Source organism: Oncorhynchus clarkii, chromosome 24, assembly GCF_045791955.1.
Source record: "Oncorhynchus clarkii lewisi isolate Uvic-CL-2024 chromosome 24, UVic_Ocla_1.0, whole genome shotgun sequence".
Lineage (NCBI taxonomy): Eukaryota > Metazoa > Chordata > Actinopteri > Salmoniformes > Salmonidae > Oncorhynchus > Oncorhynchus clarkii.
In genome coordinates, this window is record NC_092170.1 from 2,766,717 (window position 1) to 2,910,895 (window position 144,179).

At 41.6% G+C, this 144,179-nt stretch overlaps 2 protein-coding genes and 1 pseudogene across 2 annotated transcripts; 2 read left to right on the plus strand and 1 right to left on the minus strand.

The window, feature by feature from the left end:
- The first annotated feature begins 2,061 nt into the window (after positions 1-2,061).
- Positions 2,062-4,104, plus strand: LOC139382217 (receptor-interacting serine/threonine-protein kinase 4-like). Its single transcript, XM_071126096.1, has 3 exons — positions 2,062-2,304; positions 3,358-3,530; positions 3,813-4,104. The coding sequence occupies exons 1-3, from the start codon at positions 2,062-2,064 to the stop codon at positions 4,102-4,104; spliced, it is 708 nt and encodes a 235-aa protein (XP_070982197.1).
- Positions 4,105-6,593: 2,489 nt separating this feature from the next.
- On the plus strand, positions 6,594-16,306 carry LOC139382218 (ankyrin repeat and protein kinase domain-containing protein 1-like; annotated as a pseudogene).
- Positions 16,307-48,445: 32,139 nt separating this feature from the next.
- Positions 48,446-108,763, minus strand: LOC139382369 (D(2)-like dopamine receptor). The gene is made up of 8 exons (XM_071126367.1): positions 108,631-108,763; positions 91,868-92,178; positions 73,732-73,841; positions 71,057-71,193; positions 53,046-53,248; positions 50,474-50,560; positions 49,911-50,295; positions 48,446-49,514 (listed from the first exon to the last, which is right to left on the minus strand). Exons 2-8 carry the CDS (start codon positions 92,144-92,146, stop codon positions 49,318-49,320), a joined length of 1,398 nt encoding a protein of 465 aa, XP_070982468.1. The 5' UTR covers positions 92,147-92,178; positions 108,631-108,763; the 3' UTR covers positions 48,446-49,317.
- Between the last annotated feature and the right edge of the window lie 35,416 nt (positions 108,764-144,179).

The following is a 144,179-nucleotide window of genomic DNA, read 5'->3' on the forward strand; positions in this document are numbered from 1 at the left end:
GGATACTGCTCGGGTGTAGGTGCTACATATGCTGATCGTGATGGTTTGGTGCCCTTTCTTACCTTTTTATTGAGTTACATTTTATGTAGGCCACCATATGAACTACAAACGAGAGGAGGGCGGGGCTTACATTCACTTCCTGGAATGTCAAGGATTTAAACGAACCAATTAAGAGAGACAATGTCCTAGCCCACTTGAAAGCACTCTCGTCTGATATTATATTTTTGCAAGAAACCCATCTGAAAAACTATTCTCATAGCAGACTTAAATGTAGGTGGGTGGGGCAAGTGTATCACTAACTTCTCCGCCAAAACGAGAGGCACAGCGATTCTGGTACGGAAAGGAATTCCCTTTCTACATAAAACCACTATTACGGATAAAGAGGGTCGTTATGTGATCGTAATAGGAGAGATCCACTCTACTTCTGTAACTCTACTAAATATCTAAATATCTATGGGCCCAACATTGATAACCCCTCTTTTTTCAAAAGAGCCTATTATCATCTACATTTATGATGAGTATTTCTGTTGAAACGATGTGGCTATGCAAAATCACTTGATGTTCTTGGAACAAGTGAATCTAATAAACCAATGTAAACTCAGATTTTTTGATATAAATATAAACTTTATCAAACAAAACATGCATGTATTGTGTAACATGAAGTCCTATGAGTGTCATCTAATAAAGATAATTCAAGGTTAGTGATTCATTTTATCTCTATTTCTGCTTTTTGTGAATGCTATATTTCGCTGGAAAATGGCTGTGCTTATATTGTGGTTTGGTGGAGACCGAACATAATCGTTTGTAATGCTTTTGCTGAAAAGCATATTTGAAATCGGACACTTTGGTGGGATTAACAACGAGAATAGCCTTAAAATGGTATGAGACGCATGTATGTTTGAGGAATGTTAATTATTAGATTTTTGATGTTTTGAAAATGGCGCACTACACTTTGACTGGCTGTTGTCTAATCACTCCCGTTAATGGGATTGCAGCCATAAGAAGTTAAAGATGAAGCCATTTCCATAATCATAAAGTAGAGTACTGCTGGCAATCAAGTGTCAAGTGAGGTACATTTTTTCATCTGCGTACACAATTTCCCATAATGATCTCCCTAAGGTCAATGTCAGCGCCCCCGCAAAATCAAATTACCATAATAAAAAAATCCCCATAAAAATCTGTCAATTTAAGATAGAAATACTGTATCCTTTTTTTGCATTGGATGTGTCTCAATTCACCACATCCGGCTATGTAGGAACACTCAGAATGGTTTGGCCTACAAACTATTCTGACACATCTATGGAAAGGTGAGACTCGTACATGTAGGTTTTGCTCTAGGATGCCCACAGGCCTCACAAGACTCGTCTGTAGGTCCCCGGTACCAGTCCCAAAAAATTGGAAGTCTATATGGAGACTGCTTAGTGACAAAAATAAGGGGTTAAATACAGTGCTTATGGAAAGTATTCAGACCCCTTCCCTTGTTCCACATTCTGTTACATTACAGTCTTATTCTCATGTTATTCCCTCATCAATCTACACACAATCAATCCCATAATGACAAAGCAAAACAGGTTTTTTGTTTTTTTTTAGAAACACACCTGTCTATATAAGGTCACACAGTTGACAGTGCATGTCAGAGCAAAAACCAAGCCATGAGTTTGGAGGAATTGTCCGTAGAGCACCGAGACAGGATTGTGTCGAGGCACAGATCTGGGGAAGGGTACCAACACATTTCTGCAGCATTGAAGGTCCCCAAGAACACAGTGGTCTCCATCATTCTTAAATGGAAAAAGTTTGGAGCTACCTAGAGCTGGCAGCCCAGCCAAACTAATCAGGGGATAAGGGCCTTGGTCAGGGGCCTTGGTCTGGGAGGTGTCCAAGAACCCAATGGTCACTCTGACAGAGCTCCAGAGTTCCTCTGTGGAGGTGGGAGAACCTTCCAGAAGGACAACCATCTCTGCAGCACACCAACAATCAGGCCTTTATGGCCAGAAGGAAGCCAGTCCTCAGTAAAAGGCACATGACAGCCCGCTTCGAGTTTGCCAACATGACTCTCAGACCATGAGAAACAAGATTCTCTGGTCTGATGAAACCAAGATTGAACTCTTTGGCCTGAATGCCAAGCGTCACGTCTGGATCGACGGAAAAATTAACGGAGCAAAGTACAGAAAGATCCTTGATGAAAACTTGCTCAATAACGCTCAGGACCTCAGACTGGGGCAAAGGTTCACCTTTCAACATAACAACAACCTTAAACACATATCCAAGACAACACAGGAGTGGCTTCGGGACAAGTCTCTGAAAGTCTTTGAGTGGCCCAGCCAGAGTCTGGACTTGAACCCCATTGAACATCTCTGGAGAGACTTGAAAATAGCTGCGTAGCAAAGCTACTCATCCAACCTGACAGAGCTTAAGAGGATCTGCAGAAAATAATGGGAGAAACTCCCCAAATACAAGTGTTCCAAGCTTGTAATGCCAAAGAAAGAATCACTGCCAAAGGTGCTTCAACAAAGTACTGAGTAAAGGGTCTGAATACTTATGTAAATGAAATATATATAAATATATTGTATATATCTTTGCAAACAATTCTAAAAAACAGTTTTTGCTTTGTCATTATGGGGTTTTGTGTGTACATTAATGAGGGAAAAAACGATTTAATACATTTTAGAATAAGACAGTAACGTAACAAAATGTAGAAAAGGTAAAGGGGTTTGAATACTTTCCAAATGCACTGTAGCTCAGCAGTATTCCCCACCTCCCCGGCTTAGACAGAGCTTCAGACGATCTTTTTTATTCATCTGGCCTGATTGCAGACCCCAAACCTACAGTACTGTACAATAGATTTATCACACTGTAATATCTGTTTGGATGGATTGCTTTGGATACCCTCCAAGAACTGAGAAGAAAATGGCTATGATTATCCATATATGGATACATATCATTATGGATGTCTCTATTGTGATTGATTGATACTCTGATGTCAAGTACTGTCAAACACATCATGCATTAAAGCTCATCATAGCACTTGAGTGAGTATATACACTACAGCATACAAGGTATCAGAGCTACCTTTATCAGGTTTCCTTCCTGCTGTCTGATGGGAACCTAAGCAATTTTCTTGTCAGGCAGTGGAAAGCGGTTGTTATGTTGCTATGCAAACAAGCAGTGACATGGCTCCTCCCACATTTAACCACATTTGAGTCTTAGATACACTTGTTCGCTGCATCGCCTCCTCGGTACTTGTCTACACATTTCATGGACAAAGGAGACCCCATGGAGAAATTAATATGGGTTTATGTGAGATTAGAGACGGTGTTGTGACACACAGGAGGAGCTCTGCCCCCATGGATCGTGTAGGCGGGGGCATCGAGAAAGTTCAGGATCTTCAAGAAGGATGACTGTGAGGCTGACTGGATTAAGGTGACGGAACGCAGCATTGGCCAGGTTTACAGAGTGAAACTCAGGCTTTGGAGAGAAAATTGTGCCCTGAAAAGCTTTGAAACCATCCTCACTGGCATCAGTTTCTGCATGTATTGTTAATGTGGCTTTATGACAGGATATACTCTAGAACAGAGCAACCAATAAATCACATCATTTAATTGCCAGTTTTGAATAGAATAACAATCACTAAAAGAGAGCTCATTTGGGTGTTTGGATAAGTAGCAGTTTGCAGTGTTGGTCTAAATATCGGGAAAATAAATGTGTTCGATTTGAAAGATTGAAATTGACAACAGAAACATTTTTGCTGAGGCTGCTCAGGTGTGAAAAAACCTGTCAACTCCCCCTTACTCTTGTCTTTTCTTTGTTTGTAGGAGAATGATAGAGGAGGCATCCAAGATGGAGCAAGTGACATTCAAGTACATCTACGGGGTGTGTAATGACCCTCCCGCCGTGGTGACGGAGTACATGAGTAATGGCTCCATGGATCATCTCCTCACCAGCCGCGCGTTGGTGTGGCCCAAGAAGTTCCAGACGATTCACGAGGCCACCACGGGCATGAACTTCCTTCACAGCATGAACCCTCCACTTCTCCACCTGAACCTCAAGCCTTCAAGCATCCGTCTAGACAATCACCTCCACATCAAGGTGAGGATAGCTCTTTAGAGACGCCGATATGCCGTTAAAGCAGCTGTAACTTTTTTTTTTAAAGTGTAATGAGCGAGACAAGAGTCATTAATGATCTCTTGACTCTTTTTTAATTAGGCATGCAAACATTAAAACGTGTAGGGTTATATTTAAATAAGAGTTCAGTGGTACATGCTAATGATTATCAGTATGAAGAAAATTTCCCTCCAAAGATTTCAGTTTTTGACTTAATTAAGTGGGAGGTTGGGAGCAAGAAGGAGTTAATGGAGAATTTGATGGTAAGAGGAAACATTTGCTACATACCTCCAGAGACTTTTACCCTGTGCCCTGAGCATCGGGAACCAAGTTCGATGTTTACAGGTAAGGTAGTTGCCAAGGGTGAATTCCTACAAACTCACACATAGGCCCACTATAGAACTGTGTCAATAGGCTAGTATTCTCTCTCTCTGCAGACAAATTCCCCAGTGTATGAAGTAATACATACAAACTATAACTATAAATAACACTGACTATAAGTCATAGATTTTTTTCAATATTCATTTCTAATAAGGTATTATCTTTGATCATGTAATTTAGATTCAATATACACTTAACAAAAATATAAACGCAACATGTAAAGGGTTGGTCCCATGTTTCATGAGCTGAAATAAAAGATCCCAGAAAATGTCCATATGCACAAAAATCGTATTTCTCTCAAAATGTCTGCACAAATTTGTTTTCATCCCTGTTACTGAGCATTTCTCCTTTGCCAAGATAATCCATCCACCTACAGGTATGACATATCAAGAAGCTGATTAAACAGCATGATTGTTACACAGGTGCACCTTGTGCTGAGTTATGTGATCGTAATAGGAGAGATCCACTCTACTTCTGTAACTCTACTAAATATCTAAATATCTATGGGCCCAACATTGATAACCCCTCTTTTTTCAAAAGAGCCTATTATCATCTACATTTATGATGAGTATTTCTGTTGAAACGATGTGGCTATGCAAAATCACTTGATGTTCTTGGAACAAGTGAATCTAATAAACCAATGTAAACTCAGATTTTTTGATATAAATATAAACTTTATCAAACAAAACATGCATGTATTGTGTAACATGAAGTCCTATGAGTGTCATCTAATAAAGATAATTCAAGGTTAGTGATTCATTTTATCTCTATTTCTGCTTTTTGTGAATGCTATATTTCGCTGGAAAATGGCTGTGCTTATATTGTGGTTTGGTGGAGACCGAACATAATCGTTTGTAATGCTTTTGCTGAAAAGCATATTTGAAATCGGACACTTTGGTGGGATTAACAACGAGAATAGCCTTAAAATGGTATGAGACGCATGTATGTTTGAGGAATGTTAATTATTAGATTTTTGATGTTTTGAAAATGGCGCACTACACTTTGACTGGCTGTTGTCTAATCACTCCCGTTAATGGGATTGCAGCCATAAGAAGTTAAAGATGAAGCCATTTCCATAATCATAAAGTAGAGTACTGCTGGCAATCAAGTGTCAAGTGAGGTACATTTTTTCATCTGCGTACACAATTTCCCATAATGATCTCCCTAAGGTCAATGTCAGCGCCCCCGCAAAATCAAATTACCATAATAAAAAAATCCCCATAAAAATCTGTCAATTTAAGATAGAAATACTGTATCCTTTTTTTGCATTGGATGTGTCTCAATTCACCACATCCGGCTATGTAGGAACACTCAGAATGGTTTGGCCTACAAACTATTCTGACACATCTATGGAAAGGTGAGACTCGTACATGTAGGTTTTGCTCTAGGATGCCCACAGGCCTCACAAGACTCGTCTGTAGGTCCCCGGTACCAGTCCCAAAAAATTGGAAGTCTATATGGAGACTGCTTAGTGACAAAAATAAGGGGTTAAATACAGTGCTTATGGAAAGTATTCAGACCCCTTCCCTTGTTCCACATTCTGTTACATTACAGTCTTATTCTCATGTTATTCCCTCATCAATCTACACACAATCAATCCCATAATGACAAAGCAAAACAGGTTTTTTGTTTTTTTTTAGAAACACACCTGTCTATATAAGGTCACACAGTTGACAGTGCATGTCAGAGCAAAAACCAAGCCATGAGTTTGGAGGAATTGTCCGTAGAGCACCGAGACAGGATTGTGTCGAGGCACAGATCTGGGGAAGGGTACCAACACATTTCTGCAGCATTGAAGGTCCCCAAGAACACAGTGGTCTCCATCATTCTTAAATGGAAAAAGTTTGGAGCTACCTAGAGCTGGCAGCCCAGCCAAACTAATCAGGGGATAAGGGCCTTGGTCAGGGGCCTTGGTCTGGGAGGTGTCCAAGAACCCAATGGTCACTCTGACAGAGCTCCAGAGTTCCTCTGTGGAGGTGGGAGAACCTTCCAGAAGGACAACCATCTCTGCAGCACACCAACAATCAGGCCTTTATGGCCAGAAGGAAGCCAGTCCTCAGTAAAAGGCACATGACAGCCCGCTTCGAGTTTGCCAACATGACTCTCAGACCATGAGAAACAAGATTCTCTGGTCTGATGAAACCAAGATTGAACTCTTTGGCCTGAATGCCAAGCGTCACGTCTGGATCGACGGAAAAATTAACGGAGCAAAGTACAGAAAGATCCTTGATGAAAACTTGCTCAATAACGCTCAGGACCTCAGACTGGGGCAAAGGTTCACCTTTCAACATAACAACAACCTTAAACACATATCCAAGACAACACAGGAGTGGCTTCGGGACAAGTCTCTGAAAGTCTTTGAGTGGCCCAGCCAGAGTCTGGACTTGAACCCCATTGAACATCTCTGGAGAGACTTGAAAATAGCTGCGTAGCAAAGCTACTCATCCAACCTGACAGAGCTTAAGAGGATCTGCAGAAAATAATGGGAGAAACTCCCCAAATACAAGTGTTCCAAGCTTGTAATGCCAAAGAAAGAATCACTGCCAAAGGTGCTTCAACAAAGTACTGAGTAAAGGGTCTGAATACTTATGTAAATGAAATATATATAAATATATTGTATATATCTTTGCAAACAATTCTAAAAAACAGTTTTTGCTTTGTCATTATGGGGTTTTGTGTGTACATTAATGAGGGAAAAAACGATTTAATACATTTTAGAATAAGACAGTAACGTAACAAAATGTAGAAAAGGTAAAGGGGTTTGAATACTTTCCAAATGCACTGTAGCTCAGCAGTATTCCCCACCTCCCCGGCTTAGACAGAGCTTCAGACGATCTTTTTTATTCATCTGGCCTGATTGCAGACCCCAAACCTACAGTACTGTACAATAGATTTATCACACTGTAATATCTGTTTGGATGGATTGCTTTGGATACCCTCCAAGAACTGAGAAGAAAATGGCTATGATTATCCATATATGGATACATATCATTATGGATGTCTCTATTGTGATTGATTGATACTCTGATGTCAAGTACTGTCAAACACATCATGCATTAAAGCTCATCATAGCACTTGAGTGAGTATATACACTACAGCATACAAGGTATCAGAGCTACCTTTATCAGGTTTCCTTCCTGCTGTCTGATGGGAACCTAAGCAATTTTCTTGTCAGGCAGTGGAAAGCGGTTGTTATGTTGCTATGCAAACAAGCAGTGACATGGCTCCTCCCACATTTAACCACATTTGAGTCTTAGATACACTTGTTCGCTGCATCGCCTCCTCGGTACTTGTCTACACATTTCATGGACAAAGGAGACCCCATGGAGAAATTAATATGGGTTTATGTGAGATTAGAGACGGTGTTGTGACACACAGGAGGAGCTCTGCCCCCATGGATCGTGTAGGCGGGGGCATCGAGAAAGTTCAGGATCTTCAAGAAGGATGACTGTGAGGCTGACTGGATTAAGGTGACGGAACGCAGCATTGGCCAGGTTTACAGAGTGAAACTCAGGCTTTGGAGAGAAAATTGTGCCCTGAAAAGCTTTGAAACCATCCTCACTGGCATCAGTTTCTGCATGTATTGTTAATGTGGCTTTATGACAGGATATACTCTAGAACAGAGCAACCAATAAATCACATCATTTAATTGCCAGTTTTGAATAGAATAACAATCACTAAAAGAGAGCTCATTTGGGTGTTTGGATAAGTAGCAGTTTGCAGTGTTGGTCTAAATATCGGGAAAATAAATGTGTTCGATTTGAAAGATTGAAATTGACAACAGAAACATTTTTGCTGAGGCTGCTCAGGTGTGAAAAAACCTGTCAACTCCCCCTTACTCTTGTCTTTTCTTTGTTTGTAGGAGAATGATAGAGGAGGCATCCAAGATGGAGCAAGTGACATTCAAGTACATCTACGGGGTGTGTAATGACCCTCCCGCCGTGGTGACGGAGTACATGAGTAATGGCTCCATGGATCATCTCCTCACCAGCCGCGCGTTGGTGTGGCCCAAGAAGTTCCAGACGATTCACGAGGCCACCACGGGCATGAACTTCCTTCACAGCATGAACCCTCCACTTCTCCACCTGAACCTCAAGCCTTCAAGCATCCGTCTAGACAATCACCTCCACATCAAGGTGAGGATAGCTCTTTAGAGACGCCGATATGCCGTTAAAGCAGCTGTAACTTTTTTTTTTAAAGTGTAATGAGCGAGACAAGAGTCATTAATGATCTCTTGACTCTTTTTTAATTAGGCATGCAAACATTAAAACGTGTAGGGTTATATTTAAATAAGAGTTCAGTGGTACATGCTAATGATTATCAGTATGAAGAAAATTTCCCTCCAAAGATTTCAGTTTTTGACTTAATTAAGTGGGAGGTTGGGAGCAAGAAGGAGTTAATGGAGAATTTGATGGTAAGAGGAAACATTTGCTACATACCTCCAGAGACTTTTACCCTGTGCCCTGAGCATCGGGAACCAAGTTCGATGTTTACAGGTAAGGTAGTTGCCAAGGGTGAATTCCTACAAACTCACACATAGGCCCACTATAGAACTGTGTCAATAGGCTAGTATTCTCTCTCTCTGCAGACAAATTCCCCAGTGTATGAAGTAATACATACAAACTATAACTATAAATAACACTGACTATAAGTCATAGATTTTTTTCAATATTCATTTCTAATAAGGTATTATCTTTGATCATGTAATTTAGATTCAATATACACTTAACAAAAATATAAACGCAACATGTAAAGGGTTGGTCCCATGTTTCATGAGCTGAAATAAAAGATCCCAGAAAATGTCCATATGCACAAAAATCGTATTTCTCTCAAAATGTCTGCACAAATTTGTTTTCATCCCTGTTACTGAGCATTTCTCCTTTGCCAAGATAATCCATCCACCTACAGGTATGACATATCAAGAAGCTGATTAAACAGCATGATTGTTACACAGGTGCACCTTGTGCTGAGGACAATAAAAGGCCACTCTAAAATGTGCAGTTTTGTCAACAACACAATGCCACAGATGTTTCAAGTTGTGAGGGAGCGTGCAATTGGCATACTGACTGCAGAAATGTCCACCAGAGCTGTTGCCGGAGAATTTAATGTTAATTTCTCTACCATATGTCACCTCCAACATAATTTTAGAGAAATTGGCAGTATGTCCAACCAGCCTCGGAAACCACAGAACCATGTGTAACCACGCCAGCCCAGGACCTCCACATTGTGCTTCTTCACCTGCAGGATCGTCTGAGACCAGCCACCTGGACAGCTGATGAAACTGTGGGTAAATGCTAATCTTTGATGGCCACTGGTGCGCTGGAGAAGTGGGCTCTTCATGGATGTATCCCGGTTTCAACTGTACCAGGCAGATGGCAGACAGCATGTATGGAGTTGTATGGGCAGGTGGTTTGCTGATGTCAACGTTGTGAAGAGAGTGCCCCATGGTGGTGGTGAGGTTATTGCATGGGCAGGCATAAGCTACGGACAACAAACACAATTGTATTTTATCGATGGCAATTTGAATGCACAGAGATACCGTGACTAGATCCTGATGCCCATTGTCGTGCCATTCATCTGCTGCCATCACCCATGTCGCAAAGACCTGTATACAATTCCTGGAAGCTGAAAATGTCCCAGTTTTTCCATGGCCTGCATACTCACCAGACATGTCACCCATTGACCATGTTTGGGATGCTCTGGATCGACGTGTACGTCAGCGTGTTCCAGTTCCCACGAATATCCAGCAACTTCGCACAGCCATCGAAGAGGAGAGGGACAACATTCCACAGGCTACAATCAACATCCCGATCAACTATATGCAAAAGGAGATGTGTTGTGCTGCTTGAGGCAAATGGTGGTCACACCAGATACTGACTGGTTTTCAGATCCACGTCCTTATCTTTAAAAAAAAAACGTATCTGTGACCAACAGATGCATATCTGTATTCCCAGTCATGTGAAATCAATAGATTAGGGCATAATGGATGCATTTCAATTACCGCATTTCCTTAAATTAACCATAACTGAGTAAAATCTTTGAAATTGTTGCATGTTGCATTCATATTTTTCTTCAGTGTAATTAGACACATGGGGAAAGAACCACATACACATTATCTGGTATTACGTGTTCCTTGTTTTAATTTAGCTTCTCTGTTGTTATGTGGGAAATCCTGACCCAGAAGAACCTTATCAAGGTGGGAAATGTGAGTAGTGGTAATACATTCTGATTCATGTATCAATTCTTTATTTTTATTGAATCACAGACACGGTAGTGTTTGACAAAGTTCAGGTTGTTAAACTATACGAGCTAATAATCACATTTTACTTTGAGAGGTCATGTTTTTCAAATGATTTCTTATCTGAATGAACATATAACTTCCTGTGATACAGGTAAAAGGTCAGGTGTGGAAAATATCCCTGATGGCAAGCCACACAAAAGTGAGCAGATGATCACAATAATGCAACGGTGCTGGGATCAGGATCCCAGAGAGAGGCCAACTTCTCAGGTAACACTTCACCTGATTGCACATCTGTTTGTGCTGTAAATTACTGGAGAATAGAATGGAAACATTATTGTTAATTTGGTTAAAAAGAAAAATAGTTTTCTTCTTTTTTTTCCAACCCACCCACGTGTTGAGAGGCACAGGTTCAGCCACGGTGCAGTGCAAGATGAAGAGATATTTGGGGCTTTTACTCAATGGCACAATAGTAATGATCTGAAACCAGCAGCCCTCCAGTAGCCAATTCAGTCCACATTTTTCCATTGCCAGGCTTCTGGGCTACCTACGGCCAACCAACTCCTATGGTCATTGTCATCAATGCCAGGCATACAAAACGATCTGGGATCGGTCTAGATAACATTGTGTGTCCCTCGCCATACCAAACAGCAAACAACAACAAAACAATCCTATATTGGAGACAGCAAAATGGGGAGAATAGCCACACTGTGTTATTATCAGAAACAGTATAGAAACAGAATGGCCACCACTTTGTAATCACTAAAAGTCAAGAAGGAAATTATGAACAGCCTTTGTTGTCTCCAAGTGCCATAGGCTTAACTTTTCAAAGAAAAATAAACATTTTAAGCCCACACATTACCCATGTGAGTGCTCCAGCGCATTGTTTCTTCAAAACAAGGCAAGCCCATCTGTTGGAGAATGACACAATATGGTTGAACATGTTGTGTGGTCTTTGTTCAGTAAGCGATTGGCTGATCTTACACTGGCTGAGGCCAGATCCTCAGACGGGTTGCAAAGGGAGGGTCTATTACTGGTAACTTTAGAAATGTAACAGTAAACAACCAGAATTTTGGTAAATTTCAAAGATTTTATGGAATTTTCATCACAAGACATCTAGTGGCCATTTTTAAGTACATCAGATTATCACTGGTGTCTGTAATTATCTCTGGCCCACTGCGTGGCCTTAACCTGTCCCACTATTGTTTGTGGAGAAATGCTCTGATGAAGGTCAACTGACTGAAAGCTTAGTCTCTTTTAAAATGTATTTGTATCTGACTGGAAGGTTGATACTTTTTCCTGTTTCTCAAGTTATGCATTTTGCTTCCAGCACCTTCACCATTCAGTTTTGGGTTTGCGGTAGATTCTGCCTTTTTATCTACACGGATTTTCATCACATGTAAAAAATACAACATAGTAAAATAAGATGATTTTAAGATAAAGAAATGGAATGACCAAGCTGTAAAACATTATCCTAAATATAACCCATCAACATAGTGAAAACCATTTGTGTGTTTCAGTATTAAAAATCCTTTATATTTTTTACACACTTGTATTTATTTTACTATGTCCACATATGTTTGTTGTAAATGTTTAGGGGCCGAACTGTTTGTTGTGAAAAAAGTAAATATTGGAAGAGTTGCAGAGATTGTAACGGTTTTCGTCGTCGGAAGATGAGGAATCATCGGACCAAAGCGTAAGTGTTCATGCTTTCTTTATTTAAACTGAACACTATAACAAAAATAACAAAGAGAACAACCGAAACAGTTCTGTAAGGTGCAAACACTAAACAGAAATTAACTACCCACAAAAACAATGTGGGAAAAAGCTACCTAAGTATGGTTCCCAATCAGAGACAACGATAGACAGCTGTCCCTGATTGAGAACCAAAAACAAAGAAATACAAAAACAGAAAAAAGAACATAGAATGCCAAATTACACCCTGACCAAACCAAAATAGAGACATAAAAAAGCTCTAAGGTCAGGGCGTGACAGAGATATTTGAAAATAATGACATTGTTGATTAGATGCTTTTTTCGTTAATTAGGCAATTTTCTCTTGAACCATATGGTCTATTTACTAAAAACTCATGGACAATACAGACACACAGGCACTACCGGACAAAAGTTTTAGAACACAATGGAGTAGTTCTTTTTTAAATATTTTTTTTTACTCATTTCTACATTGTAGAATAATTGTGAAGACATCAAAACGATGAAATAACACATATGGGAATCATGTAAGAGAATGCCAAGAGTGTGCAAAGCTTTCATCAAGGCAAAGAGTGGCCATTTGAAGAATCTCACATATAAAATATATTTTGATTTGTTTAACCCTTTTTTGGTTACTACATGATTCCATATGTGTTATTTCATAATTTTTATGTCTTCACTATTATTCTACAATTTAGAAAATAGTACAAATATAGAAAAAGCCTTGAATGAGTATGTGTTCTAAAACTTTTGACCGGTAGTGTATATGAATACATTTTATTATTAAAGTAAAAATGACTAAAGTTACCATACATTGCCATAGATTACCTGTTAATTACAGAAAATGATGGTACATTTGGTAAATTACCGGTAGTTTATTTACCAAGTGCTTTTAAAAATGTTTTTTTACCATCACTCCGACCTGAATTGCACAGCACTCAGTAACTCTGCATCTGTTTCTGTTAAAGATCATAATTATCCATGTAGACTGCAAGCTTGTAGACTGTAAGCTTTCTGATCTTAGACTTTGAGGAGACTCCGAGAGACTCGGAGAGCACATGCTCTGCTCACTGTAATGCTTATTGATGTGAGATGCCTTGTTGTAATATTCTAAAATGAACTCGGATAAGATTTGATCATTTACAGGAGCTGCAGGTCACCTAGTTAGGAAGCAATTAAAGGCAGAGGATTAAAGTGCCATGTTAATGAATACTAACGAACACCATATGTATGCAAACACTGCCACATCGAAATTAGCAACAATTTTCCGGTCCTGTAAGCATATCGGTGGGATTTGATTTATGCATCAAACTTTGTTACAACCACAATTTGATTAGCTGCATTATCATCCCCTCCTCTATTGAGCCAGTAGGCCTATATTTTCCATATTACAGCATTATTATGCATAAGAATAGGTTATTTGCATTCTACTATCATAAAACGGACACCTTAATTCTGTATGAACAAAAGTGTACGTTTGTTTCAGTGTGATTTTTCTTGGGCCCTTGAATATTGTCTTGGCTACAGCAGTTGTTGTACATTATGAAACATTTTCATAAAACTATAGTGCCTCATGGATTTTATAATCAGTCTTTCCCAAAATCAAAAACACTAATGTTTGAACAGAATTCTAAATTAATAAATTACAATATTCACACTTGTACACATCTTGTTAACCATTTTGAGTATGACGGATGCATGCAGCAATTTGAGATTCTGTTATCAACATGCAAACCTCTTTGTCTGTTTCTTTATTTCCAGATACTGTTCGAAAGACAGAAGCTCTGAGTGATGTCCTGGGAATAGGTGGATGTAGCAACGGGGAAAGGACACACTCACCTGATTATACCATGCTGTCGTCCAGCTGCAGGAGAGTGAGTGCTCAGTGCATCCTCCATCAATGTTGAGATAACAAATACAGAATCCACCATCAATGTTGGGATAACAAATACAGAATCCTCCATCAATGTTGGGATAACAGATACAGAATCCACCATCAATGTTGGGATAACAGATACAGAATCCACCATCAATGTTGAGATAACAGATACAGAATCCACCATCAATGTTGAGATAACAAATACAGAATCCACCATCAATGTTGAGATAACAAATACAGAATCCTCGATCAATGTTGAGATAACAAATACAGAATCCTCGATCAATGTTGGGATAACAAATACAGAATCCACCATCAATGTTGAGATAACAAATACAGAATCCACCATCAATGTTGAGATAACAAATACAGAATCCACCATCAATGTTGAGATAACATATACAGAATCCACCATCAATGTTGAGATAACAGATACAGAATCCACCATCAATGTTGAGATAACAAATACAGAACCCTCCATCAATGTTGAGATAACAAATACAGAATCCACCATCAATGTTGAGATAACAAATACAGAACCCTCCATCAATGTTGGGATAACAGATAGAAAGCTCTCTCTCTCTCTCTCTCTCTCTCTCTCTCTCTCTCTCTCTCTCTCTCTCTCTCGCGCTCTCTCTCTCTCTCTCTCTCTCTCTCTCTCTCTCTCTCTCTCTCTCTCTCTCTCTCTCTCTCTCTCTCTCTCTCTCTCTCTCTCTCTCTCACGGTTTGCTCTCCCATGTGAATTTAAAAGAAGCCCATGATAATGTCAACTGTATGGTTGTATAATGTGTGCGTCTTATAAACAGTTCTCCTTAGCTCCGGTCACATGTCCATCTGGTGCATCTCCAATATATGGGACAGAAAATGTTCTGCAGAATATCAATAGCTAACTGTTACATGTCAAGGTGATAAATACCTACTCCATTAATAACAACATGAACTTGTTGATGTGCTGCTATTATGATGACTACTATTAACGCTTCATTTTCATTATATCTCCATTAAGAAATCCACGTGCTCACTCGCCAACCCTTCAGGTGGGAACTGAAGAAGGAAATGCTTTGCTAGTTAGAGAAATTGACAAAAGCTGTCCCTTTGGATCATGTGACAAAATGTCTATCTCGCTCTGACTCTTAGACCTGGGACAAAACAACAACTGTGCAAAATGAATAATGCATAGGAGGAAAGCCTTGTCTCTCTTTAGATAAAGCCAACTTGTATGCAAATTCATGCACATTTGAATAAACCATGGCTAACGGCCTTGAGAACGTTGTGCGTCTCCTCCTTACGTTGCTGGGGAGCGCCGACGAGTGCAAGGAGCTCCGTGGGAGGATGGTGCTTCATGTGGCAAGTGTGTACGGCCACCTCACCATCGCCAAGCTCCTGCTCAGTAAGGGAGTTGACCACAGGGACTCCCTGACCACCGCTCTACACCTGGCTGCCGAGGAGGGCCACAACAGGGTGGCCAGGTGGATGGTGAAAGCTGGTGCCGGTCAACTCCCTGGACAGCTGGCATTACACCCCTTTACACTTCGCTGCCCTCAATGGACACACGGGCATCTGCAGGTTGCTGTTGGGCAACGGGGCGATCCCTGACCAGGGCTCTGTGGACCTGCCAGCGAAGGGCGGCTGACGCCCCTCCACTTGACCTGCCACCACGGGCAGGAAAATGTGGTGTCCAAGCTGCTGGCGGCTAAGGCCAATCCCAACGTGGCAGAGGATAGCGGCTGGACGGCACTCCACTTGGAGTGTAATGGTGGGCTTTTCCCCAGTGTGCTCCAGTTTATCACGCATCGGGCCAACGTCAACGCTCAGAACAACAGCCAGGCCACCCCGTTACACCTGGCTGCCCAGAATGGCAGCGTTCTCATTACCAAAGCCCTGCTATTGAACGGGGCAGAGAGGATTAGTAAGGATTTGACAGGCTGCACAGCCCTATACCTGGCCAGGAAGTGTCAGAAAGAGGAGGTAGTGCAGCTACTGGAGGACAGTTAGTGAGCCTTTCACACTACTGAGCCGAACTGAGCTGAGCAATGCCAAGCTGTACTGAGCTGAACCGAGCCAAACATAACTAAGCTGGCCTGGTTACATATCCACTATTGTTGCTGGATCTGTGCTAAAAATAATAATGTGAGAAGAAGCTATCCGAGTCAATACAATTTGGTTTGGGTTGGCAAGATAGTGTACTAGAAAGGGTACTAGAAAGAGAACAACGGCATGTTGAAATATAACTCTGGACAGGGTAACACTGATGTCAGGCGTAGTGCCAGTAGAGTACATCACTGTTGGGAAGAGTGTATTGATTCTCTCTACTGATTTATGTCCCTACGGTGTCTAAGCTGCTGGACGGTAACGTCCCACTTGGCCAACATCCAGTGAAATTGCAGAGAGCCTCATTCAAAATACAGAAATACTCATAATAAACATTCATAAAATATACAAGCGTTATACATCGGTTTAAAGATTAACTTCTAGTTAATCCAGCCGCTGTGTCAGATTTAAAGGCTTTATGGCGAAAGCATACCATGCGATTATCTGAGGACAACCCCCCGCTTACAAAAACATACAAACATTTTCCAGCCACGTAGAGGAGTCACAAAAGTCAGAAATAGCGATACAATTAATCCCTTACCTTTGATGATCTTCATACGGTTGCACTAACAAGACTCCCAGTTATACAATAAATGTTTGTTTTGTTCGATAAAGTCCCTCTTTATGTCCCAAAAACTCAGTTTTGTTGGCGCGTTTTGTTCAGTAATCCACTGGCTCCAGGGCGGTCAAAAGAGGCAGACGAATAGATCCTAATAGTACCGGTAAAGTTAATCGAAACATGTCAAACAATGTTTATAATTAAACCTCAGGTTGTCTATTGTCTAAATAAACAATAGTATTTCAACCAGACAATAGCATTTTCAATAGAAAGGAAAAACAACGAACCTCTCGCTATCGGTCACGCGCGCAAAGCATTCTTCCCCTGTCCTTTGACCAAAAGGTATTTTAATTTGTCGTTTTACAAAATACAAGACTGTAAGCTTGTCTAAAGGCTGTTGACATCTAGTGGAAGCCATAGGAACTGCAATCTGGGCTCTAACCCATAACATAGTCAATAGGAGTTCAATGGAAAACAAAAAAGATCAAAAAGATCCCACTTCCTGGATGGATTTTCCTCAGGTTTTCGCCTGCCAAATGAGTTCTGTTATACTCACAGACATTATATTGAATAGAACTGAAATGCATTGAGAAATATACTTACTTTCCTCCTATGCATTATTCATTTTGCACAGTTGTTGTTTTGTCCCAGGTCTAAGAGCCAGAGCTAAATAAACATTTTGTCAGATGATCCAAAGGAACAGCTTTTTGTCAATTTCTCTAACTAGCAAAGCATTTCCTTCTCCAGTTCCATTATGTGAAAAACACTTAAACACGTAGAATTGCATTTTAAATGTCATCCCTAGTGGCACTGCGACACGTTAAACATGAGTTAACATGTTTTCCCTATGTTTTCCCATACTTACAGTATTCAAACCCTTTTCCATTTTCCAAATTTTCTTACATTACAGCCTTATTCTAAAATGGATTCCATAAATAAAAATCCTCAGCAATCTACACACAATACCCCATAACGACAAAGCGAAAACAGGTTTTTCGAAATTTTAGCAAATGTATTTGAAAAACAAAAACAGAAATACCTTATTTACATAAGACTCAAAACTGAGCTTAGGTGCATCCTGTGCTTTGAAGGTCCCCAAGAACACAGTGGCCTCCATCATTCTTTTTTTATTTTACCTTTATTTAACTAGGCAAGTCAGTTAAGAACAAATTCTTACTTTCAATGACGGCCTAGGAACAGTTGGTTAACTGCCTGTTCAGGGGCAAAATTGGAAGAAGTTTGGAACCACCAAGACTCTTCCAAGAGCTGGCCGCTCAGCCAAACTGAGCAATCGGGGGAGCAACGAGATGAGCAACGAGATGACCAAGAACCCAATGGTTACTCTGACAGAGCTCTAGAGTTCCTCTGTGGAGATGAGAGAACCTTCCGGAAGGACAACCATCTCTGCAGAACTCCATCAATCAGGCCTTTATAGTAGAGTGACCAGACGGAAGCCACTCCTTATTAAAAGGCACATGATAGCCCACTTGGATTTTGTCGAAAGGCGCCTAAAGACTCTCAGACCATGAAAAACAAGATTCTCTGGTCTGATGAAAATCAAGATTTAACTCTTTGGCCTGAATGCCACGCATCACATCTAGAGGAAGCCTGGCACCATCCCTACGGTGACACATGGTGGTGGCAGCATCATGCTGTGGGGATGTTTTTCAGCGGCAGGGACTGGGAGACTAGTCAGGATCAAGGCAAATAGGAACGGAGCAAAGTACAGAAATATCCTTGATGAAAACCTGCTCCAGAATGCTCAGGACCTCAGACTGGTGCGAAGGTTCAAGCTTGAGAGGATTTGCAGAGAAGAATGGGAGAAATTCCTCAAAAGCAGTGCAGGTGCCAAGCTTGTAGCGTCATACCCAAGAAGACTCGAGGCTGTAATCGCTGCTAATGGCGTTTCAACAAAGTACTGAGTAAAGGGTCTGAATACTTATGTAAATGTGATATTTCATTCTTTTTATTTTGAATAAATTAGCAACAATTTCTACAAACCTGTTTTTGCTTTGTCATTATGGGGTACTGTGTGTAAAAAAATATTTGTATACATTTTACAATAAGGCTGTAACCTAATAAAATATGGAAAAAGTCAAGTGGTCTGAATACTTCCTGAAGGCACTGTATGTTCTCATGGCCATGGCACAAGTGAAATACTAGCCATGACTGTACTGTAACATATCCCATGAGTTGTTATCATAGAAAAACACATGTAGGCAGCTAGTTCTCATACCATATCAGTTTTGTTTGACCTACTTAATGCTTCACTGACAGCTGGAAGTGAACCGAAACCTGTGTGCAATATTATGTAAACCTTCCCAGAATGTTTGTCTCACCAGAGAGGAATGATATCAATGTGAAGCACTCTAATAACTTTCACTACCACCCTCTCCCTGAGAAGATAACTGGTTTGACAGCATTTCTCTCTCCCCAAACAGTATGCTGATCTCTTTCTGACACCAGTGCATTTCTCCCAGATCTGCAGGATTTGATAAACACTCCTCGTTCATAAAAGAGTGTGTGCCACTCCCATCCACGTTAGTTGACAGCAGACCCCCTGAAAAAAAATGAAATCATCTTCACCATCTAATCAAAGTTAGTCTGAATCAATGTCTCCGGCACAACCTTTTACACCCACAAGTGACACATTTGACGGTTTCCATCAGGCTGTAATTCAGTTTGCAAATGCCTAACGCAATTTCTAAGGGAGGTCAGGAGATGACGTGCAACAGCAGCTAATGCCAGTTCGTTCGATTGGGCAAGCCGCTAAGGGCATTGCATTACAGCAAGGGATGCTAGTCAACAACAGGAATTTAGATAGAAGAAGGAACGCTTGCTGTCGTCCTTTTCTCCATGGGACATTCCTTGTAGGCCTACTACTTTCAGACAAAATATTGCATTATTAATTAATGCAATTTGTTTACTCAGTCTATGGATATTAATAGTAGACCAAAATACTATTACAATGCCATTATGCTAGCAAATCGTCACATATGGTGGAGAATGCATGCAAAATCCTGTGATACCTAAACAAAATACTGAAAAAGGAGCAAGCTACATTTTTTTTACATACATAAACCGTAGACATTAACATACGTTGCAAGAGCTAAAGATCTAATCCACCGATTAGTTAACGACACCGGCGGGCTAGAGGAATATCTTTGAGTTGAGACAGCCCGTTTCAAGGTTAAATGATCCACAGAGGCCTGTGGTGCTTAGCAACTGCAAACATGACTAATGTAGCCCCTGATCCAGCTCCGGACGCAGGTGTGCCACCTCAGCAGCACCCCAAGAAAGTCTCCTCTGCCTGGGCACTTCTGGCCTTGCCCAGGTAATTGACGGTGAGCGATCGCTCAAGTCTCCAGGGTGATGATGTGGAAAATATCCTTCCATGCAATGTTAGCCACCACATGGCCTCTCAGTATACCTGTACTAATAAAACACCCCCCCCCCCCCCCCCGAGTTTAATCCCATTGCCGCTAAGGTTACTATTTGGGCAATTATCATGCAGTCTGTCTTCTAGCAGACTTCAAACCTGTCAGTATAGACACAGGTTAAAGCCACAACTATTTTATAGGCTGATGAGTTTGAAATACTTTCATCAGACATCCAGTTGCATCTACTTGTGTAGTGTAAGGATACATAGCATAGATACTGCAGAACTTCATTTTTCTTCCAAGCAAGCCACTCATTCCCACCTTGAAGATGATACATTTTTTAGCTTACTGCTATCTCCTCAAAACAGTGCACATTCCCCTACTTTCTCTCTCTTTCTCTTCCTCTCTCTCGCTAAATCTCTGTGATGGTTTTACCCAATTATACCCCTTATCAATCTAAAGTCATGATATTGACTATTTCCTGGCATTTTCTGAGTAGGTCGGCCTGTTTTGTGCGATGAGAGACAAGTATGTACTGTATGAGCTAAAGCTGCAGGGACTACCATACACAGAGGATCCAATCATTTCCCCTTATACGATATGTTAGTGGAATAGCAACAATCGACTCAGTGGTGATAGTGGGGAGAGCTCCTCAGAATTGGATCCTTTGACGAATCCCTACCCTGACTTTCTACACAAGTGAAAAATCTGAACTTAATAAAATATCAAGTTGGCTATATTCTTGCAGGTGGATGGAGGGGGCACGATGGTTCACTGGCTCTCCTAGCATAGGCTCAATAACCACAAACATTCAAATATAATTTTTGGTAACAAATAGCATTTTAGTTAGCAACTATGGTAGTTGAATTTTCAACACTAGGAAACAAACATTATTTAATCATATTATATTTAGCTTTTTTTATACATATTTTTTTTATACATCTCACATAGAATTGCTTTACAGCCTAAGACAATTACGCTATTATGCACTGTTACATTACAGTAAGGGAATTGCAAAATGGTGTATTTACAAGTGCAGGCATGGATAGTTTCCAATTGTCTCATTCATCCCCTCTCCCGTGTAACTATACCCCAGGTCGTTGCTAAACTTAGCAAAAAAAGAAACATCCCTTTTTCAGGACCCTCTTTCAAAGATAATTCGTAAAAATACAAATAACTTCACAGATCTTCATTGTAAAGGGTTTAAACACTGTTTCCCATGCTTGTTCAATGAACCATAAACAATTAATGAATATGCACCTGTGGAAAAGTCGTTAAGACACAAACAGCTTACAGACGGTAGGCAACTAAGGTCACAGTTCTGAAACGTTTTACTGCCTTAGGCATGCTGTAAGGAGGCATGAGGACTGCAGATGTGGCCAGGGCAATAAATTGCAATGTCCGTACTGAGAGACGCCTAAGACAGCAATACAGGGAGACAGGACGGACAGCTGATTGTCCTCGCAGTGGCAGACCACGTGTAACAACACCTGCACAGGATCGGTACATCCGAACATCACACCTGCGGGACAGGTACAGGATGCCAACAACAACTGCCCGAGATACACCAGGAATGCACAATCCCTACATCAGTGCTCAGACTGTCCGCAATAGGCTGAGAGAGGCTGAACTGACTGAGGGCTTGTAGCACTGGTGTAAGGCGGTTCCTCCCCAGACATCACCGGCAACAATGTCACCTATGGGCAGAAACCCAACGTTGCTGGACCAGACAGGACTGGCAAAAAGTGCTCTTCACTGACGAGTCGCGGTTTTGTCTCACCAGGGGTGATGGTCGGATTCACGTTTATCGTCAATGGAATGAGTGTTACACCAAGGCCTGTATTCTGGAGCGGGATTGATTTGGAGGGTCAGTCATGGTCTGGGGCGATGTGTCACAACATCATTGGACTGCTTGTTGTCATTGCAGGCAGTCTCAATGCTGTGCGTTACAGGGAAGACATCCTCCTCTCTCATGTGGCACCCTTCCTGCAGGCTCATCCTGACATGACCCTCCAGCATGACAATGCCACCAGCCATACTGCTCGTTTTGTGTGTGATTTCCTGCAAGACAGGAATGTCAGTGCTCTGCCATGGTCAGCGAAGAGCCCGGATCTCAATCCCATTGAGCACATCTGGGACCTGTTGGATCGGAGGGTGAGGATAAATGTCCGGGAACTTGCATGTGCCTTGGTGGAAGAGTTTGGTAACATCTCACAGCAAGAACTGGCAAATCTGGTGCAGTCCATGAGGAGGAGATGCACTGCAGCACTTAATGCAGCTGGTGGCCACACCAGATAGTGACTGTTACTTTTGATTTTGACCCCCCTTTGTTCAGGGACACATTATTCTAATTCTGTTAGTCACATACAGTGGGGCAAAAAAAGTATTTAGTCAGCCACCAATTGTGCAAGTTCTCCCACTTAAAAAGATGAGAGAGGCCTGTAAAAAAATCCAGTAAATCACATTGTAGGATTTTTAATGATAAATTAATGAATTTATTTGCAAATTATGGTGGAAAAACAAGCAAGATTTCTAGCTCTCACAGACCTGTAACTTCTTCTTTAAGAGGCTCCTCTGTCCTCCACTTGTTACCTGTATTAATGGCACCTGTTTGAACTTGTTATCAGTATAAAAGACACCTGTCCACAACCTCAAACAGTCACACTCCAAACTCCACTATGGCCAAGACCAAAGAGCTGTCAAAGGACACCAGAAACAAAATTGTAGACCTGCACCAGGCTGGGAAGACTGAATCTGCAAGCTTGGTTTGAAGAAATCAACTGTGGGAGCAATTATTAGGAAATAGAAGACATACAAGACCACTGATAATCTCCCTCGATCTGGGGCTCCACGCTAGATCTCACCCCGTGGGATCAAAATGATCACAAGAAAGGTTGAGCAAAAATCCCAGAACGACCTGCAGAGAGCTGGGACCAAAGTAACAAAGCCTACCATCAGTAACACACTACGCCGCCAGGGACTCAAATCCTGCAGTGCCAGACGTGTCCCCCTGCTTAAGCCAGTACATGTCCAGGCCCGTCTGAAGTTTGCTAGAGAGCATTTGGATGATCCAGAAGAAGATTTGGAGAATATCATATGGTCAGATCAAACCAAAATATAACTTTTTGGTAAAAACTCAAGTCATCGTGTTTGGAGGACAAAGAATTCTGAGTTGCATCCACATAACACCATACCTACTGTGAAGCATGTGGCTGTTTTTCTGCAAAGGGACCATGACCCGTGTAAAGGAAAGAATGAAAGGGGCCATGTATCGTGAGATTTTGAGTGAAAACCTCCTTCCATCAGCAAGGGCATTGAAGATTAAACGTGGCTAGGTCTTTCAGCATGACAATGATCCCAAACACACCGCCCGGGCAATGAAGGAGTGGCTTCGTAATAAGCATTTCAAGGTCCTGGAGTTGCCTAGCCAGTCTCCAGATCTTAACCCCATATAAAATCTTTGGAGGGAGTTGAAAGTCCATGTTGCCCAGCAACAGTCCCAAAACATCACTGCTCTAGAGGAGATCTGCGTGGAGGAATGGGCCAAAATACCAGCAACAGTGTGTGAAAACCTTGTGAAGACTTACAGAAAACGTCTGTCATTGCCAACAAAGGGTATATAACAAAGTATTGAGATAAACTTTTGTTATTGACCAAATACTTATTTTCCACCATAATTTGCAAATAAATTCATAAAAAAATCCTACAATATGATTTTCTGGATTTTTTTCTTCTCATTTTGTCTGTCATAGTTGAAGTGTACCTATGATGAAAATTACAGGCCTCTCTCATGCACAATTGGTGGCAGACTAAATACTTTTTTGCCCCACTGTATCTGTGGAACTTGTTCAAATCAAATCAAATGTTATTTGTCACATACACATGGTTAGCAGATGTTAATGCGGGTGTAGCGAAATGCTTGTGCTTCTAGTTCCGACAATGCAGTAATAACCAACAAGTAATCTAGCTAACAATTCCAAAACTACTACCCCTTACAAGTGTAAGGGGATAAAGAATATGTACATAAAGATATATGAATGAGTGATGGTACAGAGCGGCATAGGCAAGATACAGTAGATGGTATTGAGTGCAGTATATACATATGAGATGAGTATGTAAACAAAGTGGCATAGTTAAAGTGGCTAGTGATACATGTATTACATAAAGATGCAGTAGATGATATAGAGTACAGTATATACGTATACATATGAGATGAATAATGTAGGGTATTTAAACATTATATTAGGTAGCATTGTTTAAAGTGGCTAGTGATATATTTTACATCATTTCCCATCAATTCCCATTATTAAAGTGGCTGGAGTTGAGTCAGTGTGTTGGCAGCAGCCACTCAATGTTAGTGGTGGCTGTTTAACAGTCTGATGGCCTTGAGATAGAAGCTGTTTTTCAGTCTCTAGGTCCCAGCTTTGATGCACCTGTACTGACCTCGCCTTCTGGATGATAGCGGGGTGAACAGGCAGTGGCTCGGGTGGTTGTTGTCCTTGATGATCTTTATGGCCTTCCTGTGACATCGGGTGGTGTAGGTGTCCTGGAGGGCAGGTAGTTTGCCCCCGGTGATGCGTTTTGCAGACCTCACTACCCTCTGGAGAGCCTTACGGTTGTGGGCGGAGCAGTTGCCGTACCAGGCGGTGATACAGCCCGACAGGATGCTCTCGATTGTGCATCTGTAGAAGTTTGTGAGTGCTTTTGGTGACAAGCCAAATTTCTTCAGCTTCCTGAGGTTGAAGAGGCACTGCTTTGCCTTCTTCACGATGCTGTCTGTGATGTGTACGCCGAGGAACTTAAAACTTACTACCTTCTCCACTACTGTTCCATCGATGTGGATAGGGGGGTGTTTCCTCTGCTGTTTCCTGAAGTCCACAATCATCTCCTTAGTTTTGTTGACGTTGAGTGTGAGGTTATTTTCCTGACACCACACTCCGAGGGCCCTCACCTCCTCCCTGTAGGCCGTCTCGTCGTTGTTGGTAATCAAGCCTACCACTGTTGTGTCGTCCGCAAACTTGATGATTGAGTTGGAGGCGTGCGTGGCCACGCAGTCGTGGGTGAACAGGGAGTACAGGAGAGGGCTCAGAACGCACCCTTGTGGGGCCCCAGTGTTGAGGATCAGCGGGGTGGAGATGTTGTTGCCTACCCTCACCACCTGGGGGCGGCCCGTCAGGAAGTCCAGTACCCAGTTGCACAGGGCGGGGTCGAGACCCAGGTTCTCGAGCTTGATGACGAGCTTGGAGGGCACTATGGTGTTAAATGCTGAGCTGTAGTCGATGAACAGCATTCTCACATAGGTATTCCTCTTGTCCAGATGGGTTAGGGCAGTGTGCAGTGTGGTTGAGATTGCATCGTCTGTGGACCTATTTGGGCGGTAAGCAAATTGGAGTGGGTCTAGGGTGTCAGGTAGGGTGGAGGTGATATGGTCCTTGACTAGTCTCTCAAAGCACTTCATGATGACGGAAGGTAGTCGTTTAGCTCAGTTACCTTAGCTTTCTTGGGAACAGGAAAAATGGTGGCCCTCTTGAAGCATGTGGGAACAACAGACTGGGATGGGGATTGATTGAAAATGTCCGTAAACACACCAGCCAGCTGGTCTGCGCATGCTCTGAGGGCGCGGCTGGGGATGCCGTCTGGGCCTGCAGCCTTGCGAGGTTTGACACGTTTCAATGTTTTCCTCACGTCAGCTGCAGTGAAGGAGAGTCCGCATGTTTTAGTTGCTGGCCGTGTCAGTGGCACTGTATTGTCCTCAAAGCGGGCAAAAAAGTTATTTAGTCTGCCTGGGAGCAAGACTTCCTGGTCCGTGACGGCGCTGGTTTTCTTTTTGTAATCCGTGATTGACTGTAGACCCTGCCACATACCTCTTGTGTCTGAGCCGTTGAATTGAGATTCTACTTTGTCTCTATACTGACGCTTAGCTTGTTTGATTGCCTTGCGGAGGGAATAGTTACACTGTTTGTATTCGGTCATGTTTCCGGTCACCTTGCCCTGATTAAAAGCAGTGGTTCATGCTTTCAGTTTCACGCGAATGCTGCCATCTATCCACGGTTTCTGGTTTGGGAATGTTTTAATCGTTGCTATGGGAACGACATCTTCAACGCACGTTCTAATAAACTCGCTCACCGAATCAGCGTATTCGTCAATGTTGTTGTCTGACGCAATACGAAACATATCCCAGTCCACGTGATGGAAGCAGTCTTGGAGTGTGGAATCAGATTGGTCGGACCAGCGTTGAACAGACCTCAGCGCAGTTTATGTCTCAGTTGTTGAATCTTGTTATATTCATACAAATATTTACACATGTTAAGTTTGCTGAAAATAAACGCAGTTGACAGTGAGAGGACGTTTCTTTTTTTGCTGAGTTTATAAATGACAATGTGTTCTCAGTCAATTTACCTGGTAAAATAAGGGTAAAAAAATATATAATTGCACTATTATATTACAAAGTTTTATTTCCATATCTATTCATCATAGAGATAATACAAGTCAAAACATGACATTAGGATGTATTATATGAAATCCATTTATAGAAACTTACTAAACAATTGGCCTATTGGCAACATTTCCATTATCATTCTGGTTTCTATTTTCTTCTGTTGTTTGTTTTACTGTAACTCCCATTTGTCCATTCTGGCATACATTTGACATCTTACTGTACAGTAAATGTAAGAGGCTTTCAAATCATTTGGGATTAGAGCCAACACATGGGTTTACCATCATCTCCTCTGTGAAATGTGTTACAGGCTATGATTTTTCTTTCAATTTCGAGGTTGGTTCTTTTTAGGGGTGACCTCAGATTAGACATTATATTGACCAGATAACCTAGTGGACGATCTAACATCAAGTCAAATCACATTTTATTAGTCACGTGCCCAATACAACAACCTTACAGTGAAATACTTACTTACGAGCCCTTAACCAACAATGCAGTTTTAAAACACGGATAAGAATAAGAAATAAAAGTAACAAGTAATTAAAGAGCAGCAGTAAAATAACAATAGCGAGACTATATACAGGGGGTACCGTTACAGAGCTAATGTGCTGGGGCACCGGTTAGTTGAGGTAATATGTACATGTAGGTAGAGTTATTAAAGTGACTATGCATAGATGATAACAGAGGGTAGCAGAGGTGTAAAAGAGGGGGATGCAATGCAAATAGTCTGGGAAGCAATTTGATTAGGTGTTCAGGACTCTTATGTCTTGGGGATAGAAGCTGTTAAGAAGCCTTTTGGACCTAGACTTGGCACTCCGGTACAGCTTGCCGTGCAATAGCAGAGAGAACAGTCTATGACTAGGGTGGCTGGAGTCTTTGACAATTGTTAAGGCCTTCCTCTGACACCGCCTGGTATAGAGGTCCTGGATGACAGGAAGCTTGGCCCCAGTGATGTACTGGCCGTTCGCACTACCCTCTGTAGTGCCTTGCGGTTGGAGGCCGAGCAGTTGCCATTCCAGGCAATGATGCAACCAGTTAGGATGCTCTTGATGGTGCAGCTGTAGAACTTTTGAGGATCTGAGGACCCAATCTTTTCAGTCTCCTGAGTAGGTTTTGTTGTGCCCTCTTCACAACTGTTTTAGTGTGCTTGGACCATGATAGTTTGTTGGTGATGTGGACACCAAGGAACTTGAAGCTCTCAACCTGCTCCGCCGCAGCCCCGTCGATGAGAATGGGGATGTGCTCGATCCTCTTTTTTCTGTGGTCCGCAATCATCTCCTTTGTCTTGATCACGTTGAGGGAGAGGTTGTTGTCCTGGCACCACACGGCCAGATCTCTGACCTCCTCCCTGTAGCCTGTCTCGTCGTTGTCAGACTTACCACTGTTGTATCATCGGCAAACTTAATGATGCAGTCATGGGTGAACAGGTAGTACAGGAGGGGACTGAGCACGCACCCCTTAGGGGCCCCTGTGTTGAGGATCAGCGTGGCAGATGTGTTGCTACCTACCCTTACCACCTGTCAGGAGGTCCAGGATTCAGTTGCAGAGGGTGGTGTTTAGTCCCAGGGTCCTTAGCTTAGTGATGAGCTTTGATGGCACTATTGTGTTGAACCCTGAGCTCTAGCATTCTCACATAGGTGTTCCTTTTGTCCAGGTGGGAAAGGGCAGTGTGGAGTGCAATAGAGATTGCATCATCTGTGGATCTGTTGGGAAGGTATGCAAATTGGAGTGGGTCTAGGGTTTCTGGGATAATGGTGTTGGTGTGAGCCATGACCAGTCTTTCGAAGCACTTCAAGCTACAGATGTGAGTGCTACGGGTTGGTAGTCATTTAGGCAGGTTACCTTAGTGTTCTAGGAGTACAAGCACTAGGGGTACAAGCCTGTTTAAAATATGTTGGTATTACAGACTCGGACAGAGAGAGGTTGAAAATGTCAGTGAAGACACTTTAGCAGTTGGTCAGCGCATGCTCGTAGTACATGTCCTGGTAATTCGTGTGGCCCTGTGAGTAATTTAGCTCGTCTGGTAGGTTCGTGTCACTGGGCAGCTCGCGTCAGAGACGGTGTAGTACGATTCTATCTTTGTCAATACATGATGCTTTGCCTGTTTGATGGTTTGTCGGAGGGCATAGCGGGATTTTTTATAAGCTTCTGGGTTAGAGTCCCACTCCTTGAAAGCGGCAGCTCTAGCCTTTAGCTCAGTGCGGATGTTACCTGTAATCCATGGCTTCTGGTTGGGGTATGTACTGTACCTACGGTCACTGTGGGGACAACGTAATCGATGCACTTATTGAGGTAATGACTGATGTGGTGTACTCCTCATTGCCATCGGAGGAATCCTGGAACATATTCTAGTCTGTGCTAACAAAACAGTCCTGCAGCTTAGCATCTGCTTTATCTGACCACTTTTTTTATTGATATAGTCACTGGTGCTTCCTGCTTTAATTTTTGCCAATCAGGAGGATAGAATTATGGTCAGATTTGCCAAATGCAAGGCAAGGGAGAACTTTGTATGCGTCTCTGTGTGCAGTAAAGATGATCTAGGTGGAGTTTTTTTCCCTCTGGTTGCACATTTAACATGCTGAAATTTGGTAAAACGTATTTAAGATTAAGAAAACTTGAGTATGCATAACTATTCACCAAAGTCAATACTTTGTAGAGCCACCTTTTGCAGCAATTATAGCTACAAGTCTCTTGCGGTATGTCTATAAGCTTGGCACATCTAGTCACTGGGATTTTTTGCCATTCTTCAAAGCAAAACTTTTCCAGCTCCTTCAAGTTGGATGGGTTCCGCTGGTGTACAGCAATCTTTAAGTCATACCACAGATTTTGAACTGAATTGAGGTCTGGGCTTTGACTAAGACATTCTAAGACATTTAAATGTTTCCTCTTAAATCACTCGAGTGTTGCTATAGCAGTACGCTTAGGGTCATTGTCCTGCTGGCAGGTGACTGAAACAGGCTTCCCTCAAGAATTACACTGTATTTAGCCCATCATTCCTTCAATTCTGACCAGTTTCCCAGTCCCTGATGATGAAAAACATCCCCACAGCATGATGCTGCCACCACCATTCTTCACTGTGATAGGGTTCTCGGGGTGATGAGAGGTGTTGTGTTTGCGCCAGAAATATCATTTTCAGAACAGGTGTATATACTGAGATCATGTGACACTTAAATAAAGTCCACCTGTGTGCAATCTAACTAATTATGTGACTTCTGAAGGTAATTGGTTGCACCAGATCTTATTTAGGGGCTTCAAAGCAAAGGGGGTGAAAACATATGCACACTTTTCCGTTTTTAATTTTGGGGAATCATTTTTTTCATTTCACTTCACCTATTTGGACTATTTTGTGTATATCCATTACATGAAATCCAAATAAAAATCAATTTAAATTACAGGTTGTAATGCAACAAAATAGGAAAAACGCCAAGGGGGATGAATACTTTTGCAAGGCACTGTAGGTAGTGTGGTCTACAGTTTATCATGAGAAACAGGCGAGCAATAGCTCGAGACTTCCTTAGATATCGTGCACAAGCTGTTTTTTTTACAAAAATAGATAGTTCTCCGCCCCTTGTCTTATCAGACGCCGCTGTTCCATCGTGCTGGTGCAGCGTATATGTTGATAGTGTCGTCGTTCAGCCATGTCTCCGTGAAGCGTAAGATATTACAGTTTTGAACGTCCCGTTGGTAGTTCAATCTTCCGCATAGGTAATCTATTTTATTGTCCAAAGATTGCACGTTTGCTAGCAGAATGGAAGGAAGTGGCGGTTTATTAGACCACCTACGAATTCTCAAAAGGCAGCCCGCCCTTCGGCCCCTTTTTCTCCGTCTCCTCTTCACGCAAAACACAGGGATTTGGGCCTGTTTCTGAGAAAGCAGTATATTGTTGACGTCGGCCGAAAAAAAAGATTCTGCCAGTCCTTGGTGAGCAATCTCAGTCCTGATGTCCAGAAGTTATTTTCGGTCATAAGAGACGGTAGTGGCAACATTTTGTACAAAACAAGTAAAGAAATAAGTTACAAACAAAACAAAAAATACAATCGGTTGGGGGCACAGAAAATGTCTGCCTTCTTCTCCGGCACCATCTTAACATGCTGACCACAACGCTCGCGTCATGTGAGTGTTGCAAAATAAATGAACACATATATGTTATTCAGTCATTGCACCCACACTGCTCGTGCGCAACTAGCGTCTGCGTGGCCAGTCGCTAAAATATAACTTGTTTCTATTTATGACGCTCGACACACTGAAAGTCTCACATACAGTGGGGCAAAAAAGTATTTAGTCAGCCACCAATTGTGCAAGTTCTCCCACTTAAAAAGATGAGAGAGGCCTGTGTATGACAGACAAAATTAGAAAAAAAATCCAGAAAATCACATTGTAGGATTTTTTATTAATTGATTTGCAAATTATGGTGGAAAATAAGGCCTCATTGGTTTTTAGGAGCATATACCTGGTCCACACCCCAGTTCAGTCGGTTGTGGTAATGCACATTAAAGTTGGTTGCCAACCGCCATATAAAGTCCAAAGAAGAAGAAGCCTGAAAGAATAGAGATTATTAGAAATTAACTCAGTTTACCATTTTATCGGTGGATTCATTTCTTGGCGCACCCATCCCGTTAGCCGGATCATTTTCGTCAACATCCGCTGAATTGCAGAGCTCCAAATTCAAATTAAATTACAAAAAATATTTAATTTCCCTGAAATCACAAGTGCAATATAGCAAAACACAGCATAGCTTGTTGTTAATCCACCTGGCTTGTCAGATTTCAAAAAAGCTTTACAGCAAAAGCTATCCAAGCATCTCTCAGTAGACAAAACATTACAAACAGCTAGAAGCAAAGTAGATTGGTCATGAAAGTCAAAAAAGCAATTAAATGAATCGCTTACCTTTGATGATCTTCAGATGTTTGCACTCACGAGACTCCCAGTTACACAATAAATGTTCCTTTTGTTCGATAAAGATAATTTTTATATCAAAAAACCTCCATTTGGTTGGCGTGTTTTTTCCAGAAATCCACAGATTTCAGAAATCATGACGGGCAGACGAAAATTCCAAATAGTATCCGTAAAGTTCGTAGAAACATTTAAAACGTTTTTTTTATAATCAATCCTCAGGTTGTTTTTACAATAAATAATCGATAATATTTCAACCGGACCATAGCTTTTTCAATAGGAGAGAGAGAAAATGTCTGCTCCAAGCTGTTGCGCATGCAAAACTCTGCTGGCACCCAGCCATCCACTGACGCGATTTGACCGTTCTCGCTCATTTTTCAGAATAGAAGCCTGAAACTATGTCTAAAGACTGTTCACACCATGTGGAATCCATAGGGAAAGGAATATGATTGATGTCCCTTTAAATGGAGGGAAGGCATGCAATGGAACAGGGAGATTCGCCTGCAATATCAGTTCTGTTATACTCACAGACAATATTTTGACAGTTTTGAAAACTTTAGAGTGTTTTCTATCCTAATCTGACAATTATATGCATATTCTAGATTCTGGGCCTGAGAAATAGGCAGTTTCATTTGGGTACGTTTTTCATCCAAACATCAAAATACTGCCACCAACACTCAACAGGTTAATTGTCAGAGAATAGGACCTTGTGCATTTCAGGTAAAATAACAACCAATGTTTATATCCCAGGACTAATTAGATAGCAACAGCAAGCTAGCTAGCTGAATTGCCATGAATGTTTAATGCTTTTTGACCGGCCCCCAAATTAATATAAGTGCTTCAGAGTTTGTTTTGATATTTCAACCTGCGTGTTCTGATCGCATCTGGTGTGGGTGGAAAAAAATATACTTGCGTGCGTTGGTGCACTCGGACACACGTACACGTGCGGTCTGGTCAGCATATAACAATGAAAATAAATTTCTTAAATAATGGAAGGCAATGGGGCAAGATCAGGTGGGACCATTCTAACCAGTGAGTGGGCAGATACGCGTGTGACAGTTACCACAGCCACAAAGTTGTCTATATCATAAAAGTTCATGAAAACAAAAATGTGCTTTTTGGTTTTAAGGTTAGAAGTATGCTTGTTCTCAAAATTGTCCTATTTATATCACTACACTCTTTAAATCATTCCGAAACTCATAAGTCATACTTAGGGAAAAAAGCCATAACTTTTTTGTTAACCAAATTTGTCACTCGCTCTTTGACCTCGATACAAAAACTCCTTGCTTGGTGAGCAAAACAAATTTCAAATTAAACAACACCAGGCCCAGTTATCCCTTTCGCTTCGCCTCTTTCTCTCTTGTGTGGTGTACTGATTGGAATCATCCTCATTGATCAGAATGTGTTGCACCTCTTGTCCTCTTTAGTCAGAAGTTGTTTAACATGTTCTAGCACATCTGATATTTAAGTGCTGCTAGCCCAGTGCTTCAGTTGGAAGAAGAGATCTCATAAGACCCTACTGGAGTTGCTTGGCCAGCAATCAGTAGGCCCCCCATGGATGCCTTTCAGTACCCATTTTGAAAACCCACCTGTTTCGTTCTGGTTGTCAGTGGCTCATTTGCTAGTTCCCTTTTTATGTTGAGTGATGATTTTTGGTTTCTTATTGGGGAACGTAACAAGTCAGACATGCACGCACAAACACACATACCCATGTGTATGTACAGTGCCTTGCGAAAGTATTTGGCCCCCTTGAACTTTGCGACCTTTTGCCACATTTCAGGCTTCAAACATAAAGATATAAAACTGTATTTTTGTGTGAAGAATCAACAACAAGTGGGACACAATCATGAAGTGGAACGACATTTATTGGATATTTCAAACTTTTTTAACAAATCAAAAACTGAAAAATTGGGCGTGTAAAATTATTCAGCCCCTTTACTTTCAGTGCAGCAAACTCTCTCCAGAAGTTCAGTGAGGATCTCTGAATGATCCAATGTTGACCTAAATGACTAATGATGATAAATACAATCCACCTGTGTGTAATCAAGTCTCCGTATAAATGCACCTGCACTGTGATAGTCTCAGAGGTCCGTCAAAAGCGCAGAGAGCATCATGAAGAACAAGGAACACACCAGGCAGGTCCGAGATACTGTTGTGAAGAAGTTTAAAGCCGGATTTGGATACAAAAAGATTTCCCAAGCTTTAAACATCCCAAGGAGCGCTGTGCAAGCAATAATATTGAAATGGAAGGAGTATCAGACCACTGCAAATCTACCAAGACCTGGCCGTCCCTCTAAACTTTCAGCTCATACAAGGAGAAGACTGATCAGAGATGCAGCCAAGAGGCCCATGATCACTCTGGATGAACTGCAGAGATCTACAGCTGAGGTGGGAGACTCTGTCCATAGGACAACAATCAGTCGTATATTGCACAAATCTGGCCTTTATGGAAGAGTGGCAAGAAGAAAGCCATTTCTTAAAGATATCCATAAAAAGTGTCGTTTAAAGTTTGCCACAAGCCACCTGGGAGACACACCAAACATGTGGAAGAAGGTGCTCTGGTCAGATGAAACCAAAATTGAACTTTTTGGCAACAATGCAAAACGTTATGTTTGGCGTAAAAGCAACACAGCCCATCACCCTGAACACACCATCCCCACTGTCAAACATGGTGGTGGCAGCATCATGGTTTGGGCCTGCTTTTCTTCAGCAGGGACAGGGAAGATGGTTAAAATTGATGGGAAGATGGATGGAGCCAAATACAGGACCATTCTGGAAGAAAACCTGATGGAGTCTGCAAAAGACCTGAGACTGGGACGGAGATTTGTCTTCCAACAAGACAACGATCCAAAACATAAAGCAAAATCTACAATGGAATGGTTCAAAAATAAACATATCCAGGTGTTAGAATGGCCAAGTCAAAGTCCAGACCTGAATCCAATCGAGAATCTGTGGAAAGAACTGAAAACTGCTGTTCACAAATGCTCTCCATCAAACCTCACTGAGCTCGAGCTGTTTTGCAAGGAGGAATGGGAAAAAATGTCAGTCTCTCGATGTGCAAAACTGATAGAGACATACCCCAAGCGACTTACAGCTGTAATCGCAGCAAAAGGTGGCGCTACAAAGTATTAACTTAAGGGGGCTGAATAATTTTGCACGCCCAATTTTTCAGTTTTTGATTTGTTAAAAAAGTTTGAAATATCCAATAAATGTTGTTCCACTTCATGATTGTGTCCCACTTGTTGTTGATTCTTCACAAAAAAATACAGTTTTATATATTTATGTTTGAAGCCTGAAATGTGGCAAAAGGTCGCAAAGTTCAAGGGGGCCGAATACTTTCGCAAGGCACTGTACATACTCACACGTGTGCATACACACACGGACGTAACGCATCACACATGCACATACAAGGCAACACGTGACTCTTTATGTTTTCCCATTGACATTGATCAATATTTTATCCAGCCAATGGCCTCTAATGATATGTTTAGAGCATAAAGGATGTGTTCAATCCAAACACAAACACATTGTGTGTCACACATACTGTAGCTGGCTCCTAAGGCATTTCAAAGCTCAACAACTTAACAACTCAAGGAACACTGGACTACAAAGACATTTCGACAATGTATGAAGACTAAAGTTGTACAGTGAAGTACACAGGCTATAGTGAAGTGAAACTCCTTTCTCTGTCCAGTCTCTTCTGATGGATTGAATTAAACAACACACAGATATGTATCTGTTTCATTTCCTCCGTTTCTCCTCTTTGTCCTTCAGGCTTCCGCACAGATAGCACCATAATGGGAGAGGAACGGGATTGTTCTTCTCATGGCCGGCCAATTCCCTTTAAAAATCACATCCACAACCCTTCTAAAAAATCTTCCGCTCACACTACTGTCGCACAATGGCAATCAGACATTCCTTGTAGTCTGGAACTGGGAGCTTTTTGATGTCACACTACAGTACTATATGGGAAGATGGTTTGACTTAAGACATGTTTACAGTAGAGGCAATGCATCCTGGCGACTAGTTGAAGGGGAGGTTTTCTGCTAACTGTCATGAAGAAATGTTTGTAACCAACTCAAATATTAATGTGTGTTAATTCTTACTTGCACATGTGAGAAGAATTAGGAATGGAGTATAAGGAAGCTGAGTATTAGAGGCTCCAGAAATGAACGGCAAATCAATTTGGATGGGAAGAAGTTAGGCTGGGCTGCCACTCTTTTAAACAATCAGTTGTCAATCGTAAACCTAATTGTCAGCAGTAGGTAATATCATAACAGTTGTGAGGTTTGCAGCAGCAAAGGTTTGGGCTAGTTCATTTCAACCAGAAAACCTAAATGGACTAGAAAAATCCGGATCACACTTAATTTAAAGGGGGCCAGCTGAGACAATCAGTTGTGTTGTGACACGGTAGGGGTGATATACAGAATATTGCCCTATTTGGCAAAAGAACAAGTCCATATTATGACAAGCACAGCTCAAATAAGCAAAGAGAAATGACAGTCCATCATTACTTTAAGACATGATGGTCAGTCAATCTGGAAAATTTCAAGAACTTTGAAAGTTTCTTCAGGTGCAGTCGCAAAAACCATCAAGCGCTATGATGAAACTAGCTCTCATGAGGACCGCATCAGGGAAGAAAGACACAGAGTTATCTCTGCTGCAGAGGATACATTCATTAGAGTTACCAGCCTCAGAAATTGCACCCCAAATAAATGCTTCACAGAGTTCAAGTAACAGACACATCTCAACATCAACTGTTCAGAGGAGACTGCGTGAATCAAGCATTCATGGTGGAATTGCTACAAAGAAACCATTACTAAAGGACACCAGTAAGAAGAAGAGGCTTGCTTGGGCCAAAGAACACGAGCAATGAACATTAGACCAATGGAAATCTGTCCTTTAGTCTGAATTTGAGATTTTTGGTTCAAACAGCCGTGTCTTTGTGAGACGCAGAGTAATGTAGTTGAACGATGATCTCAGCATGTGTAGTTCCCACCATGAAGCATGGAAGAGGAGGTGTGATGGTGTGGGGGTGCTTTGCTGGTGACACTGTCAGTTATTTAACCAGCATGGCTATCACAGCATTCTGCAGCCATTCACCGTCCCATCTGGTTTGCGCTTAGTGGGACTATCATTTGTTTTTCTACAGGACAATAACCCAACAAACCTCCAGGCTGTGTAAGGACTATTTGACCTAGAAGGTGAGTGATGGAGTGCTGCATCAGATGACCTTGCCTCCACAATCACCTGACCTCGACCCAATTGAGATTGTTTGGGATGAGTTGGACCACAGAGCGAAGGAAAAGCAGCCAAAAAGTGCTCAGCATATGTGGGAACTCCTTCAAGACTGTTGGAAAACCATTCCAGGTGAAGCTGGTTCAGATAATCCGAATAGTGTGCAAAGCTGTCATCAAGGCAAAGGGTGGCTACTTTGAAGAATGTCAAATATAAAATATATTTTGATTTGTTTAACACTTTTTTGGTTACTACATGATTCCATGTGTGTTATTTCATAGTTTTGATGTCTTCCTTTGAATAGTAGAAAATAGTCAAAAATAAAGAAAAACCCTTGAATGAGTAGGTGTGTCAATTTTTTGACTGGTACTGTATGTTTCTGCAAAATGTTCACTGCTAGCTTGCGAGGCCAAGTGTGCGGGGTGCTTCATTTCGGTCGCACAGCGATCAAATCTCCCCCCGCCCGATTTTCCGAATGTCTGGTGATGTCTCTGCTCCTTATTACAGTGTATTTAAATGTATAATTAGTATTGTATTTAATTGTAATAAGTCATAGTTACACTGTAATAACAAAATGAACTGTCAGTAATTGCAGAGGTGTAACAACAAATGCTTGTTACAAATAATTTAGTGTTTTGTTTCATCTCAGCTGCATCCAATTCAGTAACTGTCACAAGGTTGTAATCTCTTGTGGAAAGATTGCTGGGTGCCCAAGATTAAAACGGTTGGAGGCTCAGTAGGCTATAATTACCTACCTGTGAATGCACACTCTTCAAAATATACACTCAGTGTTGTTACTAGCACTTTCCCCCCCAAAAAGTGTACCACCTGGGTTAACTTGGTTTACAGAAACAGATCCGATATACACTGAGTGTACAAAACATCAGGACACGTTCCTAATATAGAGTTTCATCCCTGTTTACCCTGAGAACAGCCTCAATTCGGTGGGTCATGGACAACAAGGTGTCGAAAGCGTTCCACAGAGATGCTGGCCCATGTTGACTCTAATGCTTCCCACAATTGTGTCAAGTTGGCTGGATGTCTGTAGGGTGTTTGACCATTCTTGATACACACGGGAAACTGTTGCAAATGAAAAACCCAGCAGCGTTGCAGTTCTTGACACACTCAAACTGGTGGGCCTTGCACCTACTTCCAATCAATCAATCAAATGTATTTATAAAGCCCTTCTTTTTTTTTTAATCAGCTGATGTCACAAAGTGCTGTACAGAAACCCAGCCTAAAACCCCAAACAGCAAGCAATGCAGATGTAGACGCAAGGTGGCTAGGAAGAACACCCTAGAAAGGTAGGAACCTAGGAAGAAACCTAGAGAGGAACCAGGCTCTGAAGGGTGGCCACAGCGTGTGCAACAGGTCAGCAGCTCAGGAGTAAATGTCAGTTGGCTTTTCATAGCCGAGCATTCAGAGTTAGAACCATACCCCATTAAAATGCACTTAAATATTTTGTCTTGCCCATTCACCCTCTGAATGGCACGCATCCACAATCCATGTCTCAATTGTCTTAAGGTTTAAAGTCTCTATTTAACCTGTCTCCTTCCCTTCATCGAAACTGTTTGAAGTGGATTTAACAGGTGACATAAATAAGGGATCGTAGGTTTCACCTGGGTTCACCTTGTCTGTCGATGTCATGGAAATAGCAGGTGTTCCTAACGTAAAATAAGCCTATCCAACATTAACCTATTAAAATAATACTTTAGTAATGAGGTTTGTGCAGCAGGCTATAGGCCACAAAACATTATTACTGTATATATTGGCTTCGCTTGAATTGCCCTGCCAATGCATTGTTGTTCTTCTCAGATCATTTATATTTCAACATTCCAGGTACGCTATATAATCACACCGGTGGTAGATCAGTTGTTGTGTTACTTGTGAGGCCCAGCTGAGTGAGCATACATTTAAATAATTAACTTTTTTTATATCACCTAGGCTGATTGCGCCTGCATCTGATGGTCAGTCACAGAGGGAGAGGGCAGCAGACGGGTCCACCTCTTAATGTCATGTCTCTCTGCTCTCCCTTTCCTCCGCTGACACTGACCGAAAAGAGACACCGTCTTCCAGTTGATGGCGGAACTCGAGTCATGTACAAATTGTTGTTTACTCCTATGACCAGAGAAAGTGAAATATTCCTTGCAAGATTAAATGCTAGAATAAGAGTTGGTTTTATCAACATTTTAAGTGCATTTACTGTGCAAACCATTATTCAACCAAGGTTAATAGGCTTACAATTTGACAAGAACAAATTACCATCTCATACTCTTAACCATAGCTTTTTTATTAATGTGTGTAAAAATGTTTCATTGATTGTTAAAGTAATTGACCCATTGTCGAATGCACCTATAAATGACTTAACAAGTTAAAGTATTTTTTGATGTGAGCCGTTTGTGAACCTTGTTTTTGCCATTTGGCCAGAGCTGTTTATTGCAGAGTTGTGACATTGAGGTAGTCAGGTTTTCAGTTGGCTAACACTTATCACGTAGTTTGTGCAGGATGAAATATGGTGCGTTGGGACCCTATCGGAAACTTTAACATTTGTAACAAACATGGTACCAAGCATTTAAAAAAAAATATATTTTTAAATGTAACCTTTATTTAACCAGGTAGGCTAGTTGAGAACAAGTTCTCATTTACAACTGCGACCTGGCCAAGATAAAGCATAGCAGTGTGAACAGACAACAACACAGAGTTACACATGGAGTAAACAATAAACAATTTGTTGTTACACCCCTGTAATTACCGACTGCAATTGCCAGAAGTTACATGTTATTACAGTCTAATTATTATTACAATTAATTACAATACTTGCTACAGTGTAATTACATATGTAATTGCACTGTAATAAGGACCCCTTAAAAAGTGTTACCAAATATCCTATTAGAAAACAGTCACTCAACTGTCATTCACTAGACATGTCAAAAACCTGATTTGTTGACATTCAGTGGACTTAGCAAGGGTACGTGACTAACTGCTTGGATAATAGATAGCTACAATACATGACAGGATGAATACCATGAATACCATGGTTAATACCACGGTTAAAGATGCACAATAGAAAGTAAGAATGAAGGTAACAATTAAACCACAGAGCACACGACAATACAACATTCATCTTGGTTCAGTTGTAATGTCGTCCCCTAAACAGGCCTACATACTTACATTAACCCAAAAAGACCTTCCATTCTACTTCTCCAATAGCTTGTAATTCCCAGAAGCCATTCAGCAAGTTACAAAAGAGTCTTTTGCAGGAGGAATTGAAAAAACGTTATGATAAGATCCGACGAACTTGCCGGATTGATTTGCCCAGCTATGTTCCTGTAGGCCTGTAGGCCTATAAAATGAATCAATACATCAATAACTAGATAGCTATAGGCCTAGAAGTGCATATTATGGGTTATGGAAGGTTTTGGATGCTGGAGCAGCCTGAATGTTTCAGACATACTCAGACATCCCCATAGATAGCATTGATCGTCCTCAATATTGTTTCGATTGAAGTGGAATATAGGATAGTGGTTTTGAGGCCTTTCAAGGAACGAAACGTGACTTCAAAATATTTCCTCCTGTGAAAGTGAAACCATACATTCTGTCTCAGAAACAGATTTGTGATTGTGACTGAGCAAGGCATGTTAATGAACTACATGTTAATTAATGAACTACATTCATCGGTTGTAATCAGGCCAAAAGACAATTCCCATTGCAGTGAATAATTTAGTCTGAAGTGGGTTAACATTTCAAGTATTTATCAGATACTTGGATAGTATCCACCATTTTATTGATCTCACAATCACTGATGATGTAGAATTGTATTAAGATTCCTCAAACATGATCATATCTCTAGGGAAAGGATTGGAATATGAGCAAAAATCTGGGATGGAAATGACACACATCGCAGCTGGTACCACTTAAATATATATATTCCCAGGGGATGGCAGACTGTGGCAGAGCTTTTATCCCTAGCCTCAGTAAACAACAGAGGCTGCACCTCGTACACAGCCCAGCCCAGGTACTTGACAGTATTGATTTATATGTCTGAAAAATGAATGCATAAAGGAAATCAACCAGCCTGCTCTAGTTGGGGTCCGGCTAGAAGTCTTATTAACACATTAGAAAAACAAACACAACATCTGCCAGTGGCTCAGCTGTGGCAGTCTTATTCTCCCCATCACCCTGACTCCGGAGGAGGGAAGAGGCGGCTTTCAGCGTGTCTCAAGCATGTGATTATGGCCGCGACGCCGTGGGAGCTCTCCAATCTTCCACCACTCCCCCAACACAATTAACAACAGGCTCCTCTTGCAATCTCCAGCCTCAAATGCGATAGATTGTACCAAGATTTAGATTGATACTGTGCCTGGGAGGGATAAATTATTACAAACGACTCCGTCCTGACTCCACAGCCATTAGTGAAATGGAAAAAGTGCCAGGTGAAAATAATTGCATTGATTAAAGAAAATGTTCCCTTTTAAGTAAGGGTCGAGCTTCGAAGGCTTAGGGACAAGTTGCCAATCTTGTCTATCAGCCACAAAATCTGTTCTCCATGCTTATCTACAAAGGACTTACATATGCATACTTTTAGGACAATAGTGTGCTTATTTAATAACCTCTTAGAGTCGATTGACGCACCGGTGCACCGTCAGTTTAAGCTAGAGATACGTTTTTTTTTTTCTCCATTGGATGAGTCTCAATCCACCTCCTCCACCAGTGTTGCACTTACGCATCTGTGGTGAAAGTAGCAGAGCTAGAGTGGTGTTCCACAGACCATGAGACATCTGTGGTGAAAGTAGCAGAGCTAGAGTGGTGTTCGACAGACCATGAGACATCCCGAAAAATCGGTCTCTCACAAAAATGTCTATAGCATCCAAACGGTTTGCTCTATCACCCACACAAGTGTCAAGGGACTCTTCGGAAACCAGTACCGTTGATGTGCCTACTACTGTTTGTAGCGTAAAAAATGTTTGGCTACAAACTAATGTGACCCCACTGTGGAAAGGGGAGATTCTCACAAACACAATGTTGATTACACCTCTCCCAGGATTTCTGTATCCAGTAAAATGATTTCTGGATGAATTGCTACAGTATTCCTCCTGATGGCATTTCAACCACCTTGGTACAACCCCCTCAGACTCTGAAAGCACTCAAAGAGCCAAAATGTGCAGGGCTAAATCATTACAGTTCTGTTGCATCAACAACTTTATAAAATCACCACTTGTTTTATTTTTGTCTCCACCATGCAATTTGTGGTAAAATATTGTCTTTCAAATAAATATTCAACGCGGTTCATGCCATGTGAACGCATACAGCAGCAGATGGAAGGGTTTTGGAAAAAGAAAAAGAAAATCTCTGAACTTCTGTATTTGTATAGTGCCGTGTTTTCTGTCATTAATACCATTTTTAAAAATGTATATAAAAAAATAAGGAAACATTACATTTACATAAGTCTTCAGACCCTTTCCTCAATACTTTGTTGAAGCACCTTCGGCAGCGATTACAGCCTCGAGTATCCTTGGGTATGTCACTACAAGCGTGGCACATCTGTATATGACTTTAATGGAGGGTAACTTAACTCCGTTTTACCTAATTTCTACCAGCATGTGCAACCAGAGTGAAATAAAACTCTAGACCCCTTTTACTCCACACACAGAGATGCGGTCAAAGCTCTCCCTCGCCTTCCATTTGGCAATTCTGGCCATAATTATATCCTCCTGATTCCTGCTTACAAGTGAAATCTAAAGCAGGAAGCACCAGTTACTCGGTTCGAAAAAGAAGTGGTCAGATGACGCAGATGCTAAGCTGCAGGACTGTTTTGGGAGCACAGACTGGAATATGTTCCGGAATTCCTCCGATGGCATTGAGGAGTATATCACATCAGTCACTGGCTTCATCAACAAGTGCACCGATGATGTTGTCCCCACAGTGATCGCAAGTACATACCCAACCAGAAGCCATGTACTATAGGCAACTGAGCTAAAGGGTAGAGCTGCCGCTTTCAAGGAGCGGGACTCTAACCCGGACGCGTATAAGAAATCTCACTATGCCCTCAGACGAACCATCAAACAGGCAAAGAGTCAATACAGGATTAAGATTGAATCATTCTTCACTGGCTTCGACGCTCGTCGGATTTGGCAGGGCTTGCAAACCATTAGACTACAAAGGGAAGCACAGCCGCGAGCTAGTGACATGAGCCTACCAGATGAGCAAAATTACTTCTATGCTCACTTCGAGACAAGCAACACTAAAGCATGCACGAGAGCATCAGCTGTCCCGGATGACTGTGTGATCTCTCTTTCCGTAGCAGATGTGAATAAGACCTTTAAACTGTCCGCGTCTGTAATACGAACATATTTTAAGCAGAACTCCATAGTGCCTGTGACCAAGAACAGTAAGGTAACCTGCCTAAATGACTACCGACCCGTAGCACTCACGTCTGTAGTCATGAAGTGCTTTGAAAGGCTGGTCATAGCTCACATCAACACAACTATCCAAGATACCCTAGACCCACTCCAATTTGTATACCGCCCCAACAGATCCACAGATGATGCAATCTCTATTGCACTCAACACTGCGTTTTCCCACCTGGACAAAAAGAACACCTATCTGAGAATGCTATTCATTGACTAGAGTTCAGCGTTCAACATCGTAGTGCCCTCAAAGCTCATCACTAAGCTAAGGACCCTGGGATTCAACACCTCCCTCTGCAACTGGATCCTGGACTTCCCGGCAGGCCGCCCCCAGGTGGTAAGGGTATGTAACAACACATCTGCCACGCTGATCCTCAACACAAGGGCCCCTCAGGGGTGCTTGCTCAGTCCCCTCCTGTACCCCCTGTTCACCCATGACTGCATGGCCGGGCACGACTCCAACACCATCATTAAGTTTGCAGACGACACAACAGTGGTAGGCCTGATCACTGATAACGATAAGACAGCCTATAGGGAGGAGGTCAGAGACCGGGCCGTGTGGTGCCAGGAAAACAATCAATAAATCAAATGTATTTAAAAAGCCCTTCTTACATCAGCTGATGTCACAAAGTGCTGTACAGAAACCCAGCCTAAAACTCCAAACAGCAAGCAATGCAGTTGTAGAAGCATGGTGGCTAGGAAAAACTCCCTAGAAAAGGGCAGAACCTGGGAAGAAACCTAGAGAGGAACCAGTCTATGAGGGGTGGCCAGTCCTCTTCTGGCTGTGCCAGGTGGAGATTATAACAGAACATGGCCAAGATGTTCAAATGTTCATAGATGACCAACAAGGTCAAATAATGATAATCACAGTTGTTGACGAGGGTGCAACAGGTCAGCACCTCAGGAGTAAATGTCAGGACAGTTGTGAACAGGTCACGACAAAGCCTATTACGCCTCAGGAGACTGAAAAGATTTGGCATGGATCCTCAGATACTCAAAAAGTTCTACAGCTGCACCATCGAGAGCGTCCTGGTTGCATCACTGCCTGGTATAGCAACTGCTCGGCATCCAACCGCAAGGCACTACAGAGGGTAATGCGTAAGTCCCAGTACATCACTGGGGATAAGCTTCCTGCATTCCAGGACCTCTATACCAGCCCCTGTCAGAGGAAGGCTCTAAAAATGATCAATGACTCCAGCAATCCTAGATGGCATAGACCGTTCTCTCTGCTGTCGCACGGCAAGCGGTACTGGAACGCCAAGTCTAGGTTCAAAAGGCTTCTTAACAGCTTCTACCCCCAAGTCATAAGACTCCTGAACAGCTAATCAAATGGCTACCCAGAGTATTTGCATTGGCCCCCCCTTTTACGCTGCTGTTACTCTCTGGTTATTATCTATGCGTAGTCACTTTACCTCTACCTACATGTACATATTACCTCAATTACCTCGACTAACCTGTGCCCCACATTGACTCTGTACCGATAGCCAACATATATAGCCTTGATACTGTTTACTGCAGCTGTTGAATTATTTGTATTTTTTTTTTAACTTAACACTCATTTCTCAAAAAATGGCATTGTTGGTTAAACGCTTGTAAGTAAGCATTTCACTTGGAAGGTCTACCTACACCTGTTGTATTCGGCGCATGTGACAAATAACATTTTTATTTTATATGGGGAGTTTCTCCCATTCTTCTCAGCAAATCCTCTCAAGCTCTGTCAGGCTGCTCAGCTATTTTGAGGTCTCTCCAGAGATGTTCGATCGGGTTTAAGTCCGGGCTCTGGCTCCGCCACTCAAGGACATTCGCAGACTTGTCTCGAAACCACTCCTGCGTTGTCTTGGCTGCGTGCTTAGGGTTGTTGTCCTGTTGGAAAGTTAACCTTTGGCCCAGTCTGAGGTCCTGAGCGCTCTGGAGCAGGTTTTCATCAAGGATCTCTCTGTACTTTGCACCGTTCATCTTTCCCTCGATCCTGCCTAGACTCCCATTCCCTGCCGCCGAAAAACATCCCCACAGCATGATGCTGCCACCACCATGATTCACCATAGGGATGGTTCCAAGTTTCCTCCAGACATGACGCTTGGCATTCAAGTCAAAGAGTTCAATCTTGGTTTCATCAGACCAGAGAATCCTGAACTCCAAGCAGGGTGTCATGTGCCTTTTACTGAGGAGTGGCTTCAGTCTGGCCACTCTACCATAAAGGCCTGATTGGTGGAGTGCTGCAGAGATGGTTGTCCTTCTGGAAGGTTCTCCCATCTCCACAGAGGATCTCTGGAGCTCTGTCAGAGTGACTGTCAGAGTGACCATCAGGTTCTTGGTCACCTCTCTGACCAAGGCTCTTCTCCCCTGATTGCTCAGTTTGGCCGGGCGGCCAGCTCTTGGAAGAGTCTTGGTGGTTACAAACTCCTTCCATTTAAGAATGATGGAGGTCACTGTGTTCATGGGGACCATCAATGCTGCCAACATTTTTTGGTACACTTCCCTAGATCTGTGCCTCGACACAATCCTGTCTCAGAGCTCTACGGACAATTCCTTTGACCTCATGCCTTGGTTTTTGCTCTGACATGCACTGTCGAATGTGGGACCTTATATAGGCAGGTGTGTGCCTTTCCAAATCATGTCCAATCAATTGAATTTACAACAGGAGGACTCCAATTAAAAAACATCTCAAGGATGATCAATGGAAACAGGATGCACTTGAGCTCAATTTCAAAGGGTCTGAATACTTGGGTAAATAAGGTATTTCTATTTTAATGTTTAGTACATTTGCAAACTTTTCTAAAAACCTGTTTTCGCTTTGTCATGATGCGGTATTGTGTGTAGATTGATGAGGAACATTTTTATTTAATCAATTTTAGAATAAGGCTGTAACGTAACAAAGGGAAGGGATCTGAATACTTTCCGAATGCACTGCATCTCTATATTTACTGTAATATTTCCGTTAACCCTGTCTAACCCTGTCGTTGCAAAGTCATGTCTAGTCCATCATTAGCGATGAATAGGTCTAAACTGGATGTAACTGCATAGATGTAGATATGTGCTCTTCAGTTAATGAGACGAGACAGAGGTGAAATCAGTTGCAGTTCAAAACATCCTGTTAGATTTTCACAACGCAGTACCCAGGATGCTCCATCTCTGAGAGGCAATCATCCATCCAGCATACTCCCTGCAGCACAGCAATCACTAGTCAGAGCAGCACGACTTCACAGCTCACGCTGGAGGTAAATGGCAATGGCTGATCTAGCAATCACATGGAATGCTCTGACACAAAGTCCATTAAGAGCCTTTCAGGCCGCCTGATCACAGCTCGGGTGTGGAAACTTTTCAATAATGCAGTGTCTGGCAAGCCTTCTTCACTCAGTTCATTAAAGGGCCCCAGTGTTGGAACACACACCACCACTACTACTTTATTTGAACATGCCAATCACTGGGGCTCAGGCATGCCTTAGGGTGATAGCAGACGAGGAAAAGAGGAAAAGTCGCTTCAGAGATCAGAGGAAGAGGGATATACACTGGAAGGAGGCAGGCACTTGCGAGGCCAAGGGAGGCCTATCCCTGTCCTCCCCTGATGGTTTGTATTAGGGCTGTGCAGAGATTATACAGTGTTTCCAGTTGTCCCTCGAGGTAAGTGCTTGTCAAAAGTTGCCGTTGATATGAATTAAACTTGAGGAGAATCAATGTCACAGACCATTCAACGTTGCGTAAATCTTAGACAACACAGTGGAGGCCTGACTGTGTCATCATCACGGATGGAGGGGAGGACATTCAGATTGACAGTGACGGGATAGTACATGTATGGTTGGTATTGGGGTCATTGAAGGTGATATAGCATCTGAATAACAGGATTTTGAAGACTCAGGGTGCTGTTTGAATTGGGGTCCTGGGGACCTCCTTAAAATGTGACACAGGGCCAGGGGCTGGATGCTGGTTGTAGGAAACGTCTAGTATTTACAAAAAAATTCTAAGGGACAGCCTGTTACAGCGTAAGGATGATGAAAGAGAAAGGTAAATATTCAATCGGCTCTGGCACAGATGAACCATGGCTAAAGTGTAAATCAAAGTACCCAGAATAACACAGTAGCCTGTGATGAGACGTATAGTGTGACGACAGAATGTGTCTGAATGCCAAACAAATTCAGACAAGGTATACAAAAGGCACATTACTTGGTCAGAAAAAAACTACGACAAGGTTGTGGGTTTAAGTCCCACAGGGATGACACAGACATTCTAAAAGTGTATGCACTCATTGTACTGCAAGTCAATTTAGATTTTAAGGAAACATCTGGTAAGTGTCATTACTATCCTACCAGTACAACAATGGGGTTCTGTGTGTGACCGCTGGTACAGCTCTATTCTTTACTATTGTTGGTGGTATCAGGCCAGACAGCCAGGGTATACTTTCAGTGCAGTGAGGAGCCATCTTATGGGGTAGTGATGAGGGACTTGATATGTCAAGACAGGTAGCTCGTGCGGCAGAAAATCTTGAGGGTTCAAGATTACACATTAATTATGGGATGAGGCATCCCTTTTACACTGAAGACTTAACTATTGATGCGCTGTCATCAGAAACTGTGGCTTTGACCTTATGTAGAGAGACTAACCACAGTCTCTGATAATGGTTACCATGGGACTAATGACATTATAACATCCTACGAGATGGGGTCTGTAGATCAAGCTGTGTCATGGCACATAAACCATAGACTAGGCCTAGGGGGCTTTGACACTAAAGACTTGCTCTTGATTTGTCTTTTTGAAATGGATAGATATATTGTATTCGATTTTTCACTATAATGGAAATAAAGTAATATTCAAACATGTTTTGTGTGTCCCACTATGGTTTCCTGCACAGAGAACATTAGAATAATCTGCAGAAAACATTGATATGGAATAGCGCGAGTCCCTATTCTTAGTTGGAACTACATAATTGCCATATTATTTTTTGCTGTGTATTTACAGGAAAATAATGAACGCCCTCTCGACCAATTATAATAGAGTATTCAGCCTAGTAGATTTTGCATTGTACTATTGTATTAGTTATTTATACAGTATTACATTATAGAAACAGTATATAGAGTACCAAAGAATAACACATTTACATAGCACAGCACGTCTCATTACTTCATTTATTGGACATAGTTTTTTTTTGTTGTTGTCAAACTTACATTTCATGAGAATCCATATAAAGGAGCATTGCAACATGCATCAAATTTTCATTGCAGGCATTTAATCACATAGAACAGGTTTATAAAAAGCATTTACAGCAAATGTAAATAATAATTGCTTAAAAACCTTATTCATGGTCCTTCCGAGCCAGATAGGAACAATTGTCACGTGGTGGCTGTAAGTTGTTTTGGTATAATATTAATAATAATAATCACATTATTAATAATAATAATAATGAAATGTATCACAAACATGTGCCTCTCTTGCCAAGTGGACCAGTGAGAAAACCATGAGTCAAAATGTTTCATCTCTATGCATAACACATTTTATTCTGTGGGTGGTTTAAAGCTGCAGAGCTCATAGATGACCAGTTTAATATGATCAGGTTTAATACTGAGATGAACACTGATTTGTTGATATCTAGTTGTTCTTTGCAGGATTCAGCCATGATCAAAATACATCATATACACAGATTAAATAGGTGGTTTGCTTTAGTGTTTTTAAGCACATCTTCTTGTGTTTTCTTTACATTTCCTGGAGTGGACAGTTCTTAAGTGACAAGCACGATGGTTAAGACCAACATGACATTTCCAACAGACAGTTCATTGATAAAAGACATTATTCCTCGATATACATTCATGTGGGAGATCATAAGTCCACAAAATAATCAAACAAAAGTCCCCAGGTCTTCATGTGTGGCATTTACTCAGTCTCTCCATTTCTCAAAAGATCATCACTGAGACTTATGGTCACGTGCAGAGTCCTCATGTGGATGAGGTATATTTTAGTAGGCTATAAGTTATGCTTTTCTTCATTTCAGCTCCCTGCTGAAAATGCCAACCTTAGCAATGCAGGATCTTGATGAAAGCTTTTCTGAACTCTATATTGAAAGTGGTGTATATGATGGGGTTCACCGCACTGTTCACATACCCCAGCCACGTGAAAGCATTATACATCTCCGCAGGAACCTTGCATGTGGTGCAGTGGGTGTTCAATATATGAGTGATGAAAAAAGGTAGCCAGCATATGATAAATACACCTAGAGAGAGAGAGAAGACAAAATGTGAAGAGATCAGAGAAACCAGCTATTACCGTGGTACTGGATTGATGCTGACATTGAGCCATGTCCTGAAGTTAAACTTGATTAAAAAAAAGTCCTTCTAAAGTATGAAAATTTAAAACTGTCTCCTTTTGTTGCAACATTGTCTGCCTCGCTGCCTGTAAGCTATTTTCAAGTTAAGGATTACTAAGGGACTATAATATACCTACACAGGCCATCAGAAAGCTACAGCTAGTAAAATAAATATATCAGCTACATTTCATTTTATTCTCTTACTGCTTATGACGATTGAAAGTAAAATAGACTTTACCCCAATGTTTATATCCCTCCTCTCTCAACAGTACCTTCAAAGTGGTATTCATGTTAACAACTTACCAAGGACTATGGCTAACATTTGAGTGGCTTTCTTTTCCTTCTGTTGGGAGATCTTCCTCTTACTCATGAGAGTGGGTTGCTGCTTGATAGACGTCTGGGTTTTGCCGTTGGGTAAGGCCTCGGTCTGAAACACTTTAGCCACTTTGGGCACTTCCGCCAGTATGTCCTTCGAGTCGCTGTTCTTCTCCACTTTGAGGGAGCCCTCAGGCGGGGAGGGGGACACGGAGGTGGGGCTGGTGTTACCCTTGGTTGGCGGGAGGAGCTGGTGGCTGACAGGCGTGGCGGTAGCAATGTCCACATTCTTCTGTTTCTGAGGGTTGCAATTGGTGCTCTCGTCCAACTCCATGTCGTCCCCTTCGTGGGCCACCTCTTTGATGAAGATCTGCTGACAGAGATCAACAACAATGTAGTAGTAGTAGTAGTAATACTATTAATAGAGCAGTAACTTCTATATCTTGCTTATGGGGAGAAATGGGAACGATAGAGGAGACACTGCATTAACTGCCTTTGAAAGTAAATACATTTCCTTCTGTAAAAAATAGCACAACAAATACTTGACGCACCACTTTTTTCTTGTTGACAGGAAAGCTCCCATTAGGTTTCACAATCACAGTGCACAGACTCACATCTCCTGGGTGACTGCACTTCTCCTGAAACAACAACAGGGGAAAGAAGCCGGCACACAGTCACTGCACAGGCACCAAATTGTCTCCGAGTCGCTCTTTGAGAGGGCACAATTCTAAAGAACAATTAACCAAACAAACTGTCATTCTATTGAGCGTACACCGTTATTTGATTCCCATTCGAGTCATTACATCCATAACACTCAATAGGGCAGAAATAAAAAGTCCACGGAGTTAAACTGACAATATTGTTTCAGAAATGGTTTATTGACTCTCAGTATAAAAGTGTTGAGGACTATTTTTCTTGCAATTGCCCAGTACCTTGTGAATTTATTTTCTCTTCGCTCTCCCTTCCCCACATCAAGACAAAAGCATGCATGTACATGAGTAATGTACAGGGGTGAGAGAAACACGTCTTCTTTTCCTGTATTGATCCGCTTTAATGTCACTAAAATCAATATCCAGAAAAGGTCACTTAAAAGGCACATCATAATTACTGTTGCATTTCAGGTCTCCTCCTAATCTAGTAGACCAATGTAACATGGCCAAGTGGGATTTGTCACGTGAAATGACCAATTACAGCACAATATGTTGCTAACAATCTCATTGCACAAAAGATAACCATCTTAAAAACACCTTAGGATAATTGAGTGTGCCCTTTTCATCCCAGCTAGAAAGCTATCTCGTGTGTATTTCTTGCCCCCTCCAACAAGATCATTATCTACAGTTGAAGTCGGAGGTTTACATACACCTTAGCCAAATACATTTAAACTCAGTTTTTCACATATCCTGACATTTAATCCTAGTAAAAATTCCCTGTTTTAGCTCAGTTAGGATCACCACATTATTTTAAGAATGTGAAAGGTCAAAATAAAAAGAGAGAGAATGATTTATTTCAGCTTTTATTCCTATTATCACATTCCCAGTGGGTCAGAAGTTTACATACACTCAATTAGTACTTGGTAGCATTGCCTTTAAAATGGTTTAAGTTGGATCAAACGTTTTGGGTAGCCTTCCACAAGCTTCCCACAATAAGTTGGATGAATTCAGGTTTGTAGGCCTCCTTGCTCACACATGCTTTTTCAGTTCTGCCCACAATTTTTCTATGGGATAGAGGTCAGGGCTTTGTGATGGCCACTCCAATACCTTAACTTTGTTGTCCTTAAGCCATTTTGCCACAACTTTGGAAATATGCTTGGGGTCATTGTCCATTTGGAAGACCCATTTGAGACCAAGCTTTAACTTCCTTAACTTCTTTAATGTCTTGAGATGCTGCTTCAATATATCCACATCATTTTTCCCCCTTCATGATGCCATCTATGTTGTGAAGTGCACCAGTCCCTCGTGCAGCAAAGCACCCCCACAACATGATGCTGCCACCCCCGTGCTTCAAGGATGGGATGGTGTTCTTTGGCTTGCAAGCCTCCCCCTTTTCCTCCAAACATAATGATGGTCATTATGGCCAAACAGTTCTATTTTTGTTTAATCAGACCAGGGGACATTTCTCCAAAAAGTATGATCTTTGACCCACCCCATGTGCAGTTGCAAACCATAGTCTGGCTTTTTTATGCTGGTTTTGTAGCAGTGGCTTTTTCCTTGTTGAGCAGCCTTTCAGGTTATGTCGATATAGGACTTATTTACTGTGGATATAGATACTTTTGTACCTGTTTCATCCAGCATCTTCACAAGGTCCTTTGCTGTTGTTCTGGGATTGATTTGCACTTTTCGCACCAAAGTACGTTAATCTTTAGGAGACAGAACGTGCCTCCTTCCTGAGCAGTACGACGGATGTGTGGTCCCATGGTGTTTATACTTGCGTACTATTGTTTGCACAGATTAGCGTGGTACCTTCAGGCATTTGGAAATTGTTCCCAAGGATGAACCAGATTTGTGGAGGTCTACAATTTTATTCTGAGGTCTTGGCTGATTTCTTTTGATTTTTCCATGATGTCGAGCAAAGAGGCACTGAGATTGAAGGTAGGCCTTGAAACACATCCACAGGTACACCTCCAATTGACTCAAATGATGTCAATTAGCCTATCAGAAGCTTCTAAAGCCAGGATATAATTGTCTGGAATTTTCCAAAATGTTTAAGGGCACAGTCAACTTAGTGCATTTAAACTTCTGACCCACCTGAATTGTTATACAGTGAATTATAAGTGAAATAATCTGTCCATAAACAATTATCGTAAAAATGACTTGTGTTATGCACAAAGTAGATGTCCTAACCGACTTGCCAAAACTATAGTTTGTTAACAAGAAATTTGTGGAGTGGTTGAAAAACGAGTTTTAATGACTCCAACCTAAGTGTATGTAAACTTCCGACTTCAACTGTATGTGTTTGGCCTCTCATGTCTGGGAAGCGCAAACACTTTATGGACAATATTTTGCTTCCTCCTGTTAGATTACATTCTCCAAAAACACATGACGTGTTGTTGACAAAGTATTTCATTGAATTGGCTCTCCTAAGTGTCTCTTCATTTTTGAAAAACATGATTTGCAGCCTAGTCACCTTTAATGTGACGCCTGTGTCGCGGTCGCCTGTCCCTTGACACAAGCGCTTTGTGTTCACCCGTTTTCGCCGCTTGCGAAGCACCACATAAATTTGCACGTAGACCAGCAGAGTGATGATGAAGGGAATGTAGAAGGACACAATGGAGGAGTACACCACAAAGGCCGGGTTGGCGATGATGCACAGGGACTCGTCGCGAGTCGCTAGGGAGGAAAACAAAATGACAGAAAACAACAATACTAGTCAAACGTACAGTGGCAAGAAAAAATATGTGAACTTTGAAATTACCTGGATTTCTGCATAAATTGGTCATCAAAATTGATCTGATCTTCATCTAAGTCACAACAATAGACAGACATAGTGTGCTTAAACTAATAACACACAAATTATTGTATTTTTCTTGTCTACACTGAATACATATTTTAAACATTCACAGTGTAGGTTGGAAAATGTATGTAACCCTAGGCTAATGACTTCTCCAAAAGCTAATTGGAGCCAGGAGTCAGCTAACCTGGAGTCCAATCAATGAGACGAGATTGGATATGTTGGAGCTGCCTTGCCATATATAAAAAATAAATACAATTTAAAAAATAAAAAAGTATTATTTACCTAAAATCTGAAATTCACAATAGAAGCTAGCTAGTTTACTGTCTAACGTTAGTATTCAGCTAACCACAGTTTGTGGTCATCAGCTATCCTTTAGCTCGAAAAGCTATTGCCAGTTTTGTACAACGCGACTCAGACCAGAACATACCGGACCTATTTTTCTCTCCATATCCCCGGATTTCAACCGCAAGCTCTGGACATTTACACCTGTATCTCGCAGCTAGCTAGCTGCTATCCGTGTGACTATTGGCTTACGTCGATCCCGGAGCAAACATCAATTATTCCGGAGCTAGCCAGCTGAAGAGTTCAATCAGCCACTTCTGGGCTACAATCACCTACCCGGATCCATTTTACTGCCGATGCGGAGCCCCACCGGGCCTTCACGATTGGACTACCGACATTATCTGCCCGAGGGAGTTATCCAACTGGCCCCTCCGTCACATGAACACCCATCTGCGGCCTGCTAATCGTTAGCTGTCTTATCGGCTGCTCTCTGAATAGGTCTATCGGACAATTTTTTCTTGGGTCACTATAACTATTTTGCCAATTGGATTGATCCCCTCTACCACACGGAACCCCCCTAATCTACTGACGGAAGCGCACAAGATGGCTAAAAACAGACCTTCATCCTATGCTAGCTTGCTACCGATGGCCCGGCTAGCTGTCTGAATCGCCGTTACCCCAACCAACCCTACTACTCACTGGACCCTTATGATCACTTGACAAAGCATGCTTCTCCTTAATGCCAATATGCCTTGTCCATTGCTGTTCTGGTTAGTGTTTATTGGCTTATTTCACTGTAGAGCCTCTAGCCCTGCTCATTATACCTTATCCTACCTTTCAGTTCCACCACCCACACATGCGATGACATCACCTGGTTTCAAGGATGTTTCTAGAGACAATATCTCTCTCATCATCACTCAATACCTAGGTTTATCTGCACTGTATTCACATCCTACCATAACTTGGTCTGTACATTATACCTTGAATCTATTTTATCACCCCCAGAAACCTCCTTTTACTCTGTTCCGGACGTTCTAGATGACCAATTCTCATAGTTTTTAGCCGTACCCTTATCCTACTCCTCTGTTCCTCTGGTGATGTAGAGGTGAATCTAGGCCCTGCAGTGCCTAGCTCCACTCCTATTCCCCAGGCGCTCTCTTTTGATGACTTCTGTAACCGTAATAGCCTTGGTTTCATGCATGTTAACATTAGAAGCCTCCTCCCTAAGTTTGTATTATTCACTGCTTTAGCACACTCTGCCAACCCGGATGTTCTAGCAGTGTCTGAATCCTGGCTTAGGAAGACCACCAAAAACTCTGAAATCTCCATTACTAACTACAACATTTTCAGACAAGATAGAACGGCCAAAGGGGGCGGTGTTGCAATCTACTGCAAAGATAGCCTGCAGAGTTCTGTCCTACTATCCAGGTCTGTACCCAAACAATTTGAACTTCCACTCTTAAAAATCCACCTCTCTAAAAACAAGTCTCTCACCGTTGTCGCCTGCTATATAACCCCTCTGCCCCCAGCTGTGCTCTGGATACCATATGTGAACTGATTGCCCCCCATCTATCTTCAGAGCTCGTGCTGCTAGGTGACCTAAAATAGAACATGCTTAACACCCCAGCCATCCTACAATCTAAGATTGATGGCCTCAATCTCACACAAATTATCAATGAACCTACCAGGTACAACCCCAAAGCCGTAAACACGGGCACCCTCATAGATATCATCCTAACCAACTTTCCCTCTAAATACACCTCTGCTGTTTTCAACCAAGCGATCACTGCCTCATTGCCTGCATCCGTAAATGGGTCAGCGGTCAAACGACCTCCACTCATCACTGTCAAACGCTCCCTGAAACACTTCCGCGAGCAGGCCTTTCTAATCGACCTGGCCTGGGTATCCTGGAAGATATTGATCTCATCCCGTCAGTAGAGGATGCCTGGTTATTAAAAAAAAATGCCTTCCTCACCATCTTAAATAAGCATGCCCCATTCAAGAAACTTTGAACCAGGAACAGATATAGCCCTTGGTTCTCTCCAGACCTGACTGCCCTTAACCAACACAAAAACCGCCTATGGCGTTCTGCATTAGCATCGAACAGACCCCGTGATATGCAACTTTTCAGGGAAGCTAGAAACCAATATACATAGGCAGTTAGAAAAGCCAAGGCTAGCTTTTTCAAGCAGAAATTTGCTACCTGCAACATAAACTCAAAAAAGTTCTGGGACACTGTAAAGTCCATGGAGAATAAGAACACCTCCTCCCAGCTGCCCACTGCACTGAGGATAGGAAACACTGTCACCACCGATAAATCCACTATAATTGAGAATTTCAATAAGCATTTTTCTACGGCTGGCCATGCTTTTCACCTGGCTACCCCTACCCCGGTCAACAGCACTGCACCCCCCCACAGCAACTCACCCAAGTCTTCCCCATTTCTCCTTCTCCCAAATACAGTCAGCTGATGTTCTGAAAGAGCTGCAAAATCTGAACCCCTACAAATCAGCCAGGCTAGACAATCTGGACCCTTTCTTTCTAAAAATTATCTGCTGAAATTGTTGCAACCCCTATTACTAGCCTGTTCAACCTCTCTTTCGTGTCGTCTGAGATTCCCAAAGATTGGAAAGCAGCTGCGGCCATCCCCCTCTTCAAAGGGGGGGACACTCTTGACCCAAACTGCTACAAACCTATTTCTATCCTACCCTGCCTTTCTAAGGTCTTCGAAAGCCAAGTCAACAAACAGATTACCGACCATTTCGAATCCCACCATACCTTCTCCGCTATGCAACCTGGTTTCAGAGCTGGTCATGGGTGCACCTCAGCAACAATACTGTGCAACCGTATTCATTGACCTGGCCAAGGCTTTCAACTCTGTCAATCACCACATCCTCATTGGCAGACTCAATAGCCTTGGTTTCTCAAATGATTGCCTCGCCTGGTTCACCAACTACTCTGATAGAGTTCAGTGTGTCAAATCGGAGGGCCTGTTGTCCGGGCCTCTGACAGTCTCTATGGGGGTGCCACAGGGTTAATTCTTGGACTGACTCTCTTCTCTGTATACATCATTGATGTTGCTCTTGCTGCTGGTGAGTCTCTGATCCACCTCTACGCAGATGACACCATTCTGTATACTTCTGGCCCTTCTTTGGACACTGTGTTAACAACCCTCCAGACGAGCTTCAATGCCATACAACACTCCTTCCGTGGCCTACAATTGCTCTTAAATACAAGTAAAACTAAATGGTTGCTCTTCAACCGATCGCTGCCTGCACCTGCCCGCCCGTCCAACATCACTACTCTGGACGGTTCTGACTTAGAATATGTGGACAACTACAAATACCTAGGTGTCTGGTTAGACTGTAAACTCTCCTTCCAGACTCACATCAAACATTTCCAATCCAAAGTTAAATCTAGAATTGGCTTCCTGTTTCGCAACAAAGCCTCCTTCACTCATGCTGCCAAACATACCCTTGTAAAACTGACCATCCTACCGATCCTCGACTTCGGCGATGTCATTTACAAAATAGCCTCCAATACCCTACTCAATAAATTGGATGTAGTAGTATATCACAGTGCCATCCGTTTTGTCACCAAAGCCCCATATACTACCCACCACTGCGACCTGTACGCTCTCGTTGGCTGGCCCTCGCTTCATACTCATCGCCAAACCCACTGGCTCCAGGTCATCTACAAGACCCTGCTAGGTAAAGTCCCCCCTTATCTCAGCTCGCTGGTCATCATAGCAGCACCCACCTGTAGCACGCGGTCCAGCAGGTATATTTCTCTGTTCACCCCCAAAACCAATTCTTCCTTTGGCCGCCAATCCTTCCAGTTCTCTGCTGCCAATGACTGGAACGAACTACAAACATCTCTGAAACTGGAAACACTTATCTCCCTCACTAGCTTTAAGCACCAGATGTCAGAGCAGCTCACAGATTACTGCACCTGTACATAGCCATCTATAATATAGCCCAAAAAACTACCTCTCCCCCTACTGTATTTATTTATTTTGCTCCATTGCACCGCATTATTTCTATCTCTACTTTGCACATTCTTCCACTGCAAATCTACCATTCCAGTGTTTTACTTGCTATATTGTATTAACTTCGCCACCATGGCCTTTTTTTTTTGCCTTTACCTCCCTTATCTCACCTCATTTGCTCACATTGTATATACACTTATTTTTCTACTGTATGTTTGTTTTACTCCATGTGTAACTCTGTGTTGTTGTATGTGTCGAACTGCTTTGCTTTATCTTGGCCAGGTCGCAATTGTAAATGAGAACCTCGTTCTCAACTTGCCTACCTGGTTAAATAAAGGTGAAATAAAAAGAAAAGTAAAAGAAACTCACACATTTTGAGTTTGCTATTGTCATGACTGTCCTGACCAGGTCAGGTTACAGGAGACCACAACCCTACAGATTATCTCTCAACCCCGACAGAGGAGGAGAGATCTAGGGGTCTGAAGATGTGGGGGGTTTTATGACCCCTCACGCCCCTGGTAAATCTCAGGCCACAGACAAATTCCTTTGTCCTGTTACTATGGAGAACCAGCCTCAGAACATTAAACATGAAATAAAGGGACTTTGGAACAATGGTTTCCATCAGCCACAATGGTGGTCATGACGATAGATGGAATATGAAAATGTATGTCATTTTTGTTTTGTTATTAAAGGTTAATAGATGATGTTATTATTAAAACATTGTAACGTGAAGAGTTTTCCTAGTAGATGTTTGATGTTTATACATTGTACGTTGTATGGAAAATATCCAAATCAAAGAGAATGTTTTGGGGAAGATGAAATGTTATTAAGTTACTTGTCTAAAATTAGATTTGAATAAAATCTAGACCTTGCCTGATTAACTTGGTATGCCCAGAGAATTGCCCTAAAGGCAGTTATGCCCACTTTTGACCCAAGGGTATAAAACCTGTGGGTATAGAATTTACACGAAGACTACGTGACCCAAGCTGCAGCAAGGTCTAAAAAGTCAACGAACCCAGAACGCGACGCAAGTTTGAAGACAAAGAAATCCTTTTCTACCCAAGCTACGGATGAGTAGCTGTGTCTAAGCGGATTAATTCAAGTCAAACCACCTAGCCTCCATCTCCCATCGAATCGTGGTATCTAAAGGGTTTCATTCCTATGCTGTGAGCTCTGAGCTACAGAGCCGTGTCCTCAGAAGACCCCTTCCAGAGCAAAGGGTGAGGGAACAGACTCCTAAGCCAAAAGGACACTAACATCGGGAGGACGATCAGTGAGGTGCGCCGGAGTAGTGCGTCATCGAGCAGTCTGGACGGTCCACGCAGAGAATCTTCGGAGATCATCCCCACGTAATTACATCATTATATTCTGACCCATAAGAGCGGCAGTTTGGGGCAAGGCTAGGGTTAAAATAGCATAGCTGACAAATTCACCCAAATGTATTTATCTCTCGTGTACTTTCTTTTTTCTCTCTCTCTTTGAAATCCCCATTTTGGGTAACGCGCCATAGTGTGTTGGCCCGTTAAACTAAGTTCTAATCAATAGCCTATAATGTGTTTTTTGTCTATGTGTATCTTTTATCATCATTTTAGCTTTTTAGTAAATAAATATTAAACTAAGATTGGTGTGGTACGAACTCATTGGTGAGACCCGGGTCCGTGCAGATTCACGGGCTATACGACGTTCAGAATGAGATTGGTAGAGGCAACTGGTTAATTAGCGGCCGTTGTAAAATCGATATTCTAATATTCTTTGAGTTCATTTGGGAAATAGAAACTCAATAAAAAACTAGTTTTCCTATGGTGCCCCAGGTTAATTAGTTAATAATTGCTTGATTCAGTTAATCAACTAACTAATACAACTAATACAACGTCACAACACTATTCACAAGAAGCATTGCCTGATGTGAACAATGCCTCGAACAAAAGAGAGCTCAGAAGACCTCAAATTAAGAATGGTTGACTTGCATAAAGCTGGAAAGGGTTACAAAGGTATCTCTAAAAGCCTTGATGTTCATCAGTCCACGGTAAGACAAATTGTCTATAAATGGAAAAAGTTCAGTACTGTTGCTACTCTCCCTAGGAGTGACCGTCCTGCAAAGATAACTGCAAGAGCAGTGTAGAATGCTCAATGAGGTTAAGAAGAATCCTAAAGTGTCAGCTAAAGACTTAAAGAAATCTCTGGAACATGCTATCATCTCCGTTGACGAGTCTACGATATGGAAAACACTAAAGAAGAATGGTGTTCATGGAAGGACACCACAGAAGAAGCCACTGCTGTCCTTTAAAACATTTTTTTACGTTTGCAAAAGTGCACCTGGATGTTCCACAGCGCTACTGGCAAAATATTCTGTGGACAGATGAAACTAAAGTTGAGTTGTTTGGAAAGAACACACAACACTGTATGTGGAGAAATAAAAGGCACAGCACACCAACATAAAAACCTCATCCCAACTATAAAGTATGGTGGAGGGGAGGGAGCATCATGGTTTGGGGCTGCTTTGCTGCCTCAGGGCCTGGACAGCTTGCTATCATCGAAGGGAAAATGAATTTTATCAAGACATTTTGCAGGAGAATGTTAGGCTATCTGTCCGCGAAATGAATCTCAACCGAAGTTGGGTGATGCATCAGGACAACGACCCAAAACACAGACGTAAATCAACAACAGAATGGCTTCAACAGAAGCCCAGTCAGAGTCCTGACCTCAACACGATTGAGATGCTGTGGCATGATTTCAAGAGAGCAGTTCACACCAGACATCCCAAGAATATTGCTGAACTGAAACAGTTTTGTAAGAGGAATGGTCCAAAATTCCTCCTGACTATTGTGCATGTCTGATCAGCAACTGCAGAAAACATTTGGTTGAGGTCATTGCAGCCCAAAGCGGGTCAACCAGTTATTAAATCCAAGGGTTCACATAAGTTTTCCACCCTAAACTGTAAATGTTTACACGGTGTGTTCAATAAAGACATGAAACCGTATAATTGTTTGTGTGTTATTAGTTTAAGCAGAATGTTTGTCTATTGTTGTGATGAAGACCAGATACATTTTTTGGACCAATTTATGCAGAAAGTCAGGTATTTCCAAAGGGTTTACATACTTTTTCTTGCCACTGTATGTAAGGAGCCTTGCACGAGCGAACAGGAACAGCTCATTTGAGCAATAGTCATTCTCTGTAGCATGAAGCAGCTTGATGTATAAGTACAGTGCCTTGCAAAAGTATTCGGACCCCTTGAACTTTGCGACCTTTTGCCACATTTCAGGCTTCAAACATAAAGATATAAAACTGTATTTTTTTGTGAAGAATCAACAACAAGTGGGACACAATCATGAAATGGAACGACATTTATTGGATATTTCAAACTTTTTTAACAAATCAAAAACTGAAAAATTGGGCGTGCAAAATTATTCAGCCCCTTTACTTTCAGTGCAGCAAACTCTCTCCAGAAGTTCAGTGAGAATCTCTGAATGATCCAATGTTGACCTAAATGACTAATGATGATAAGTACAATCCACCTGTGTGTAATCAAGTCTCCGTATAAATGCACCTGCACTGTGATAGTCTCAGAGGTCCGTCAAAAGCGCAGAGAGCATCATGAAGAACAAGGAACACACCAGGCAGGTCCGAGATACTGTTGTGAAGAAGTTTAAAGCCGGATTTGGATACAAAAATATTTCCCAAGCTTTAAACATCCCAAGGAGCACTGTGCAAGCGATAATATTGAAATGGAAGGAGTATCAGACCACTGCAAATCTACCAAGACCTGGCCGTCCCTCTAAACTTTCAGCTCATACAAGGAGAAGACTGATCAGAGATGCAGCCAAGAGGCCCATGATCACTCTGGATGAACTGCAGAGATCTACAGCTGAGGTGGGAGACTCTGTCCATAGGACAACAATCAGTCGTTATTGCACAAATCTGGCCTTTATGGAAGAGTGGCAAGAAGAAAGCCATTTCTTAAAGATATCCATAAAAAGTGTTGTTTAAAGTTTGCCACAAGCCACCTGGGAGACACACCAAACATGTGGAAGAAGGTGCTCTGGTCAGATGAAACCAAAATTGAACTTTTTGGCAACAATGCAAAACGTTATGTTTGGCGTAAAAGCAACACAGCTCATCACCCTGAACACACCATCCCCACTGTCAAACCAGCATCATGGTTTGGGCCTGCTTTTCTTCAGCAGGGACAGGGAAGATGGTTAAAATTGATGGGAAGATGGATGGAGCCAAATACAGGACCATTCTGGAAGAAAACCTGATGGAGTCTGCAAAAGACCTGAGACTGGGACGGAGATTTGTCTTCCAACAAGACAATGATCCAAAACATAAAGCAAAATCTACAATGGAATGGTTCAAAAATAAACATATCCAGGTGTTAGAATGGCCAAGTCAAAGGCCAGACCTGAATCCAATCGAGAATCTGTGGAAAGAACTGAAAACTGCTGTTCGCAAATGCTCTCCATCCAACCTCACTGAGCTCGAGCTGTTTTGCAAGGAGGAATGGGAAAAAATGTCAGTCTCTCGATGTGCAAAACTGATAGAGACATACCCCAAGCGACTTACAGCTGTAATCGCAGCAAAAGGTGGCGCTACAAAGTATTAACTTAAGGGGGCTGAATAATTTTGCACGCCCAATTTTTCAGTTTTTGATTTGTTAAAAAAGTTTGAAATATCCAATAAATGTCGTTCCACTTCATGATTGTGTCCCACTTGTTGTTGATTCTTCACAAAAAAATACAGTTTTATATCTTTATGTTTGAAGCCTGAAATGTGGCAAAAGGTCGCAAAGTTCAAGGGGGCCGAATACTTTCGCAAAGCACTGTACCTCCTTAATTCTGAGTGCCAAGCTAAAACGCATCGGGTACCATATAAACAGGGTGTGGTATGACTCAGCCGACGAGCGGTCTCCCAACCTTTCAATCTCAGGGTGGGTACTCCAACCACAAGGCAACGGAGTTGGTCAAAACAGTGCAAAATACATAAAATTGACATTTTGGATGAATATACAGTCGTGGGCAAAAGTTTTGAGAATAACACAAATATTAATTTCCACAAAGTTCGCTGCTTCAGTGGCTTTAGATATTTTTGTCAGTTTTTGTTTGTCCACCCGCCTCTTGAGGATTGACCACAAGTTCTCAATGGGATAAAGGTCTGGGGAGTTTCCTGGCCATGGACCTAAAATATCAATGTTTTGTTCCCTGAGCAAGGTGCTCCATCATGCTGGAAAAGGCATTGTTCGTCACCAAACTGTTCCTGGATGGTTGGGAGAAGTTGCTCTCGGAGGATGTGTTGGTACCATTCTTTATTCATGGCTGTGTTCGTAGGCAAAATTGTGACTGTGCCCACTCCCTTGGCTGAGAAGCAACCCCACACATGAATGGTCTCAAGATGCTTTACTGTTGGCATGATACAGGACTGATGGTAGCGCTCACCTTGTCTTCTCCGGACAAGCTTTTTTCCAGATACCCCAAACAATCGGAAAGGGGATTCATCAGAGAAAATGACTTTACCCCAGAATATCAGTCTGTCCCTGATGTTTTTCCTGGAGAGAAGTGGCTTCTTTGCTGCCCTTCTTGACACCAGGCCATTCTCCAAAAGTCTTCGCCTCACTGTGCATGCAGACATTCCTGCTGACATTCCTGAGCAAGCTCTGTACTGGTGGTGCCCCGATCCCGCAGCTGAATCCACTTTAGGAGACAGTCCTGGCGCTCGCTGGAATTTTTTGGGCGCCCTGAAGCCTTCTTCACAACAATTGAATTGCTCTCCTTGAAGTTCTTGATGATCCAATACATTTTTGATTTAGGTGCAATCTTACTGGCAGCAATATCCTTGCCTTTGAAGCCCTTTTTGTGCAAAGCAATGATGACGGGATGTGTTTCCTTGCAGGTAACCATGGTTGACAGAGGAAGTACAATGATTCCAAGCACCACCCTCCTTTTGAAGCTTCCAGTCTGTTATTCAAACTCAATTAGCATGACAGAGTGATTTCCAGCTGTTACGGATACAGGTATCCTGTGTCTGTGTATCCTGTGTGTGTTTCTTTTCTCTCCTTCTCCCCTCACAGGTGAAAATCATTACTCCCCAATCAGTCAACAATCAACCCATCAATCAGAAGACACACCTCCTCCTGTTTCCTACCCTATCACAGTTCCTTCCCCATGGTTTAAAAACCCCATCATTTGTTTGTTCAGGAGCTCAATCTTTGTAATGCCATGTTGATAGATAGCTGTTCTTGGTAGATTTCAGGAGAGCTCAATCTTTGTAATGCCATGTTGGTAGATAGCTGTTCTTTATAGATTTCAGGAGAGCTCAATCTTTGTAATGACATGTTGGTAGATCTCTGCTCTTGATAGATTTCAGTAGCACAATTTCTTTGTAAATGCCATGTATGTAGATCTCTCTCTTTGTGTAATAATTAACCTCTTCTTTTGGTTTGAGCACCTCCAAATCACTTTGTCATCTCCTGTGAGTATTGTTTTTGTTTATGGTGTTTGCTGGTGGGAAAAAGGGGAAACCAAGACAAGTCGCCCATGGGCATACACTACCCGTAGGTAAACTTTGTTAACACACACTAGTTAGAACTGGGCGGACCACCCACTGTATTTTGGTTAGTTAGTTAGCTGTTGTTGAAATAGGCTAGTCTAGCTTAGGGGTGTTTTGAATACTTATTGTTTCTTTCCTTGGGTCCAGCTCAGCCCCTTTTTCCTGCTCCCCCCCCCCCATTACCGTGTGTTTATAATAAACCCTGAGTTTGACGGTATTATTTCGGTTGTCGTGGTTATTTCGTTCACTTTTACTTTGTCACTATTATAATTTACATGAGTTATGTTACGGGTCTCACTACCATCCCCCCTAGACTGTCGGGCCAAAAGAGATTCGTAACATAAGTGGGGGCTCATCCGGGATCTGTCTTTACTGACACCCATGCCGCTCATGTAGATTGTTGTAGTGGTATAGTTCAGTGTTGAGCGTCATAGCTGAAGTAGCATTAGTGTTTGCTATTTTCGTTGGCTCTTGTGAAGTAGTGTAAGATGGCTACTTTTGATTTGAAGTCCTTTTTGGATAACCCTTCGTGGGAGGTTTTTGACAAATGTCGTAGAGTTGATTTAGTGACCTTGGCTGACCATTACTCAATATCGATTCCGCAGAGTGTAGTTAAGGCGGAGGTTAAACAGCTAGTGTTAAATGTATTGTTGGAAGAGCAGGTGCTTGTGCTACCGCTGCCTGAGTCTACTAACCCTGTAGGGGATGTAACTGCTCCTATAAGCCCATTGGTATCTGATAATGAGGGTGAGGCTAAAACACCAGCCACATTGTCCCATTTTGATCCACTCTCCCCACTGTCAAACGGTGATGCCAGAAGGGATGTCTGTTTAGCACAGTTCCAACTAGAGGTGGAAGAGAGAGCCCAAATTAGGCGAGAGACTCTCCAGTTGGAGATGTGTAAAATTGAGGCAGAAAAAGAAAAAGAACAGCGGCATTTAGATTTGGAGATGGGTAAAATTGAGGCAGAAAGAGAACAGCGGCATTTGGAGATGGGTAAAATGGAGGCAGAAAAAGAACGAGAACAACGGCAGATGATGTGTAAAATTGAGGCAGAAAGAGAACAGCGGCAGATGACGTTTAAAATGCGCCAGATGGAACTGGAGGCAGAGACAGCGAGGCTAGCCTTCGTTCCTACTGTGCCTGTTTGTGAGCCGTCCCCACCTGCTGTGTCCTCAAACACGTTTGACATTAGTAGGCAGATTGCCTTAGTACCTTTGTTCAGAGAGTCGGAGGTTGACTCCTATTTTTGTGTATTTGAGCGTATAGCCGTAGCATTGAAGTGGCCTGAAGAGGTATGGTGCCTATTACTTCAGTGTAAATTAACTGGTAAAGCCCAAGAGGTTTTGTCAGCGCTACCTCTGGAGGACAGTTTGAATTATGAAGTGGTCAAAGCTACTGTTCTTCGTGCCTATGAGCTTGTGCCTGAGGCATACCGACAGAGATTTAGGTCTCATAGAAAGTCTTCTAGTAAGACTTATGTGGAATTTGCTAGAGACAAGGGAAATCTGTTTGATAAATGGCATGCTGCTAGTAAGGTAACTGATTTCAACTCTCTCCGGGAGTTAATCTTGTTGGAAGAGTTTAAAAATTGCTTACCCGAACGCATTGTAGTTTACCTAAACGAACAGAAAGTATCCTCCCTGGCAGAAGCGTCTGTGTTGGCAGACGAGTTTGTGTTGACGCACAAGAGTGTGTTTTCGGCTCAAACTGAGAGAAGAACCACTGAGTTTCCTACCTTTAGCCCTAGTCGGCCCGCAGTAGTATATCAAGCACGCCAGAAGAATGAGCGTTCCTGTTTCTATTGTCATAAAGTGGGACATATGATTAATGATTGCTTCCTGCTTAAACGCAAACAAGGGATGCCTCTTCGTGCCAAGCCGCCAACAGGTGTTGGTCTAATTCGTACGGTTGTGAGGTCTGCAACAAAACAGGTGCCTCAGGGTAACTGTAGTTTGAAAGACCCAGTCCCCGACCGCAGTTATGAACCATTCATTTTCGAGGGGTTTGTGTCCCTAGAGAATGACGAAGCGTCTCAGCGTCCGGTTAAAATCCTTAGAGATACTGGTGCGGCGCAGTCGTTTATATTGTCTGATGTGTTGCCCTTATCTGACGATACATACTGTGGTTCCAGTGTGTTAGTGCAGGGTATTGAAATGGGTTTTGTCCCAGTGCCGTTGCACTTTGTGAAAGTACACTCTGAGTTAATCAGTGGAATATTCAGAGTGGGGGTACGTCCTAAGTTGCCAGTGAAAGGTGTGACCTTTATAATGGGTAACGATATTGCCGGAGGAAAGGTAGTACCCGTATTGGAAGTATTGGATAAAAGTGACCACTCTCTCTCGAATGAGTTGGCACAGAGTTATCCACATGTGTTCCCCGCTTGTGCTGTCACTCGTGCTCAGGCACTACAAGAGGGTGACGTGATAGATTTGTCGAACACTGTTCTGTTCAAAGAGGATGATCAAGAGGATGGATTGTGTGATACCTCTGAGAAGTTGATCACCTCTGACAAACAGCCCAGGAAAGAATTAAAGGACGTTGAACTTATTGCATCAATACAGTTACCAGTTACTCGTGAGCAGCTGATTGCTAACCAAAAGGTTGACAACAAACTTGCTAAATGTTTTTCTAGTGTTGTCTCATTGGAAGAGGTGAAGAAGAAGAATGTGGCTTACTTCATTGATGGTAATCTCCTCATGCGTAAATGGAAATCCCATGTTGACGCGGGTGGAGATTGGAATGCTGTTTACCAAATAGTGATTCCTACAGCCTTTCGACAAAATGTGTTATCCCTTGCTCATGATCACCAGTGGTCTGGTCATTTAGGAATTACAAAGACGTATGATCGGATCCTTCGACATTTCTTTTGGCCAGGTTTAAAACAAGATGTGGCTCAGTTCTGTCGGACATGCCACACCTGTCAGATAACAGGAAAACCAAATCAGGTTATTCCTCCTGCTCCTCTTTGTCCTATACCTGTCATAGGTGAACCATTTGAGCATGTGGTGGTTGATTGTGTCGGACCGTTACCGAAGACAAAATCGGGTAACCAGTTTTTGTTAACGATAATGTGTATGGCTACAAGATACCCCGAGGCTATTCCTCTGAGAAGGATTACAGCTCCGATAGTGAGTAAAGCCTTAATAAAATTCTTCACGACATTCGGGTTACCTAAGGTGGTACAAAGCGATCAAGGTACCAATTTCCTATCCAAGCTCTTCAAGCAGGTGTTGAAATCCTTATCAATTACGCACCGTGTATCAAGCGCCTATCACCCAGAGTCTCAGGGTGCGCTTGAAAGATGGCATCAGACACTGAAGTCTATGCTACGTAAATATTGTTTGGAATCTGAGAAAGATTGGGATGAGGGAGTTCCTCTAGTTTTGTTTGCTGCTCGTGAAACTGTGCAGGAGTCCCTAGGTTTCAGCCCGGCTGAACTAGTGTTTGGTCACACAGTAAGAGGACCAATGAAAGTCCTTAAAGAACAGTTCTTGTCCCAAGAGTTGTGTACCAGAGATGAGAATGTGTTGGACTATGTTAGTCGCTTTCGTGAGCGCCTACACCAAGCTTGTGCTCTTGCAAAGGAAGCTCTGTCTTCCTCACAGAGGAGCATGAAAAGACACTATGATAAAGAGGCTGTTTCTCGTCCACTACAGCCAGGTGACCAAGTACTGGTGTTATTACCTGTTCCAGGATCTTCACTGTCAGCTCGTTTCTCTGGTCCTTATTTAATTGAAAAGAAAATAAGTGAAACTGACTATGTGCTTCAAACTCCTGATAGAAAACGCCAATCTCGTGTGTGTCACATTAACATGTTGAAAGCATACCACACCCGACCCATCACACAGTTAGATAGTTCAAAAACAGAGGAAGGTACTGCTGTCTCCTCTGCTACTACTGCAATGATAGTGGACTGTCATATTGATGATGTTGATGGCTTGGAGTTGCGCAATACTCAGCAGCAGTGTGTTAGATTGCCCAACTCAGAAATGCTGCTGTCTATCCAGTCAGGTCTGGTTCATTTAACGGATGGACAGGCTAATGATATTGTGAGGCTACTACACAGTTTTCCATGTCTCTTTAATGACGTTCCTACTCGCACAAATGTGTTGGAACATGACATTAATGTTGGAAATGCTACACCTATCAAGCAACACCCATATCGTATCAACGCTTCCAAGAGGAAGATAATGAGGGATGAGGTGAGATATTTGTTGGAGAATGACCTGGCTAAGCCAAGTTCAAGCCCTTGGAGTTCTCCTTGCATTCTGGTTCCTAAACCTGATGGTACGTCCAGGTTATGTACGGATTATCGAAAGGTAAATTCTGTCACAATGCCAGATTCGTTCCCGTTACCCAGACTGGACGACTGTATCGACACTATTGGTGCTGCTAAGTATGTAACCAAGTTGGACCTCTTAAAAGGTTACTGGCAGGTTCCGTTAACTTCACGTGCTTCTGAGATTTCTGCCTTTGTGACCCCAGACAACTTCCTTCAGTACTCAGTCATGGCTTTTGGGATGCGAAATGCACCAGCCACTTTCCAACGACTGGTTAACTCTGTACTAGCTGGCGTTCCTAATTGTAGTGCATACCTTGATGACCTAGTGATTTATTCGTCTGAGTGGTCAGATCATGTTGACTCGCTAAGGGTAGTATGTGAACGGTTGGCAACTGCTTCTCTAACCCTGAACTTGGCAAAGTGTGAGTTTGGGAAGGCTACTGTTACCTATCTCGGTAAAGAGGTTGGCCATGGACAGGTGCGCCCTGTTGATGCCAAGGTCTTGGCTATAACTGCATTCCCTGCACCTACCACTAGACGAGAGCTACGCCGCTTTTTAGGGATGGTTGGCTACTACCGTAGCTTCTGTAAAAATTTCTCTGCGGTAGTTGCTCCATTGACTGATTTGCTCAGTCCGGCAAGACCATTTGTGTTGTCCCCTGATTGTAAGAGAGCTTTTGAATCAGCGAAAGCACTATTATGTAGTACCCCTGTACTTGCTGCTCCGGATTTTGAACAACCGTTCAAGCTTGAGGTAGATGCTAGTGCCAGAGGTGCTGGTGCTGTTCTACTGCAACAGGACAAGAGTGGAGTAGATCATCCCGTTTGTTATTTTTCACGTAAATTTAATAAATGTCAAACAAACTATGCGACAATAGAACAAGAAGCTCTTGCTTTGTTGTTGGCTCTGCAATACTTCGAAGTATACATTGGTTCCAGTGCCCTACCAGTGATTGTGTATACTGACCATAACCCCTTAGTTTTTCTCCACCGAATGTACAACCAGAACCAGCGCCTTATGCGTTGGGCGCTGATTGTACAAAATTATAATTTGGAGATCCGCCACAAAAAGGGTTCAGATAATGTGTTGGCAGATGCTTTGTCTCGTGTGTAAAAATGATTTTTGTATGTTTTGGCAAGGTTGACGTTGTTGTTGTAAGTATTAATTGTAATACTGTGGTCGCAATCCCTAGGGTTGCTCTTTTAAGGGTGGGAGTGTTACGGATACAGGTATCCTGTGTCTGTGTATCCTGTGTGTGTTTCTTTTCTCTCCTTCTCCCCTCACAGGTGAAAATCATTACTCCCCAATCAGTCAACAATCAACCCATCAATCAGAAGACACACCTCCTCCTGTTTCCTACCCTATCACAGTTCCTTCCCCATGGTTTAAAAACCCCATCATTTGTTTGTTCAGGAGCTCAATCTTTGTAATGCCATGTTGATAGATAGCTGTTCTTGGTAGATTTCAGGAGAGCTCAATCTTTGTAATGCCATGTTGGTAGATAGCTGTTCTTTATAGATTTCAGGAGAGCTCAATCTTTGTAATGACATGTTGGTAGATCTCTGCTCTTGATAGATTTCAGTAGCACAATCTCTTTGTAAATGCCATGTATGTAGATCTCTCTCTTTGTGTAATAATTAACCTCTTTTTTTGGTTTGAGCACCTCCAAATCACTTTGTCATCTCCTGTGAGTATTGTTTTTGTTTATGGTGTTTGCTGGTGGGAAAAAGGGGAAACCAAGACAAGTCGCCCATGGGCATACACTACCCGTAGGTAAACTTTGTTAACACACACTAGTTAGAACTGGGCGGACCACCCACTGTATTTTGGTTAGTTAGTTAGCTGTTGTTGAAATAGGCTAGTCTAGCTTAGGGGTGTTTTGAATACTTATTGTTTCTTTCCTTGGGTCCAGCTCAGCCCCTTTTTCCTGCTCCCCCCCCCCATTACCGTGTGTTTATAATAAACCCTGAGTTTGACGGTATTATTTCGGTTGTCGTGGTTATTTCGTTCACTTTTACTTTGTCACTATTATAATTTACATGAGTTATGTTACGGGTCTCACTACCATCCCCCCTAGACTGTCGGGCCAAAAGAGATTCGTAACACCAGCCTTGTCCTCGTCTACACTCGTGTTAACGAGAGAATCACTGACATGATGTCAGCTGGTCCTTTTGTGGCAGGGCTGAAATGCAGTGGAAAAGTTTTTTTGGGATTCAGTTAATTTGCATGGCAAATAGGGACTTTGCATCTAATTGCAATTCATCTGATCACTCTTCATAACATTCTGGAGTATATGCAAATTGCCATAATACAAACTGAGGAAGCAGACTTTGTGAAAATGTATATTTGTGTCATTCTCAAAACTTTTGGCCATGACTGCACTCTGTGTTTGAAAGAGGAGCATTCAAACTAACCACCACACTGTTAACCCCCATTCACAGCAGTCATACAGTTTAGTATCACCTATCATTGTCAAATTGAGTCTACTCCTTAGTGCCATGAAAGCCAAAACACAGTGGAAGCACTGTGCAATAGCACAGATTACAGTGCAGCAGAGCAAGGTAGCTCACAGTTCCTGCTATTACCTGTGTTATTTAGGCCGAACAACAGGGGGCATGATATTGCAAAGGACAGAACCCACACCACTGAGATCATAACAGTGACTCGTCTTCTGGAGCTGTAGCGCGTGTTGTACAGCATGGGCATGGCGACTGCTGTGTATCTGTTGTGGAAGGAAGCAGATGGGAGAAAAGACAAGGGAAAAACACAGTAGGAATAGACAAACTGGCTTTTCTACTGTGCAGACTACACGTGGAGTAACAGACAACATCTTTCTCCATCTTCTCTTAGTAGGGACATCAGGGATGTATGGGTAGAAAAAAGGTGGGTAAACTCTGATATGATGGGAGACGACTAACATACAGTAAACGCAAAAAAACTAATTTAGTATAACAGGTAAATGCTATTCAGGAAATAAAACGGTGCTTAATGTGCATTAACCCTTGTGCATTAAGTGTGTTTATATGAATTAACCCTCCACTACATCCCTGGCAGAGAACCTTATCAATTAACCTCTAGCCTGCTGTGTGACCTTATTAGTGAGTTAGAGAATCTCTACTTCCTAAGAATGTCAACTAACAGACTTACTTTATTGATTTCATTGTAATTTGGTTTGGAACCTTAAGGTACGAAGCCGAAGGCGACTTAAGCACTTAAAGCTATAATCCTTAGTTGCTAAATATATTGGACTTAGAAATGAATGATATCAAGCACCAGTCAAAAGTTTGGACACACCTACTCATTTAAGGATTTTTCTTTATTTTGACAATTTTTTACATTGTAGAATAATAGTGAAGAAATCAAAACTATGAAATAACATATGGAATCATGTAGTAACCCAAAGTGTTAAACAAATGAACAAATATTTTATATTATTCAAAGTAGCCACCCTTTGCCTTGATGACAGCTTTGCACACTCTTGGGATTCTCTCAACAAGTTTCATAAGGAATCCAACAGTCTTGAAGGAGTTCCCACATATGCTGAGCACTTGTTGGCGGCTTTTCCTTCACTCTGCGGTCCAACTCATCCCAAACCATCTCAATTGGGTTGAGGTCGGGTGATATTGGAGGCCAGGTCATCTAATGCAGCACTCCATCACAAATCTCAAATTTGGACTCATCAGACCAAAGGACAGATTTCCACCGGTCTAATGTCCATTGCTCGTGTTTCTTGGCCCAAGCAAGTCTCTTCTTCTTATTGGTGTCCTTTAGTAGTGGTTTCATTGCAGCAAGGCCTGATTCATGCAGTCTCCTCTGAACAGTTGATGTTGAGATGCGTCTGTTACTTGAACTCTGTGAAGCATTTATTTGGGCTGCAACCTGAGGTGCAGTTAACTCTAATGAACGTATCCTCTGCAGCAGAGGTAACTCGGTCTTCCTTTCCTGTTGCTGTCCTCATAAGAGCCAGTTTCATCATGATGGTTTTTGCAACTGCACTTGAAGAAACTTTAGAAGTTCTTGAAAAATTCTGGATTGACTGACCTTCATGTCTTAAAGTAATGATGGACTGTAATTTCTCTTTACTTATTTGAGCTGTTCTTTACATAATATGGACGTGGTCTTTCAGGGCTATTAGGGCTATCTTCTGTATATCACCCCTACCTTGTCACAACACAACTGATGGGCTCAAACGCATTAAGAAGGTAAGAAATTCCACAAATTAACTTAACAAGGCACACCTGTTAGTTGAAATGCATTCCAGATGACTACCTCATGAAGCTGGTTGAGAGAATGCCAAGAGTATGCAAAGCTGTCATCAAGGCAAAGGGTGGCTACTTTGAAGAATCTCACATATAAAATATATTTTCATTTGTTTAACACTTTTTTGGTTACTACATGATTCCATGTGTGTTATTTCACAGTTCTGATGTCTTCGATATTATTCTACAATGTAGAAAATATAAATAGTAAAGAAAAACCTTGGAATAAGTAGGTCTGTCCAAACTATACAGTACTGGTACAGTACATAATAACCATTGATTCTTGAAAAATATAATAATAATAATATTGTGAGCTTAGTTCCATTGTTGTACCCCATCAGAACCCCAAATTAGCTTGTTTTACTTCAATGTTTGTAAACAATGTAACTAGAAACACCATATAGCTTCAAATCACGGTAAAACTGTACATTTGAAATCATGGAGCGACAGTCCTTTCATCCATAGCTCTGTCTATGAATTTGAGAGTGGTTGTTGTTTCAATTAAGGACTCTAGCTTTATGGGTACTCTTTATTCAATATTACAGATCACATGACACAGGACTAATTGTTAATCACAGGACTATTCTATATAGGACTATTCACAGGACTATTCTCTCACTCTAAAATAAGTATCTGCAGTATAAACAACTCCAAGATTTTCTGCACACAATGAATGTGCAGACATTTTGTATTCAAATACAAATTACTTCAATAAATATTTAAATCACCTCTGAGTTATGCATTCACATAACCAAGGTGGTGTTCTGAACATGCATTTGAGTGACACGATAATCAGTGAAGTGGAAAATCATTCAAAATGAAAAGTGGCACACTGCATAGTCCATAAATAATGGCATTGGTATTTAATAGAAAGTACCAGCTGGGTTATGCAAGTAGGCCTTTTAGGCCCAGACTCCAATGAATTTGCTTAAAGATTTTCACTGCAAATCCACAATGGCACCTGCCTCCAGCCACGATTCAACAATTTCAAGAACACTTACCGATCAATGCTGATGGCACAGAGATTGAGGATGCTTGCAGTGCACATCATGACATCTAGGGTGACAAAGATGTCACAGTGGATTTTACTAAACCTCCACTCTCCCACCACCTGAAAGAAAGATGTTCCAACATTTAGAGACAACAGAAATATTTGTTTTATCCCCCTTCAGCACCGACTCAAACACTGACTGTTTTTCAGTTGCAGTTCAGTCAGATACGAAAAAGCACACCTTACATGCTCCTGAATAAATGTTATTCTCTTTTCAGCTGTTCTCATGAATCTTCCAATGCTTGCTCCATTCACCATCAAACAATTCTAAAAACCTGTTTTTGCTGTGTCATTACTGGGTATTGCGTGTAGATTGATGAGGGGAAAAAAACATTTCCATTTTAGAATAAGGCTGTAACGTAACAAAACATGGAAAAAGTCAAGGGGTCTGAATACCTTCCGAAATCAATGTATATACAGTATATACACATAGTGTATGCTGATCTTTCCATGACAGACTGACCTGGTGAATCCAGGTGAAAATGATGATCTGCTATTGATGTCCCTTGTTAAATCCACTTCAAATCAGTGTAGATGAGGGGAGGAGACAGGTTAAAGAAGGATTTTTAAGCCTCGAGACAATTGAGACATGGATTGTGTAAATGTGCCATTCAGATGGTGAATGGTTAAGATACAAGATTTAAGTGCCTTTGAACGGGGTATGGTAGTAGGTGCCAGGCACACTGGTTTGAGTATGTCAAGAACTGCAACGCTACTGGGTTTTTGACGCTTAACAGTTTCCCGTGTGTATCAAGAATGGCCCACCGCCCAATGGACATTCAGCCAACGGCAGGCCAGTTGTCGAAAATTTGTCATTGATTAACAAGGACAAAGGAGGCAGACACAAATTGTGCAGAGCAACAGAGGGGCTGTTAGTCAACTAACACTCAAGAACAACATTGGTGCCCAAAGACCCATAAAAGAAAGCACAACTCATTGTACATTGACACAAATGGGTTATGGCAGCGGATGACCTGACAGAGTTCCACTTCTTTCAGCAAAAAACAAGACTCTGCGGTTGCAGTGGGCTCAGGAACGAAAACACTGGAGAATTGGAAAAACATTGCCTGGTCTGATGAATCTCGGTTCCTGCCGTTGCACGCAGATGGGAGGACAGGGGAATGGAGAAAACCACGAGTACATGTATCCATCACGAAGGGTGTCAACATTGGAGGCTTACGGTGGTGGTGCGAGGTGTGTTTTTAATGGCACACATTGGGCCCCATCATAAAAGTGGAGCAATGTTTGAATGCCACAGGATATCTGAACAACATTGCCATCAGGTGCATCCCAGCATGGCAGCTAGGATTGTCCAGAAATGGTTCCACAAACATGACAGTGAATTGAGCTTATTGCGGTGGCCTGCCCAGTCACCAGATCTCAATTCAATTGCATCTGTGGAATGAGATGGAACAAGCTATTCACTACTAGCCAACTTGACACAACTGTGGGAAGCATTAGAGTCAACATGGTCCAGCATCCCTGTGGAACGCTTTCGACACCTTGTAGAGCCCATGCCCCGACAAATGGAGTCTGTTCTGGAGGGAAAAGGGAGGAATTGCAACTCAATATGAGGAAGGTGTTCCTAATGTTTGGTATAGTCAGTGTATATTAACTCAGTGCCAAGTTTATTAGGTACAGCCAACTAGTACTGGGTCAGATCCTATAATGTCTCCAGAAGTTATCACTTTTCTATTTATTCCTTATGTTATTTTTATTTATATATTTGTATTTTTTCTACTATTTCTCTTTTTTTATTATTATTGTTGGGAAGGGCCCATAAGTAAGCATTTCACTGTTGTTTACGTAGCACATGACAAATACAATTTGATTTGAACAGTCTTAATTCTTCAGAGCATGGGTTGATTCTATTTTCAAACATTTCTCAATTGGTATCAAAGGGACCTAACGTTTGCCAGGAAAACATTCCCCACACCATTACACAACCAGCATGTACCTTTGGCATCAGGCAGTATGGGGCCATGGACTCATGCTGCTCACGCCAAATCCTGACTCTGCAAATCAGCATGACGCACAGGAACTGGGATTTGTCAGACCAGGCAATGTTTTTCCACTCCTCAATTGTCCAGTGTTGGTGATCTCGTGCCCACTAGAGCCGCTGATAGGAGTGGAACCCGGTGTGGTTGTCTGCTGTAATAGCCCACAAGGACCGACGAGTTGTGCATTCCGAGATGCCGTTCTGCACACCACAGTTGTATTGAGCCGTTATTTGCCTGTCTGTGGCCAGCCTGTTAGCCTGCACGATTCTTGCCATTCTCCTTCAACTTCAACAAGCTGTTTTCGGCCCATAGGACTGCCGCTGACTGGATGTTTTCTGTTTGTTGCACCATTGTTGATAAACCCTAGACATTGTTGTGTGTGAAAAGCCAAGGAGTCTGGTCGTTTCTGAGATACTGGAACCGGCGCAGCAGGCACAGACGATCAATACAGTACCACGCTCAATGTCTCTTAGGTCACTCAAATTTGCCCATTCTAAAGTTCAATCGAACAGTAACAGAATGGCTTGATGCATGTCTGCCTGCTTTATATAGCAAGCAAATCTTCTATTTTTTGAGAATGGGGTGGTGTACCTAATAAACTGGCTGAGTGAATGCATGTACACACACAACTGGTAAAAAGTTTTAGAACACGTTTTAGAACTGAACTCATTCAAGGGTTTTTCTTTATTTTTACTATTGTCTACATTGTAGTAAAGGCATCAAAACATATGGAATCATGTAGTTAAATCAAAATATATTTATATTTGAGATTATTCAAATAGCCATCCTTTGTCTTGATGACAGCTTTGTACACTTTTGGAATTCTCTCAACCAGCTTCACCTGGAAGGCTTTTCCAACAGTCTTGAAGGAGTTCCCACATATGCTGAGAACTTGTTGGGTGCTTTCCCTTCACACTTTTTTGGTTACTACATGATTCCATATGTGTTATTTCATAGTTTGATGTCTTCACTATTATTCTACAACATAGAAAATATGAAAAATAAAGAAAAACCCTTGAATGAGTAGGTGTTCTAAAACTTTGACTGGTAGAGTGTGTGATATATATATTGTAGCAGGCTCAATAACGCACCAGTAGCACAACTAGAACACACATGGGGAGTTTATTAGGGATTTTTGTACACTCTGGAAAAGGGTGGGAATTCAACTATTTCACAGTCCACAAACCGGTCTTGTTGTCCGTTCTGTTCTCCAGGGGTAATCCTAAAACTCGGGTCCTCAGCCAATCCTGTTCGGTACACAAGGGGGGTAATCAGACAGTCCAGGTCACAACGGGTTAACACACAGATATTGCTCTCTCTTCTCCCACTCTTCATCACGCACGCTTTGCTATCCATTCTCTGCCCCTTTGTGCCGGCTGCTTCCTATTTTATCCCCAAGCACTCCCTGGCTTAATGATCCACAGTCTCGCCTCGTTGGGGCAGGAAGTCCATATAAGACTTGGGAGTGGAGCCAGCGGGCTGCAAGATATCTCCCTTCAATAACCACTCCCCTCACCTCTCCCTGCTGTCTGCCCCACACACACACCAGCTCCGACCGTGAGGGAGGGGCGGTCCAGCTACCTAGAGCATCCCTTCTGGAGAGGGCATCGGCATTTCCATGGGCTGCACCTGATCTGTGGATGACAGGGAAAGCAAAGGGCTGTAAGGATAGGAACCAGCGGATGACCTGGGCGTTACTGTCCTCATTCGGTGACATACAAACAACTGTGCATGGTCCATTATGAGGGTGAAGTGCCGTCACAATAAGGAATACTTCAGCATTTCCAGCGCCCACTTGATCACTAGATAGTGGAATATCTTTGTTCCCGCAGCAACAGCTTCAAGCTAATGTACATGACTGGGTGTTCCTCACCTTCTTGTAGCTGTGACAGGACGGCACCCACCCCTGTTTCGGACACATCGGGCTGTACCACCAGTGGTTTGGAGAAGTCGAGGGTCACCAGCACGGGTCCAGAACAGAGTGCTCCCTTTAGGTCCTGGAAGACTTTCTCCATCTCCTCGGTCCACGTCACTTGAGCGGGCAGATGGCTCCTGGACAGATCTGTAAGGAGGCTGGCTAGGGAGGCAAAGTGGGGAATAAATCTCTGGTAATAACTTGTCAATCCCACAAACGTGCGTAGCTGCTTCTTAGTGAGGGGGCGAGGCCAGTCCCGAATCGCCTCCGCTTTCCTCACCTGGGGTTTGACACGTCCCCTCGCGATCGTGTACCCAGGATACTCAGGCATACGAGCATACAATTATTTGGGTTTGCTGTTAGCCCCGCCTCCCGTAAGGCCTGCAGTACCACACTCACCTGTTTTAGATGTGTCTCCCACTCGCTCCCATGGATCACACTATCGTCAATGTATGACACCGCATACTCCCGATGGGGTCGGAGAACCCGGTCCATCATACTCTGGAAGGTGGCCAGGGCCCCGTGCAGCCCAAAGGACAGCTTCTTGTAATGGAACAGCCCGCCAGGGGTGGCAAAAGCAGTTTTCTCCCGTGTCTCGGGAGTTAAGGGCACCTGCCAATAACCCTTCGTCAGGTTGAGTGTGCTGATAAATTGGGCGGTCCCTAGCCATTCCATTAATTCAGCAACTCAAGGCATGGGGTAGGTGTCGAACTTTGAGATTTAATTTACCTTTCTAAAAATAATTACACAAGCGAATGGTGCCGTCTGGTTTCGGCACCAACACTATGGGGCTGCACCACTCGCTATGCGACTCTTCGATTATATCAGCTTTCAACATAGTTTTTTCCTCGGCCCTGACAGCCTCTCTTCCGGTATGCGGTAAGGTCTCAACTTCACCTTTTTCCCGGGTTCGGTGATGATGTTGTGTCAAATCGGTGTGTCCTGGTTCACTGGAGAACACATCCTGGTTTTGGCAAACCAACTCCCTCAGCTCCTGCTTCTGTGTTTGGCTCAGCTGGTCCCCCAGTGGCACCTCTGCCGGCTTGGTCTCTGTGGTAACCTTCTTCGGGGAAATAGAGTAGAGTGCATTTCTTTAGCAAATTCACATGGTAAATCTGGGTTAAATGCCTAAGTTCCGGCTATCTGACCCTATAGTTAACTTCACCCTCGTTCTCAATGACTTCATATGGGAACAACACTTTGTCTTCTGGCTGGAAGTCCCTTCGTTGTGCCCCTCTGTTGTACACCCACGCTTGGGCCTCTTGTATGTGTTCCCGTACCAAGGGCCACAGGGTTGCCATGCGGTCTATCAAGTCTTCCACGTGCTCCACCAAAAGCGTGCCTTGAGCCTGTCTAAGGTCTTCGACACCCATAGGTGAGCCCCAAGAAGGTGGGAGTGCGCCAACTGTAGGAGAGATGGTACAACGGGACGGGGTACCAACAACAACTCCATACATTCGTCATTCTTCTTCACGACCTGACATAGCAACTTTTTCTTTATAGAAAAATGCCTCGTTGCGGCAGGAAGTCCATATAAGGCTCGGGGGTATATATACACACACACACACACACACACACACAGTGGGGAGAACAAGTTTTATTTATTTATTTTTATTTCACCTTTATTTAACCAGGTAGGCTAGTTGAGAACAAGTTCTCATTTACAACTGCGACCCGGCCAAGATAAAGCATAGCAGTGTGAACAGACAACACAGAGTTACACATGGAGTAAACAATTAACAAGTCAATAACACAGTAGAAAAAAAAGAGAGTCTATATACATTGTGTGCAAAAGGCATGAGGAGGTAGGCGAATAATTACAATTTTGCAGATTAACACTGGAGTGATAAATGATCAGATGGTCATGTACAGGTAGAGATATTGGAACTGGAACGAAAGGCGGCCAAATGAGGTGTTGGCTTTAGGGATGATCAGTGAGATACACCTGCTGGAGCGCGTGCTACGGGTGGGTGTTGCCATCGTGACCAGTGAACTGAGATAAGGCAGAGCTTTATCTAGCATGGACTTGTAGATGACCTGGAGACAGTGGGTCTGGCGACGAATATGTAGCGAGGGCCAGCTGACTAGAGCATACAGGTCGCAGTGGTGGGTGGTATAAGGTGCTTTAGTAACAAAACGGATGGCACTTTGATAAACTGCATCCAGTTTGCTGAGTAGAGTATTGGAAGATATTTTGTACTTATAGATGTCCACATATTCTAGGTCGGAACCATCCAGGGTGGTGATGCTAGTCGGGCGTGCGGGTGCAGGCAGTGAACGGTTGAAAAGCATGCATTTGGTTTTTCTAGCGTTTAAGAGCAGTTGGAGGCCACGGAAGGAGTGTTGTATGGCGTTGAAGCTCGTTTGGAGGTTAGATAGCACAGTGTCCAAGGAAGGGCCGGAAGTATACAGAATGGTGTCGTCTGCGTAGAGGTGGATCAGGGAATCGCCCGCAGCAAGAGCAACATCATTGATATATACAGAGAAAAGAGTCGGCCCGAGAATTGAACCTTGTGGCACCCCCATAGAGACTGCCAGAGGACCGGACAACATGCCCTCCAATTTGACACACTGAACTCTGTCTGCAAAGTAGTTGGTGAACCAGGCAAGGCAGTCATTAGAGAAACCGAGGCTACTGAGTCTGCTGATAAGAATATGGTGATTGACAGAGTCGAAAGCCTTGGCCAGGTCGATGAAGACGGCTGCACAGTACTGTCTTTTATCGATGGTGGTTATGATATCGTTTAGTACCTTGAGCGTGGCTGAAGTGCACCCGTGACCGGCTCGGAAACCAGAATGCACAGCGGAGAAGGTACGGTGGGATTCGAGATGGTCAGTGACCTGTTTGTTGACTTGGCTTTCGAAGACCTTAGATAGGCAGGGCAGGATGGATATAGGTCTGTAACAGTTTGGGTCCAGGGTGTCTCCCCCTTTGAAGAGGGGGATGACTGCGGCGGCTTTACAATCCTTGGGGATCTCAGACGATATGAAAGTGAGGTTGAACAGGCTGGTAATCAGGGGTTGTGACAATGGCGGCGGATAGTTTCATAAATAGAGGGTCCAGATTGTCAAGCCCAGCTGATTTGTACGGGTCCAGGTTTTGCAGGTCTTTCAGAACATCTGCTATCTGGATTTGGGTAAAGGAGAACCTGGAGAGGCTTGGGCGAGTAGCTGCGGGGGGGGGGGGGGGGGGGGGGCTGTTGGCCGAGGTTGGAGTAGCCAGGAGGAAGGCATGGCCAGCCGTTGAGAAATGCTTGAAGTTTTCGATTATCATGGATTTATCGGTGCTGACCGTGTTACCTAGCCTCAGTGCAGTGGGCAGCTGGGAGGAGGTGCTCTTGTTCTCCATGGACTTTACAGTGTCCCAGAACGATTTGGAGTTAGAGCTACAGGATGCAAATTTCTGCCTGAAGAAGCTGGTCTTGGCTTTCCTGACTGACTGCGTGTATTGGTTCCTGACTTCCCTGAACAGTTGCATATCGCAGGGACTATTCGATGCTATTGCAGTCCACCACAGGATGTTTTTGTGCTGATCGAGGGCAGTCAGGTCTGGAGTGAAGCAAGGGCTATATCTGTTCTTAGTTCTGCATTTTTTGAACTGAGCATGCTTATCTAAAATGGTGAGGAAGTTACTTTTAAATAATGACCAGGCATCCTCAACTGACAGGATGAGGTCAATATCCTTCCAGGATACCCGGGCCAGGTCGATTAGAAAAGCCTGCTCGCAGAAGTGTTTTAGGGAGCGTTTGACAGTGATGAGTGGTGGTCGTTTGACTGCGGAACCGTAGCGGATACAGGCAATGAGGCAGTGATCGCTGAGATCCTGGTTGAAGACAGCGGAGGTGTATTTGGAGGGCCAGTTGGTCAGGATGACGTCTATGAGGGTGCCCTTGTTTACAGATTTAGGGTTGTACCTGGTGGGTTCCTTGATGATTTGTGTGAGATTGAGGGCATCTAGCTTAGATTGTAGGACTGACGGGGTGTTAAGTATTTAATACACTGCCGATTTTGCAGGTTTTCCTACTTACAAAGCATGTAGAGGTCTGTCATAGGTAACCTTCAAATGTGAGAGATGGAATCTAAAACAAAAATCTAGAAAATCACATTGTAGGATTTTTGGTACATATTTGGTACAGAAACCTTTGTTTGCAATTACAGAGATCATACGTTTCCTGTAGTTCTTGACCAGGTTTGCACACACTGCAGCAGGGATTTTGGCCCACTCCTCCATACAGACCTTCTCCAGATCCTTCAGGTTTCGGGGCTGTCGCTGGGCAATACGGACTTTCAGCTCCCTCCAAAGATTTTCTATTGGGTTCAGGTCTGGAGACTGGCTAGGCCACTCCAGGACCTTGAGATGCTTCTTACGGAGCCACTCCTTAGTTGCCCTGGCTGTGTGTTTCGGGTCGTTGTCATGCTGGAAGACCCAGCCACGACCCATCTTCAATGCTCTTACTGAGGGAAGGAGGTTGTTGGCGAAGATCTCGCGATACATGGCTCCATCCATCCTCCCTTCAATACGGTGCAGTCGTCCTGTCCTCTTTGCAGAAAAGCATCCCCAAAGAATGATGTTTCCACCTCCATGCTTCACGTTTGGGATGGTGTTCTTGGGGTTGTACTCATCCTTCTTCTTCCTCCAAACATAGCGAGTGGAGTTTAGTCCAAAAAGCTCTATTTTTGTCTCATGACCTCCTCCCATTCCTCCTCTGGATCATCCAGATGGTCATTGGCAAACTTCAGACGGGCAGTGGACATGCGCTGGCTTGAGCAGGGGGACCTTGTGTACGCTGCAGGATTTTAATCCATGACGGCGTAGTGTGTTACTAATGGTTTTCTTTGAGACTGTGGTCCCAGCTCTCTTCAGGTCATTGACCAGGTCCTGCCGTGTAGTTCTGGGCTGATCCCTCACCTTCCTCATGATCATTGATGCCCCACGAGGTGAGATCTTGCATGGAGCCCCAGATCGAGGGTGATTGACCGTCATCTTGAACTTCTTCCATTTTATAATAATTGCGCCAACAGTTGTTGCCTTCTCACCAAGCTGCTTGCCTATTGTCCTGTATCCCATCCCAGCCTTGTGCAGGTCTACAATTCTATCCCTGATGTCCTTACACAGCTCTCTGGTCTTGGCCATTGTGGAGAGGTTGGAGTCTGTTTGATTGAGTGTGTGGACAGGTGTCTTTTATACAGGTAACAAGTTCAAACAGGTGCAGTTAATACAAGTAATGAGTGGAGAACAGGAGGGCTTCTTAAAGAAAAACTAACAGGTCTATGAGAGCCGGAATTCTTACTGGTTGGTAGGTGATCAAATACTTATGTCATGCAATAAAATGCTAATTAATTACTTTTAAAAAATCATACAATGTGTGGCTCGGGGGTTTATATATATACAGTGCCTTGCGAAAGTATTCGGCCCCCTTGAACTTTGCGACCTTTTGCCACATTTCAGGCTTCAAACATAAAAAGATATAAAACTGTATTCTTTTGTGAAGAATCAACAACAAGTGGGACACAATCATGAAGTGGAACGACATTTATTGGATATTTCAAACTTTTTTAACAAATCAAAAACTGAAAAATTGGGCGTGCAAAATTATTCAGCCCCCTTAAGTTAATACTTTGTAGCGCCACCTTTTGCTGTGATTACAGCTGTAAGTCGCTTGGGGTATGTCTCTATCAGTTTTGCACATCGAGAGACTGACATTTTTTCCCATTCCTCCTTGCAAAACAGCTCGAGCTCAGTGAGGTTGGATGGAGAGCATTTGTGAACAGCAGTTTTCAGTTCTTTCCACAGATTCTCGATTGGATTCAGGTCTGGACTTTGACTTGGCCATTCTAACACCTGGATATGTTTATTTTTTAACCATTCCATTGTAGATTTTGCTTTATGTTTTGGATCATTGTCTTGTTGGAAGACAAATCTCCATCCCAGTCTCAGGTCTTTTGCAGACTCCATCAGGTTTTCTTCCAGAATGGTCCTGTATTTGGCTCCATCCATCTTCCCATCAATTTTAACCATCTTCCCTGTCCCTGCTGAAGAAAAGCAGGCTCAAACCATGATGCTGCCACCACCATGTTTGACAGTGGGGATGGTGTGTGTTCAGGGTGATGGGCTGTGTTGCTTTTACGCCAAACATAACGTTTTGCATTGTTGCCAAAAAGTTAAATTTTGGTTTCATCTGACCAGAGCACCTTCTTCCACATGTTTGGTGTGTCTCCCAGGTGGCTTGTGGCAAACTTTAAACGACACTTTTTATGGATATGTTTAAGAAATGGCTTTCTTCTTGCCACTCTTCCATAAAGGCCAGATTTGTGCAATATACGACTGATTGTTGTCCTATGGACAGAGTCTCCCACCTCAGCTGTAGATCTCTGCAGTTCATCCAGAGTGATCATGGGCCTCTTGGCTGCATCTCTGATCAGTCTTCTCCTTGTATGAGCTGAAAGTTTAGAGGGACAGCCAGGTCTTGGTAGATTTGCAGTGGTCTGATACTCCTTCCATTTCAATATTATCGCTTGCACAGTGTTCCTTGGGATGTTTAAATCTTGGGAAATCTTTTTGTATCCAAATCCGGCTTTAAACTTCTTCACAACAGTATCTCGGACCTGCCTGGTGTGTTCCTTGTTCTTCATGATGCTCTCTGCGCTTTTAACGGACCTCTGAGACTATCACAGTGCAGGTGCATTTATACGGAGACTTGATTACACACAGGTGGATTGTATTTATCATCATTAGTCATTTAGGTCAACATTGGATCATTCAGAGATTCTCACTGAACTTCTGGAGAGAGTTTGCTGCACTGAAAGTAAAGGGGCTGAATAATTTTGCACGCCCAATTTTTCAGTTTTTGATTTGTTAAAAAAGTTTGAAATATCCAATAAATGTCGTTCCACTTCATGATTGTGTCCCACTTGTTGTTGATTCTTCACAAAAAAATACAGTTTTATATCTTTATGTTTGAAGCCTGAAATGTGGCAAAAGGTCGCAAAGTTCAAGGGGGCCGAGTACTTTCGCAAGGCACTGTATATAAACCCCCAAGCCTTATATGGACTTCCTGCCCCAACGAGGCGATGCCCCATTTTTCTATAAAGAAAAAGTTGCTATGTCAGGTCGTATATATATTATATATATATATAAACAAACAAACAAACACGGCAAAAAAAGAAACATCCGCTCACTGTCAACAGCATTTATTTTCAGCAAACTTAACATGTAAATATTTGTAGGAACATAACAAGGTTCAACAACTGAGACATAAACTGAACAAGTTCCACAGGCATGGGACTAACAGAAATTGAATAATGTGTCCCTGAACAAAGGGGGGGGGGGGGGGGGGGGGTCAAAATCAAAAGTAAGTCAGTATCTGGTGTGGCCACCAGCTGCATTAAGTCCCTGCAGTGCATCTCCTCCTCGTGGACTCCACCAGATTTGCCAGTTCTTGCTGTGAGATGTTACTCTTCCACCAAGGCGCCTGCAAATTCCCAGACATTTCTGGGGGGAATGGACCTAGCTCTCAGACCATGATGGACCCTCCACCTCCAAATTGATCCCACTCCAGAGTACAGGCCTCGGTGTAACGCTCATTCCTTTGATGATATATGCATATCCGACCATCACCCCTGGTGAGACAACTGTGACTCGTCAGTGAAGAGCACTTTTTGCCAGTCCTGTCTAGACCAGCGACGGTGGGTTTGTGCCCCCAAGCAACGTTGTTGCCCCGTCATGTCTGGTGAGGACCTGCCTTACAACAGGCCGACAAGTCCTCAATCCAGCCTCTCTCAGCCTATTGCGGACAGTCTGAGCACTAATGGAGGGATTGTGTGTTCCTGGTGTAACTCGGACAGTTTGTTGCCATCCTGTTCCTGTCCCACAGGTGTGATGTTCGAATGTACCGATCCTGTGCAGGTGTTACACGTTGTCTGCCACTGTGAGGATGATCAGCTGTCTGCCCGTCTCCCTGTAGCTCTGTCTTGGGTGTCTCACAGTACGGACATTGCAATTTATTGCCCTGGCCACATCTGCAGTCCTCATGCCTCCTTGCAGCATGCCTAAGGCACATTCACGCAGATGAGCAGGGACCCTGGGCATCTTTCTTTTGGTGTTTTTCAGAGTCAGTAGAAAGGCCTCTTTAGTGTCCTAAGTTTTCATAACTGTGACCTTAATTGCCTACCATCTTTAAGCTGTTAGTGTCTTAACGGCCATTCCACAGGTGCATGTTCATTAATTGTTTATGGTTCACTGAACAAACATGAGAAACAGTGTTTAACCCCTTGACAATGAAGATCTGTGAAGTTATTTGGATTTTTATGAATTATCTTCGAAAGACAGGGCCCTGAAAAAGGGAAGTACATTTTTTGCTGAATTTATACATACATAATATTACACACACACACACATATTCAAAAGTTTGGGGTCACAGACATTTTTTGTCCATTAAAATAACATCAAATTGATCAGAGATACAGTGTAGACATTGTTAATGTTGTAAATGACTATTGTAGCTGGAAACAGCAGATTTTTTAATGGAATATCTACATAGGCATAGAGGCCCATTATCAGCAAACATCACTCCTGTGCTCCTGTGTTTTAGATAATCCAAGTGTATTATTTTAAAAGGCTAATTGATCATTAGAAAACCCTTTTGCAATTATGTTAGCACAGCTGAAAACTGTTGAGTATCTGGAGCATCCGCATTTGTGGGTTCAATTACAGGCTCAAAATAGCCAGAAACAAAGTACCTTCTGAAACTCGTCAGTCTCTTCTTGTTCTGAGAAATGAAGGCTGTTCCATGCGAGAAATTACCAAGAAACTGAAGATCTCGTACAACACTGTGCACTACTCACTTCACATAACAGTGCAAACTGGCTCTAACCAGAATAGAAAGAGGAGTGGGAGTCTCAGGCGCACAACGGAGCAAGAGGACAAGTACATTAGTGTGTCTAGTTTGAGAAACAGAAGCCTCAACTGGCAGCTTCATTAAATAGCACTGCCTCCAGTCCACTTACCGATATCTGAACAAGAGAGCCTAATCCAAATTGCAACAAGCGGTTCTGTGAAAATTGAATTTAAATTAGAAGCCACTGCCAGATTTCTGGATTGAGCTGCGCTCAGAGTATCCTGCCTTGGCAAATCTCGCTGTTAAGACACTGATGCCCTTTGCAACCACATACCTACAGTGGGGCAAAAAAAAGTATTTAGTCAGCCACTAATTGTGCAAGTTCTCCCACTTAAAAAGATGAGAGAGGCCTGTAATCATAGGTACACTTCAACTATGACAGACAAAATGAGAAAAAGAAATCCAGAAAATCACATTGTAGGATTTTTAATGAATTTATTTGCAAATGGTGGAAAATAAGTATTTGGTCAATAACAACAGTTTCTCAATACTTTGTTATATACCCTTTGTTGGCAATGTGCATCCTTTCAAGCACACCCTTCTCATTAACCTGTGGTGAGTTGACAATTTCCGATGAACAAATAAGGTTTTATATGTAAGATGGTTAATAAAAGAGCAAAAATGTTGATTATTTGTACATTATTATTTGTGCCCTTCCCACCAGCCGGATTGTGAAAAAAACTCACACTCATTCTTATGTTTAATAAATGTATTGTATAGTGCGTGTGTGGCAGGCTTACAATGATGGCAAAAAACAACATTTGAGAGTGCGCTGACCCTTGCACTAGAGGGGGTAGGCAGCTGGAGGTTGAATGTTTGAAGAGGTATGGGACTATAACAAATATGGGAACCACTGTTCTAGACGATTCGGTGCTTTGAACTTGCCCCAGTGCACAAAGCGAGGTCCATACAGAAATGGTTGGTGTGGAAGAATTTGACTGGCCTGCACAGAGCCCTGACATCAACCACATCGAAAACCTTTGGAATGAATTGGAACGCCAAGTTCCAGGCCTAATCACAAAACCTCACTAATGCTTGTGGCTGAATGGAAGCAAGTCCCCACCGCAATGTTCCAACATCTAGTGGAAAGCCTTCCCCTAAAAGTGGAGGCTGTTATAGCAGCAAAGGCAGGGACCAACTCCATATTAATGCCCATGATTTTGGAATGAGATGTCAGACGAGCAGGTGTCCACATACTTTTGGTCATGACAGAGAGAGATTTTAATAACGAGTAGCCGATGCTTCTACTTCATTCCCAAGAGCCTGATGAACCCATTCGTATTCACAAACCACCTCCACTCTCTACATGAACAGGGCTGCCATGGTCTAGCTACTAGCTAATATCCCCGCATGACTGACAGTGCGCTTCGAAGCCTGCCCATCGTGGCAGATCCTAAGCCTTTCCCCTGCACCTCTACTGAGAGTGGCTTCTCACTCAATCATATTGGAGTCGTCAAGCTCAGAGATATCTGCATCTCACCTTTTTCTTTTTTTAAACAGCCAGAACTGCGAAGCCGCTCTCACGGAGACCTGTCTGATGAATCTCTGTCCTGAGGCAGTGTGTTATTAATTATGCCAAACTCAGGCTTGAAGAGGGTTATGTCTTTGCTCCTGGTTGTCAGTCTGCAGCCCTGCCAGTGATTAAAGAATGATCTGACAAACCTAATGAGAGACTCTTTATACCAGGCTCCACAAATCAGCCTCCTAACACACCTCCCAAACTGGTGGGAATGGAGATCATTATGAACACCCATAGACATCATGGTAAGGGCTTATTGGAAACATATATCTACCTTCACCATGATATAAGTGATGCTGGAAAATGTTGGATCGATTTGGTCGGTGACTGCCCTGACATCGTAAAAATAAAACGTAGCGAGAAATCCAATTGCTGTTAACGTCAACTGCGGCCCGATACATATTTTCTGATTTAGTCCTGACGTTTTGTTTTTCTCATTTTGCGTGGGGATTGTATATTAGATCTCGCACTTTCTCAGAAATGTCAACATTTCGTTTGCCATCTGCACAGACACTTTGTTTAACATACTGTGAGGCTGGCTGGGAGGAGAGAGGCTAAGCATCTTTCCCAGCTGCTCATCAAAGCCAATAAACATCTGAAGACCTAAGGTCATCTAGCATATGTCAAGAAGAGGTTCTTAATATACCACATTTGGCGTGGTCGAACTAAGGCGTAACATATTCATAATTAATGCAAATGTAGCATTTAGCGAGAAAGGGCAACAGTGCTCCTGCAGCAGACTGTGACCAACACATTACCACAGCTTGTTGTTAGACTAGGAAGATAAATGAACCTGAACAAGATCTCAGCAAGATGAAAACAAATAGACAATGGTCACGCAGCAAATTACAATGTTCTCCCGGGAGAGGGACGATAATCCAAAACACGGCATTGTAATAAAAGATCAACGTGTTTATTTTCGTTGTGTCGAAGCATAATCCTACATGACATCTCTTTTCTCTGATAGAAATCGAACGTTTCATGAGTGTGAATCATCCCAGAAAAATCCACCAGTTTCACTTAAGGGCAGTGCTGATTCTCATGCTAACACTAAGCCCTTGTTATGTTGCCAAGCTGCAGCCTACTGCATAAGAGGCACAGATTTTAATTTGTGCCATTTCCATAGCATTGTAAAGGCTGGTTATGCTACTATTAGTCGGTAAGACAAATAAAGGGATTTGTGCACAACAAACCATCAAATCTCCTTAACTTCTTGTTAAACCTGTACTAATCCACACGACCTTAAACTTGGTATCCTTTGTAATACAATTGAGAGGCCCGTTTGAAGGAAGCTGAGGGTCACTGTGGAAAGGTTGTGTAACGAGTTAGCCTACTGTATGTGGCATTTCTCAACTTTTAGTCAGATGTAGCCTAGCGGTTTAGAGCGTTGGGCCAGTAACCAAAAGGTCGCTGGTTTGAATCCCCGAGCCAACTACGTGAAAAATATGTCAATGTGCCCTTGAGCAAGGCACTTAACCCCGATTGCTCCTGTAAATTGCTCTGGATAAGAGCATCTGCAAAATGACAAGATTTTTAAATGTAAGTAGACCAGAGGAGAATTATTGGCGTTTTCTTGGATGCTAGAGCAAGAGATCAAGTCACAGTTTTTCTCCCGAGCACACGACAGACTATAATTTTAGAGTGTAACTTAATAGCCCTGGTAAATCAGGAGGCAGGCTCATTGATACACACATAGGAGGATCATTTCGCTGCAGTCTTGGATAGCCTCTCACGTCACTGGCCAAAGACCACGGTAAAAAAAATAACATCCTAACACAGCGAGGTAAAACAAGGAGTTTTTCCTCCGAAACCTGTACTACTTCCTGCTCTCAATTGATTTGCTGGAATGAGGTTATTGTATTGCTGCCCAAGGCTACCGTTCTGCTGTTTTACGTCGCAAATGTCACTGGGCATTGATTCAACCTCACGTGGTTTACACAGCACACACCTAGATCACACAAGACAGTTTTAAAAGTCACATCACAAGATAATACATAATAATTCACCAATGTTGTCTAACCTAGCTATAGCTGGGAAATGAGTACATACACTACCATTCAAAAGTTTGGGGTCACTTAGAAATGTCCTCGTTTTTTGAAAGAAAAGCACATTTTCTGCCCATTAAAATATACATCAAATTGATCAGAAATACAGTGTAAACATTGTTAATGTTGTAAATGAATATTGTAGCTGGAAACGGTAGATTTTTTTAAATGGAATATCTACATAGGCCCATTATCAGCAGCCATCACTCCTGTGTTCCAATGGCACGTTGTGTTAGCCTTTTGAAATGATAAACTTGGATTAGCTAACTGATCATTAGAAAACCCTTTTGCAATTATGTTAGCACAGCTGAAAACTGTTGTCCTGATTATAGAAGCAATAAAACTGGGCTTCCTTAGACTAGGTGAGTATCTGGAGCATCAACATTTGTGGGTTCGATTACAGGCTCAAAATGGACAGAAACAAAGACCTTTCTTCTGAAACTCGTCAGTCTATTATTTTTTCTGAGAAATGAAGGCTATTCCATGCAAGAAATTGCCAAGAAACTGAAGATCTAGTACAACGCTGTGTAATCCTCCCTTCACAGAACAGCGCAAACGGGCTCTAACCAGAATAGATAGATGAGTGGGAGCACAACAGCGCAAGAGGACAAGTACACATTTATAAATTATCTTTGAAAGACAGGGTCCTGAAAAAGGGACGTTTCTTTTTTTTGCTGAGTTTAGATAGCTTTGTAGGCACAGTGCCATTTATTTTCATGATGTGAATTTATTAATTTCCTCACTTTGCTCAAACTTAATTGTCTGACCTCCTGTATACAGTAGACATTTGATCAACATTACAGCCTATTTGCTACAGTGATAACTGTTTTATTGAGTGACTGATTAAACTGTCAGTTATAATATGCAATGCTATTTCCCACAATTTAATGCTGATGCTATCTTAATTATTATCTATAAAATTCCATAATTACATTGTATGGAACCATAATTACTTACATATTTTCTTGTTGACAGGGAAACATTTTTGATGGATTTAAACTTTAATATTTTATTGTGTGGTAAATTGGCATCATAAAATGCAATAACATTTATGTACTTTTTTTAAATGGTAGAGCTATTATTTCTCATGCACTTTTAAGCCACGCAGAACATTTTATTTGTAATATTTAAATTGTATTTATTACTCATTTAGTTCAAATGAATATCTTTAACCAGTTATGTGGAGAAGATACACAATGAAAACAGACACACATTGCATTCACATTGTTCCAGCAATGGTAGTTGTTGCCTTTATCCTTTCTGTTTGTGTAATGCTCATGCTTCAATGACCGACATCTTGGGAAAGCTGTTGCATTACCAGACCTTTAATAAAGGAGCACTGTGAATGTATTCTTTTCAGATCAACAATGTGGCCCTAAAGGTGTGTTTTCATTTTGGAGGACTGAGGAGGGTCAATGCAAGGGCAAAATCCAAGAGGAAGGGTAAAAGGTACCCTGATTGGCATAAGCGTAATCAAACAACCTCTTGTTTATATGCATTTGTTTTGCTTCAGCTATGTATGCAATTTGCTGTGCAACCTCATCTGAAAGAATACTACACTGCACCTTTAAGCCTTTAGCCAATGACAAATGTGCATGAGTGTACAGGAAGCCTACCTCCAGCAACCACAGGGTAAAAAACGAAACTGTATCTTTAGCTTCAAGCCTTTCTGACAATGAAAAAGCATGCGTGGGTGTGTAGGTAACCTACCTCCAGATAGACCACCCAGGGCATAACCAAGGTGGCCACCAGCAGGTCAGCCACGGCCAGGCTGACGATCAGGTAATTGGTGGTGGACTGGAGGGCCTTCTCCCTGGACACGGCCATGCACACCAACACATTGCCAAAGACGATGACGAGGATGAGCAGCGTCAGGAGCATGGCATAGTAATTGTACGGGTGCTTCTGCCCACTCTCCGTGTCATTGAAGCTCCCATTCCCATTGTCCCAGAAACTCTCATTGTAGGCATACTGTGTGAGGACATCCATTAGCTGTGAGTGACGAAGGCCGAGAACGGGCCCTGAAATGAACACAAAGAAAAAGAGAGGTAATTAAAGCTAAATATGCAAATTATAAGAGCTGTGTGTGTGTGTGTGTGTGTAACATACATAAATTGGGGATTGCGCATTTACTTGATTGTCTTCATCTCTCTCTACGTGTGTGCATTTTTTTGTGCGTACGTGTAAGTGCATTCGTGTCTGTGTGAATGCACGCATCTGTGTGTACGACGGTGTGCGCCGTACATGAGGAACTTTCTTTCGACTCAGCAGCCAAGAGGTTGGCTCTGGGATTCTATCCCCCTCTCTCTCGCTCTCTCTCTCCCCCTTCCTCACGTGCTCCTGCCTACCTGAAAGCATTGCACCGGGGACCCAGGCCTGTGCCTTTACCCTGCAGATGCCCTGTGCTGTCTGATCTCATTTATTTGCCCGCTCCAATTCTTTATTTATGAGAGATTGTTCTCACTGCAGTCCTGAAAGCTTGTGTTTGAACTGGTTGTCCTTGCAGTGCTCACTGGGGCAGTAACAGCATCCAGCCGTATCCCTGCAGCGCATCATGTACACTTATTCCAAGATGAGAGATAGCTAGCCGTTGCGACTATCTCCCAATCGCATACACAGAGCTGAGGGTATGCTAGGAGGTTGAAGTCAGGGGGCTAATCCTGAAGGTCGTACAGATAAAACTAGTGGATTGTGTCAAGGTATAACCAGACATTCAGGCCCTATGGTCCACTAGGAGCTAAAATGAATAAGCCAAGCCAGATATGACCATTGATTGACAAAACATGGATTTACAGAATTTTTTTTGTTTTGAAAACCATAGAGATGCAATATCATACGTTCTATTGAATTCTATTGCTGATAACCTTTATAAGAAACACAGTGTGTTTCTAGTAGTGTCTCCTCTCCGGCATCATTTGACATCAAATGACTCCATATCCAATCATAAGCTGACCGCATAATCTTGACCTACATCATCCATGAGCAGGTGACCTGCCATGAAGTGCTGACCTAGATGAACACTCAACGACCCCTGTCTAACCACAAGCATCCATACGCCCTGCATAGCCTGCTATGTCTTATTCCCATAGCAGCACAGATGACTGGAGCCTAGATAGAAGATGATGATTGGAATGTGTGTGTATATATATATATACAGTGCCTTGCGAAAGTATTCGGCCCCCTTGAACTTTGCGACCTTTTGCCACATTTCAGGCTTCAAACATAAAGATATAAAACTGTATTGTTTTGTGAAGAATCAACAACAAGTGGGACACAATCATGAAGTGGAACGACATTTATTGGATATACTTTTTTAACAAATCAAAAACTGAAAAATTGGGCGTGCAAAATTATTCAGACCCCTTAAGTTAATACTTTGTAGTGCCACCTTTTGCTGCGATTACAGCTATAAGTCACTTGGGGTATGTCTCTATCAGTTTTGCACATCGAGAGACTGAAATGTTTTCCCATTCCTCCTTGCAAAACAGCTCGAGCTCAGTGAGGTTGGATGGAGAGCATTTGTGAACAGCAGTTTTCAGTTCTTTCCACAGATTCTCGATTGGATTCAGGTCTGGACTTTGACTTGGCCATTCTAACACCTGGATATGTTTATTTTTGAACCATTCCATTGTAGATTTTGCTTTATGTTTTGGATCATTGTCTTGTTGGAAGACAAATCTCCATCCCAGTCTCAGGTCTTTTGCAGACTCCATCAGGTTTTCTTCCAGAATGGTCCTGTATTTGGCTCCATCCATCTTCCCATCAATTTTAACCATCTTCCCTGTCCCTGCTGAAGAAAAGCAGGCCCAAACCATGATGCTGCCACCACCATGTTTGACAGTGGGGATGGTGTGTTCAGGGTGATGAGCTGTGTAGCTTTTACGCCAAACATAACGTTTTGCATTGTTGCCAAAAAGTTCAATTTTGGTTTCATCTGACCAGAGCACCTTCTTCCACATGTTTGGTGTGTCTCCCAGGTGGCTTGTGGCAAACTTTAAACAACAGTATCTCGGACCTGCCTGGTGTGTTCCTTGTTCTTCATGATGCTCTCTGCACTTTTAACGGACCTCTGAGACTATCACAGTGCAGGTGCATTTATACGGAGACTTGATTACACACAGGTGGATTGTATTTATCATCATTAGTCATTTAGGTCAACATTGGATCATTCAGAGATCCTCACTGAACTTCTGGAGAGAGTTTGCTGCACTGAAAGTAAAGGGGCTGAATAATTTTGCACGCCCAATTTTTCCGTTTTTGATTTGTTAAAAAAGTTTGAAATATCCAATAAATGTCGTTCCACTTCATGATTGTGTCCCACTTGTTGTTGATTCTTCACAAACAAATACAGTTTTATATCTTTATGTTTGAAGCCTGAAATGTGGCAAAAGGTCGCAAAGTTCAAGGGGGCCGAATACTTTCGCAAGGCACTGTATATGGAATACAAGTGTCTGAATGTGGGAAAAACCTCCAGTAGATACCAGCTGTTCGGGGAAAATGCCAGATGGGCTGATCTTTAGCCCAGTGGGCCTGCAAAATGTTTATTTTATTGCCGAATTATCATTATTTGGCCAACAATGGGGCCTTGAGGAACAAAATTGGACAGTGTGGGGGCCTCAAGTAATAAAATGGTCAGGTGTGTTAGAAATGCTTGGGCTGATTTCTGGTCCCAGTCTGCCCTTGTCCTAGATAGTCATTATACTGCATACCCATTTTACCTCTGTCTGGCTACCTACTGACATGCTTTCGGTAGGTAGTCATCATTTAGCCATTTACTAAGCAGGGTCATTGTACCTCTACTGTGCAGAGAAGAAAAAGCCCTCCCTGGCCTGCATACAGTAGCAATTACAGACTCTTCCCTTTATCTTATTTATCTTCTTAGAGCAATTATTTCCTTCAAAATGGTTACATCACTAAGAATAATTACCACCCTTGCCCTCTAAAATGTGCATCTATTCCGGTTTGGAACCTTTCCCAGATAAATAAAAAATATATATGAGAAAATTGGAAAAAGTGAGAATTGATTGCATTAATAAAATAGTACAAGCTGTTCCAGATACAAAATGAATTCACTGTATCATCTTAGAAAATATTGGCTCCTCGATTTGAACAAAGACTGGGGAGTGTTTCCAGAGTAATAATGATCTAACATTTCTCAGGCTCCAACTCAAAGTACGACCTGCAACGAGGCTCTTTCAAGGTACAAAAGAATATGGCTCACAAATTGTTTTTCGAATCCAAGAGGTGTTGGGTTTAGTGAATCAAATAACAGCTGGTCAGAAATGGCTGAGTAACTCTTTAAGCCTCCGAGGGGATGTTTGAACACGAGCAGCACTCCATCACTCTATAAATGTTTACGGAGGAGATTTGCAGGTCACATATTTTACAACTCGGGAAATTGTTAGTTTACACTTTGATGAATGCTGCAAACATTGGCGAAGAAAAATGCCCAGATGTTTACGATTTTACACTTCTTACGATTTATACTAAATGTGTTCGGTGAAGGCTTATTAATTCCAATACACTGCGAGCTAAGATTTAAATTGTGGCCATATCGTGATAGGACAACATAGGAATAAAAGGCGTTCACTTTTGATAGTATCTGACTAATTAAATATTTATGAATCGCCTGATGGATTCAAGAAGACAAACAAAGTTCACACCAGCTGAACTGACTCATAGATTCCATAAACTGCAATGTAAGCATTGGAAACCAATAGCCTTTTAATAAACACTTAACTTTAGACATGCTATCAGAATATAACAGAAGCCAGGTACTAATTCTACTGATTTTAGCTAGTAGCTACTCAAATAAAGTAGTCTGGGAAGCTGTGGAGCATCTGCCTTCTGGAGGCATCAGATAAGGGGGACGTTAAGCGAGCCTCTAATGACCTCATTAGGTTGTGGGGAAGCTCTTTCCTAACACCTAGCCACGCCTCTGCTGAGATTCTCTGCCTACTTTCCTACTCAGCTGTCTGCATAGGAGGCCCAGGTGAAGCTCATGCTTGTAGGTAAAGCCCTACCTGAAGCAACTAGCAACAGAGAATGACAGAAAAAAATCCATTGAATTCTGCCTTGAACCTGTTTGAGATGTTTGCCATGGGTTTGCGAATAACATAGGTCGTTTTTTGTTACTAAAGAATTCAATTTGTGTATGTAGTCACGCTGCTACAATAAAATGTCCCTTTTTGCTTTTCTGAGATGGTTTTCCCTTTGATCAGTTGTGTCGCTTTGCCATGTGTTTTTTTCTATTGTCCCCGATGCAAGTTCAATAAATACCCAACATTCTATGGTAAATTCATTGCATCTTGTGACTTTGACATCAAAACGCACTCAACGGTCTTGCAATATTTGATGAAAAGCGCACTAACAATTGTGCTTGATGCCACAGTGTTCTCCAGAAGTCACACCAAAGACAAAAAAAACAGAACACAGCATGTGTTTATTGCGCGGTCTGTACTGAAGCAGCAACATCATTTCAGCCATTTAGTTTCTTACTTGTTTCTGATTGAAAAGTTCTGTTATCGAAATCCCTAATTTGTGTAGGAAAAACATTCCCTATTCTCTCAACCGTTGCTCTCTTTATTTGAAACATGTAAACATCCATGCATGTAACCAATAGGGCCTGACCTATAGCCTATCATAATCACATCAATAAAACACGTGACAGAAAAAATGGATGCAGAGGACATGAAAAATAAACTCTAAAACGTGAAAATGTTGACTAGTTGCTCAGGAGGGAAAGGGGAAATCCGATCTGTGGAAGACATTTGACTTAGTTGTGGAAACTATTGGAGATCAAGAGAAAAAAGGGTATAGGAGCAAGAGTTGAGTGAGTATCATGTGTGCCAAACAGTTGCTTTTAGGTTACAATATTATTACTTTTTCTGACCATTTGGAACAGTGTAATCACCAAATAAGTGTACCAGAGAGTGTTCTAACAGGGGGGGAAATGATATATAAAAGCATGTATTACATCACACATTCATGAATTGCTGTTTATTTCATGTTCAGTCTAATTATACAAAGCTACCCTTGTTATTGAATTGTAAAACTAAAAACGCTTGATTGCATTTCAAAGCATGAATGTCTCGTATGTTGTGTGATGGCTTGAACAAATGAATGAATGATACAGTAGCCTATATATTGAAATATAGGCCTAAATTACGGCATTAAGACTAAACAGGACACCCACTTAGGCCTACAGCTCGATGGTGGTTATACAAAGCTACTACACAAAGCTTACTAATGATTAGGACAATATTATTATTATAATAATGATGATCATAATAATAACAACAATAAGGTGATCAAGAAAAAGGAGGGTATAGGGGCGAGAGCTGCGTGCATATTATGTGTGACAAACAGGTGCTGTTAGATTACAATATAGTTTTTCTGTGTGTTTGGAACAGTGTAAACACTAAAATCAATAAGTACTAACAGTTTTTTTTTTTTTAAATGTAAAGCCTTTATTGCAGTATAGCAAAGATTTTTAAAAACTGACGAATCGGTGAAATTTCTTGATCCAACATTTTGCAGTTGCATAAGGCTTGGTGCTCACGGAATTAGTAGGCTATTAAACAAACAAACACTCAAAGAGGCAACAGAAGCAAGATCTGTCTTATTTATGTAGATATATACAGTGGGGCAAAAAAGTATTTAGTCAGCCACCAATTGTACAAGTTCTCCCACTTAAAAAGATGAGAGAGGCCTGTAATTTTCATCATAGGTACACTTCAACTCTGACAGACAAAATGAGAAAAGAAATCCAGAAAATCACATTGTAGCATTTTTTATTAATTTATTTGCAAATTATGGTGGAAAATAAGTATTTGGTCACCTACAAACAAGCAAGATGTCTGGCTCTCACAGACCTGTAACTTCTTCTTTAAGTCCTCCACTCGTTACCTGTATTAATGGCACCTGTTTGAACTTGTTATCAGTGTAAAAGACACCTGTCCACAACCTCAAACAGTCACACTCCAAACTCCACTATGGCCAAGACCAAAGAGCAATCAAAGGACACCAGAAACAAAATTGTAGACCTGCACCAGGCTGGGAAGACTGAGTCCGCAATAGGTAAGCGGCTTGGTTTGAAGAAATCAACTGTGGGAGCATTTTTTAGGAAATGGAAGACATACAAGACCACTGATAACCTCCCTCGATCTGGGGCTCCACGCAAGATCTCACCCCGTGGGGTGAAAATGATCACAAGAACGGTGAGCAAAAATCCCAGAACCACACGGGGGGACCTAGTGAATGACCTGCAGAGAGCTGGGACCAAAGTAACAAAGCCTACCATCAGTAACACACTACGCCGCCAGGGACTCAAATCCTGCAGTGCCAGACGTGTCCCCCTGCTTAAGCAAGTACATGTCCAGGACCGTCTGAAGTTTGCTAGAGAGCATTTGGATGATCCAGAAGAAGATTGGGAGAATGTCATATGGTCAGATGAAACCAAAATATAACTTTTTGGTAAAAACTCAACTCGTTGTGTTTGGAGGACAAAGAATGCTGAGTTGCATCCAAAGAACACCATACCTACTGTGAAGCATGGGGGTGGGAACATCATGCTTTGGGGCTGTTTTTCTGCAAAGGGACCAGGACGACTGATCCGTGTAAAAGAAAGAATGAATGGGGCCATGTATCGTGAGATTTTGAATGAAAACCTCCTTCCATCAGCAAGGGCATTGAAGATGAAACGTGGCTGGGTCTTTCAGCATGACAATGATCCCAAACACACCGCCTGGGCAATGAAGGAGTGGCTTCGTAAGAAACATTTCAAGGTCCTGGAGTGGCCTAGCCAGTCTCCAGATCTCAACCCCATAGAAAATCTTTGGAGGGAGTTGAAAGTCCGTGTTGCCCAGCAACAGCCCCAAAACATCACTGCTCTAGAGGAGATCTGCATGGAGGAATGGGCCAAAATACCAGCAAGTGTGTGAAAACCTTGTGAAGACTTACAGAAAAGGTTTGACCTCTGTCATTGCCAACAAAGGTTATATAACAAAGTACTGAGATAAACTTTTGTTATTGACCAAATACTTATTTTCCACCATAATTTGCAAATAAATTCATAAAAAATCCTACAATGTGATTTTCTGTTTTTTTTTTTCTCATTTTGTCTGTCATAGTTGAAGTGTACCTATGATGAACATTACAGGTCTCTCTCATCTTTTTAAGTGGGAGAACTTGCACAATTGGTGGCTGACTAAATACTTTTTGCCGCACTGTATATGGTTGATTTATAAAGCCAGGCACATTTAAAAGTTAGGCTATTGATTGTAGACCTCAATTTGGAGACAGGCTAAAGCAAGGGCCGTTTCCTTGTCTCTGCTGTTGCTGCTTCCGCCACATTGTTTTCATCCCAATATGTTGGTTAACTTTGCTGTTATGCACATAGCAACATAGGGAAATAAGCTAATTCTACTGCACACTGAAGATTGTCTGAAACAGCGACCATATCCAACGTGGGAGAAACCGCATTTGTCCTTAAATAACATTAGATTTTTTGCACCATTATTTTTTACATAATATAAGCATACAGTTTCAGTATCACGTCTTAGAGTGATGGACTGTTCCATCCCCGTGGCCTCCACAATGGATTAGTCCACTGAGACAGGCGCGAGTCAGACACGTGTCTTTTGCACAAAGAAAACTAAATGGAGTCAGCCATACCCTGTATATAGTATGCTTACTTACTTATTGTGTTTTTCATATTTCTTATTATCGCTCATGTGTTTTTTTTCTAGTATTACATTGTTATTGATTATTGCATTGTTGGGTTTTGAGTGTGCAAGAAAGACATTTCACTGTACTTGTACAAGTGACGTAAAAACTTGAAAATGTAAACTTGAAAATCTGTGCGTAAGACAGTTCAATCAGAGAGATCAAGGACTAAATTATGAAAAGGGGAGCCTATGGAGAGTATGAATCCCACACAGGAGCAATTACAGAGATATTATTCATGTAACAACCCTTTAATGAATGCCTGTGATGTTGAGGTTATGGGCCAAGGTCTAAATGGGTACATGCTATTTCCAGATGTAAATCTTTAATAAGAACATATTTGATTGGACCATTACTTGTATGTATCAAAGCCCAGAGTAACGGTCACACAGTAAGGTTTTGTACCAGTTGGGGGAACATTTCGAAACTGCAGTTAAAAACTATTTAAACTATACACACTCTAACCCACACTGTGTAGTCGAACATTTAGATCTTATTGAAATGTTTCTAGACTAACATCACAAAAGAAATCACGCTTCACCTATTGGTAGTTGGACACGCAAAAACTGGTTTGACGGATGCAAGGAGAACACTACCTGGCCGAATGCATAGTGTCAATTGTAAAGTTTGGAGGAGGAGGAATAATGGTATGGGGCTATTTTTCAGGGTTTGGGCTAGGCCCCTTAGTTACAGTGAAGGGAAATCTAAATACTACAGCATACAATGACATTGTAGATGATTCTGTGCTTCCAACTTTGTGGTAACAGTTTTGGGAAGGCCCTTTCCTGTTTCAGCATGACAATGCCCCTGTACACAAAGCGAGATCCATACAGAAATGGTTTGTCGAGATCGGCGTGGAAGAACTTGACTGGCCTGCAAAGAGCCCTGACCTCAACCCCATCGAACACTGACTGCGAACCAGGGATAATCACCCAACATCAGTGCCCGACCTCACTAATGCTCGTGGCTGAATGGAAGTCCCCACAGCAATGTGGAAGGCTATTATAGCAGTAAAGGGGGGACCAACTCCATATTAATGCCCATTATTTTGGAATGAGATGTTTGAATAGCAGGTGTCCACATACTTCTTTGTTATGAGTGAGAGAGAGAGAGATATTTTTACATATAGCCTATTGTCACGCCCTGGTCGAGGTATTTTGTGTTTATCTTCATTTATTTGGTCAGGCCAGGGTGTGGCATAGGTTTTTGTATGTGGTGTGTTTTGTCCTGGGGTTTTGTTAGGTATTGGGTTTGTGGTTTAGTGGGGTTCTCTAGCAAAGTCTATGGCTGTCTGAATTGGTTCTCAATCAGAGGCAGGTGATTATCGTTGTCTCTGATTGGGAGCCATATTTAGTCAGCCATATTCTTTGAGTGTTTCGTGGGTGATTGTTCCTGTCTCTGTGTTTGTTGTCACAAGATAGGCTGTATAGGTTTTCGCGTTACGTTTTTGTATTGTTCGTTTCGTCTTCATTAAACATGTATGAAAATTACCACGCTGCGTTTTGGTCCGATCCTTGCTACACCTCCTCGTCCGAGGAGGAGATAGAAGAAAGCCGTTACACCTATGCTTCTACTTCATTCCCAAGAGCCTGATTAACCCATTCTTATTTCACAAACCACCTTCACGCTCCACATGAACAGGGCTCCCATGGTGTAGCTACTAGCTAACATCCCGGAATGACTGACAGCCCGCCCATCATGGCAGATCCTAAGCCATAACAACACTGAACCCTTTAATGAATGCCTGTGATGTTGAGGTTATGGGCCAAGGTCTAAATGGACACATGCTATTTCCAGATGTAAATCTTTCATCTTTAATAAGAACATATTTGATTGGACCATTACTTGTATGTATCAAAGCCCAGAGTAACGGTCACACAGTAAGGTTTTGTACCAGTTGGGGGAACATTTAGAAACTGCAGTTAAAAAGCTATTTAAACTATACACACTCTAACCCACACTGTGTAGTCTAACATTTAGATCTTATTGAAACATTTCCAGACTAACATCACGAAAGAGAGGTACTGCACTTCAAACCTGGGTAAATGTTGTTCCCTACACACCTCGGAGTCTGTCAATGTCACCAACCATCTGTTTGTACCAAGGCTTAATCTAAAGCTAGTCATTCTGACTAAATGTCTAAAGGGACCAGCCCAGATCTAGTGCCACATTCACAGTTAATGGTCCTTTGACTGAACATGTTGCCACATTGAGATGTTGTTGAGAGATTTCATGTCACTCAAGCACTTTTCTTCTCTCTCTTTTTGTGCACAATAGTCAGTTATTTGGACAATCGTTGTCTCGAACTTGTGGGGAGCTTGACATGCATCTTTTTGTACATTTTTTTTTACCTGTGCAGTGGTGTGTATTCATGGCTGCCAAGAGAAGCCAGGCTTCCCCAAAACATTTACAAATCTTTTCTGTGTTTCATGAATTTCCTTCAATTCGCAAGAAGCGGAATGTATCTCACCGGAGAAAGCGTCCGAGCAAACAAAACAGTACCCCTCTGTCTCAGTATGTGTAGCCCATTCATCTGATGCCGTCTGGTCAAAAAGGGTATGATATTGAATGCACAGCAAGCCAGCGAGCATTTGGCCTCCTTAGATAAAACATTCATAACTAATTTTCCAATCAGAGTTGAGCTAATCTGAGTGAGCTCATCTTTGAATGTTCCTGGCGCACCAAAAAAAGTGTCAATGGAAGCCAGTTTGGATTTGGCTTCATACCAATCACATCACACCAGAAGCTAAATGTCATTGACAGAAAACACTTGCATCAGGTTGTGTCGTAGTCCTCTGGTGGCTGCATACGGGACCCTATTCCAACTAAACTACTGAAAGAGCTGCTTCCTGTGCTTGGCCCTCCTATGTTGAACATAATAAACAGCTCTCTATCCACCGGATGTGTACCAAACTCACTAAAAGTGGCAGTAATAAAACCTCTTGAAAAAGCCAAACTTTGACCCAGACAAAAAAAAGGGAATCTCCCATTCCTCAAAAGAAAAATGGAAAAAGCTTTTGCGCTTCAACTCACTGCCTTCATAGCACTGAGACTGCACTTGTGAAGGTGGTAAATTACCTTTTAATGGTGTCAGACCGAGGCTCTGCATCTGTGCTCCTAGACCTTCGTGCTGCTTTTGATACCATCGATCACCACATACTTTTGGAGAGATTGTAAACACAAATTGGTCTTCGCGGACAAGTTCTGGCCTGGTGTTGATCTTATCTGTCGGATAGATATCAGTTTGTCTCTGAAGAGGGTTTTTCCTCTTACAAATCAACTGAAAATGTCGGTGTTCTTCAAGGCTCCGTTTTAGGGCCACTATTGTTTTCACTATATATTTTACCTCTTGGTGAGGTTTACGAAAATATAATGTTAACTTTCACTGCTATTCGGACGACACACAGCTGTACATTTTGATGAGACGCGGCGAATCCCCAAAATTGCCTTCCCTGGAAGCCTGTCTTTCAGACATAAGGAAGTGGATGGCTGTAAATGTTCTACTTATAAACTTGGACAAAACAGACATGCTAGTTCTAGGTCCCAAGAAACAAAGATCTTCTGTTGAATTTGACAATTAATCTTGATGGTTTTATTGTCGTTTCAAAAAAACTGTGAAGGACCTCGGCGTTACTCTGGACCCTGATCTTTCTTTTGACGAACATATCAAGACTGTTTCAAGGACAGATTTTTTTTATCTATGTAACATTGCAAAAATCAGATACTTTGTCCAAAAATGATACAGCAAAATTAATCCATGCTCGTCACTTCTAAGTTAGACTACTTCGATGCTCTACTTTCCGGCTACCCGGAAAAAGCACTAAATAAACTTCAGTTAGTGCTAAAAACACTGCTGCTAGAATCTTGACTATAACCAAAAAATGTGATCATATTACTCCAGTGCTAGCCTCTCTACACTGGCTTCCTGTTAATGCTAGGTCTGATTTCAACGTTGTACTGCTAATCTATAAAGCATTACATGGTCTTGCTCCTACCTATCTTTCCGATTTGGTCCTGCCGTACATACCTACATGTATGCTACGGTCACAAGACGCAGGTCTCCTTACTGTCCCGAGTAATTTCTAAGCAAACAGCTGGAGGCAGGGCTTTGTCCTTTAGAGCTCAATTTTTATGGAATGGTCTGCCTATCCATAGGAGAGAGACTCGGGCTTGACCTTTAAGCCTTTATTGAAGACTCATTTCTTCAGTAGGTCCTATTATTGAGTGTAGTCTGGCCCAGGAGTGTGAAGGTGAACGGAAAGGCACTGGAGCAACGAACCGCCCTTGCTGTCTGCCTGGCCGGTTCCCCTCGATCCACTGGGATTCTCTGCCTCAAACCCTAATACGGGGCTGAGTCACTGGCGTACTGGTGCTCTTCCATGCCATCCCTAGGAGGGGTGCGCCACTTGACTGGGTTGAGTCACTGACGTTATCTTCCTGTCTGGTTTGGCACTCCCCCCCCCTTGGGTTCGTGCCGTGGGGGAAATCTTTGTGGGCTATACTAGGCCTCGTCTCAGGGTAGTAAGTTGGTGGTTGAAGATATCCCTCTAGTGGTGTGGGGGCTGTGCTTTGGCAAAGAGGGTGGGCTTATATTCTGCCTGGTTGGCCCTATTCGGGGGTATCGTCGGATGGGGACACAGTGTCTCCCGACCCCTCCTGTCTCAGCCTCCAGTATTTATGCTGCAAAAGTTTGTGTCAGGGGGGCTAGGGTCAGTCTGTTATATCTGAGTATTTCTCCTGTCTTATCCAGTGTCCTGTGTGAATGTAAGTATATTTTCTCTCTCTCTCTCTCTCAGCCCTAGTACCATGCCTCAGAACTACCTGGCCTGATGACTCCTTGCTGTCCCCAGTCCACCTGGTCGTGTTGCTGCTCCTTTTTCAACTGTTCTGCCTGTGGCTATGGAGCCCTGACCTGCTCACCGGACGTGCTACCTTGTCCAAGACCCACTGTTCTCAACTCTCTAGAGACAGCAGGAGCAGTAGAGATACTCTGAATGATTGGCTATGAAAAGCCAACTGACATTTACTCCTGAGGTGCTGACCAGTTGCACCCTCTACAACCACTTTGATTTATTATTTGACCCTGCTAGTCATCTATGAACATTTGAACATCTTGGCCATGTTCGGTTATAATCTCCAACCCGGCACAGCCAGAAGAGGACTGGCCACCCCTCATAGCCTGGTTCATCTCTAGGTTTCTTCCTAGGTTCCGGCCTTTCCTAGTTTTTCCTAGCCACCGTGCTTCTACACCTGCACACTTTGTAACATCAGCTGATTTAAAAAGCGCATTCTAAATAAATTTGATTGATGATTGATTGATGATGTTGAAATGTTTAAGTTGAAATGGTGCTGCAATAGTGAATTATTTGTGATTTGTGTCAACTCTGTGGTTTTAAATCAATAGTTGTTTAGTAGTCCAAAAATGTCAGAAAGATATAGATATATATAGATATAGATATATATAACAGTGCCAAGGCATATGAACTAACAGGCGAACGACGCAATTATCCCAACACATAGGTTGTAATACAGATTTTTTTTTCCTGGCTTGGCTTCACTGGTGATTTTACCCACGCACTGCTCCTGTACCTGTGATACTTTATCATGCCATGCAGAAGTAACCATAGAGGACACCCATATGAATGTGTGTGTGTATGCCTGTGTGTATTGTTGTGTGCACGTGTTCGTATGTCTGTGGAGAGAGCTTTGACAATTTAGCTTGACTGTGACTAAAAGGAGTTAAACGTCTCCCAGGGGAGCATTGTCTCTTTATAATCCTGCAGTGGATGAGAGAGAGATAGAGGGGGAGAAAGGATCTCTGCTTCTAAGAACCCAAAATAACCAAGACTGCTTACTTATGATAAGGCAATGATTTCACCGTGGACCATTTGTTTAGATAAGGTTTGTCAGGAAACATTTAAAATCAAGTGTGATGCCAGTGTAACAGATGTGAAACGGCTAGCTTAGTTAGCGGTGTGCGCTAAATAGCGTTTCAATCAGTGACGTCACTTGCTCTGAGACCTTGAAGTAGTTGTTCCCCTTGCTCTGCAAGAGCCACGGCTTTTGTGGAGCGATGGGTAACGACGCTTCGAGGGTGACTGTTGATGTGTGCAGAAGGTCCCTAGTTCGCGCCCGGGTATGGGCGAGGGGACGGTTTAAAATTATACTGTTACACCAGATGTATGACGTTTTGATCAGCTTAGGATAAGAGTTCAAAGGGACTAAGGGCCAACTAAAGGTTTATACAATCCCTCCCTTCTGACCTTCTCCTCCAATGGGTTTTGAGGAGAAATGAGAGAGGACGTGAGGAGTATGCAATTGAAATCTTCCCTATGTTATTATGTAAAAATGTACTCCTCTGTGTTTCAATAAGAAGAGCTGTTATCCAGACAGTATACAGTAGATGGTATTTTGGATGCAACAAATACTAGGGATACTGTACATCAGACCTGGGTTCAAGTAGTATTCATTTTCTATAAAATAATTGAGCTGTGCTTGATTGAGCTTGCATGGCACAATGCAACCAATGGAATAAGTCTTAAAAGTGTATACCCGCCCAACTGGCAGACAATCAAACACTCAGTATTTTAATTTGGAATAAAACAAATGCTATTTGAACCCAGGTTTGTCTGAACATATGACACATGCCATAAATACCATTTAAAATGCATAACATTCTCATTCCTGGTCAGACACTTTACACCCCCTTCATCGTGTTGGCCCCTATAGCCCCTTAATGACCAGACAGATGCACTGTGTCAGTGTATGACTGTAACCTGTACCATCATAAGCAGACCCTACATTTTATTGTTTTTTGGACTTAATTGCCTCCTCCATCTCCAGTCCTTTCTGTGAGCATTGCTTGCAAGAGATGTCCGGCAGTTGACACACTCGGGAAAAGGTACTCGAAGTGGGAATATCAGTTCAGTTGTTTACCAATACAATGAAATGATTGACATGTGAAAAAACCCAATGTCACTGAGTTTGGGAAACCCTGATCTGGGAGGGTAATTGCAGCAGCTTGGATTGCCATCAGCAGCACAAGAGTGAGATACAGTACAGAGTAACCAGAGAGCTGAGAGGATCGTATTGAGATGGTATGGAGCTATAGGCTTCCGACCTGCCAGTAAGCAAGACAATGGACAGCACAAACAGAAATAATCATAAAAGTAGCATAACATAGCTTGATCAGACCCAAAATCACTGCAATTCAGTTGTAATAACAGTTGCTATTCTCTGTGGCTTAAGTAATTATTGCACACAGTGTGTCCATTTATTCCTGTCTCTCCGCAGTTTGCATTTAAAGATGTTTCTCTGCAGTTGGAGAGTATTGAGTCATTTTAATTTGTCACCATTCAGGCTAATTAGGTATTTCTCAGTAATTGTGTAATTGTTTTAAATATGTTCCAAAAGCCTGCTGGCATTTTATGCTAAAACAGTGTTTGGTCCCTCACAAGTATATTATTATATGAGCAATGAGGAAAATAGCAATTATCATCATCTTTTGTCATGAGTACGACTGTGGATTCCACCTTGTTATTTTTATCATTGCTCATATAATAATTTAATTGAGGGATTAAACACTGTTTTAGCTAAATTAGATATATATATTTAAAAAAACTGATTAAAAAAATACACCTTATGGAACAGCAGAGATTGTGAAGAGACACACACACAGGCACAGACATGCACACACACACACACACACGATAAAATACACACATACAGATGGATTTTGTGTTGTAGATATGTGGTGGTAGTAGAGTAGTGGCCTGAGGGCATACACTTAATGCGTTGTGAAATCTGTTGTGAAATCTATGTTGTTGTATAATTGCCTTAATTTTTGCTGGACCCCATAAAGAGTAATAAATACAAGAATAAAGTGGAGTCTAAACAAAACCCCTTACATGTACAACCCTCATTGATTTAGGTGTAGCCTACTGTATGTAACAGTAGTTTATATTCTAAGGCAACACATTTAAGACATATTAAAGATGGTGTTGCTGCTCTCGGGAGGCTGTTGATAGGAACAAGAAGCTGCATGAGATAAACAGGCAGTTCCCTCACAGGATCACAAAAACACACCGTCACTGGGGCACAGCAGACCATAAACATTCAATAAGTCTTTAAATTACTTACTAGTGGTGAGCGTGTACATAATCACATGTTGGCTTTGCTCTATCATCAAGGCCTTTGAAGAAAACCAATATGCAACCTTTTCATGTTCCATCACTGACATATTACACAGAAATCATCCTTAAATCCACAAAAATTCACTTTGATGCCGAGAGCATGCTTGCAAACAAACACACAAACTTAAGCAAGCAGATAAATACATATTTATGCATGCACACAGACACCCACGCAAAAACACACATAATAACGCACGTAGGCACTCACGCACGCAAATGTCATAGCCTAGAGCACATCGTTTAGTTGATCATGAAATTATTCCTGCCCTACAGCATATGCTCCAATTCAATAAAATTACTCAATACCTCATCGATTTCTCAAATTCAGCCGTGCGCAAATTGTTACCAATTGAAAACATAAAAAGGAAGAAGCATTAATTACATGAAGAAAAAAAAACTATTATGATCTTGAAATATCACTTTAAGCAACTGGATCTAGTCTACACTTTCCTTTATAGTGCAGGTATCGGGTAGTCTATCTTAAATGTGGACAATTTCACCTCTGGAGCGTTAGACCTGTGTTAATTAAGATGTCAGAGCAAGATATGCTCTTACCTTCACGCCATAAGTTTGATTGAATCACTGCTCTTACAGGGATCCGTCTTTTAAATCCAACGATATCCAAATTCACCGCGTTTGAAGTCCTCGGTTTGGCTTGAACATTTTGCTCAAAGTTCTCAAATTGTTCATCGAGTCTGGTTGTTCAGAAGCAAATGATAAGTTGCTCCACCAAAGGCACTGCCATATGGTCTGACGAACGCTCTTCACAAAAACATTGTTTTTTTTACAATATCCTACTCAAGTTCATATTATTTTGGTTTGTTGAAAACCTTAGGTAAGATTCAGGCTAGCATCATTACCGCGCGGTTGATAGAGTGTGTGTGAGAGCAGCGGAATATCCGTCTCCCCCCTGCACCGTTTACGCACTATGCACGAGGTAACCTTCAACGCTGACAGTGGAACAGTCGCTCCAACTATAACGAGCAGAACAGACTGTAAAATTAAGGCGGGGCTAGTTCTTAAACCTTTGGGGGGAAAAGCATAAGCGCATTTTTCTCTTTAAAAGACACAGTTATCTTGAGTTGATGTAGTCTGCCGGACATATCTGTATTATTTTAATACGAATGACAGTGGAATTGTTGGCCCGCCTACTGGTGGGGAAAATTCGAAATATAATATTTTAAGGAGATGCCTCTTTAAACATATGTTAAGGAGTCCCAAAAGGCATTATGTTAGACAATGATAGAGATGCCTGCAAGTTGTTCATCGTTATTCATAAGTTAAGCAATTGAAGATGTTCATGTAAAGGTGTGAATCAAGTTTTACATGACCAATGATCTGTTCACACCCGAATTGAGAGACAATCACAAGGTCAACATTCATGTGAAAATAAAAGTGCTCGTTTACCAAACAATGCCAGGCATTTACACATTTACATTCCTAAAAGGGAGCAGGTGAGTTTTTCCACAAAGTTGAAAAGTTCAGTGCATTCCTAAAATCCCTTTAGAGAACCATGCTCCAGTCACATACTGTACTTACGCACACACACACACACACACACACACACACACACACACACACACACACACACACACACACACACACACACACACACACACACACACACACACACACACACACACACTAGTAAGGCAACTGGAAGTATTCCCTAAAGAATAGGATCAAAACTGTTCCTAAAGATTTCAATTGATTTCTAATATACCACTCTTACAGTAAAATACGTTTTACCAACCCATAGGATTACAGAGATGCTAACATGTAGATGATATGGATGTGATGTATTTTGAATACCTATGTATATTTTCCTACATACATTCAACTACAGTCTCTCTATCCAGATACCCCCAAGCATCTATTTTTGTAGCCTTTACTGTGCAGTAGGAAGTAACTAAATCCACCAAAAATGTCTCAAATTTCCAATACGTCATCATGATACCTAAATGCTATTTATCAAGTTTATTTTCTGCTGATCTGTGTTTGTATATGTATTTATATGTATATTGTAATAATTGTTGGTTCACTAATGTTTTTATTACCACTATGTACCGCCCTTCCACAGGTGTGGGCAATTGTAATTATCACCTATTCACCTGCTTATAAAAAAAACAATGGCTTCCACACATCTCTGATGAAGGCATAACTGCCGAAACGCGTTAGCCTGCCCGGACAAACAATAGAAAGGTGAATTGAAGTGTTGTCTTTTTGTCCATTTTTTTAAAGAAACGTTTTGGAGTGCCGCAGTTTCCCGATGTTTCTTGAACTTGGGATTTTATGTGAAGTTAACACATACAGCGTAGCCTTTGCTTACAAATACAATGACTGGCATATGATATTAGAACACGTGAGGTGTGACTTGAGTGAGGTGTGAGGTATGAGTCTTCACTTCATTAAACAGTATAGTAAGTTTGACGAATTTGCAATGTTTTACTCCCAGTGGCAGAAATGTGCTCCTCCACAGTTGCAACAACTGTGCTTTGCAGACATTGAACTGAACTGAAATCGAACTGGCAAACATATTACCAAGGAGGCAATTGAGATCATTTGTGCCATTTTTTTTAATGTAGATGACATAATGCTCTCGGGACCATTATGTATGCGGCACTGCAAACCCACTATAGAACAATGACATCTTAAAATGTTCATGACAGAACAAGCACATGATCAAACAGATTGTGTCAAATCAATCACAATCACCCAATAGAATATAAAGTAGAAAAGAGAGGAAGAAACCATTGCCTCTATACGACATCCATCCATCTCCCATGGGGTGTAAAGGACAGAGAGAACAGAGGTGGGCTGCGCCCCTAATTGCACCCTGTCCGTTATGTAATGTTCTACTTTTGACCAGGACCCATAGGGCTCTGGTCAGAACTTAAGTAGTGTACTATATAGAGAATAGGGTGCCATTTGGGATGCACACATGATCAGAAACACCTCATGGGTTTGAATGTCCTTGTCATGACAAGAACAGTGTTCCTATCAATCCGCCTGTCTTCTCCAGTCACATCCCTGGCCATGGGCACTAACAGCTCACACCCGCCATAGTGCCACGGGGCTACCATTAAAGCTAGTCACTGCCACCAACAACCTCTATTAACTTGGGCTGATGAGATGACAACTGTAGATTGCAAAAAATAAATCACGGTAACTTCTAATTTCAAGCATCAGCTCCTTATTTATTTATATAATTTTTGTTTATATATATATTTAGGGATGTTGTATGCTTATTGGATAGAGCGATACAAGAGCTGAAAGGTAGGAGAAACAGTGCTGAGAGAGTAGTGGGTTGGATTTTAGGTCATGCTGGCAGCTGTACTTTGTACATGTGCTCCAGAGGCAGAGGCTTAGACCACTACACCACTCCAAGCCTCTACTTGGGTATATTCTTTAGTACGAACCAGCAAAATCCTGCCTGATATAGAATGTAGGGATCATCATTATTTATCATTCTTTTTCTATTGAACAGTTCAATCTGCCAGTCCGACTGACATGCATCTCCTTATTTAATAACGGACACAGCTACAAAGTCTAACTCCAGGCAATTGTGATGCACTGATTCTCATTATATCTCTTGGCTCAAAGCCTGCCTGTCTAGTCACAAGGGACCGTAGGGACTGTAGTGTGTCTTATGTACAGAAAGCGGGTGCTACGATGTGACAAAATAATAATGCTGCCAGGTATGCGTAAATGGCTGTAAGGGAGTCAGGTGCAGGAGAGCAGACATTGGGTAGCCAACAGAGCCTTTTATTTAGGCGAACCAGAAGCACATGTCAAAATAAACACTAAATAACAATTTGGGTTAACATAACCCAGCGCAACAGATTAACGCGCGCATAACATGAAACAGAATAAGCAATACCACACAAAGACATGGGGGAAACAGAGGTTTAAATACACAACACATAATGAGGGAAATGAGAACCAGGTGTATGGAAAAACAAGACAAGACAAATGGAAAATGAAAAATGGATCGGCAATGGCTAGAAGACCGGCGACGTCGACCGCCGAGCACCGCCCGAACAAGGAGAGGCATCAACTTCGGCAGAAGTCGTGACAAATACAGTCCCATGAAAGGACTCATCTCTACATCTTTAGTCCAGTACTCTATCTATCTGCTGCAAATAGCTACACTGTCAGGAAATGTTATTGGCCTGGCCATATTTCATGGATGTACACTTTGCTTGAACTCTCTCATAAAGCAAGTATAATAGATTAATCAGTGCTAAATAAACATGTCACAACTGGTAGATACCACAATATTTAATCATATATTGTTTGGCATGTATTCATGTATTGTTTGGCATATGTTTTTTGCAAGCAGCCATTTGTGTTGTGCTACACATAGGTAGAGAAAAAGAGAGACAGAGAGAGATATAGAAAAATACAGAGAGATACAGTGAGAGAAAGAGAGAGGGAGGGAACAGACTACAGAGAAAGAGAGAGAGAAAGAAAGAGAGCGAGAGAAAGAGAGGAAGAGAGAGCGGGAGATGGAGAGAAACAGACTACAGAGAAAGAGAAAGAGAGAGAGAAAGAGAAAGAGCGAGAGAGATCTGGGTCCCGAAGACAACAAGGGAAATGTTTGAGTGGCTGCTTCCTCTTGGGACAAGAACATGATCAATAATAACACGAGCTGCTATGTACTGTAAGTGTGGGGTAACCAACCACTGTGGTTTACAGCCACATGAAGTCCCCTTCTGCATAGTCATTAGATGCGTCGTTGTAGGCTGATACACTGCCTCTATCTGTCTTCATATAGAGAAGTTTAGTCCACATTAATAAAGAGGCAGAGATAAGGACTTTCTTAATAAGGCAGAGGAAGGCATTAAAACTGGTGCTGGCTAAGGGAATTCAGATTAGAAAATACTCCAATTAGTTAGAGGGGAAATGAACCACGTAAAGGAATAAGGCGTACTACAAACATGTTAGCCCTTGAGCCCTTTGCAATTTCAAAGTACCTGCTCACTCCGACAAAAATTTTATTTGTCTGCCATATATCAAAAGAGAAACAGGCAGCAGGTGAAAGCAAATGCCAAGCGCCGTAATTTAACGATGGTTGTTCTATTTAGTCCGTCTGTCACCTCTGCAGATTTAGTTTATGACACCATTGTCTGCGCCATTGCTCTATGTTAAAAGTCATACGGAAGTATGGGTGGTTTTGAAGGGGAGGGCTAAATGAAATATAATGCTGCAAACTGTAGAAGGAGGGGAAAAACACTCAATTATTGATGGAGCATATCTTAAAATCGTATATTTTCAGCTGTATCTCTCAATGTGTGGTGAAGGAACGCAGAAATACAGTCCATTAATAGGGAAGGAGTTGTGATATATTGATGTCAACATACAGGACAGATCGAGGAAGTAATGGTTACTAAACATAATGCTCAAAGTCTTTGCTATTGAATTGGCTAATGGTGAACAGCAGGTTAACCCTTCAAGGTCCTATAAGTCATTGCATAATTTGATCGGTTTGTGGGTGGGTGATCGAAAGGAGGTTATAATACTCTGTAAAGTATTGTTCTGTAATAGAGGTGAAGCCTGAAACTGATGGAGACATTTTTATTCAACTGTAGGTGCACAAGTGTAACAGCTTCATTTGAATTTAAACCTATTTAGGGAGACACAGGCCATGTTATCTTTGAAGACTTCTAGTTATGCCTCCTTTGGTACAGCCGAGTTGAGCTACACGCAGCTTTGATTCAATCATTTTGAAAGTTCTCCTGTTTTCTGTTGTCTTACCCTTTTTTCACAAGGCCTTTAGAGATCCTTGAAAATCCTTTAACCTCACTAGGGTAAGGGGCAGCATTTGGAATTTTGGATGAAAAGCGTGCCCAAAGTAAACTGCCTGCTACTCAGGTCCAGAAGCTAGGATATGCATATAATTGGTAGATGTGGATAGAAAACACTCCAAAGTTTCCAAACCTGTTAAAATAATGTCTGTGAGTATAACAGGACTGAAATGGCAGGCGAAAACCTGAGGAAAATCCATTCATGAAGTGCTTTTATTTTGAAATGCCTGTTTTTCCATTGAAAGCCTATCCACCATACAAAGACGTATGACCCAGTTCACGATCTCTGTGGCTTCCTCTACATGTGGCCAGTCTTTAGGCATTGTTTCAGGCTTTACTCTGAAAAATGAGGGAGAAACATCACTTTCAACGAGTGGACAGTGGAAATTTCCAGACATGAGCCCAGCGCGTGACAGGGAGCGTGCCTTTCTTGTTTCTCCTTTTCAATTGATGAAAATGTTGTCCGGTTGAAATATGATCGATTATTTATGACAAAAACAACCTGAGGATTGATTATAAATGCCGTTTGACTTTTATGATACTTTTTAGATTTTTCGTCTGTCTGTTGTATTACTGAACAAAACGCACCAACAAAACTGAGGTTTTTGAATATAAAGAGGGTTTTAACATTGAACAAAACAAACATTTATTGTGTAACATAAACCATATATGGTTCATATGAAGATCATCAAAGGTAAGTGATACATTTTAACGCTATTTCTGACTTTTGTTACTCCTCTTCTTGTCTGCTAACTGTTTGTAATGATTTGTCTGCTGGGCGCTGTTCTCAGATAATCGCATGGTTTGCTTTCGCCGTAAAGGCTTTTTGAAGTCTGACACAGCGGTTGGATTAACAAGAAGTTTATCTTTAAGCTGGTGTATAACATTTGTATCTTTTATGTATGTTTATTATGAGAATTTCACGCTCTGCAATTTCACCGGATGCTGTTTGAGACAGTGTTTTACTGAACAAAATGCGCTAACAAAATGGAGGTTTTTGGATATAAAGAGGGACTTGATCAAACAAAACGAACATTTATTGGGTAACTGGGCGTTTTGTGACTGTAATCATATGAAGATCATCAAAGGTAAGTGATTACTTTTATCGCTATTTTTGTTACTCGTCTACTTGGCTGGTTACTGTTTGTAATGATTTGTCTGCTGGGCTCTGTTCTCAGATAATCGCATGGTTTGCTTTCGTCGTAAAGTATTTTTGAAATCTGACACCGTGGTTGGATTAACAAGAAGTTCATCTTTAAACCGATGTATAACACTTGTATGTTTCATGAATTTTTATTATTTCTGTTTTTTGAATTTGGAGCTCTGCAATTTCACTGGATGTTGGCCAAGTGGGACGGTAGCGTCCCAAACCCCCTAGAGAGGTTAACTGCTACATTCACATGAAACACATCAACAGGGTAGAATGTCTCGGGTTAACTTTGCTATTCTTCATGTGTACATCTACCAGCACTAGTTTCCCCAGTTACTGAGTGTCATGCAGACACGCATTGCTCTTTAACCTAGAATCTCTGTAAGCTGGCAACATTCAAGCTTTTCTTTGTTCAAGACCATTGCACTGTGTTCAAGACCATTGCACTGTGTTCCAGAGTATGGCAACTGCACTCAGTTAAAAATGTCAAGTGAAGGCTAGTTTAGTATTCCAGAGAGACATACAAAAGGCTGCAACACATCATTTTTTAAAGCTTTAACGTGCTTGCTCCGACTAGGCCACTAACTCACAAGGGCATCTCACTCATGACTACAAAGGTCGAAGGTTAGTGTTTATGTAAATTGTGGCTTGTGTAACATCATCACTAACCTACTTTTCAGTTTTAATAAATTTCAACATTTTGCAAATGCATGAATTGTGCTAATATAAAATCTATTTCTCTTTAATATTTACATTTAGCAGACACACTTATCCAGAGTGACAGTGACACTCCATTTCCATGCTGATGTCAAAGTTGGAGTAATTTTTTAAAGTCTCAGGCAGATCTAATTTTTCCTCTCATATTCTCTTTGGCAAATTAAACATTCCATGTGTCTACAGCATCTTCTTATATAATGCCCAGAAAGAGTAAAAGAAGTCAGAATGGACTTGGGGTATATAACTTTATGTGTGCTCAGCATTTTCAGACCATTATGCTCATCATTGTTTTACATTTCCTTGGGTTGTGAATAGTCTCACCATTTCACCTCAAAAATGATGTCTCACACAGTTAGAAAATGTAGGCCATTTTGGTAAAATAGGACCACCTTTTTACGATTTGTTCTGAACAAAATAGACTAGTGCTTTTTTCAGAATTCTTAAAAAAAAAAATGTTTGTTTGTTCAATATTATTTGGGTAGATCAGCTTTAATATTGCAAATAGATTGTAGCTTCCATCAATGTAATTGTCTGCATAATTTCCAATCCCCCATATATTTTGGGGGTAATATACAGTTGAAGTAGGAAGTTTACATACACTTAGGTTAGAGTCATTAAAACTTGTTTTTCAACCACTTAAAACATTTCTTGTTAACAAACTATAGTTTTGCCAAGTCGGTTAGGACATCTACTTTGTGCATGACACAAGTCATTTTTCCAACAACTGTTAACTTCTCTGGGATATGTGGGACGGTAGCGTCCCACCTCATCAACAGCCAGTGAAATTGCATGGCGCCAAATTCAAAACAACAGAAATCCCATAATTAAAATTCCTCAAACATACAAGTATTTTACACCATTTTAAAGATAAACTTCTTGTAAATCCAGCCACAAATAGGCTCTACGGCGAAAGCACACCAAACGATTATGTTAGGTCAGCACCTAGTCACAGAAAACTATACAGCCATTTTCCAGCCAGGGAGAGGGCTCACAAAAATCAGAAATAGTGATTAAATTAATCACTAACCTTTGATGATCTTCATCAGATGGCACTCACAGGAGTTCATGTTACACAATAAATGTGTGTTTTGTTTGATAAAGTTAATCTTTATGTCCAAAAACATCATTTGAAATTGGTGTGTTATGGTCAGAAATGCATTGCCTCAAACAAACATCCGATTAACAAACAGATTATTCATTTATAATTCACTGTATCACAATTCCAGAGGGTCAGAAGTTTAAATACACTAAGTTGATTGTGCCTTTAAACAGCTTGGAAAATTCCAGAAAATAATGTCATGGCTTTAGAAGCTTCTGATAGGCTAATTGACATCATCTGAGTCAATTGGAGGTGTACTTGTGGATGTATTTCAAGGCCTACCTTCAAACTCAGTGCCTCTATACTTGACATCATGGGGAAATCAAAAGAAATCAGCCAAGACCTCAGAAAATAAGTTAGACCTCCACAAGTCTGGATCATCCTTGGGAGCAATTTCCAAATGCCTGAAAGTACCACACTCATCTGTACGAACAATAGTACGAAGTATAAACACCATGGGACCACGCAGCCGTCATACCGCTCAGGAAGGAGAGGCGTTCTGTCTCCTAGAGCTGAACGTACTTTGGTGCGAAAAGTGCAAAACAATCCCAGAGCAACAGCAAAGGACCTTGTGAAGATGCTGGAGGAAACAGGTACAAAAGTACCTATATCCACACTAAAACGAGTCCTATATTGACATAACCTGAAAGGCTGATCAGCAAGGAAGAAGCCACTGCTTCAAAACTGCCATTAAAAAGTCAGACTACGGTTTGCAACTGCACACGGGGACAAAGATCGTACTTTTTGGAGAAATGTCCTCTGGTCTGATGAAACAAAAATAGAACTGTTTAGCCATAATGGCCATCGTTATGTTTGGAGGAAAAAGGGGGAGGCTTGCAACTTTGGAAGTATGCTTGGGGTCATTGTCCATTTGGAAGACCCATTTTCGACCAGGTTCTAACTTCACAAAGCCCTGACCTCAAACCTGTAGAAAATCTGTGGGAAGAACTGAAAAAGCGTGTGCGAGCAAGGAGGCCTACAAACATGATTCACTTACACCAGCTCTGTCAGGAGGAATGGGCCAAAATTCATCCAACTTATTGTGGGAAGCTTGTGGAAGGGTACCCAAAACGTTTGACCGAAGTTAAACAATTTAAAGGCAATGCTACCAGATACTAATTGAGTCTATGTAAACTTCTGACCCACTGGGAATGTGATGAAAGAAATAAAAGCTGAAATAAATAATTCTCTACAATTATTCTGACATTTCACATTCTTAAAATAAAGTGGTGATCCTAACTGACCTAAGACAGGGGATTTTACTAGGATTAATTGTCAGGAATTGTTTAAATGTATTTGGCTAAGGTGTATGTAAACTTCAGACTTCAACTGTATATAACATTCTATTGGTTGCATATAATTTGAATGGAAACATTTTAAGTTTTGAATCTGGCATCGTGTTGCGTGTCAATTCATGTGCCATGGAATCGGTACATCGAAAATCTCTTCCCAACTATTTAGCAATCAATATGGCACAGCTGGTCATTTTTGGTCCTTAAATGAAACTGGTATGTATTTTTTTAATCACAATTTTATTTAACCAATTTTGATCTTTCATGCTGGACTGACAGACAAGTTCCGTACTTTTCCCGCCTTCCACATGCCTCTTCCATTTTTGTGGTAATGCTGCAATTACTTTGTTGTAATTTTGGGTAGAGCAGACATTTCCATATATTTGTATTATCTGCATGTGTGACAACTCCATCAGTCCCATTTATGATATCATTTACAAAGATTATACCTTTTTTAAACATTTTCTTTAATTAAATAAATAAAAATATCAATGAGAATATTTGAGTTTAACCACAATATTTGTTGTATTATTTGTTCTGTATTTTCTGCTGTATTAAACTGAAATCGCAACTAACTTTCTATGGCTTGTTTAAAAAATAATTATATTTTGGAGATTATTTTGTTTTCTAATCACCAAAAGTGAGAGAGGTTGTAATCTGAATAAAGGGGAAAGGGCCATCCTTGAACATGGGGTGAGACATTCTTACTAATTTGCTGGAGAACCAGTTCGGATTTAAGTGTAACTTTTGTATGACTGATGGGTTTAGTGAGAGGTCTAATGCTTTAGTATTTAATCATTTCTGCCCTCCGAATTCATATTCATTGAATAAATAGGCCCTTTTACTTTTGTCTGGCTTGCCATTCCAAATAAAATAGAATATTTTTTTCTCATATAATTTTCAAAAACTGGTCGCTAGGTGTAGGCAAAACCATAAACAAATAGGTAAACTGTGACATGACTAAAGAGTTAATCAGCTATTTTCCTTTCCATGGTAGCAAGATCTTATCTATTTTTTCTAACTTTCTATTAAAATGTATTGGATTGAGATCATATCTGTTTCACCTGTCCTTGTAATTGTCTCCACCCCCTCCAAGTGTTGCTTGCTTTCCCCAGTGTATTTATCCCTGTGTTTCCTGTCTCTCTGTGCCAGTTCATCTTGTATGTTCCAAGTCTACCAGCGGTTTTTCCCTTACTGCTGCCTTTGCTATACTCCTTTTTCTAGTCCTCCCAGTTTTGATCCTTGCCTGTTCTGGACTCTGTACATGCCTGCCTGACCATTCTGCCTCCCTTGACCTCGAGCCTGTCTGCCACTCTGTACCTCCTGGACTCTGAACTGGTTTTGACCTTTTGCCTGTCCACAACCATTCTCTTCCCTACTCTTTTTTGGATTATTAAACAACTTAAATTCCAACCATCTGCCTCCTTTGTCTGCATCTGGGTCTCACCTTGTGTCATGATCATTTCTTTCTTTCGGGATATGTATACCAAGTATGTCCACATCCCGGTCAGACCATTTTATTGGTGAACTACGCTGTAATGTAAAAGTTGTATTTTTTTGTGATCCAGTACGTAATATACACTTATCATAATTTGGTTTTAACCCAGAGAGGTTAGAAAAAGTATCTAGATCCTCTATGAGGCTGTGGAGGGATTCTGATTGTGGATTTAAAAGAGCATGAATCATCAGCGTACAATGACACCTTTGTTTTTAAACCTGGGATTTCTAATCTCTTAATATTATTGTTGGATCTGATTTTAACAGCTAACATTTCAATGGCAATAATAAATAGACATGTCGATAGTGGACAACCTTGTTTAACTCATCTTGACAGTTTAAAACCATAACTTTAACCCCTTTTAAAAGAGATTCTCCAAACTTTAACAGCTTCTACCCCAAAGCCGTAATACTTCTGAACATCTAATCAATTGGCTACCCACACTATTTGCCCCCCTATTTGCCCACACTATTTGCATTGCCCCTTTAATTGTCCCTTTAATAACTCTACCTACATGTACATATTACCTTGACTAACCGGTGCCCCCTGTATATAGCCTCGCTATTGTTATCTTACTGCTGCTGTGTAATTATTTCTCTGAGTTTGTTAAAGGTATTTTCTTAAAACTGGATTGCTGGTTAAGTGCTTGTAAGTAAGCATTTCAGTGTAAGGTTGTATTCGGCACATGTGACAAATACGATTTGATTTGTGGGCACTATGGTGTTGAGCACTGAGCTGTAGTCAATGAACAACATTATCACATAGGTGTTCCTTTTGTCCAGGTGGGAAAGGGCAGTATGGAGTGTGATTGAGATCTGTGGATATGTTAGGGCAGTATGCAAATTGGAGTGGGTCTAGGGTATCCAGGATGATGGTGATGATGTGAGCCATTACAAGCCTTGCCACACCTGATGAGCGTCAGAGCCGGTGTCGGAGGATTCAATCTTTGTCATGTATTGACGCTTTGCCTGTTTGATGGTTTATCTGAGGTCATAGCAGGATTTCTTATAAGCGTCTGGATTAGAGTCCCTCTCCTTGGAAGCAGTAGCTCTAGCCTCGGTGCGGATGTTGCCGGTAATCTATGGCTTCTGGTTGGGATATGTACGTACGGTCAACATGGGGATGACGTTGTCGATGCACTTATTGATGAAGCCGGTGACTGAGGTGATATACTCCTCAATGCCATTGGATTAATCCCAGAAGATATTCCAGTCTGTGCTATCAAAACAGTCCTGTAGCGTAGCATCCAAGTCATCTGACCACTTCTATATTAATTTTGGATGTAAGCAGGAATCAGGAGAATAGAATTATGGTCAGATTTGACAAATGGAGGGCGAGGGAGAGCTCTGTATGCATATCTGCGTGTGGAGTAAAGGTGGTATAGAGTTTTTTCCCCCCTCTGTTTGTACATGTGACAAGCTGGTAAAAATTAGGTAAAACTGATTTAAGTTTGCCTGCATTAAAGTCCCTGGCCATTAGATTGCCACTTCTGGATGAGCATTTTCTTGTTTGCTTATGGCCTTATACAGCTCATTGAGTGCGGTCTTAGTGCCAGCGTCGGTTTGTGGTGTTAAATAGACAGCTACGAAAAATATAAAATATATAGAAAACTCTCTTGGTAGATAGTGTGGTCTACAGCTTATCATGAGGTACTCTACCTCAGGCGAGCAATACCTTGAGACTACCTTAATATTAGATCACACACCAGCTGTTATTGACAAATAGACACACACCCCCACACCTCATCTTACCGAACATAGCTGTTCTGTCCTGCCAATGCACAGAAAACCCAGACAACTGTATATTATCCGTGTCGTCGTTCAGCCGCGATTCGTGAAATATAAGATATTATAGTTTTTAATGTCTCGTTGGTAGGATAGTCTCAAATGGAGCTCATCCATTTTATTCTCCAGTGATTGCACGTTGGCTAATAGAACGGATGGTATAGGCGGGTTACCCAATCGCCGACGAATTCTCACAATGTACCCTGATCTCCCCTGTATTTCATTCTTTCCTTCATGCGATTGACGGGATTCGGTCCTTGTATGGGAGCAAGTTTATATCCTTTGCGTCCCACTCATTAAATAAATAATCTTGGTCGAGTTAGAGACCTGTTTTGATATCCAAAAGCTCTTTACGGTCATAAGAGACGGTAGCATAAACATTATGTACAAAATAAGTAAGAAACCATGTGAAAAAAACATGCAAAATAGCACAATTGGTTAGGAGTCCATAAAACGGGAGCCATCCCCTCTGGCGCCATTCTTCATAGCCCCTTGCTTTAACTACTGTCATAGAATTTGCTAAATATTTTGATATAGAAACTGGTAAAAACACACAGGTGCTAAATCAAGGTGACATACGAAGATGAGGACCAAGAGCAAGAGAGGGAGTGCAGTGATGTAGTGTCCACTTCTAAAGAATCATTGTGGAATCTGAAAAGACACTTAAGTGGCATTGTTTAAAATGGCTAGTGATACATTACATCAAGATGCAGTAGATGGTATAGAGTACAGTATATACATATGAGATGAGTAATGTGGGGTATGTAAACATTATATAAAGTGGCATTGTTTAAAGTGGCTAGTGATACATTTATTACATAAATGTTTTCATTATTAAAGTGGCTGGAGTTGAGTCAGTATGTTGGCAGCAGCTACTCAATGTTAGGGATGGCTGTTTAACAGTCTGAAGGCCTTGAGATAGAAGCTGTTTTTCAGTGTCTCCGTCCCTGCTTTGATGCACCTGTACTGACCTCACCTTCTGGATGATAGCGGGGTGAACAGAGCCAGGGGTGAACAGGCAGTGGCTCGGGTGGTTGTTGTCCTTGATGGTCGTTGTACTTAAAGTGCGCAATGAAATGTTGCGCACTTTATGTCCCTACCCGCCTATCGTGTCCCACTCACAAATGCTTCACAATGTATTTCTTTGTAGGCAATAGCCTTGAAATAATTTAAATAATATAGCCTAAATAAGGTTCCCTTTCTGAATGTTTATATGCTGTTCAATACGTCATGTAGTCTATTTGAAATTATGTTCACCTTTTCATGTTTATTCAAATACTTTTCATTCAAATCCATATGGTTTGGTTGCAATACTTAAAAACCAATTGGTAGGTCAATGTGGGAACAAATACTGATGGGTGTTGGTTAAATTGTGATTCTAGTGAATGGAGCTAATTTGGACCTGGAGTTTTTTTCTTCCTGTGAGTGTGGATTGGTGGTAGGAAAAGACATGAAGCGGCACAGCTCCATGAGCAATGAGTGGGATTTCCAACCACTCAACTCTGCTCTCTTACTCTGTTCTCAATCCACTGCATCTGCATACAGTATGTCTCACTTCCGCATCTGTGGTGATATGTGACAGAGCTAGAGCGATGTTTGTTAGACAATGGGACATCCCAAAAACCGGTCTTCTCACAAAATTGTCCGTAGCATCTGAATGGCCTACAAACTATTATGAGCCCTCTACGGATCGATGAGACTCTCACGAACACGATGGAGTTCTCCGTTTTGCTCTAAGACCCCCACGAGCGTCTTGGGACTCGTCTGAATTCGGTACAGCCAATCTGCCAACTTCTGTCTGTAGTGTCCAAACAGTTTGAGCTACAGACTAAAATGACCCATCTGGAAAGGTGAGACTCTCACGATGATGTACATGTCAGTTTTTTTTGGACATCCACAGGCCTCACAAGACTCGCCTGAAGGTACCCCAGTGCCAGTTGAAAAAATGAATGGAAGTATATATGGTGTCAATAAGGGGTTAAAAAAATGTACAAATTAAGAATAATCCTGAATATCTCTCAATATAGGACAGAACCCCCCCGCCCCCAGTTTAGACAGGGCTTAGACTCTTATGGGTTATAGTCTCTTCCCACACTTGAGGCATTTATGCCTATTGAGTTGCGTTACAGCATTGTATGTGTGGGCCAAAAAGCCCAAACCAACACATAAGCTCCCATTTCACGGTTTCAATCCACTTTGTAAGCCCACGCTACAGTAATCAACTCCCCACTGTTTCTCAAAAGACTCCACTGTACAGTACACAGTAAGAGATGGAATTTCTAGGAGAAAGCCATATTTACAGTTTTTAGTGACAGTTCTGCTGCCAGAATTCTAACTACTGTGGCCCCTGGCGTTCCAGTTGGGACACATAGTTGGTCCCCCACTGACAAACACAAAACAACATATATATCAGGGTTGAGGTCCCCATTAAACAAACAACTCTAATAAAGCAGTCACAGCAGTGACAACTTAACAGTAACTTTTGAGATGATTGTTCTTTCTATGATGAAAGAACCTGGTGCTGAGATTGAAAATAGTGACAACCCTGTCTGCCTGAGTCTTGGCACTTGGACAGTTTCAGACAGCAGTGGGGATTTGCCAGCTTGTGCATATGCAAGTTGCTGATATGAACTGGCACTGTTCTGACACAAAAACATGAATCGGTCTCTTTGAAAAGATTTCAGTCTATTTTAACCGATCTCTTCGACAACATTTTCATCGCGATTTTCTCTCTCAAGTTCATGCTGTACTCTCTTCGGTTATTCCCATTGGATAACTATTTTGAGTTCCATGTAGAACCTTCTGTGGAAAGGGTTCTACATGGAACCCAAAAGGGTTCTACCTGGAATCAAAAAGGGTTCTCCTAAGGGAACAGCCGAATAGCCCTTTCAGGTTTTAGGTAGCACCATGTTTTCTAAAGGTTTAGCCTCATGTCAGCACCGGAAGATGTGCACACTTGGAGTGCGGAGAGTGCAGGAAATAAGGAGAGGACCTGACTGAGCACCTCTAAATTAATGAAGGGGATGAGGTTGGAATGTGCCCTGAGAATTAGCAGGACCAGGATTCTTTATTCTCAACAAGCCAACTCTTGGCCTAATTGGGAGCTAGTGAGGACCAGTACAGTGAGCGGAGGATGTGTTCATTAAGCTGGCATGGAATTTACTTCACAGAGGGAAAAGTGTGATTTATTCACGACTCCTGCTGACACTCCAGTCAGCGGAGAGCGATGGGGTACAGTCCTGTAATAATTCATTGGTGTCAGAGATCCAAAGAGGGTACAGAGGGCATCCGTTCTCTGTAGGTTTGTGAGGGTTAAACTTAAAGACAAATATTAGTACCCAAGGGATTGGTTCCCTGAGATCCAGACAAAGCGTGGCATTCAGAGAATCTAGTAATGGCCAGGTGAAGGGATTGGGTGAAAATCTTATAATCTGGCATGGTGTGGAGATGATGATTGGCTACTACTGTCTTGCCAACATGTGCTATTCTTTTCCTGGTTACATTTTAGTAGCTTTATTACTGACCGTGTTTTTATCTGTTCTGTATCATATCTCTTCAGTTTTCCTTAGAAAACAGGACATTGCATGAAACACTATAAGACATATTCAAGAAATAACTTACTGTAATTGTAGCCTTAAAATGCTCTTATTTGACATCTATCTCTTGGTTCCGGGAGAAAGTGGAGTGCTACTTTAATGAGAAAGCTATCATGACTATCATAACAGATGAGCGGGGCCACAGACCCTGACAGACCTGAACCCCATATGAGGATAAGTATGCATGCTTTGCGCTAACTAGTTACATATGAACTCTGCCTACCTCTAAATATTTCATTGGGAAGTGAAAGTCACAGTTTCTCTCAGGATGGTAATGCATAATGCTTTGCTACTGCAAGTACTGGACTCTGGGACTGTGACAAAAACAGACTTTTCCACAGAAGGAGTAGCCGGACAACATTTGATGTCCTAAACGAGCCACGGAACCAAGCTCATGTGAAGAATGGACCCTGTGACACATTCATCATTGCATGAATCAGAACTACTGTAGGCCATAAGGCTCTGAGAATTCAGAAGTGCCTTTCAGGGGCAATGGATGCTGTCTAACAGGGCGTGAATATCACTGATAATAGACAGCACTCCATATTCCATGACTGCAAATAACCAGATTATTGTGATGGGTATTTTCTGAGAAATTAGATTGTTTGTTGTTGTTGTCTCCATTCCTTGCAATGGGATCTGGATCCCATCAGAAATTTAAATGTGCAAGGGGAACAAAAAAACACTGGTGAAAACAGCAGAGTGGAACGCAGCCACTGGGAAGATCTCAATTGTATACCCCTCGTGTCCTCTCTCTTCGTCTCCTTCTGAAAACCCATTAGTTGAGAAAGCCAGAGGTCCCTCCCTTCTGACCTTCTCCTCCAATGGGTTTTGAGAAGGAGGCGAGGACAGAGGACATGAGGAGTACGCAATTGAGACTCTCCTAATGTAATGGATTCCTCAGCTGACATACGAGGACAGAGGACATGAGGAGTATGCAATTGAGACTCTCCCAATGTAACGGATTTCTTTGCTGACATAGCAGGAGCTAGCCTCGGCATTAAACGTAGAAAACACAGTGACTCCAAAAAGATCCATGCCTAAACAGCCTGATCCCACAGAGACCCTTCACATACATACACCACATACACTATCTCTGTCCCTGGGAGTGAAAAGATACTGAAACATGCACCTTTCAAGTCAAGGGGGCATGCATAGATTTTTCCTGGCAGAATAGCAGCAGCACTCTCCTGTATTGACTCTCAGTTTCTCACGCTTAGAGCACAACTTTCCGTTTTATTTCTCTTGTATTCTATTCCTCAATGACTCATGGATGGTGTTTTGTCAGACTTCAGACCAAAAATATATTTTTGAGGTCGTTCGCTTGACCCCAAAACGCAGGGAGGGAGTTGTGATGAACATTTGCATAATAAGTCTGGTTCAGGCACGGGCTCTCCTTGCCCAAGGCCTGGCGGTTGGTATCTTCACACAATTTTTCCTTGTAACGCCACAGATCTCTAGAATACATGCTGGCAGGCAGCTAATGCAGTGCACAGTGCTTGTGTAACATGTCACCTTATGGTTTAGATCAAAGTTTGCATGACGAACCACCACTTTCTCCTTGACTCAGTACTGTTCCTATGTCACTCTTTGTGTTGAGTATTGTGTCCAATGTCTCTTCACACATTGGTAGCTCAGTGTCAGGAGTCACTGATATCAGAGTGAGGGATGTCACCGGCACTGACAGCAGAGGGAAACTTTCGCTATCACCTCCCATTAGGGCAAAGTTGGCAGGTTCTTGGCAAGCTGTCATCTTCAAGAGCCAATAGATGAAAAGCCAGAAACCACTGTAGGATCTAGGGTGACCCTCCTGTACTGTAGCTCTGAGGGCTATCTCAGACCCTATAGCTCTCTCAAGCCTTAAATGGCCCAGCCTTTTCTTAGGCTGGCCTACCACACAGCTGCCTACAGAGCTGGGGGGGCAAACTCAGTCGGAGGGCGTGGGGAGAGCCCATGAATAATGTGAATCGACACCACTGACAAAAGATCTGAAGTACCCTATTACCACCCCTCACCATGGGCCAGGAGGGAAAAAATACTATCTAACATCATTCATTTATTCATAGCGTTTACTCACCATTAATCAAATAGTGGGGCTCTTTGGGATTTCAAATCAACCAAGTAAACAAGAATGAAGTCGGTGGTTGGAAATTGGAGATGAATTAGCTTTGCTTACATGAAACTCTGTATATTAGAGTGCATGTGCGGCGACGCAGGATCAATACATACCGTATATTCTGTGCTCTTTTGAACTTCTCAGTGATGTGTTCTTTAAAGTGAAATCTTTAAATTAAAGGGGAATTTCACCTTGGCTCTGCCACAGCATATAGTCATTACTATATTAACAACATTACATTTTTATCATAAACATCACAATTTCCAAGCCACAAGCTACAACTAGCACATTTTAATTTCACTGGTAGAATCGGGAAGTTTTGACTTTCTGTGTATTAATCTGCTCATAGTGAACCACAAATTCTGGCATTCATAGCAAATGCTGATACCACCTGATAGGTAGATGAGGTGGCCCCCACAAACTTGAATAATGGCATTGTTAACTTCGAACGACCAACGCACAGTAATCTCAGAATTTCTCTAAACCCAATTTTTGGGGTGTTCTGTGCCGGCCTGTGCTAATTACAAAGAAGTGAGAAAATTAGTAGACTTTTGTCAACACCTCTCTGTATTTTGATACTTTGTGCAAGGCAGCATTAAAAACTTTGCAGATGGGACCCCCCGAGCGGCACAGTGGTCTAACACACTGCATTGCAGTGCAAACTGCGTTGCTACAGATGCTGTTTCGATACCCATGCTGGCCACGACCGGGAGACCCATGAAGCGACAGTGGGCTTTTGGTTTCTCTCCCTCTAAAAACAGAAATAAATCATTCTAAATAACAAACTGGCTAAATTTACGAGTTATTAAGAATGTCTCATCCCATGTGGCCTTTTTCTAGCATACTTTAGGTTATTTGAAAACGAAATCATGTCCAAAATATTGTTATTTTTTAAACAAGCCATAGAAAGTTGTTTGCAATTTCAGTTTAATCCACCAGAAAAAAACTGAACAAATAATACAACAAATATTGTGGTTAAACTCAAATATACTAATTGATCAAAAAATCTTTATTGGCTGTACTAGATTTTCCGTTCCTCCTGAAAGCCCTAATCTGCTCACTTAAATTAATAGAGATCCTGGTCATGATGCTACAGTATGTTGTTACAGCATAATCAAAGTGAGGACAATCGGTGATCTGCTGTATACTCATGGCCTATTGTAAAGTGAAAGTCACACCTTTCCAGTTCTCCTCAACCTGCCCCAAACGCCACCCGGAAAAAAAGCATGGTTGCCAAGGTTAGTTTTACTAGATTCTTAAGGCCAGGCACCACAGGCAAAAATTGAGATTTTGCTTCCATCTGTCAATTTTCATATTTTATCATAGTTTGCAACTATACTTTCATACTTTCATACTTTCCATACTTTCATAAAATGTACAAATAAATTGGCAATAATGTATATAAATACTTCGTTTGTATCATTTTATCCCAAATCTGTCAACTACACCTACCATAAATGTCATTCTTGATAGCATGTTTCATGTAAAACTTCAACCTCTATTTTTAAAACTTTCCATGTTGAATCATATATCATTCAAAAGCTTGTTTTCCAGAGCATATCCTTAGCTTGTCCATACATGGCTATATCCTTTGTAGACGGAGTGTTTCGTGCTGAAAGATTAGTAATTTCCTGACATCTGATTGGTTACTGGCATTTAAAGGCCCTTTCCGGAAACCTGATTGGTTAAAATGCCTCACACTTCCTTCTTTGAAAACATCTCCCACGAAAAATCAACGTAAAGAGAGACAAAATTAGAAAATCTCGAAGAATATACCTACAGTATGTGAAAAAAATAGACGATCTCAGTTAGCCAATGTGAGAAAAGCAGTTAAAGGAAGAAAATATTTGCCTGATCCGCCGATCGAGGCAGTGGCAGTACAGGTAGAGGAGGAAAAGGAGGTAGCCCGCAGCAGCTCGTTGAGACGCAAATTAGTTAAGATGAAGATGACAACTTCTGTAGCAGCGATCAACCAGACATCAGCTAGCCAACAGTGGCTTTTATTCCACATGTCTCAAATAAACCAGACATGATTCGATTTGCCCTGAGTGTCTGAACTGAAAATCACCATAGACTTCACCAACCAGTGATTCTGTAATTCTGTCATGATAGAATGTGCAGACTGTGAAGGTGATCGTGATGCATTTAGGAGGAGTGTTTACACTTCCTCCAGTCTGCAGGAGTGCTCCAAAGAGATGTGGCATTTGATATAAATGTGAGGATGGTTCTTCTTGCCCACAATCTTGGACTTGGATATGCAGCTCTAAAGAAAATATGCAAAGTCCTAGGGATTCCTTCGTTGCGTCTCAGCTCATATCAGAGACATAACAGGAGAATGAAAAGTAAATTAAAAGGGAGAGTAGCCCATTATTGTCAGGTGACTTGCTTAGTGTAAATAAATGTATTTCCTTGCTCCAGCAAATGTATTCAAAGTTAACAAAACAGAGTGATAGGAAAACCTAACTATACAATGAGACTGCCACATAGGCCTACAGAGTCATAGGGCTGTAGCCTAATGTGATTAGTGAGAAATTAGCTTTACATAAAGTAAATACAAGCTGGTATGCTAATATTTACAGGGTAGGGTAACATGCTGATATTTAGTCCTGCAGTTATGTCTAATGTCGACAGACATAATAAGTACCCCCCACTTTAGTTGCAGATATTCAGAGAGGGCTACAGTCAATGGAGAGTGCTGCAAAGATAATTAGAAGAGCATACACAGATATAGACCCAGACATTAATGTATCTTTGCATGGCACTTGGCACAAGAGAGGATTCACTTCCAACTACGGGATAGGTATGTGCATTGGTGCTGGTACCAGCGAGCCATAGAAAATGGTAAAGATCCACCCTGTCACAAAAAAAAAAAAAAAACAATTATAGAGAGGTTGCACAGAAAATAGTGCCTGTATATCATAGGATGTCAAATGATAACGTCCTCAAAAGCATGACGCACGGAGGAACACAGAATGCAAATGAATGTCTGAACTCTGTAATATGGTTGCGATGCCCCAAAACTGTCTTTGTGGGCAAAAGCCGCATTGCAGCCAGTATGGCAGTAGCCACGTTCAATGAGGGAGCCACATCTATATCAAATGTGATGAACAAATTGTGGCTTGACAGCACTTTGGTGACACTGGAGCAATCAGAGAGGAGTTGTGAGAGCTGATGCTGCTTCAATGGAGTGTGCGCACTGTACAGTCAAGAAAGTAAAGCATCACCAGCAACAACTCAAAGAGGGCCTTACATATGGGTCAGGCATAGCTGACCCATACAAATCCTTGTATGTGACAAATTGAGCAAAGTGATATGAGAATTTGCCCAATACTGCATATTTGCCCAACACTTCCAGTATTCAAAGCATATGCTCTCTTGCTTGAAACAAATGTATTAAATGTGCTAATGTATTTGTAAAAAATTTATTTTATGTTTATTTGTCAGTTTAGAAGTGATATATGAATAAGAGTTTAATTAATGTGACATAAACGGTCATATTTATGGAAAGTACATTTTAATTGCATTAGCCTATCTTTATCCCCATGGACGTACATTCCCATTATTCCACACACAGGTTCTTAAGTCTTATAGTCAGACTTTTACAGATGCTTTTTTTTTATATATCTTGTGTCGTTTTGATTTTAAGTGTTGTTTTATGTGTAAATATATGCAAAATATGCATCTGTCATATATGTGAGTAGTGTTTTTTAAATAATTCCATGAAATGACAATATTTTGATGAACTGATCTGTAAAAGCCGGACCATTGAATGTCTTATCACATTAAAACAACAACAACAACAAAAATATTCTGCCTTGAAGCAATGTGTTGAAAAACAGATTCTCGTAATATGCAAATTATGGTCGGTTTGCCTCATTTGCATATTTAATTCTTTAAATAAATTAAACTTGTAATACAATAATATATTTTATTTATGTATACTTTCAACTGTTAAAGTTTCAGTCTAATCAGAGTAAAGAAAAAAATCCCTATTAGCCTGTGGTGCCTGGCCTTAAAATGTGTAGGCAGCATTTGTGTGTTAGAGTCACTTTTCATTCTTAATTGATCTACTGTTTCTATCATAGGCCACTGTAATTGATGGGGGCTCAGGGCGGTACCATTCTGCTCATTTGATGAAGGTGCACATGGATCACATTCAAACTTTGAAGACCGAGATCAAGTCATTGAAAGCAGACCAGCAGAAAGAGAAACATTATCTGAGGGCAGAGATACGGGCGATAGCTGATGCATTGGTCCAGAGCCAGGCAATATTGGCGGAGAGTCACTTGTCATTGGCAGAGAGTCAGGTGGCATTGGCGGAGAGTCAGGCGGAGAATGACGCGTTGAAGAGGACGAGGAACGAGATGGAGTCACAATCCATGCCAGGCAAACATGTGAGCTCTGGAACTACACCTCCGACAGGAAGAGTCAACATACGTGACGGATTCGTCAGGTCGTCGGTTCACCCTGACATTTACATTCCTCTTCTGACAACAGTACTTGACCAACTGCTCACCAGGCACAGCAAGGGCCGTCCGGACCGTTATGCTGTTCTGCTATTCCAAGGATGTGTAACCGAAGAGAGATACCACGATTGGGCACAGAATACCAACTGGGATGGATATACCGAGGCAAATGTGGCTTACCAGTGAACCTCTGGATGTTCATCATTAATACTGTGTCTCAGAATTTTCTGTCCATGACTAATGCAACCCGAAAAAGCATTAAAGACAGAGTATTAATGATGAGAAAGTCAGGACATCGCTTGCTCTCCCTTATGCAAGGAATTGGGCACTTTACCATGTTTACTACAGTATATACTGTAGGCTATGTTTACTTGTCAGACTGCACAGTAGCCTAATAAACAAATGCAGGTGGCTTCTATCTTCAAAATTCTTTAAATGCTTTATTATCCAAATGTTTAAAGTGAGTGTTGGCGACCTCATTCAAACGCAAAATGTCGATAAAGCATATACTGTCCAGTACTGTATTTCTTCATTGGCATCTTTATGCTTTCGTTAATTAAATATTGATGAAAATACTCTTTCAAAATGCAGATGTGTATTTCGTTATGGATACATAACGAATTACTATGGCAATAAATATCACTGAATGACAGAAATATTGGAACAAAGTAGGCTAATGAAGGTAAACAAATTCATCAAATGTACTTCTTAGTTAGGTTGGCTGTATCACAACCGGCCGTGATTGGGAGTTCCATAGGGCGGTGCACAATTGGTCCAGTGTCATCCGGGTTAGGGGAGGTTTTGGCCGGCCGAGATATCCTTGTCCAAAAAATAGGGATGGTGGGCTTATGGTTTCCCTCCCTCTAAAAACAGAAATAAATATTTTGGCCTTAATAAATATTATTTTGGCCTTTATTCAGATTACAAACGCTCGCTTTAGGTTATTCAAAACAAAATAATCTCCAAAATATAATTATTTTTAAACAAAGAGATTATTATTATTATTATTATTATTATTAATGAATTTAGAATGATTAAAAGCCCCTTAGATATATATTCTCACAGATCAGATTTGCCCTAATGAAAAATTCCCCTTAGATATTAATTTAAAATCCCCAATCCTCTAAATCTAATTATTGGCGGAGAGTCACATCATTGAAAAAAATATTTTTAGATATACTGTAGGCCTACCGTAGTACTATGAGTCTCACTAGTGTTGAGTATTGTGCTGTTAAAAGTGGTGTAGGTCTTATTTATTTAAAAAGCATATTGAAGTTAGAAGCAATAGGATTTGAAGCAATAGCCTACTCGCATGTGGTCAACTATTTCAGCGCCACTCTGAGACAAGCATGGGGACTGGTCTTGATAGATCAATGAGATTTTATTTTCCCTGAATCTCCACTTGGGTATTGTTTAGACTAAAATTAGGGTGTGGAAATGTTAGGATTATTTTGCTCTTACTGTCGTAATGTAGCCAACTCCTGCCCGGTCACGTTATACTGCGCCATTATGGGCTATTAGCAGGACAATAGATACTTTGTGCAATGCTCAGCATTAAACACTTTGTAAATGGGGCCTCCCGAATGGTGCAGCGGTCTAAGACTGCACTGCTAAATATACTGGTTCAATACCTGTCCTGGCCACGACCAGGAGGCCATGAGGCCGGGCGACCCAGTGGGCTTTTGGTTTCTCTCCCTCTAAAAACAGAAATCAATCATTTTAAATAACAAATTGACTTTATTTACAAATTAGTAAGAATAACTAACCCCATGGTCAAGAATGGCCTTTTTCTCGCTCACTTTAGGTTATTTGAAAATGAAATCATCTCCAAAATATTGTTCATTTTTAAACAAAGCGATTATTATTATTATTAATTCATTTAGAATTATATAAAAGCCCCTTAGATATACAATTAGGGTGTGGAAATGTTATGCTCTTAGTACTGTAGTCTACTCCCGACCGTCACACTGTACAGCGCCATATTTTCCTAACGGAAACACTGAGGGTTTCGTTTTTCTTGGAATAGAAACACTATAATATTAATTAAATTAATTTCTTAAAATCAATCCCATATAGTATGTTCTTACCAAAAAGGTTTTAAATTCTCCAGTACAGCCAATATTGAAGGCTATCAAATGCTTCTCAAAGATGCCCTCTGGTTGTCAAACTATCACTAACTAGCATTAATGGTAACAACGGCTGACAATTAAGTAGTCAACAGAGCACCCACAGAAGCTCTTCTCAAATCCAAACAACGTCAATCTGATTTGAAAGAATGCAAATTACTGCATTTTCAGAGGTGAGGGCTTAAGTTAATTTGATCAAACTTGTTATTGCCGTAATTTGATCAAACTTATAATTGCCGTGTATTGGCTAATAAGTCACAAGGGCATCTTAAACAGTTCTGAGTGTGAGGGGGTCCATGGTTTTGACAGGTATGAAGTAAATTAATAAAGTCTGGGACACCTTTGGAATATCCTGTACGTATTATGAGTTCATATGCGTCAAAACCACTGTGTACTACACTCTACAAGTACTGTATAAGCTAAAGTGAGTGAAAATGAGCAAAACACCAAATGAAGACTGAGGGCTAAAATCAATGTTTTACTTTTAAAGGCCCAGTGCAGTCAAGTTGATTTCCCTGTGTTATATATATATATATATTTCCACACTATGAGTTTGTAATAACACTGTGAAATTGTGAAAATTATGATAATGCCCTTTTAGTGTAAGAGCTGGTTAAAAAGACGTTTGAAATTTCAGCCTGTTTTGGTGGGATGGAGATTTGGCCTGCCTGGTGACATCACTAAGTGGCAAATTATTTAATAGACAGCTAGTTTTCTGTTTTTTTCTCCCCACTCAGACCACTCAGTCCTAGCAACATTATATGTTGAGAATTGCTCCTTGCTAAGAAGCATTATTTTAATATTTTGTACCATTTTAATTGAAAAAAATAGCAGTAAGGTACTTAATTGTTACCAAGAAATGATTTGATATTGAGATCAAAACGGCTGCATTGGACCTTATTTAACAAAAAATAAGCTGTTTTAGCATCTTCCGTTGTCCTCCAAGAGTTGCTGAATTTTCTCTTCACTTCAGCTTGTTCCTCAATTCATGCAACTTGGTTGGAGAGCACTGAATATGAGAAAAAGTAATAACCTTAGTTTTTCACCACCTGGCTGTTTGTCACTTACACAGCTTCCAACATTCTTACAAACATGCTGAGGCCATAACATTTTATTTTGTAAGGCTGAATGAATGATCATTCAGCCACAAGCCCACAACCCATTTGGAAGGAATTTGCCATTTGTCATGGTCCTATCATGCTTCCGAGGTTGCATTGCATCATGTTTCTCAAATAGACATATTGACACTATTGTACTTCCCTATAAGTCTTGTAAATACACAATATTGTGGCATTTTTTTCTCTACACCTACACATAATTCTGTTATATGGTGGAAAAACACAGAAATACTGTAGGTGTTCCCTTATCCTTTGTGTTCCCTTATCCTTTGTGAAATACCACAGACACATGTCCTTGGGTTCTTTCTGTTTCCTACAAAGACAGGAGATATTGATATTCCTGTTCAAAGAACAAGATTGAGCATGAAATGAAAGTTGAAACATTTTATTTGGTCTATTCTGATATTTTGACTGATTCATTCCAACAATATATAATCAAAAGAGGGATCTCTGTCTATCATTTCAAAATCTGGTTTGCCCCTTAGGGCCACCATACTATGTCGACTTTCTATCATCTCTCCCCATAAAAAAATTGGAGATATGAATTATCCAAAAGGCTGTCCACCCATATTTACTTTCTACTAGCCCCCTCTCCCTCACCACCATTTCATTCACCTGCACTTCAAACACAAGACATCTTTGATTATTTGCACAAAGGGATGCCTTAAATAAAAAGAGCATTAACAAGTCAAGATGCACAGTGAACCAATGGCTGGGGCTGCTTTATCATGCGTGATTAGAGAACCAAGCTGGCGTCGGCTCTGATTGACGTCGTAGCTCCATTGTTAGTGAAATGAACACCTGGCTGTTAGCGACGTGCTAAATTACTGGGATATGTTTAGCCCCACCTGAGACCTGGGATGGATTCCACATTCTTAAATTACACTAACTGTAAATGTGCACAATCTGCTGGTGCTTTCCTGTTGGGCCTTCTGATGATTTATTTATATTTAACTAGGCAAGTCATTTAAGAACAGATTCTTATTTTCAATGACAGCCTAGAAACTAACTAACTGCCTCATTCAGGGGTAGAATGACAGATTTGTACCTTGTCAACTCAGAGATTTGAACTTGCAACCTTTCGGTTACTAGCCCAATGCTGTAACCACTAGGCTACCCTGCCGATACAGTACCAGTCAGAAGTTTGGACACACCTACTCATTCAAGGGTTTTTCTTTATTTTTGACTATTTTCTACATTGTAGAATAGTAGTGAAGACATCAAAACTATCAAATAACACACATGGAATCATATAGTAATCAAAAAAGTTTTCAACAAATCCAAATATATTTTAGATTTGACATTCTTCAAAGTAGCCACTCTTTGCCTTGATGACAGCTTTGTGCACTCTTGGCATTCTCTCAACCAGCTTCATGAGGTAGTAACCTGGAATGCATTTTAAATAACAGGTGTGCCTTGTTAAAAGTTCATTTGTGGAATAGCTTTCCTTCTTAATGCATTTGAGCCAATCAGTTGTGTTGTGACAAGGTAGTTGTGGTATACAGAAGATAGCCCGTAGGCCTATCCCTAGTTCTCATCACTGAAGGTCAAAGTTTAATTAATTAAAACCCAAGGACCATATGTGTGTTCAACGTGATGAGAATACTGTTAATAATAATTACAATAAGATAATGACCACACAATTTTTGTATTCTACTTGACCTCAACCAAGTCCTTGTTTGTTAAATGCACATTGTTAGGTGATTGCTTAAACAGTGTTGAAACACATTTCTTCAACCCTTGAGGGACCAATTAGTTTGGGAAATGCATAAAGCTAAATAACTACAGCCTTCCCGATGTCTAGCGTTGCACGGCCAATTTTTCGACATGTTTGCATTATTAAAATATTTTCCTAGCTGTTTTTTTTTCCAGTTTTGTTCTAAAATGCAAACATTTTCCTTTGTTTTAAATGATCATTTGGAAAAGCCTGCTAATGAACACATTGGATAATTTACTTGGCCTCTATTGCTTTCAGATTCCAGAAGCAATACCGGAGGAAAAAGATGACCTTATCTCTCTTGGCTTAGGGCAAGTGACAGGAGAAGCTAAGAGAACATTTTGGTGCAAAGAAGTTGCATCTACTACTATAAGAACAACCTGCCTATGCTATTGAATTAGAAGGTTAAGTTTAAGTTCAACATGGAGCAAAGCAGCCAACCCAAGAGTGCAGAAGTTTGTTTGTCAGAGATTCTTCTTGCTTTGATATTGTTTATTTCGATAGCCTGCCTAAATGATAGATGGATAGACTAATTGGATTATGGCCTCTATTGACGCGAAATAATTCAAGTTTAATCTTAAAATATCTTGGCTTTGGATACAAAGCCCAAATGTCTGTTATTTAGTCATTGAATTAAATAGTCACCGTTTTTTATTCCCCCAAACAAATGAAAGCTTATCAGAAACCAACTGATTATGACTGTGTGTGTTTGTGTGTCTGTGCCTGCGTGCGTGCCTATGTGTGCGTGTGTGTGTGTTTGTGTGTCCAGTCCATGGAGACAGATAATGTGATTCTATAGACCTTTACCGTTCTGAAATGATGGGAGGAAAAAACTAATTTCGTCGCAAATTGTTCCTGAATACTGGCTTGATGAAAGACAAAGTGTTTCCTTGTTGGGAATTAATTTTGTACTGAGGGTAGAAGTCAAGAGTCATAGAGCATTTGTTATTTTCTATCTCTGCTTGGCAGGCACTAAACACATTACTCTTTCCAGTCACATAATGAATTATACTGTCCTTTCACTTCTGCAGAGAAAGCCCAAGGATAAACTAACATGTTCAAAGAAGGATATGTCTTACTTGAGCTGAATACCGAATGTATACTTCTCGGCACCATCCTGTCATGACCTAAAGGTACACAGCCAAACTCCACTTAACGCGAGTACTGCAAATAAAGATAAGAATTAAGTAAGAATTTGAACTAAATCAAAATAATGGAATATGTAAATATATGGGAGTCGGTTTTCCATTAAATATTCCCAAATGCCCTTGATAGCAATTGTGGAGTAGAGAATGCTTTGTGGTTAACAGTGAATTTAAGTTGTGTCTAGAGAATGCTGCTTATCTCACTCACATGGATATCAAAGGTCCTGCTCTGGGTGTAAATTACCCAAGAGCCTTTTTGCATTTTTCTGCTTTGTATTCATAAAGCCGTAAATACTTTCACAATAGATAGCTCTTCTTCACATTATACTTTGGGTTGATATCCAAGCCTGTTCTGACTTCAGTATTTTGTAGGACAAATTTGAATGCATACATGTATGGCCATATGGTTTGAATATGTGAGGTATGCTTACAGTTCATGCTATTTCACCTGTGTGATACTTCCTGAATCACCTTCCCTCACCTCAAGGTATTATTAATGAGCCCTCCTTAACTGGTCCTAAAGTGCAAACTGTGTTGCACCAGGTGAGGTAAAACGAACGCACCCCTTTTTTTCAAGTGTTTGTAGGGTTGCCATCCTAAGACTGACATTGAAGAGATGGAGAGCAGTTGACAAGTGCAGTATAGTAAGTAAATCGCCTTGTCAATGACAGAATGGCCCATAAGCCAGCAGCCTATTTCCTGTTTTCTTAGCGTGAGGCAGCTTGATGTACAAGTACACCCTCTGGACAGGACGTTAGTGCAGTAAGTGCAGTATGGTGCAACAAAATGGTGTTGATTTCTTTACCCTGTATAGCATGGTTGGTTTGTCTCTGATAGCATATTCCATGTGGTCTGAGTTGCAACATTATGAACTAGAACGATAACAATTATTAATATGAAGGAAGGAATCAATATTTAACAGAAATTCATGCTTCAAGTTGCAGGTAGCTCCTTATAGATGCGTCATTAACCTGCCTCTCAGAGTCTATACAAATGTTTGAGGAAGAATAAGGTTAAAAATGGTGAGAATAGGATAGTTGATATGTGAATCTGAGAGCCAGGCTGCTCTCATCCAATAGCCTTAAAATAATCTCTTCGATAGCGTTTCCTCTTTATGAAAAGCATACTGATGTTTGAATCCAGGCTAACGCTTAGGATAGTGGATAGAAAGACTGTTGGACAAGATGGCGCCGATAGACATGGTCACCCTGTTCGTGGCTCTTTAGCAACTTTGCAATATTTTTTTTCTCATGTGTTATTTCTAACATTATTTGCTCAGAACATCCTTTGCACTATTATATACAGCCATAAAAAAAATGTTGGGATATTAGATTGGCAGTAATTTACCAGCATTTCGACCAGAAATACGACTTTCCTTAATTGGACCCTTTGTTCGTACCCCCCAAGGCAATTCCACACAGAGACTGCTCCAAGTACAAGCATTTCGCTACACCCGCACTAACATCTGCTAAAAATGTGAATGCGACCAATAACATTTGATTTGAATAAAATCTAACATCTTCACATCTATGCTGCCTACATCTTAGTGTATAGGTTGGTCGGTCAATCTACAAAACTCTACATCAGAGACTCAGCCCTTGAAACAAACTGTCCTGTAGTAACAGCACTTTGAAAGAGACAGTGATGAATTGGGAAAACTCTGAGGAATCAGATAAGTGACAGTCCATCATATCAGCTAAGTAATAATGACTTATGTCAATTCTGTTCCTTAGCGCCTTTAAATAAAGTAGGATTACAGACACCTGTCAATAAATTCTATTTGATAGGGAGAACATACACTGAGTGTACAAAACATTAAGGACACCTTCCTAATATTGAGTTGCACCCCCTCTTTTGCCCTCAGAACAACCTTAATTTGTCGGGGCATGGACTCTATAAGGTGTCGAAATCGTTCCACAGGGATGTTGGCCCAAGTTGACTCCAATGTTTCCTACAGTTGTGTCAAGATGGCTGGATGTCCATTGGATTGTGTACCATTATTGATACACATGGGAAACTGTTGAGCTTGAAAAACCCAGCAGCATTGCAGTTCCTGACACACTCAAACCAGTGTGCCTGACACCTACTATCATATCCCGTTCAAAGGCACTTAAACATATTGTCTTGCCCATTCACCCTCTGCATGGCACACTTACACAATCCATATCTCAATTCTCTCAAGACTTAAAAAGCCTTATTTAACCTGTCTCCTTCCCCTTCATCTACACGGATTGAAGTGAATTTAACAAGTGACATCAAGGGATCATAACTTTCATCTGGATTCACCTGGTCAGTCTATGCCATGGAAAGAGCAGGTGTCCTTAATGTTTTGTACACTCAGTGTATATGAAGCTTCCTGTTGCAGTCAGATACAATGCCACGGGCAATGCTGCAGGGCATTGTACATTAAAGGGGAATTTCACCCTGGGAGAATCTGGACTTGTTTTCATCACATCGGAGCCATTTCGGAGCCATTTCATCATCGACGGTATCCTTATGTAATACATGTATCACTAGCCACTTTATACTATACTATGCCACTTTGTTTACATACTCATCTCATTTGTACATACTGTACCCGATACCATCTACTGTATCTTGCCTATGCTGCTCTGTACCATCACTCATTCATATATCCTTATGTACATATTCTTTATCCCCTTACACTGTGTATAAGACAGTAGTTTTGGAATTGTTAGTTAGATTACTTGTTATTACTGCATTGTCGGAACTAGAAGCACAAGCATTTCGCTACACTCGCATTAACATCTGCTAACCATGTGTATGTGACAAATAAAATTTGATTTGATTTGATTTGATTTCTAGAACAGTTAGATGTGTTTCACACATAATTTCCCAGGAGGAAGGCAGGTTAGGGCTTTGCGTGCTGAATGATACACCCTACGATGGCTTCCGGTGTATCGATGGGGAGGCGAGACCTAAAAGTACATGTAGTTCTGCTTTGTGGCATTTTGCGATGGCTCTATGCTGTACTAATCACACTATATGTTTTTGTGGGTGTAGATATGGTTGTCCTTGTTCGATAAAGCTATTGGACGTCTTTCAGCGATGTTCCTATTGGCAGATTCATTGCTAAATTTACAAGCAGACACTGTTTTTCCAGTCTCTGAAAGACTACAATATGTGTTGGGCAGTGCATCGTGCTCTGGCCCCCGCTTTTCAAAAAAAGAGGCGGACTCTAACAACAATCCTTGGGGCAAAGCTGAAAGAACTGACTCGTGATTCTTCTCATCTACACGAATTTGACGATAGAGCATCTATTAGCTAAATGGTGTCATTCAACCATACATGTTTCAACCAGAATACAGTGAAGAGGATTCGAAACAAAGAGTTGGATTTAGTTAAAATTAGAAGCTCAGCTACAGTCGATGCCAGTACCAACAGGGCAGGTGACAGATACGGTGCCTAGCTAAGCAAGTTATTTTTCCTGCAAGCCACCTAGCTAGCTAGCTAACTTTCATGTATCTACCTGCTAACATACTACTATGGTACACTGGGGGAAATCAAATTATTTGTCTGTTTTTAACTTAGATAGCTAACTAGCTACCTAGCTAAGTTAGCTAGCTAAACAACTACCAGTAATCAAAATCAAATCACATTTATTTATATAGCCCTTCGTACATCAGCTGATATCTCAAAGTGCTGTACAGAAACCCAGCCTAAAACCCCAAACAGCAAGCAAAGCAGGTGTAGAAGCACGGTGGCTAGGAAAAACTCCCTAGAAAGGCCAAAACCTAGGAAGAAACCTAGAGAGGAACCAGGCTATGTGGGGTGGCCAGTCCTCTTCTGGCTGTGCTGGGTGGAGATTATAACAAAACATGGCCAAGATGTTCAAATGTTCATAAATGACCAGCATGGTCAAATAATAATAATCACAGGCCAGTTGAAACTGGAGGTGGACTGGGGACCGCAAGGAGTCATCATGTCAGGTAGTCCTGAGGCATAGTCCTGGGGCTCAGGTCCTCCAAGAGAGAGAAAGAAAGAGAGAAAGAGAGAATTAGAGAGAGCATACTTAAATTCACACAGGACACCGGATAGGACAGGAGAAGTACTCCAGATATAACAAACTGACCCTAGCCCCCCGACACATAAACTACTGCAGCATAAATACTGGAGGCTGAGACAGGAGGGGTCAGGAGACACTGTGGCCCCATCCGATGACACCCCCGGACAGAGCCAAACAGGAAGGATATAACCCCACCCACTTTGCCAAAGCACAACCCCCACACCACTAGAGGGATATCTTCAACCACCAACTTACCATCCTGAGACAAGGCCGAGTATAGCCCACAAAGATCTCCGCCACGGCTCAACCCAAGAGGGGGCGCCAACCCAGACAGTACCAGTAGCCATATCTATGATTAAAAATAGAAGAGATTTTACAATCAGAGCTCTTTTGTATATCAATTGTATAACCTCTTCTCTTTTTAGTCATAAATATGCCAACTACTAAACAGCAAGCTGCAACATTACAACCAGCCACCAAAAGCTAGGTTTACCAGCAAATGTTAGCTCATGACCGGAGTTGGCCAGCTAGTTAGCCTGGCGCCTGCTAACATGTATGCACCATGCCTCACATTTGTAACTTGTGAGAAATTATGTGTAACATCAGCAACTGTAAATAATTGTAATAACTAGCTATGTAACATAATTGATTAGGTTTGACATTGGTTATGAGTATGACCTTGGATTAATTTCAATCTAACAAAATTATAAACACGACGCAAGATAGGATTCTAAACAGATTTAAATAATAAGTACTGCATGTCCAGCAAGCTAGCTAGCTAAGATTACTAGCATATAGTGATGAGAAACAATAATGCAATTAAATGTTGGAAATCCAAAATGGAAAGGTTGAGGGTTGTGCCATATTTCTTTCTATTAGGCTAGACATTGTTGTAAATGTAATCTCTGTGCCTGTATGCATGTTCAACTAGTCTACCCTAATGTTGATGCTATGCTGGCATGGTTCAATGGTTGCTCAAACTGTACAATAAAGTATATATTTTTGTATTTTGTCTTACAGATAATACCGTGTGGTGCCTTGGCTTCTTCTTGGAGTGGATTCTAGATATAGAAACAGATTTCCTTTGCCTGCGCGTGTCATTGCAGCAGAAGTGTATCCCTTGAACTGTATTGCTCTCAAAGGAATTAAACATTATGCTGGATTTCAAGCAACGAACTCATGAGGACATGAATGGCAGTTTGATCATGACACTCCTCCCACAGCTTTACAAGTATTCCCTGAACTTACTGTATGTTTCTTTAGAATGGAAATTTCATCATGATCACCTCTCAACTGCTGATCATCAGTTCTCTTAGCTACAGATTATTACACCATATAATGTGATCTAACCAAATATGTTTGGTATCCATTACCGGGAGTTACAGGATAGGTACTGTTTGTTGCTGCACAAAGAATTTCCGACAAACCTTAGCGATGCTGTCTTCGTCCTTGATTTGGAGAAACAGGAATCTCATAAAATGTCTGAGTCCAGTTGCAGTGTCAGTTTGAATTTAGAAAATGCACCGTTATAATTTTTTGCTCCTTAACAACATTATGTGTGCCGCCATCATGTCTATTTCAAGTCTTCTCACTCATTGATTGATTTTTTTGCGTTGTTTGTAACTTTTTAAAAAAACGTATTTTGTACATAATGTTGCTGATACCGTCTTTTATGACCGAAAATAACTTCTGGCCATCAGAACAGCGATTACTCACCTCGACTGGAAGAATAATTTTAGTTTAATGAGTTCGAAGGGAAGGATATACTGCTTTCCCAGGAACAGCCCCAAATCCCCATCATTTGCATGAAGAAAAGACGGAGAAAAAGGGGGGCGGAGGACGGGCTGCCTTCATAGAATTCGTAGGCTTGCGAGTAAACTCCCACTGCCATCCGTTCTATTGGCAACGTGCAATCATTAGAAAATAAAATTGATGACCTACGATCAAGATTATCCTACCAATGGGACATTAAAAACTGTAATATTTTATGTTTTACCAAGTCGTGGCTGAACAGCGACACAGATAATATAAAGCTGGCGGGATTTTCCATGCACCGGCAGAACAGAACAGCTACGTCTGGTATGACAAAGGGTGGGGGTGTGTGTCTATTTGTCAATAACAGCAATATCTAATATTAAAGAAGTTTCGAGGTATTGCTCGCCTGAAGTAGAGTACCTTATGATAAGCTGTAGACCACATTATCTACCAAGAGAGTTCTCATCTATATTATTTGTAGCTGTCTATTTACCACCACAGACCGATGCTGGCACTAAGACCGCACTCAACCAACTCTATAAGGCCATAAGCAAACAAGAAAATGCTCATCTAGAAGGGATGCTCCTAGCGGCGGGGGACTTTAATGCAGGCAAACTTAAATCTGTTTCGCCTAATTTCTACCAGCATGTCACATGTGCAACCAGAGGGAAATAAACTCTATACCACCTTT

Excerpts from the sequence above, each read along its gene's own strand:
- LOC139382369 (XM_071126367.1), bottom strand. The coding sequence starts at position 92,146 with ATGGATGTCCTCACACAGTATGCCTACAATGAGAGTTTCTGGGACAAT. Across the intron at positions 53,249-71,056 it reads GTTCGGCCTAAATAACACAG|CGACTCGCGACGAGTCCCTG; the intron begins GTAATAGCAGGA and ends TTTCCTCCCTAG. Across the intron at positions 50,561-53,045 it reads ACACAGGCGTCACATTAAAG|GAGAAGTGCAGTCACCCAGG; the intron begins GTGACTAGGCTG and ends TTGTTGTTTCAG.
- LOC139382217 (XM_071126096.1), top strand. The coding sequence starts at position 2,062 with ATGAGAAACAAGATTCTCTGGTCTGATGAAACCAAGATTGAACTCTTT. Across the intron at positions 2,305-3,357 it reads TTCGGGACAAGTCTCTGAAA|GCGGGGGCATCGAGAAAGTT; the intron begins GTCTTTGAGTGG and ends TGGATCGTGTAG. Across the intron at positions 3,531-3,812 it reads ACTGGCATCAGTTTCTGCAT|GAGAATGATAGAGGAGGCAT; the intron begins GTATTGTTAATG and ends CTTTGTTTGTAG.